The sequence below is a fragment of the Myotis nattereri genome, assembly GCF_964212035.1.
Source record: "Myotis nattereri genome assembly, chromosome: 19".
Taxonomy (NCBI): domain Eukaryota; kingdom Metazoa; phylum Chordata; class Mammalia; order Chiroptera; family Vespertilionidae; genus Myotis; species Myotis nattereri.
In genome coordinates, this window is record NC_138095.1 from 10,019,726 (window position 1) to 10,121,283 (window position 101,558).

At 42.4% G+C, this 101,558-nt stretch overlaps 5 protein-coding genes across 6 annotated transcripts; all 5 read right to left on the bottom strand.

Annotated features, from left to right (window-relative positions):
* Positions 1 to 2,729: 2,729 nt before the first annotated feature.
* Positions 2,730 to 54,629, bottom strand: LOC308535006 (disintegrin and metalloproteinase domain-containing protein 1a-like; the record flags this gene model as incomplete). Its single annotated transcript, XM_081113721.1, has 2 exons — positions 2,730 to 2,950; positions 52,457 to 54,629. 2 exons carry the CDS (start codon positions 54,627 to 54,629, stop codon positions 2,730 to 2,732), a joined length of 2,394 nt encoding a protein of 797 aa, XP_080969847.1.
* LOC308534987 (disintegrin and metalloproteinase domain-containing protein 1a-like) lies at positions 9,791 to 12,290 on the bottom strand (the record flags this gene model as incomplete). The annotated part of the gene is given in 3 exon segments (XM_081113708.1): positions 9,791 to 9,945; positions 10,066 to 12,269; positions 12,271 to 12,290. Coding segments are annotated over 3 exon segments (2,379 nt in total).
* On the bottom strand, positions 33,705 to 36,218 carry LOC308534798 (disintegrin and metalloproteinase domain-containing protein 1a-like; the record flags this gene model as incomplete). The annotated part of the gene is made up of 1 exon (XM_081113365.1): positions 33,705 to 36,218. One exon carries the CDS (start codon positions 36,216 to 36,218, stop codon positions 33,705 to 33,707), a length of 2,514 nt encoding a protein of 837 aa, XP_080969491.1.
* A 7,938-nt stretch (positions 54,630 to 62,567) lies between the features above and the next one.
* On the bottom strand, positions 62,568 to 65,833 carry LOC308534797 (disintegrin and metalloproteinase domain-containing protein 1-like). The gene has a single exon (XM_081113364.1). It carries the CDS (start codon positions 65,710 to 65,712, stop codon positions 63,085 to 63,087), a length of 2,628 nt encoding a protein of 875 aa, XP_080969490.1. The 5' UTR covers positions 65,713 to 65,833; the 3' UTR covers positions 62,568 to 63,084.
* Positions 65,834 to 68,291: 2,458 nt separating this feature from the next.
* On the bottom strand, positions 68,292 to 92,166 carry MAPKAPK5 (MAPK activated protein kinase 5). Of its 2 annotated transcripts, XM_081113632.1 has the most exons (14): positions 92,048 to 92,166; positions 87,046 to 87,119; positions 86,514 to 86,589; positions 85,229 to 85,326; positions 83,652 to 83,760; positions 81,879 to 81,968; positions 81,066 to 81,161; positions 80,189 to 80,269; positions 78,072 to 78,259; positions 76,111 to 76,231; positions 73,457 to 73,587; positions 72,902 to 73,023; positions 71,750 to 71,854; positions 68,837 to 69,977 (listed from the first exon to the last, which is right to left on the bottom strand). In XM_081113632.1, the coding sequence occupies exons 1-14, from the start codon at positions 92,144 to 92,146 to the stop codon at positions 69,883 to 69,885; spliced, it is 1,485 nt and encodes a 494-aa protein (XP_080969758.1). In that variant the 5' UTR covers positions 92,147 to 92,166; the 3' UTR covers positions 68,837 to 69,882. The 2 variants fall into 2 exon arrangements, with proteins under 2 accessions (XP_080969757.1, XP_080969758.1); XM_081113631.1 differs by lacking the exon at positions 92,048 to 92,166 and having other exon boundaries at positions 68,292 to 69,977; positions 72,908 to 73,023; positions 87,046 to 87,591.
* Positions 92,167 to 101,558: the final 9,392 nt, after the last annotated feature.

Genomic DNA, 101,558 nt, shown 5'->3' on the forward strand with positions numbered 1-101,558 from the left:
CTGTTTCAGACTAGTTTCCCCATTGGTTTTCTTCATGAGTATCCTCAAAGAGAGCTCATGCTTCATTCAATAGAGTAGAGGATGCTGTGTTGGATCAATTTCAAGATCCTCATTGGAGCTGTGAGAGCAGAACTAAATAGGCATATGGAAGAGCAAGGTCATTCAGTAGAAACAAGACTATGATGAAGAGCCCAGAGTCCAAAGTGGCCATGATGTATAATGAGCACAGAGATTCTTCCTGTTAGACATACTGATATGAGGAAATGCTTATTTTCAAAAGTCATAGGAGACAATGGTTGAAATGGACAGGACCACCCAATTGTCATAGGGCATTAATGCCACAACAAGTTTACATTGTCTACTCTAGATAACGGGGGAAGCAATGGAAGTTCCTAAACTCCAGACCGTGGGAACAAAATCAGTGTTTGGGGTATGTTAGTAAGGATGTGAGAGAGCCTATTTGGATTACAGCAATGAAATAGCATGAGGTTGCAAACACTTGGTCAGTCATGATTCTGCCTCTGATGTTCTCTTCTTACATAAATTTAAACATGTTTTTCAACTATGAGAAGACACATCTTGGCGGTGTCAGTTACAAATTGATTTAAGAACTCCATATCCTCATTTATTTCACTCTAGCACAGCGGTTCTCAACCTGTGGGTCGCGACCCCTTTGGGGTTGAATGACCCTTTCATAGGGGTCGCCTAAGACCATCGGAAAAACACATACATAATTACATATTGTTTTTGTGATTAATCACTATGCTTTAATTATGTTCAATTTATAACAATGAAATTGGGGGTCACCAATGAGGAACTGTATTAAAGGGTTGCGGCAGGCATTAGGAAGGTTGAGAACCACTGCTCTAGCACAACCTCATGTAGGACTTCCATAATTAATTAAATAACAAAAGTGGTATTGGATCTTTCTTAGAAATTCTTCCATAGTTCAAAAAAATGTAAATCTTAATGTCCAGAGTGGAATACTATTAATGTTAAAGAGTCAGCATATTGCAAACCTTCTGCGCAGTAGTATGATCTTGTTTTTGACAAAACACGTCAGTGAGAAATTTGCCCAATGGAACACCAAAATTCTATTCTGAAATTAAGTTTGTAAACATGACAAGTTAAAAATGTAAAATTTTTTATAAAAAAATTGGTAACCTTTTAATGTAAAACTTTAGCAAAATTGCATCCTATTCTAAGGTTGGCTCTGGTTAAATCCTTCCCTTGGTCAGCATTTATTGAGCACTTATGACCAGCAGGGCCCTCAGAGCTGAACAAGATACAGACTTGCCACTCCGTGATGTCAGAATGGAATGGGGAAAGAACACTTTCAGCAATAATGACTACACAGTGTGATAGGTTCATAATAGAGAGCAGCATCCATTTCTAAGGCTTTTGTTCCATTAGAGTCAATGAGGGAAAAGCCATGTTCTGGACAAGTCAGTTGTCTTGGTCACTTTTTTTCTTTTCTTTTTTAAAAAATATATTTAATTTATTTTTTTACAGAGAGGAAGGGAGAAGGATAGAGAGTTAGAAACATCGATGAGAGAGAAACATCGATTAGCTGCCTCCTGCTCACCCCCTACTGGGGATGTGCCAGGAACCAAGGTACATGTCCTTGACAGGAATCGAACCTGGGACCCCTCAGTCCTCAGGCCAGTGCTCTAGCCACTGAGCCAAACTGGTCAGGCCGTCACTTTTCATCATCTTCTTCTTCTTTTTTTTTTTACTGATGGTAAAGCTCATGAGGCAGCTGGGATGGGATGCAGGTTCCACCTTTTACTAGCTCTAGAGCAAAACTCTTGTCTTTCTTTCCTCATGTGGAAGAAGATGGTCTAAAAGTGAATGGGAGGGTTAAGACAATGAACATACTAGTAAAGTTTTTAGAATAGCGTCTTGCACAGAATTGATAATGTTATTATTTTACAAGCTTTGTGCTCTCCCACAGACGACAACCCTCCAATGCTTTGGGTTGTAGGGAATAATATAACTTAATAATGGAAATAAGAAATAAATATAAGATGTAAAGAAGAAAAAAATAGAAAAAAGTAAAAATGAATACTTCCAACCAGACTTAGCACTGGACAAGCTTGCCTCTTGCCTAAGTTGCTTACTCTCTCACATGTACTCAGACACGGTGATCACACCACCCTGGATCAGATAGAGCCCTTCCAGAGAGTCCCAAATCTAAGATTTATAGGCCACAGAAAGCCTAACTGATGCCTTATGTGAACACTGTTGTTTACATTTTAATTTAAAATCTATTTATTTCATGAGTATACTTCTCCAGTTCAAATAGAACAACAAATCAAACAACCTCCCTAATATAATGTGAAGTTGTGATTGAGATGAAAAACCTGGCACAGATATATGTATCAAACAAAGAGGATGGAAGGTAGCATTCTCTGAAAAACTGGCAACTCAAAAATTGGCTCTACTAATGACAATACATTGATAGGAATTATTCATAAGAAAAGTTTATTTAAATGGTTTCATAAAATGTGAAAATGTAAAATGTTTTATAAGTGCTTTTTCAAATGCATATATAATTAATTACTAAAAGACAGAAGGATAAAATTCCTCCCCGATGTTAGTATATTTTTATAGTCTTTAGAGTCCCAATCAGAGCCACTGCCACTCTCAAATTTGTTTCAGATTTGTTCTACTGACCCACTTCTGACCAAGTGTATGAACTGTTTGTTACAGAAGACTTGTCTGTATCACTACTCATTCTCTGTTTTTGGGGTTTGCTCTCCTATTACTTTCTCCTCTTCTTGTGCAACTGCTTCTTCACTTTCTTCTGGGGCCTCTTGTGAGCACTGTGAAAAATCATTTCCAGCCCCAAGACTGGCACCTATAATTAGACATAAAAATATTGCTAAAAGAAACAAGGGGAATACGTACATTAACTGTCCTATGGTTTTGCTTTCATCGCTATTCTCTCCTCTGCCAAAACTACCATGAGCAACACTATGACTTTTCCTTTCATAGTCACTTAGATTTTCATCCTCTGTTTTGCCAGGAGAACCACTGTCCACACTCCCTCCATTTCCTGGAGTCCTGCAGTCGGGGGGTGCATAGCCAGCCTCACAGTGGCAGTGCCTTACATTGTTACAGACTCCTCTCCCATTGCACATTTCTGCTGGTCTGCAGTCATAGTTGATCACAGTATGATCAGTGCAGGAGTAATTCATGCAGACTTTGTTTGGGGCACAAGCAGTGCCAGAGTGCACATCTCCCTCATCAGGGATATCAGTAATGTTATAGACATCCAAGCTCCAGCAGAAGTCATCTTCATAAGGAATCTGGATCAGTGTGTGATGGGGTTTGATGGATGGGACCCATCTAATATTTGTACATATAATTTTCCCACAAAATGTATTATCATCAAAACACTTAACAAATCTTGACATTGCCGAGGTGGGACAGCCACAGTTTCCAAACCGGTCCCCTTTGCTGTTCATTGAAATGTAACAGTTTTCTGGAGCAGACCATGGAGTGTACCCATACATAGCCATGCATTGATTATCAGGGTTCCTGCATTGACCCCTAACACAATAATGCAGTCTACCACACGACGTCCCATCTTGCTTATAGGTGTCTGTGGGGCACTCTGCAGAGGTACCATCACAATACTCTGGGAGGTCACACTCTCCCAAAGCAGAACGGCACATGAATCCCTTATTCTTCAGTCGGCAACCAAAACAGCAGAGTCCATCACTACATTCTGCACTCCCCTTCAGGCTACATGTTTGGTCACAGCACGGGTCAGTGTAACAGGCAGAACCACAGTCACACTGCTCCTCAGCCTCCACCACACCGTTTCCACAGTAGGAATCCCTACGCGAGCGGCCTTTGTGCCGCTGAGGGTTGTTAAACAGGCAGTCCCCTCTGTGTGCCTGGAGGAACTGGTAGAAGTCCTCAGAGCTACAGTTGCTGAAGCCACTTTCTTTAGTGATATTGTCACGCATGAGGCAGAGGGGTTTGTCTTTACAAATGCAGGCTGAGTGGTCGTGCCGAATACCCAAGTTGTGCCCAAGCTCATGGACCATGAGCGCTGCAAACAGCAGGACATCTTCGTGATGGAAGGATTCAACAGCTGCTGCAAACCCACTTGAGCAGGCACCATTGAGAAATGCCTGTCCCATACCCTGTGCAGGATGCTGTCCGACAATCATGTGGGCAACATCATGCTTCACACGATGGAGGAGCTTCTCTTGTCTCCAGCGGTTGAAATTCCCGAGTGTAACTTGCAGGTCCCCTGGGACCTCTATGAGGTCCCCCTCGGTCCAAATCTCCATTCCAGCCAGCACCACCTCTGTGTTTATTCCCCTGGTGAAGCTGTTGGCCAGGGCAATGATGTGCATCACCCTCTGGACCGTCTCATTGACGTTACTGCCCCACATTCGGAACCGCTGGTTGTTGACCACAACAAACATCTCCACATACTTGGTGAGTGACCACAAGTAGGACAGCTCCTGTAGACCGCCAGGCTTCCTGCTCCCTTGTTGTCGGCTGGTGGACACCACTGGGCTGTCTTTGGAAGTGACACTGCAGGAGACTGGCGCTTGATGGGCCATGGTGTACAACACATGTTCAAACCGTCCTGAAGAGCCCATGGGCTCAATGCCATAGGATTTTCCCTCCTTAATCAGGATGCCCCTGAGGCCTGAACATGTGTTGACAGAAATGAAAGAACCCGGGAGTCCTTCTATGTAGCCTTCATAGTGACAGTCATGTGAGATGAAAGGCATTTCTTGTCCCAGGATGCCATTGTGGTAGCTGAAGACTGGAAAGTTCTTGATAAAATAGTCTGTCTTCACTTTCAGGTGAATCAGCTGTTTCTGGCCCTGCATAGATATCACATAAGATGCCTCTTCCCCTGGGTCTTGCCTTCCCTCAACTGTCAGAGCCTTGGGGATGACTATCTCATAGGATGAGTAATATGCTGATCCTAGGCCACTACAGAAGCTTGGCAGGAAACTCAGTCCCAACACCAGCACAATCCCTAACCAAACACGTGAAGATCCTGGCACCAGTACCAGCACCAAGCCCTTCATCTGGGCAGCCCAGGTCTGAAACATTCTGTTAGTCTCATACATAACCTCTTTGTTCTTCTGTAAGAAGGCAAGGAGACAGAGTCCCTCACAAAGGTGGCCACCTACATGGCCCCAGTGAATCAGTGGGTGATGCAGGGCCTGTGGCCTTGAGCAGAAGTGCTCCTTGACATGCAGACTGTTAGGCACTGGGGTTAGGTCCAGGTTTATGATGGCTGCATAAAGGATATGTCCTGCCTCCTGTTAGCAACTGCCTGCCTCTGACTGTGTCCTTTCTATTCTCTCTGATCTCGCTGTTATCCTCCGGATATTGTCTTCTCTGTGGCTTCCTTCCACAGCATTAGCTTCAGTGATCCTAGGCTTCAGTCCTTTTTATATTGTTGTGATGTAATAAAAAAGAACTGCAGAATCTAAATTGCGAGATTGTACCCTGAGAGAGGAAATCAAACCTCCAGGCCTTCTTCAACTGTGCCACATGGAACACCACCCCCCCCCCCCAACACACACACCACACCACTCCTCCTGTGTCAGTTGCTTGGCCAACTCCTAATGTTCTAGACCAGGGGCTTGAAGATCATTGGTGGGCACACTCCATTGCCCATTTCCCCTCTTCTAAAACTTACTCTGTAACACATGGGCGTCGTACTCAAGATGTTCTTGATCCCTCAGTGAGGCTTTATGTTGTTATACACATCTCTGAGGCCAGACTGTTAGAAAGGGAGGAGGAAGCCTGGCGGTCTACAGGATCTGTCCTACTTGTGGTCACTCACCAAGTATGTGGAGATTTGTTGTGGTCAACTGCCAGCGGTTCCAAATGTGGGGCAGTAACATCAATGAGACGGTCCAGAGAGTGATGGACATCATCGCCCTGGCCTACACAGAGGGAATAAACACAGAGGTGGTGCTGGCTAGAATAAAGATTTGGAACAAGAGGGACTTCATAGAGGTCCCAGTGGGCCTGCAAGTTACACTCGGGCATTTCAACAGCTGGATCCAATCTCATTATATGCAGTAATGTTTCTTCTTTATCAAACCATCGCTGTCAGCCCATGTCACTCTCTAGTCACCATCTAAAATCTGTTTTATACATAATGATAATCTTTGGAAATATACATATATACATTCTGTTCCAGTTTGCACCACTAATTTTCTCGTTTCTGAAATTTAAATTTTATATCATAGCACAGTGACAAAATGTGAATAAAACATAAATATGTTTTTTCAGTAAATTATTTGAAAGAGAACAGTCACACACAAAAGGACACGTGTTATGATTTAAATTATATGAGGTTCCTCAAGTAGTCAAGTTCATAGACACAGAAGGTGAAGTCGGGGTTACAGGAGCTGGGAAAAATGTAATAGGACTGGTTAATGAAAACTTTCAGTTTGAGATGATGAAAAAGTTCTGAAAGTGGATGTTGATATTGGTTGCACAACAATGTAAATGTACTTAATGCCACTAAGCTGTACGCTTAGAAATGGTGAAGAGGGTTAATTTTATGAATATTGGAGAGAGCAAGAGAGGAGAGAGAAAGTTGTGTAAGTACAACTCTGATCATGTAATCAATAGTTTTAGCTCCATTGAAGTTACCCATATGCCGTTACCAATCACAAGTCCTCCTGCTTCAGAGGTTATCATCACTCTTTCTTTTATGGTATCTACTTTGTCACTTTTCTTTCTCAATTTGCTTCCTAAACATGCTTCACAGAATTCTGTAATTTTATTTTACTTGCCTTTTAATCACAGCTTCGTTGAGATATAATTCACATAGCGTGACATTTACCCTTTAAAGTATACACACCAGAGGTTTGTAGTATATTCAGAAATTTATGCCACTGTCACCAAATCAATTTTCTCACCCCCAAGCAAACTCCAGTATCTATTAGCAGTCACTCCCCATTCTCTCCTCCCTGTAGCTCATGGCTTCCACTACTCTACTCTCTAGCTCAATGATTGTGTCTATTCTGGACACTTCATAGCAATGGAATCCTACATGTAGTAGTCTTCTGTGCTGGCAAATTTCACCTAGCATAATGTTTCCAAGGATTAGCCATGTGGAAAATTGCAGGACCACCCAATTGTCATAGGACATTAATGCCACAGCAAGTTTCCATTGTCTACTCCAGATAACGGGAAAGCAATGGAAGTACCTGAACTCCAGACTGTGGGGACAAAACTAGTGTCTGGGGTATGTCAGTAAGGATGTGAGAGAGCCCAATTGGATTATAACAATGAAACAGGCTTGAGGTTGCAAAACTTGGTCAGTCATTAATCCACCTCTGATGTTCTCTTTTAAATAATTTAATAATTAATAATAATTAATCTCTTAATATAAAACTTTAGCAGAATTGCATCCTATCCTAAGGTTGGCTCTGGTTAAATCCTTCCCTTGGTCAACATTTACTGGGCACTTAAAATCAGCAGGGCCTCAGAGCTGAACAAGATACAAACCTGCCCCTCCATGATGTCAGAATGGACTGGGGAAAGGACACTTTGACTGATAATGACACAGTGCGGTAGATTCATAATACAGAGCAGCATCCATTTCTAAGGCGTTTGTTTCATTAGAGTCAATGAGGGAAAAGCCATGTTCTGGGCAAGTAAGGACATGTCAGTTGTCTTCCTGGTCACTTTTTTCTTTTTTTTTTTTTTTTTTACTGAAGGAAAAGGCTCATGAGGAAGTGGAGAAGGTACATTCAGTCATAGCTAGGGTGGGATGCAGGTTCCACCTTTCACTAGCTCTAGAGCAAGCATGTCAAACTCAAAGGCTAACACGGGCCAAATATACAAGGTTTAAGTTTATGTGGGCTGCAAAAAAACAGAAGCTTCAATTTTCATAGAAATGTATGTTTATTTCTATAGAGACATGCTGAATACAAAGGGCTGAAATAAATGAGTAATTGTTAACATAAAATAATAGGACATTTTAATAAAAAAATTAATATTTTTCTTGAACATTAACTTACCAGACACTGAATAACTAACTGCACAAACTAATAATGCAAATAAACCTATTTTTCTTGTTCTCCGAAAGCAAAATATTTCCTGTTGTGCACACCAAACAAGTCAGTACAAGACTAATTACCTGATAGTCGGCTGCTAAAATATTCGCTGCTAGTATTAGTGGAGAGAAATGGCGCACCTGTGAATAAGGTGCATAAGGGAAATGAATGACACGATTATAGTAATCAGTCATTAGCAAACATTGTAAATCGTTATTAATAATTATGTACAATAGGATATTGTAAAAATTAAGTTACAAATTATTATTAAGATGTTCCTTACATACCATTATATAGGCTGGGCCGCAAAAATACTCATTGCGTGCCATGCAGCGTAGGCCGTGAGTTTGACATGCTTGCTCTAGAGCAGTGGTTCTCAACCTTCTGGCCCTTTAAATACAGTTCCTCATGTTGTGACCCAACCAGAAAATTATTTTCGTTGCTACTTCATAACTGTCATGTTACTATTGTTATGAATCATAATGTAAATATCTGATATGCAGGATGGTCTTAGGCGACCCCTGTGAAAGGGTCATTCAACCGCCAAAGGGGTCGCGACCCACAGGTTGAGAACTGCTCTAGAGTAAAACTCTGTCTTTGTTTCCTTGTGTGGAAGAAGATGGTCTAATAGCATGAATGGGAGGGTTAAATTAAGACAATGAATGCTATAGCTGGTTTGGCTTAGTGGATAGAGCATCAACCTGTGGACTGAAGGGTCCCAGGTTCGATTCTGGTCAAGGGCACATTTCTGGGATCCCCAATAAGGGATGTGCAGGAGGCAGCTGATCAAATATTTTCTCATCATTGATGTTTCTATCTCTCCCTTCCTCTCTGAAATCAATAAAACAAGAATATTTTTAAAAAGACAATGACTGTAAAGTGTTTAGAATAATGTCTTCCACAGAGTTGATAATGTTATTATTTTACATGCATTGTGCTCTCCTACAGATAATTAACAACACTCCATTGCTCTGTCCCTTTGGATTGTCAGGAAATATTAATTTAATAATGCGAATGAGAAATAAATATAATAAGAAAAGTAGAAACAGGAAAAAGGAATATTTCCAACCAGACTTAGCACTGGACAAGCTTGCCACTTGCCTAGGTTGCCTACTCTTTCCCATGTACTCAGACACAGGGTGATCACACCAACCTGGATCAGATAGAGCCCTTCTAGAGAGTCCCAAATCTAAGGTTTATAGGCCACAGAAAACCTAAATGATGCCTTATGTGAACACTGTTACTTACTTTTTAATTTAAAACCTTTTTATTTCATGAGTATACTTCTCCAGTTCAATTAGAACAACAAATGAATTAACAACCTTCCTAATATACTGTGTAGTTGTGATTGGGATGAAAAAACCTGGCACAGATATATATGTCAAACAAAGAGGATGGAAGGGGGCATTCTCTGAAAAACTGGTAATTCAGAAATTGTCCCAACTAAGATAAGAAATTGATGAGAATGATCCATGAGAAAAGTTTATTTAAATGGTTTCATGAAATGGAAAATACAGTAAAATGTTTTATAAGTGCTTTTACATAAGCATATATAATTAATTAGTAAAAGACAGAACAAAATCCCTCCTTTACGTTGTACACTTCTATAGTCTTCACAGCCCTGATAAGAGCCACTTCTGCCAATGCCCACTTCACATTTGCTCTACTGAGCCTCCTTCTACCAAGTGTATGAAGTACTTGCTATAGAAGACTTCTCCCTAACACTAATCATTTTCTTCCTTTGGGTTTTCCTCACTTAATGCCTTTTTCCTCTTTTGTGTCACTGATTCTTCACTTTCTTCTGGGGCCTCTTTTGAGCGCTGTGCTAAAGCCATTCCAGCTTTAACACCGACAGCAATAACTAGACCACAGAGAAATGCTAAGAGAAAACAAACAATGCAGGGGTAAAAAAAAGGAATAAGAAGTATTGCTAAAATAAGCAAGGGGATTATGAACAGTAATTGGCTTCTCATTTTGCTTTCATCTGTATTCACACCACCTCTGCCAATATTTTCATGATCAACACTGTAACTTATTCCTTCATCCTCACTTGGATTTTCAACCTCTGTTTTGCCCGGAGAACCACTGTCCACACTCCCCCCATTTCCTGGAGTCCTGCAGTCAGGGGGTGCATAGCCAGCCTCACAGTGGCAGTGCCTTACATTGTTACAGACTCCTCTCCCATTGCACATTTCTGCTGGTCTGCAGTCATAGTTGAGCACAGCATGATCAGTGCAGGAGTAATTCATGCAGACTTTGTTTGGGGCACAAGCAGTGCCAGAGTGCACATCTCCCTCATCAGGGATATCAGTAATGTTATAGACATCCAAGCTCCAGCAGAAGTCACCTTCATAAGGAATCTGGATCAGTGTGTGATGGGGTTTGATGGATGGGACCCATCTAATATTTGTACATATAATTTTCCCACAAAATATATTATCATCAAAACACTTAACGTATCTTGACATTGCCGAGGTGGGACGGCCACAGTTTCCAAACCGGTCCCCTTTGCTGTTCATTGAAATGTAACAGTTTTCTGGGGCTGACCGTGCAGTGTCCCCATACATAGCCATGCATTGATTATCAGGGTTTCTGCATTGACCCCCAACACAATAATGCAGCCTACCGCACGACGTCCCATCTTGCTTATAGGTGTCTGTGGGGCACTCTGCAGAGGTACCATCACAATACTCTGGGAGGTCACACTCTCCCAAAGCAGAACGGCACATGAATCCCTTATTCTTCAGTCGGCAACCAAAACAGCAGAGTCCATCACTACATTCTGCACTCCCCTTCAGGCTACATGTTTGGTCACAGCACGGGTCAGTGTAACAGGCAGAACCACAGTCACACTGCTCCTCAGCCTCCACCACACCGTTTCCACAGTAGGAATCCCTACGCGAGCGGCCTTTGTGCCGCTGAGGGTTGTTAAACAGGCAGTCCCCTCTGTGTGCCTGGAGGAACTGGTAGAAGTCCTCAGAGCTACAGTTGCTGAAGCCACTTTCTTTAGTGATATTGTCACGCATGAGGCAGAGGGGTTTGTCTTTACAAATGCAGGCTGAGTGGTCGTGCCGAATACCCAAGTTGTGCCCAAGCTCATGGACCATGAGCGCTGCAAACAGCAGGACATCTTCGTGATGGAAGGATTCAACAGCTGCTGCAAACCCACTTGAGCAGGCACCATTGAGAAATGCCTGTCCCATACCCTGTGCAGGATGCTGTCCGACAATCATGTGGGCAACATCATGCTTCACACGATGGAGGAGCTTCTCTTGTCTCCAGTGGTTGAAATTCCCGAGTGTAACTTGCAGGTCCCCTGGGACCTCTATGAGGTCCCCCTCGGTCCAAATCTCCATTCCAGCCAGCACCACCTCTGTGTTTATTCCCCTGGTGAAGCTGTTGGCCAGGGCAATGATGTGCATCACCCTCTGGACCGTCTCATTGACGTTACTGCCCCACATTCGGAACCGCTGGTTGTTGACCACAACAAACATCTCCACATACTTGGTGAGTGACCACAAGTAGGACAGCTCCTGTAGACCGCCAGGCTTCCTGCCCCCTTGTTGTCGGCTGGTGGACACCACTGGGCTGTCTTTGGAAGTGACACTGCAGGAGACTGGCGCTTGATGGGCCATGGTGTACAACACATGTTCAAACCGTCCTGAAGAGTCCATGGGCTCAATGCCATAGGATTTTCCCTCCTTAATCAGGATGCCCCTGAGGCCCGAACAGGTGTTGACAGAAACGAAAGAACCCGGGAGTCCTTCTATGTAGCCTTCATAGTGACAGTCATGTGAGATGGAAGGCATTTCTTGTCCCAGGATGCCATTGTGGTAGCTGAAGACTGGAAAGTTCTTGATAAAATAGTCTGTCTTCACTTTCAGGTGAATCAGCTGTTTCTGGCCCTGCATAGATATCACATAAGATGCCTCTTCCCCTGGGTCTTGCCTTCCCTCAGCTGTCAGAGCCTTGGGGATGATTATCTCATAGGATGAGTAATATGCTGATCCCAGGTCACTACAGAAGCTTGGCAGGAAAGTCAGTACCAACACCAGCACAATCCCCAACCTGACACATGAACACCCTGGCACCAGTACCAGCACCAGGCCCTTCATCTGGGCAGCCCAGTTTTGAAGCACTCTGCTAGCCTTATACATAACCACTTTGTTCTTCTGTAGAGAAGGCAAGGAGGAGGCAGAGTCCCACAAAGGCAGCCACTGACATGGCCCCAATGAATCAGGGGCTGATGCAGGGCTGTGTCCTTGAGCAGAAGTGCTCCTTGACATGCAGACCATTAGGCACTGGGATTAGCTGCAGGTGTTTGCTGGCTGCATAAAGAGTGAGTACTGCCTACCTCTGGCTGTGTCCTTTCTAGTCTCTCCGACCTCTGTATTATACTTCAGATAGTGTCCTCTGTGGCTTCGTTCCACAGCTTTAACATCTGTGATTCTTTCTTGGCTATAGTCCTTTTAATATTATGGTGATGTAGTCACAAAGGACTGCAAACTACAATGCAGGATTGTACTTTGAGAAGGAAATAAAACCTCTGTGCCTTCTCAACTGTACCACACGGAACACCCTCAACTCCTGTGTCCGTTGCTTGGCCAATTCTTAATGTTCCAGACCAGAGGATTTAGAGATCGTTGGTGGGCACACTCCATTGCCCATTTCCCCTTTTCTAAAACTCTTGCTCTGTAACACATGGACATCATACTCAGGATTTATTGATTCCTCAATGAGGCTTTATAGTGATATGCACAGCTCTCATGCCAGACTGATAAGGCAAGTGGGTGGCTGCCCTGTGCCCAGGATATATCCAAAAGGGCTGGTGATTATGGGGCAAGGGGCAAGACTCCAATTTTTTATAATTATCAAAATTCCGTTTCTTGAGTTTTATTTATAACACTGCCAATAAATGTGTATGGGAGTTGCCAACAGAGCTGTCTTCGCATATGTGTGATTTTCCTGGGCACAATTGCTGGTAACTCTAGGTCCACTGCCTTCTCTGGATGGCTTGGATCAGGGGTCCTCAAACTACGGCCCGCGGGCCACATGCAAATACAAATACTGTATTTGTTCCCGTTTTGTTTTTTTACTTCAAAATAAGATATATGCAGTGTGCATAGTAAGTTGTTCATAGTTTTTTTTAAAACTATAGTCCGGCCCTCGAACGGTCTGAGGGACAGTGAACTGGCCCCCTGTGTTCATAGTTTTTTTTTTAAACTATAGTCCGGCCCTCCAACGGTCTGAGGGACAGTGAACTGGCCCCCTGTGTTCATAGTTTTTTTTTTAAAACTATAGTCCGGCCCTCCAACGGTCTGAGGGACAGTGAACTGGCCCCCTGTTTAAAAAGTTTGAGAACCACTGGCTTGAATATTTTGGTACCCTAAAGTTATATCAGCTGAAGATTAGGTAGCCCAAAAGCCTTCCCTGTGTTAGAAAATGACCCACATGTATCCAGTGCCCACTTCTGTTTTCATCCTTATTTGAACGGATGAACTACCCGGCCACTGTGGCTCAGTGGCTGAGCAGTGATGTATGTAACAGGAGGTCACTGGTTGGATTCTATATCAGGGCACATACGTAGGTTTTTGGCTTGGTCTTCAGCAGGGATCATGCTGGAGGCAACCCATCGATGTTGATGTTTCTCTCTCAGTTGTTTCTATCTCCCTCTTCTTTCATCTCTTCTCAAAAATCAGTAGAAACATTTTTTAAAAAGAGTAGAGGAATTAGAGTAACTTATTGAAAGAATAAATGACTCCCAGGTAAGAGTGCTGTCATGTCTCATCTGTTATATGTTATTTGTTGTGCTTGTGTCATGCCTGACCTGAAAGAATCAAAGTATCTCTAGAAAAACCCACAACTATTCTGAGGAATGGCATATTCCTGACCTCAAAATGTTCCTCCCTCTTCCTACATTTTGCTGGTCAGTTCACTTCCCTAATGTCTTTGTGCCTCATATTTCACTGAGAAAAATAAAAGCAATCAAAGTATTTTCACATGGAGACACCACTTGAGTCGCCGGTATCTAAATTTTCCTCCAACTCTGGTGGATAAATTATCCATATTCCAATCTAAGGCCAATACTCCTACTTGTGTCTAGGGTCTATTTCCCTTTCAATTTCTCATGGACTTCACTTTTTCAGCTGTCCCTTCGTCTTTTATATATAAAATACCTGTCTATCCATTATATCCCATCTTACTATATGCAAACCATCACTCTTAGCCCACATCACACTCCAGTTGACATCCTGTATCTCCTCTGTTTCATACTGAAACTCTGCAGAAATATATATACATTCTGTTCCAGTTTGCACCACTACTTTTTTCTTTTCTGAAATTTAAATTTTGAATCATAGCACAGTCACAAAATGTGAATAAAACAAATATATTTTTCAGTAAATTGTTTGAAAGAGAACAGCTCAGTCTCACACAAAAGGACACATGTGTTATGACTTAATTTATAGAGGTTCCTCAAGTAATCAAGTTCATAGAGATAGAAAGTGAAGTGGAGGTTACAGGAGCTGGGAAAGGAGTAATAGGACTGGTTAATGAAGACAGTTTCAGTTTGAGATGATGAAAAAGTTCTGGAAGTGGATGTTGATGATGGTTGCACAACAATGTAAATGTACTTAATGCCACTGAACTATACACTTAGAAATGGTAAGGAGCGTTAATTTTATCTTATGAATATTGAAGAGAGAGACAGAGGGAGGGGAGCTGTGTAAGTACAACTCTGATCAAGTAATCAACAGTTTTAGCTCCATAGAAGTCACCCATGTGCCATTGTCAAGTAATCATGACCCCTTTCTTTTATGGTATCTACTTTGTCACTTTTCTTTCTCAATTTGCTTCCTAAACATGCATCACAGAATTATGTAATTTTATTTTATTTGCCTTTTATCACACCTTTATTGAGATATAATTCACATACCATAACATTCATTATTTCAAGTGTACATGGCGGTGGTTTGTAGTGTGTTCAGAGAATTATGCAACTGTCATCAAATCAATTTTCTCACCCCCAAGGAAAACTCTAGTATCTATTAGCAGTCACTCCTATTTACCCTTCTCATCAGCTCATGGCTACCACTGCTCTACTTTCTAGCTCAATGATTGTGTCTATTCTGGACACTTCATAGCAGTGGAATCCTACATGTTGTAATCTTCTGTGAATGGCATATTTCACCTAGCATAATGTTTTCAAAGTTTAGTCATGTGGTAGATTGAGTCAATGCTTCCTTTCCTTTTGACTAAATAATGTCCATTTTGTGTGGACATACCACATTTTATTTTTAGATTGATATGTTGATGAATGTTTTGGTTGTTTCTACTTTGGAACTGTTATGAATACTAGTGCTATGGGCATTTGAGTACAAGTTTTTGCATGGACATATATCTTCATTCCTCCTGGGTAGATACTTAAGAGTGGAATTGTTTGGTCATGTGAGAACTCTATGTTTATCCTCTTGAGGAACTGCTCAACTATTTCCAAAGAAGCTGCACAATCTCACATTCCTGCCAGCAATGAGTGAGGCTTCCAATTTCTCCTCATCATCACTGACGTTTGTTATTGTCTACTTTTTTTATTATAGCCATTCTAGTGAACATGAAGTGCTATCTCATTGTAGTTTTGATCTGCAATTCCGTAATAATGATGTAACACACATTTTCATATTCTCTTTGGTCATTTTTATCTTCTTTGTAAAAATTTCTGTTTACATCCTTTGCCCTTATAAAACTGGATGTCCTTTTCTTGTTGAGTTATAAAACTCGTTAATATTTGCTGGTTACTAGTTCCTATCAGATACGAGTTGCAAATATTTTCTCTCATTCTGAGGGCTGTCTTTTCACTTCCTAAATGTGTCTCTTACAATAAAGAAGTATTTCAGTTTTTTTAAAACCTCACTTGAGAGTATGTTTTTGTTTAAACTATATATATATTTTTAAATATATTTTTTTATTGATTTTAGAGAGGAGGGGAGAGGGAGAGATAGAAACATTAGTGATGAGAGAGAGTCACTTGAGACCTTTCAGTCCGCAGGCCTCTATCCACAGAGCCAAATATATAGGCTAAAATATATTTTTATTAATTTTTTAGAGAGAAGAAGGGAGAGGGATAGAGAGAAAGAAACTTCATTGAGAGAGAAACATCAATGGCTGCCTCCTGTATGCCCCCTACTGTGGATTGAGCTTGCAACCTATGCATATGCTGTGATGAGAAATCTCACTTGTGACTTCTTGGTTCATGGGCCGAAGCTCAACCTCTGAGCATTATTGGCCAGGCCCAGGAATATGTTTTATTGATTTTAGAGAGAGGAAAGAAAAATGGATGTGGGAGAGAAACATTGATCGTTTGCCTCCCACATGCACCCCAGGCAGGAAACAAACTTCCAACCTGGGTATGTGCCCTGACAGACATTCGAACCCTAAATTATTTTAAAAATATATTTTATTGATTTTTTACAGAGAGGAAGGGAGAGAGAGTTAGAAACATCGATCAGCTGCCTCCTGCGCACCTCCTACTGGGGATGTGCCTGCAACCAAGGTACATGCTCTTGACTGGAATCGAACCTGAGACCCTTCAGTCCGCAGGCCGACGCTCTATCCACTGAGCCAAACCAGTCAGGGCTGATACCTAAATTTTTATGGTATATGGGATGATGCTCCAATCAACTGAGCAGCTGGGCCAGAGCCAGAAGTATTCTATTTTTTTCCAATTTATTTGATTGTATTAAATAAATTTATATAAGATATTAAGTTATATCTTATCCATTGTTAAGTGTATGCTTAGTCGTATTAAATACATACCATCACTGCTAGCCATCTTCTTTTTTATTTTTTCCTCCTATATCTTTGAACAGTCAATAATGTTTTTGTGTTTTCATTTAGGGTTAATAATCCATTGTACCTATTGTGTACATTTAGACTATCAGGTATTTCTGTACATTTTTAAGTTATATGTACCAACATTTTTTTCATTTTTTTTATTTCAAGAAAAATGATTTTAAATATAATAATGTTACATGTAATAAACCTTAATATTTCAAGAAAAATGATCTTAAATATGATAATGTTACATGCAACAACATATCAAGAAAAATGATTTTAAATATGATAATGCTACATGCAATAAACACCAATTATTCAAGAAAAATGATCTTACATGTAATATTACATGCAGTAAACATTAACATTTCAAGAATAAGAGGATTTTAAGTATAATAATATTACCAAAATTGTACTAACATAGTATGATATCACAAAAGTTGTAGGAAATATTAAAAATTTGCAAATAACAGGATTACTTCTATTATATTCTAATATATATCTCCCCCTCTGGCTTGATTTTTGTGCATCAGTTTATGTTGTTCATTATATTCCACAAGTGAGTTAGATCATATGATATTTACCTTTCTCTGACTGGGTTATTTTGCTTAGCATGATGCTTTTTTCTTTTTTTCCATTTATTTTATTTATTTATTTTTAATCTTTATTGTTCAGGTTATTACAGATGTTCCTCTTTTTCCCCTCATAGCTCCTCTCTACCCGGTTCCCATCCCACAGTAGGCTTTCACCACCCCACTGTCCGCATCCATAGGTACTGCATACATGCATATAAGATCTTTGCTCAGTCTCTTCCCGCACCCTCCCTATACCCCTTTCCCCTCTGAGAATTGTCAATCCGCTCCATTTCCATGCCCCTGATTCTATTACATTCACCAGTTTATTCTGTTCCTCAGATTTTTTATTCATTTGATTTTTAGATTCACTTGTTGATAGTTATGTATTTGTTGTCACTTTGTTGTTCATAATTTTTTTAAAAAATATATTTTATTGATTTTTTACAGAGAGGAAGGGACAGAGATAGAGAGTTGGAAACATCGATGAGAGAGAAACATTGATCAGCTGCCTCCTGCACATTTCCTACTGGGGATGTGCCCGCAACCCAGGTACATGCCCTTGACCGGAATCGAACCCAGGACCCTTCAGTCCACAGGCCGACGCTCTATCCACTGAGCCAAACCGGTTTCGGCTTTTTTTTTTTTTTTGATAATTTTTTATCTTTACCTTTTCCTTCTTAAAGAATACCCTTCAGCATTTCATGTAATACTGGTTTGGTTGTGATGAAGTCCTTTAGCTTTTTCTTGTCTGTGAAGCTCTTTATCTGACCTTCAATTCTAAATGATAGTTTTGTTGGGTAGAGTAATTTTGGTTGTAGGTTCTTGCTATTCATTGCTTTGAATATTTTTTGCCACTCCCTTCTGGCCTGCATGATTTCTGTTGAGAAATCAACTGACAGTTGGATGGGTACTCCCTTGTAGGTAACTAACTGTTTTTTCTTGCTGCTTTTAATATTCTCTCATTGTCTTTTGCCCTTGGCATTTTAATTATGATGTGTCTTGGTGTGGTCCTCTTTGTTTTTTTGTTTTTTTTCTTAATTAAATCTTTATTGTTCAGATTATTCCAGTTGTTCCTCTTTTTTCCCCCCATAGCTCCCCTCCACCCGGTTCCCACCCCACCCTCTGTCCTTACCCCTCCACAGCTGTCCTCATCCATAGGTATACGATTTTTGTCCAGTCTCTTCCCACACCCCCCACACCTCTTCCCTCCTCCCCGAGAATAGTCAGTCCACTCCCTTTCTGTGCCCCTGATTCTATTATATTCACCAGTTTATTCTGTTCATCAGATTATTTATTCACTTGATTTTTAGATTCACTTGTTGATAGATGTGTATTTGTTGTTCATAATTTGTATCTTTACCTTTTTCTTCTTCTTCCTCTTCTTAAAGGATACCTTTCAGCATTTCATATAATCCTGGTTTGGTGGTGATGAACTCCTTTAGCTTTCCCTTTTCTGTGAAGCTCTTTATCTGACCTTCAATTCTGAATGATGGCTTTGCTGGGTAAAGTAATCTTGGTTGTAGGTTCTTGCTATTCATCACTTTGAATATTTCTTGCCACTCCCTTCTGGCCTGCATAGTTTCTGTTGAGAAATCAGCTGACAGTCGTATGGGTACTCCCTTGTAGGTAACTGACTTTTTTTCTCTTGCTGCTTTTAAGATTCTCTCTTTGTCTTTTGCTCTTGGCATTTTAATTATGATGTTTCTTCGTGTGGTCCTCTTTGGATTCCTCTTGTTTGGGGTTCTCTATGCTTCCTGGACTTGTAAGTCTATTTCTTTCACCAGATAGGGGAAGTTTTCTGTCATTATTTCTTCAAATAGGTTTTTAATGTCTTGCCCTCTCCCTTCTTCTGGCACCCCCATAATTCTGATGTTGGTATGCTTGAAGTATCCCAGAGGCTCCTTACACTATCTTCATATTTTTGGATTCTTTTTGCTTTTCTGGTTGGGTGTTTTTTGTTTCTTCGTATTTCAAATCTTGGACTTGATTCCTGGGATCCTCTAGTCTGCTGTTGGATTTCTGTATATTATTTTTTATTTCAGTCAGTGTATGCTTAATTTCTGGCTGGCCCTTTTTCATTTTTTTGGGCATTCTCACTAAGATCCTTGAAGGTCTCACTAAGTTCCTCAGAGATTCCTAGAAGATTCTTGAGTAACCTTATAACTGTGGTTTTGAACTTTATATCCAGTAGTTTGTTTTCTTCCATTTCTTTCATTTGTGACATGTTTCTTTGTCTCCACATTTTGGCTGCTTCCCTGTGTTTGTTTCTATGTATTGGGTAGCTGCTAAGTCTCCTTGAGTTGATAGAGTGGCCTTGTGTAGTAGGTGTCCTATAGGGCCCAGTGGCTCAGCCTCCCCAGTCACCTGAGGTGGACACTCTTGGTGTACCCCTTTGTCGGCTGTGTGCACAGTCTTGTTGTAGTTGAGCCTTAATTGCTGTTGGTATCACTGGGAGAAATTGACCTCTAGGCCAATTGGCTGTAAGGACCAGCTATGTCTACAATGGAAGAGCTGCTGTGCAGTATTTGCTCCATTGGGGCTTTGGTGCTACAGAGTCTGCCTCTTGAGTGTGTCACTTAGGGATGTGAAGAGTTGTAATCTGGTGTAGTCTCGCACTGACCACTGGGTACACTGGCTCTTGGATCTCCAAGGAGATGCAGAGTCAGCCACTACTTGGGGCCACCCAGCAGTAGGTACAGAGAGATCTGCAAATTCCTCCTCTTTGCATCGGGTTTGGAAATGCCCAGACGAGGCCCAGCTGTGAAGCAAGGCAGGCTGGTGCTGGTGTGGCCTTGGACCTTCTTTTGATAGCTTTGGGACTCCCTGACCCAGCTGCAGTTTGTTTGACAAATTTTAGGCTGAGAAAGGACAGGCCCCTCATATTCAAAAGCCACTGCACACAGCTTGGGTGGGGTTGTAAATTGGGTAGGTCAGGGTCTCAGGGAATCTCCAGGGCAGAGCACACAGCAATGGCTGCCAGTCAGCCCTGCACAGGGAAAGTCCCAGCACAGGAACAATGACCCTTGTGAGCACCTCCATCTGGAAGAAAGCCGCTCCCATGTTCTTGCCCCAGTGCCGGACAGTCCAGTTCTCCCCATATGTGTCTGGTCCCCCCGAGTCTCGCCCAGCACTGGAGCTCAGAGCAAGCAGGAGCTTGTATCTCCCTCCTGATTAAAAAAGCAGCACACCCGGGTGCCAGCTCATTCTGCACCTCTGCACCTCCTACCAGTCTCAGTGCGCTTTCTTCTTTACCTCTCTAGTTGTAGTACTTCCACTCAGCCAGCTTTCCTGCTGTTCTGGATTATAGTTATTATGTATTTTAGTTGTAATTTTGATGTGGTTGTGGGAGGCAGCAAGTACAGGTGTTTACCTATGCTGCCATCTTGGTTTTCCGTAGCATGATGCTTTTAAAGTCTAGTTTGTCAGATGTGAGTATTGCTACTCCAGCTTTTTTTTTTTCTTTTCCATTTGCATGGAAAATTTTTTTCCATCCCTTCACTTTCATCCTGTGTATGTCTTTCATTTTGAGGTGGGTCTCTTGTAGACAGCATATAGTTGTGTCATGTTTTTGTATCCGTTCAGCTACCCTACACCTTTTGATTGGAGCATTTAATCTGTTTACATTTAGGGTTATTATTAAGTGGTACTTATTTATAGACATTTAAATTCTGTATGGCTAGGTTTCTCTCTGTGTTTCTTCTCAGCAATCCCTTACAACAATCCCTTTAGCATTTCTTGTAATGCTGGCTTGGTGGTGATGAATTTCTTTAGCCTTTTTTTGTCTGAAAAGCTCTTTATTTGACCATCTATTTTGAATGATAGCCTTGTTGGATATAGTAATCTTAGTCTCAGATCCTTGCTTTTCATTACCTTGAGTACTTCATGACATTCCCTTCTGGCCTGTAGAGTTTCTGATGAGAAATCAGGTGTTAGCCTTATGGGAACTCCTTTGTAGGTAACAGTTTTGTTTTCTCTTGCTGCCTTTAAGATTCTCTCTTTGTCTTTAATTTGGGGCATTTTAATTATGATGTGTTTGGGCATGGGTCTGTTTGGGTTCTTCTTGTTTGGGTTTCTCTGTGCCTTCTAGACTTGTCTGACTTTTTCCTTTACCAGGTTAAGGAAGTTTTCTACCATTATTTCTTCAAACAACTTCTCTATTCCTTTCTCCCTTTCTGCCTCTTCTGGTACACCTACTATTCTAATAATGTTATATTTCACATTGTCCCATAGCTCCCTTAAGCTGTCCTCCTGTTTTTTAATTGTTTTTTCTTTTTGGTTCTCTAATTGAGTGATATCTTCAACTCTGTCTTCTAATTCACTGATTCAGTCCTTAGCTTCCCCTAATCTGCTGGGTATTCCTTCCAATGTGTTCTTTATTTGTGTTATGTTATTCTTTATCTCAGACTGTTCTTTTTTCATAGTTACTATATCCTTTTTCATACTGTTGAGCATTTTTAACATCATTACTCTGAATTCTGTTTCAGATAAATTTCTTATCTCTGCTTCACTTACCTCTTCTTCTGGAGAATTTGCTAGTTCTTTCATTTGGGGGTTGTTTCTTTGTTTCCTCATTCTGGTTGTCTGTTTGGGTTTGTGACTATGTTTTAGGTAGATCTCTATACCTCTCAATCTCTAGTGCAGGACAGTGTTAAAGGCTGTTTCTGATTAATTGGATCAGGCAAGGACTCAAAGCCTCCAGAGACCTCTGTCTACAGACTAATAGGATTCCAACTTGAATTGCACCCAGGCAGTCGTCCTCAGGTGTGATGGGAGTTTTTCAGCAGGGTGGGGCAGTTGCTTCTGCCTGGAGGCTAATTGTTACTTTTAATCTTTTAAGTGGCCTCAGGGCAAGGTGTTTTCCACCTTGTGTGTCGACTGTTTCCCGCCCCCCAGGCAAGGCAGATGTCTGTGGGAAAGATGTCCTCCACTGTGTGAGGCAATGACTCAGCTCTATCCCTTGAGTCCCCAGTCCTGGGTTCTGCTCTCACTTCACCCTCCCTCTGCCAGAGCACAAGGTGGGTGGTTCCACAGGGAATTTTTGTACGCTGGCCCTTTAAGAGGGTACCCAAACTTTCAGCTGCCACTCCCTGGCAGACAGCACCCCACTGCTTTTCACAGCTAGATGTTCTGTGGGTACCCTCCTCAGATTGATGCTCTCTGCTGCGGAGCCCAGATTCGGGATTAGATCCCGTAGTTCTCAGTTGAGATATCTCTCCAGGACTTCAGTTGCTGACTGTGGGTGCCTGGCCAGCCCTTTTGTGCCTTTTGTGCCTCCATCCCTCCTACCAGTCTCTATGCAGTCTCCACCTTCAGTCCTTGGGTATCAGGGTTCTCTCCTGTGAATTTTCCATTGATGATTCAGGAAGCATTTCTGTATTTCAGTTGTAATTCCATCTTGTTCCTGGGAACATGTCCATGCAGCATCCTCCTACTCTGCCACCCTTTATATATATATATTTTATTGATTTTTTACAGAGAAGAAGGGAGAGGGATAGAGAGTTAGAAACATCGATGAGAGAGAAACATTGATCAGCTGCCTCCTGCACCCCCCTCCCCACTGGGGGTGTGCCCGCAACCAAGGTACATGCCCTTGCTTGGAATCGAACCTGGGACCCTTCAGTCCACAGGCCGACGCTCCATCCACTGAGCCAAACCGGTTCGGCTCTGCCACCATTTTTTATCTCCTCTGCTAATCATCTTCTGACTCTTCATCTTGTAAAACTCAAACTCTGTATTCATTCATCTATAAATCGCCATTGCCTTCTTCTCCCCTGTCTTAGCAGCTGCCATTCTATTTTCTGTCTCTAAAATTTAGACTATCTGAGTACCTCATACATTGTAATCATACTGTATCTGTCTTTCTGTGTTGGCTTATATCACTTAACATAATGTCCTCAAGGTTCATTCATGATTTATTATATTTCAGAATTTCCTTTCTTTTTCATGATGAATACATTCCATTGCATGTACATAGCATACTTTATTCATCCATTTGTTTTTCATTGGGTACTTATGTTGCTTTATATTTTAGCTGTTGTAAATAATGCTGCTATAAAAATGGGCATACAAATATAATTTTAGGCCCCTACTTTAGATTCTTTTGGGTACATACCCAGAAGTTGATGTTGAGTATCTTTTCCTGTGCTTATAGGCCATTTGTGCATCTTTATTGAAGAAACTAGAGACCCGATGCACAAAATACATGCAAGGGGCTTGGCCCTTGCAGCCATGGTGACTTGCCTGGGTTCTCACATCCTGGCTTCGTCCAGAAGGTCGTCTGGAAGGACATCCAGAAGGTTGTTCAGTTGACTGGTCTAATTAGCAAATTATACTTTTATTATTATAGATATTCATTTGAGTCCTTTGCCCATTTTCTGAGTCAGGTTGTTGTTTTTTCTGTTGTTGAGGCTTAGGAGTTCTCTGTATATTCTGGACATTAATCTCTTCCCTGCTATGTGATTTTCAAATATTTTCTCATTCTTTGTGTTACTGTTTACTCTGTTCACAGTGGTTTTTGACCCATGATTATTTTTTTTCATGGACTCCATTTTGTCTATTTTGTCTTTCGTTGCCTGTGCTTTTGGTTTTATATGTGAGAAATCTTTGCCAAATCCAATGCCAGGAAACTGTGCTTGTTTTTTACTACAGTTTTCTAGCAAGCCAAGCCCTGTGAATGAGGATTTTTCTAGAGAACTGCCAGACATGTAAATTAGTAGCAACTCTATGGCCATAGGCTTTGGTGGGAGCTCCAAACTTTTGTGCCATTCCACTGGCAACTAGCTGCCTGCACAGCTACTGTAGTTGTGATGATGGGGTTTTTCAAGGATAGGGGGACCTGAGTAGAAGGTATGGGAATATGGCAGTAAAAACTTCATATAGTTTGCAGCCCTTACCATATTCAGCTGTTTTGTTGTTTTTGTTTAGTTTTTAAATGAACGAACTATGATGTAATATCCATACTTTCCAAGAAGTTGATATTGACTGTATTTGCTTCTATAGAGCAGGCGATTTTTGGAGGATGTTATTTTAACATTTTGGAAGTGATTTTCATTTTATCATTTACCTTCCTCTGAATCCATATGGATGTCATGTTTATATATGAACTCTTTACTCTACCTACTACTTAAATTTACTTACTGATTTTTCGTGCTGCTATAGTTCATTCCTTTCCATTGCTCTACACTTACAATTCTTTTTGTGGATTTATTTCGTTTAACATCCGTTATATGTGAACACAGGGCTCTCTTCTTTTGCAGTACTTTGAAGAGGGCTCCTATGAACATTATTGTTCGTAACATGTCGCTAATAACTAGACATTTCCAGGGGTTTTACCTAAGACAGCGGTGGGGAACATCATGCCCTCAGTTTATATAAGGCCTCGAAATCATTTGGTCTGGCCCAGCCAAAGCCTTAATGTGAGTTGACCAAATGTTTGACCAAATACAGCAGGCTAGTTTTAAAGTTGATAATTTTGTATGGCCCATGAATGATGTTATAAATATCCAAATGGCCCTTGGCAAAAAAAAAAAAAAAAGGTTCCCCACCCGTGGCCTAAGAATAAAATGCCTAGTGATAAGGTAATGTAGCCTTCAATTTGAGTAGGACATAAAGAGTACTATTTCAGAGTGGCATACCAGTTTGCATTATGAGAGTGCCCACTGTTCCACAGTAATAATTGGAATTTTCAGTCTTCTATAGCCCATCTTGTGGGTGCATAGTGATATATCTTTGTGGCTATATAATCTTCATTCCTCTGAATACTCAGGAGGTTGAACACCTTCAGAAGTGTGTTTTGACTCATCCTTTATATTTTGACTCCATTAGAATGAGCTTTCATCCCCATGCATCCATCTAAACAGCTCCATTTCAGGTGGAATGAATAACTCTACTGTGAAATCAAATGATCAACACTCACTCCTCTCCTTAGGGACCTACTGTTACAGAGAACCGGAATAAATCACTTTATTCACCGCGGTGGGCTTAGAGATAATGAATTCAAATTCTAAGCAAAGCTACAAGCAGAACTTCCCTTTTTATTAAAGAGCCAGCCCTATGTGTGCTTAGTGGTTATCTCGCTGGCAGCCTTGAAAACAACACAGTTCTATCCAATTAAAAAATACGCCTGGCATGGCATTGAGGGTATACGTGTATCTAGTCTCTGGCCTACAAGGTCAGACAGCTGTTATCTTCCTTATTTGCGAGAGTCCACGGCGAGCGTGGCTTTTGCGGGTTCAAAGACTTGGAGGGAGGGCTGACGCACAAATGATACACAAGACGAAATATTAATTTTTCGATTACCGGGGGAACCAGAGGACAGCCTAACCATAGCGGTCAAGCTCTCTCCGTTGCTCCATTCCCAGCTGATTTTATTAGCTAGAATACACAATTGCCTTTAGGAATGCAAACAGACATATCAATGGTAATGTTTAGTAAACAGTCAGGTTTTGGGGGAGTTTGCTTTAGGCAATTGAGTCAGCAGCAGGTAATAAAATGTAGATATTCACCCTGGGAATATCAAAAGGAGTCCTGGTCAGCCTTCTGCCAGACTCCTCACATATATATCAATTACTGTTGATCTTGGTCTCCAGCACTTATTATTCAAGCAGGCTAAAACAGGCTAGAAATCAGACTAAAACAGGCTAGAAATCAAAGTTACTATTATTATTATTTTTTTTTTAGAATGAGAGTCTGTCTAAAAAAATAGCAGAGAATTCCAAACAGTAGTTTTATAAAATAGGGGTTAGCCTTCTCACTACCAGCAACATTGAACAGATAATGGATACATTTTAATTTACCTTTTAAAAGGATCACTCTGCCTGCTGAGTTCAAAAGAGGCCATTGTGGGAGCCAGTGAGGAAGCAGAGAAACCCTTTAAAAAATTTTGCAGTTGGCTACCATGGAGTTGATGGTGACTTGCAGTGCATTGGAGAGTTGGTGGTGGTGAACAGAGAGATCATTTTCTGGATATATTTGGAAGGTAGAGTCAAGAGAATCTGTGAATGGACAGGATTTGAAGTATATAACTCTTCTGAAAACACTTTATTCTCTTGGTTTTCAGGACAACACTCTTGATGGTACTCCAACCACACTGGCCACTCTGAATCCCACTTCTTTCCTGAATGCTTCTCATCCCATCAACATCTTCTACACATGGAATGCCATGGGCTAAGTCCTCACTCCATTCTGGGATCTGTTCCCTTACCTAGCTATACTTGCTGCTTAGGCAGTCTCACCCAGTCCCATGGCTTGGAATGTCATCTATAAGCTGACAACTCTCAAATATACATCTCTAGCTGACTTCTCTCCTACTTCCAGACACAGTCATCATGCTGCATAGCTGAAGAGACAACTTGGGTGTTTAACAGGCATCTCAAACTAAACATGTTCAAACCTTGCTCTTTCCACATGCATCCCCACCTCAGTAAATAGCAAGTGTATTCATGCAGTTGCTCAGGGCAAAGCTACTGGAGAGACATCCTTCTGTGCTCCCTTCCTCGCACACTTTACATCTGCTCCATCAGCAAATGCTTTTAGCTCAACCTCATATTATTCCCAGATCAACCCCTTCTCACCACCAGTACTTCAACCACTCTCCCACAAGCTTCTAGAACTCAGCTTGGCACATTTAAGGAGTCTATGTTTCTGTGGTTGCCCATTGCTTTGCCCCTGCCTGTTCCTTGCTTACATAGCAGATGGAGTGGTCCTTCAATCCACCTCAGCTCTGGTTACTGCACACCTACTCAGGGCAGGTTTGTAATTTTTTAAATGGATCAGAGAGACTTTGTCTTGTTTACTGCTATCTTCATAGGATTAGAACATTTCATAGGTACAGACTCATTATTGGTGGGATGGAAGGATGAGTGAATGAATGAATGATAAGTGGCAATATGTATCAGTCCCTTAATACACTTTGATGTCTGTAAAAAGCATCAAGCTTAGACAGCAAGGCCTAAAATATGCAAGACCTGTACTTAATCATTTGCGCATAAGGTCTGAGGATATGGTCAAAACAGGGAGAAAGCTAGAATCATTGATTTAATTTCCAAAAAGCATGATTCCTTTTAAAGTCATGGTGGTATTGAGTGGGGCTCTGAGGAAAAAGAATAAAATCCCTACCAGTCTTACCCATAACTGGGCCCAAGCAGTGATTGCCATATTAACCAAATCTTGTTTCTCATCCCCTGGAGATTTACAATTTAGTAGAGGAACTAGAATATGTTTGCAAATGACCAAATGGTAGGTCAGAATGCCTTAAGTATAAAGGAAATTCAGTGTTGTGACTTGATTGTGGATTAATTTTACTGTCACCATCAATATATGATCCTATATATAAAAGAGAAACATGCAAATTAACCATCCCCCTGCTATGCTCAAGTCACACCCACAAACCAATCAGGAGTCAGTATGCAAATTAACCCAACTAAGATGGCAGCAGCCACAGAGCTGGAGTGAGCAGGAGGCTTGGGTTGCCCCTGGCAATGGAGGAAGCCAAGCTTCCCACCTGCCCTGGCCGGCTCTTGGCTCCACTCAAGCCTGCAAAGTTTCAATTATAGAAGATAAATAAATCCCAGGGGGGAAAAAAGGAGAGGCTGGGAGCTTGGGTCGCCGGGGGTGTGGCCAGCCTGAAAATAGCCATCAGCCCCTACCCGGGCTGGCCAGGCACCCCAGCAGGACTCCCCAACCCTGAAGGGGCTGTGGGAAGCCTGAAAACGGCCCTCAGCCCCTTACCCAGGCTGGCCACACCCCCATGGGGTGAGGGTCCCCGCTGGGGGGCTTGGCCAGCCTGAAAACAGCCATCAGCTCCTCACCCAGACTGGCCAGGCACCCCAGTGGGACCCACCACTCTGATTCGGGACACCCTTCAGGGCAAACCAGCCGGCCCCCACCCGTGCACCAAGCCTCTATCCTATATGATAAAAGGATAACATGCAAATTGACCCTAACAGCAGAACGACTGGGAATGACTGGTCACTATGACACACATTGACCACCAGGGAGCAGATGCTCAATGTAGGAGCTCCCCCCTGGTGGTCAGTGCACTCCCACAGGGGGAGCTCTGCTCAGCCACAAGCCAGGCTGCCAGCTGCCAGCACAGCAGTGGTGGCGGGAGCCTCTCCCACCTCCTCAGCAGCACTAAGGATGTCCGACTGCAGCTTAGGCCTGCTCCCTGCTGGCAAGTGAACATCCCCCAAGGGCTCCCAGGCTGCCAGAGGAATGTCTGGCTGCCAGCTTAGGCCCGATCCCCCGGGAGATGGGCCTAAGCTAGCAGGTTGACATCCCCCGAGGGGTCCCAGACTGTGAGAGGGCACAGGCCGGGCTGAGGGACCCCCAAGTGCACAAATTTTTGTGCACCGGGCCTCTAGTTAATAGCATAATCTTACACCAAACATCGCATTTGATTTTAGATCTTCTCAGCATTTATTTGACCACCCACCAGCCCAGTACTGCACTAGAGACAGCACACATGTTATCTAATTTAATCTCCCATCCACTCTATGAGAGTACTGAAAATGAAACCCAGACCAAGGAAGTGAAGTTCCATGTGTAAGACCAATCAGCCAGAAAGTAACACCTGGGATTAAGGGAGATAATTATGAAAGCCATGTCAATCAGAAGAAAGATAACTTTCTTCCTTTAAAAAGAGTTACTTTTTCAGCTCTTGGGAAGTTCTTCCTGTTTGGGTCTGTTAGGCTGGAAAAACACAAGACTCAAAGCATACACAGCACTCATATGCTTAGCATCCAAGGAGAAGAGAGGAGCTCTCACAGTGCTTAGGAGGGAGAGTGACTCTTGTTTTCTCTTAGGCCTGAGTCGTTTTAGAAAACATTTTAAATTCTAGAGGCCTGGGTTATGGATTCATGCACTGGTGGGATCCCTCAACCTGGCTTGCACCCTCTCGCAATCTAGGACCCCTCAGGGGATGTTGAACTGCCAGTTTCAACCTGATCCCTGCAGGCCTGGTTGGCCATTGAGGATCAGGCCAAAACGGGCAATCCAACATCCCCCAAAAGATGTAGTAGTGCATGAAGCGGCAGGCAGCTGGGGAGGAACCTGAGCACGGGCCGAGTGCTGTGCCGCTACCACTCATCCTGGCTGTGCCAGCTGCCACCACTGCTCGGTACTGCTGCCGCAGAGGCAGGAGAGACTTGTGACGCCACAGCTGCGCTTGCCAGCCATGAGCCTGGTGTCTGGCTCCCATCAGTCAGCTGAGTGGCACTACCGCTGTGGGAGCACACTGACCGTCAGGGTGCAGCTCCTGCATTGAGCGCCTGCCCCCTGGTGGTCAGTGCATGTCATAGTGACCCGTCGAATGGTCGACCAGTCAAATGGTCTATCAGTCGCTTAGGGTTTTATAGATAGATAGATAGATAGATAGATAGATATTTACTGTGCTTATAAAAACATCTAACATGACAAGAGAGAGCAATAAAAATTGTACCTGTTCTGAAAAATTTTATGAATAAACCATAGGTTTTTATTTTACGTGCCTTATTATATAAAATATGAATATTTTAATGTAGACTCTCAATAGTTGGAGGATTTGATGTACTGATATCATTTTGTTTCAGCGGTTTTAGTTTTCCTGTAAGGAGATTCTTATCTGTGAGCTTTTGTTAAATCAAGACACATCAGTTACCTGAAAGTTGGGATCCCTTCCAATTTTTTTTATTTTTTAAATATATTTTTATTGATCTCAGAGAGGGAGGGAGAGGAAGAGAGAGACAGAAACATCAATAATGAGAGAAAATCATTGATCGGCTGCCTCTTCCATGCCCCACACTGGGAATTGAGCCCATAACCTGGGCATGTGCCCTGACCTGGAATGGAACTATACCTCCTCGTTCATAGGGGAGTGCTCAACCACTGAGCCATGCTGGCCTGATCATTCTAATTTTTAAAAGCAAAGGATTCATTGGTAGCCTTTCCTTTGTTTGGCATATGTATGTGATTTTCTTTAGTTCTACAATGACCTAAATTAGCCACAGAACTATGAAGGATGGCTGAGTGAATAAGTGGTCAGTGGAGGGCACCAGGAGAGCCTTTTCTCCTGTTCCCTGGCACTGATACCCTGTATTTTTTTCAGTCCTATGAAATTATCTGCACTACCACCCAACGCATGATTATTGACTGAAAATGCATTATTAGAAGAAAGGTTGTGGTTTCGGAGTTTACTCCTTTTATCTCCTACAAGATTTCTTTCCATTTTTCCACTAATGCATGAATACCTCCAGAATTTGATATTCTGAGAACATGTTCCATGAATAAACAAACACATTTGTAACTCTCAGAGTACCAATTAGAAATTTCACTCAATGCAACGATGCTTACATATCCCTGTTCTATAGAAAACAACCGCTTGATGGTTCATTTCAGACTGAGTTTCCCCATAGGTTTTCTTCATGAGTATCCTCAAAGAGAACCCATGTTTCATTCAGTAGAGTAGAGAATGCTGTGCTGGATCAATTTCAAGATCCTCACTGGAGCTGTGAGAGCTGAACTAAATAGGCATATGGAAGAGCAAGCTTATTCAATGGAAACAAGACTATGATGAAAAACCTAGAGTCTGATGTGGCCATGGTATGAAATGAACAGAGAGCTTCTTCCTGTTAGGTGGACTGATATGAGGAGATGCTTATTTTCAAAAGTCATAGGAAACAATGGTTGAAATGGATAAGACCACCCAATTGTCACAGGACATTAATGCAACAGCATGTTTACATTGTCTACTCTAGAAAACGAACGTTAGAGAGCCCAATTGGATGATAGCAATAAAAGAGGCATGAGGTTGTAATCACTTGGTCAGTCAAGATTCAACCTCTGTTTTTCTCTTCTTAAATAATTTTAAATACGTTTTCTAACTGGCAAAGGAGCCACCATGGCTTTGTCATTTACAAATTGATTCAAGAACTTCATATCGTAATTTATTTCATTCTAGCACAACCTTATGCAAGACTTCCATAATTTTATTAAATAACAAAAGTGATATTGAATCTTTCTTAGAAATTGTTTAGAGTCAGCATTTTGCAAACATTCTTGGCCAAAGTCTGCTCTTGCTTTTGAGAAAACGTCAATTTTTTTGCCCAGTGGAATACCAAAATTCTATTCTGAAATTAAGCTTGTAAACATAACAAGTTTAAATAATGTAAATTTTGCTCTAACCACTTTGGATCAGTGGTTAGAGCATCAGCCCAAGGACTGAGCCCAGAGGGCCGGTACCTCCGGCTGTGATCCAGGGGCATATGCATGCAGGGAGGCAACCAATGTCTTTCTTTCTCTCTGTCTGTTTCTCCTCCTTCCTTCCAAACTCTCTAAATATCACTGCAAAAAATATCCTTGGATGAGGATTAACAACAATAAAAAAGTAATTTTTTAAATAAAAGTGTTTGTAACCTTATAAGGTAAAACTTTAGCAGAAGTGCATCCTATCCTAAGGTTGGCTCTGGTTAAATCCTTCCCTTGGTCAACATTTACTGGGCACTTAAAATCAGCGGGGCCCTCAGAGCTGAACAAGATACAAACCCGCCCCTCCATGATATCAGAATGGACTGGGGAAAGGACACTTTCACTGATAATCACTACACAGTGCGGTAGGTTCATAATAGAGAGCAGCATCCATTTCTAAGGCGTTTGTTTCATTAGAGTCAATGAGGGAAAAGCCATGTTCTGGGCAAGTAAGGACATGTCAGTTGTCTTCCTGGTTACTTTTTTCTTTTTTTTTTTTTTTAACTGAAGGAAAAGGCTCATGAGGCAGTGGAGAAGGTACATTCAGTCATAGCTGGGGTGGGATGCAGGTTCCACCTTTTACTAGCTCTAGAGCAAAACTCTTGTCTTTGTTTCCTCATGTGGAAGAAGATGATGTAATAGGGTGAATGGGAGGATTAAGATAATGAATGTAAAATGTTTAGAATAGTGTGTTGCACAGAATTAATAATGTTATTATTTTACATGCTTTGTGCTCTCCTTAAAGACAATTAATTACCCTCCAATACTCTCTTCCTTTAGATTGTCAATCAATAATATATAAACTTAATAATGGAAATGAGAAATAGCCAGTTTGGCTCAATGAATAGAGCATCAGCCTACAGACTGCAGGATGGCAAGTTGGATTCCATTCAAGGGGAAATACCTCGGTTGTAGGCCCAATCCCCAATCCTGGTCTCCCCATAATAGGCATGTCTCTCTCACATCGATGTTTCTCACTCTGTCCCCATTCCTTCCACTCTCTAAAAATCAATGGAAAAATTACTTAAGGTGAGGATTAACAAAAATAAAATTAAATAATGGAAATCAGAAGTAAATATAATACATAAACTAGAAAATCAGAAAAAAAGGAAAAATGAATACTTCCAACTAGACTTAGCACTGGACAAGCTTGCCTCTTGCCTAGGTTGTTGACTCTCTCCCATGTACTTAGACACAGGGTGATCACACCACCCTGGATCAGATGGAGCCCTTTACTGAGAGTCTCAGATCTAAAGGAGACCTAGTTCATAGGCCACAAAAAGGAGACCTAGTTTATGTGCCTTATCTGAACACTGTTATTTATTTTTTAAAGTATTTTTTATTGATTCAGAGAGGAAGGCAAAGGGAAAGAAAGAGAGAGAACCATTGGCTGACTGCCTCCTGTATTCCTCCCACTGGGGATCAAGCTCCAACTCTAGCATATGCCCCAACCTAGAATCCAGCCGAGAACTCATGATTCATAGATTCACACTCAACCACTAAGCCACATGGACCAGACTTCTTTTCAATTTAAAATCTTTTCATTTAATGAGTATATTTCACCAGTTAAATAAGAACAACAAACCAAATGAACAACCTTCCTAATATAATGTATAGTTGTGATTGGGATGAAAAACCTGAAACAGATATATATGTCAAACAAAGATGATTAGACGGTAACATTCACTGAAAAGCTGGTAACTCAAAAATGTCCCAATTAAGACAAGACATTGATAGGAATGGTCCATGAGAAAAGTTTATTTAAATGGTTTCATGAAATGTGAAAACGGGAAAAAGTAGTAAAAGTCTTGAAATGATTTCACATATGCATTTGTAATTAATTAGTAAAAGAAGAAGAAAATCATCTCTCCTCCCACATCAGTACATTTCTACAGTCTTTAGAGTCCTGATCAGAGCCACAGCTGCTGTCAATGCCCACTTCACATTTGCTCTCCTGAGCCTCTTCCACCAAGTGTATGAAGAGTTTGCTATAAAAGACTTCTTCCTATCACTACTTATTTTCTGCTTTTGGTTTTTCCTCTTTTAATTCCTTCTTCTCTTCTTGCGTAACTGCTTCTCCACTTTCTTCTGGAGCTTCATGTGAACATGGAAATAAATTCTTTCCAGTCCCAAAACTAGCACCAAAAAGTAGACCAAACATCATTGCAAAAAGACAACAACAGCAACAGCAAATTGTAAATGAAAAAAGTACTGCGAAAAATAAAAAGGGGATTATCAACCCAACCTCTTCCCTGGCTTTCCTTTCATTTCTATTCTCACCACCTCTGCCAAAATTACCATGATCAACACTATGACTTTTCCTTTCTTCCTCACTTAGATTTTCATCCTCAATTTCACCAGGAGAACCACTGTCCACACTACCCCCATTTCCTGGAGTCCTGCAGTCGGGGGGTGCATAGCCAGCCTCACAGTGGCAGTGCCTTACATTGTTACAGACTCCTCTCCCATTGCACATTTCTGCTGGTCTGCAGTCATAGTTGAGCACAGCATGATCAGTGCAGGAGTAATTCATGCAGACTCTGTTTGGGGCACAAGCAGTGCCAGAGTGCACATCTCCCTCATCAGGGATATCAGTAATGTTATAGACATCCAAGCTCCAGCAGAAGTCACCTTCATAAGGAATCTGGATCAGTGTGTGATGGGGTTTGATGGATGGGATGATGGATGGGACCCGTCTAATATTTGTACATATAATTTTCCCACAAAATACATTATCATCAAAGCACTTAACATATCTTGACATTGCTGAGGTGGGACGGCCACAGTTTCCAAACCGGTCCCCTTTGCTGTTGATTGAAATGTAACAGTTTTCTGGGGCTGACCGTGCAGTGTCCCCATACATAGCCATGCATTGATTATCAGGGTTCCTGCATTGACCCCCAACACAGTAGTGCAGCCTACCGCACGACGTCCCATCTTGCTTATAGGTGTCTGTGGGGCACTCTGCAGAGGTACCATCACAATACTCTGGGAGGTCACACTCTCCCAAAGCAGAACGGCACATGAATCCCTTATTCTTCAGTCGGCAACCAAAACAGCAGAGTCCATCACTACATTCTGCACTCCCCTTCAGGCTACATGTTTGGTCACAGCACGGGTCAGTGTAACAGGCAGAACCACAGTCACACTGCTCCTCAGCCTCCACCACACCGTTTCCACAGTAGGAATCCCTACGCGAGCGGCCTTTGTGCCGCTGAGGGTTGTTAAACAGGCAGTCCCCTCTGTGTGCCTGGAGGAACTGGTAGAAGTCCTCAGAGCTACAGTTGCTGAAGCCACTTTCTTTAGTGATATTGTCACGCATGAGGCAGAGGGGTTTGTCTTTACAAATGCAGGCTGAGTGGTCGTGCCGAATACCCAAGTTGTGCCCAAGCTCATGGACCATGAGCGCTGCAAACAGCAGGACATCTTCATGATGGAAGGATTCAACAGCTGCTGCAAACCCACTTGAGCAGGCACCATTGAGAAATGCCTGTCCCATACCCTGTGCAGGATGCTGTCCGACAATCATGTGGGCAACATCATGCTTCACACGATGGAGGAGCTTCTCTTGTCTCCAGCTGTTGAAATTCCCGAGTGTAACTTGCAGGTCCCCTGGGACCTCTATGAGGTCCCCCTCGGTCCAAATCTCCATTCCAGCCAGCACCACCTCTGTGTTTATTCCCCTGGTGAAGCTGTTGGCCAGGGCAATGATGTGCATCACCCTCTGGACCGTCTCATTGACGTTACTGCCCCACATTCGGAACCGCTGGTTGTTGACCACAACAAACATCTCCACATACTTGGTGAGTGACCACAAGTAGGACAGCTCCTGTAGACCGCCAGGCTTCCTGCCCCCTTGTTGTCGGCTGGTGGACACCACTGGGCTGTCTTTGGAAGTGACACTGCAGGAGACTGGCGCTTGATGGGCCATGGTGTACAACACATGTTCAAACCGTCTTGAAGAGCCCATGGGCTCAATGCCATAGGATTTTCCCTCTTTAATCAGGATGCCCCTGAGGCCCGAACAGGTGTTGACAGAAACGAAAGAACCCGGGAGTCCTTCTATGTAGCCTTCATAGTGACAGTCATGTGAGATGGAAGGCATTTCTTGTCCCAGGATGCCATTGTGGTAGCTGAAGACTGGAAAGTTCTTGATAAAATAGTCTGTCTTCACTTTCAGGTGAATCAGCTGTTTCTGGCCCTGCATAGATATCACATAAGATGCCTCTTCCCCTGGGTCTTGCCTTCCCTCAACTGTCAGAGCCTTGGGGATGATTATCTCATAGGATGAATAATATACTGATCCCAGGTCAAAGCACAAACTTGGCAGGAAAGTCAGTACCAACACCAGCACAATCCCCAACCTGACACGTGAAGATCCTGGCACCAGTACCAGCACCAGGCCCTTCATCTGGGCAGCCCAGGTCTGAAGCACTCTGCTTGTCTCATACATCATAACCTCTTGGTTCTTCTGTAGAGAAGGCAAGGAGGAGGCAGAGTCCCTCCCATAGGCAGCCACTGACATGGCCCCAGTGAATCAGTGGCTGATGTAGTGCCTGGGTCCATGAGCAGCAGCGCTCCTTGACATGCAGACCCTTAGGATCTGGGATTAGCTGCAGGTGTTTGCTGGCTGTGTAAAGGGTGAGTACTGCCTACTTATGGCTGTGTCCTTTCTAGTCTCTCTGACCTCTGTGTTATCCTTCAGATAGTGTCCTTTCTGTGGTTTAGTTCCGTATCATTAGCTTCAGTGATCCTTGGCTATAGTCCTTTTGATATTGTGGTGATGTAAAAAGAAAGACTGCAAACTGTAAAGTACAAGATTGTACCTTGAGAGAAGAAACGAAACCTCCGTGCCTTCTTCAGCTGTGCCATACGGAACACCCCCAACTACTGTGTCCGTTGCTCGGCCAACTCCTAATGTTCCAGACCAAGGGGCTTGGAGATCATTGGTGGGCAGTGTGCCCCATTGCCCCTTTCCCCTCATCTAAAACTCTTGCTCTGTAACACATGGTCATCAAACTGAAGTTGTTCTTGATCCCTCAATGATGCTTTTATAGTAATATGCACATCTCTCAGGCCAGTCTGTTAGATAGGCAAGGGACTGGCTTCCCTGTGCCCCAGAATAGACCTAAATGGGCTGGTGACCGTGGGGCAAGGGACAATACTCTAATTTTTTAACATCATCAAAATTCAGCCTCTCAAATTTTGTTTATAACATTGCCAAAAAATGTGTATGGGAGAAGCCAACAAAGCAGCCTTATTTTATGTATGATTTTCATGGGCACGTTGGCTCCAGGCCCACACCATTCTTTGGATGGCTTAGACATGTTGGTACCCTAAAATTAAGCCAATTAAAGACTAGGTATCCCCAAAGTCTCCCTGTGTTAGAAAATGTTCTACAATAGCCTAGCCGGTTTGCTCAGTGGTTAGAGCAGGGGTGGGCAAACTTTTTGACTCGAGGGCCACAATGTGCTCTTAAACTGGACGGGAGGGCCGGAACAAAAGCATGGATGGAGTGTTTGTGTGAACTAATATAAATTCAAAGTAAACATCATTACATAAAAGGGTACGGTCTTTTTTTTCAATAGTTTTATTCATTTCAAACTGGCCGAATCCGGCCCGCGGGCCATAGTTTGCCCACGGCTGGGTTAGAGGGTCGGCCTGCAGACCTAAGGGTCCCAGGTTCGATTCTAGTCAGGAGTACCTACCTCAGTTACAGGCTCCTTCCCGGCTCAGGCCCTGGTCGGAGCTTGTGCAGGAGGCAACTAATCGATGTGTTTCTCTCACATCAATATTTCTGTCTTTCCATATCTCTTCCACTCTCTCTAAAAAAATCAATGGAAAAATATCCTCGGGTGAGGATTAAAAAAAGAAAGAAAGAAGGTTACCTACATGTATCCAGTGCCCAGTTCTGTTTTCATCCTTATTCACCCAGGTTCAAGAGTAGATAAATTAACCAGGCCAATATGGTTCAGAGATTGAGCATTGACCTAGGCTCCATGAGGTCACTGGTTAGATTCTGGATCAGGGCACATGCCTGCGTGTCATGCTGGATCCTCACGTTGATGTTTCCTCCTCAGATGTTTCTATCTCTCTCCTCCTTCCTCTCTTTCAAAAAATCAGTAAGAACATATAGTTAATGAAAGAGTAGATTAACTAGAATTACTAATTGAAGGAATAAATGACTCCCAGGTAAAAGTGCGGTCATGTCTCATCTGTTGTATGTTATTTGTTTGCGCTTGCATCAGACCTGCCCTGAAAGAATGAAAATGTCTCTAGAAAAACTATGTGGACAAATGGTACATTCGTGAACTCAAAATGTACCTCCCTCTTCCTACATTTTGCTGGCCAGTTCACTTCCCTAATGTCTCCGTGCCTCATATTTCCCCGAGAAAAATAAAAGCAATCAAGAGCACTTTCACATGGAGACGCCACATGAGTCGCCTGTATCTAAATTTTCCTCCAGCTCTGGGGGATAAATTGTCCGCACTCCAACTAAGGCCAATCCTCCTACTTGTGAGTGGGGTCTACTTCCCTTTCAGTGTCTCATGGACTTCACTTTTTGAACTGTCCCTTCTGTCTTTTATTTCCAAAACATGTTTGTCCGTTGGATTCAATCTCATTATATGCAGTAATGTTTCATCTTTATCAAACCATCACTCTCAACCCACATCACTTCTCCAGTCACCATCCAAAATCTCCTCTAGACCACAAACTTACACCATACACAAAAATAAACTCAAAATGGATAAAGGATTTAAACGTAAGATGGGAAACCATAAAAATCTTAGAGAAATCCACCAGCTGCAAAAATCTGACATATGTCGAAGCAATATCTTCAGCCTAGGACAGTGGTCGGCAAACCGCGGCTCGCAAGCCACATGCAGCTCTTTGGCCCCTTGAGTGTGGCTCTCCCACAAAATGCCATGTGGGGGTGCGCATGCAGTGCGATTGAAACTTCGTGGCCCATGCGCAGAAGTCAGTTTTCGGCCTGGGCGAGTCTATTTTGAAGAAGTACTGTTGATATTTGGCTCTGTTGACTGAGTTTGCCGACCATTGGCCTAGGGCAATGGAAACTAAAGAGGAAATAAACAAATGGGACGACATCAAAATAAAAAGCTTCTGCACAGAAAAGAAGCCATCAACAAAACAACAAGAAAGCCCACTGCACGATAGAACATGTTTGCAGTGTTATCTCTGATAAGAGTTTAATCTCCAACATTTACAGGGAACTCATACAACTTAAAAGGAAATAAACAACCCAGGCAAAAAAATGGGTTGCCCTAACCCAGTGATGGCGAACCTATGACACGCGTGTCAGAGGTGACAAGCGAACTCATTTTTTGGGTTGATTTTTCTTTGTTAAATGGCATTTAAATATATAAAATAAATATCAAAAATATGTCTTTGTTTTACTATGGTTGCAAATATCAAAAAATTTTTATATATGACACGGCACAAGAGTTAAGTTAGGGTTTTTCAAAATGCTGACACACCGAGCTCAAAAGGTTTGCCATCACTGCCCTAACCGGTTTGTCTCAGTGAATAGAGCGTAGGCCTGCAGACTCAAGGGTCCCAGGTTTGATTCTGGTCAAGGGCATGTACCTTGGTTGCGGGCACATACCCAGTAGGGACTGTGCAGGAGGCAGCTGATTGATGTTTCTCTTTCATCGATGTTTCTAACTCTCTATCCCTCTCTTCCCTCTCTGTAAGAAAAATCAATAAAATATATATATATATATATTTTTTAAATGGGCAACAGACCTAAATAGATACTTTTCAAAAGAGGACATAAGGAAGGCCAAGAGACATATGAAACATGCTCAAAGTCACTAATCATCTGAGAGATGCAAATAAAAAAGACAATGCAATACCATCTCAAACCTGTCAGAATGGCTATTATCAACAAATCAACAAATGACAAGTCCTGGCGAGGATGCGGAGAAAAAGAAACCCTCATGCACTGCTGGTGGGAATGCAGACTGGTGCAGCCACTGTGGACCACAGTATGGAGTTTCCTCAAAAAACTAAAAATGGAACTCCCATTTGACCCAGTGATCCCACTTCTAGGAATATACCCCAAGAAACTAGAAACACCAATCAGAAAGGATATATGCACCCCTATGTTCATAACAGCACAATTTACAATAGCTAAGATTTGGAAACAGCCTAAGTGCCCATCAGCAGAGGAGTGGATTAAAAAACTGGTACATCTGCACAATGGAATACTATGCTGCTATAAAAAGGAAGGAACTCCTACCATTTGCAACAGCATGGATGGACCTGGAGAGCCTTATGCTAAGCGAAATAAGTCAGTCAGAGAAAGATAAATATCACATGATCTCACTCATTTATGGAATATAATGAACAACATAAACTGATGAACAAAAACAGATCCAGAGACAGAGAAGCATCAATCAGATGGTCAAACCTCAGAGGGAAGGTAGGGGAGGGTGGGGGTAAGGGGGAGAGATCAACCAAGCCTAACCAATGGACACAGACACCAGGGGGGTGAGGGCATGAGTGGGGATGGAGGGGGGGCAATGAGGGGATAAGGACACATATGTAATACATTAATCAGTAAAGAAAAAAATCTCTTTAATACATAATGAAATTCTGGAAATATATATACATTCTGTTCCAATTTGCACCCATACTTTTTTCTTTCCTGACATTTAAATTTTGAATCATAGCATAGCCACAAAATGTGAATAGAACATAAATATATTTTTCAGTAAATTATTTGGAAGAGAACAGCTGTCACACACAAAAGGACACATGTTATGATTTAATGTATATGAGGTTCCTCAAGTAATCGAGTTCATAGAGACAGAAAGTGAAGTGGAGATTACAGGAGCTGGGAAATGAGTAATAGGACTGGTTAATGAAGACAGTTTCAGTTTGAGATGATGAAAAAGTTCTGGAAGTGGATGTTGATGATGGTTGCACAACAATGTAAATGTACTTAATGCCACTGAACTATACACTTAGAAATGGTAAGGAGCATTAATTTTATCTTATGAATATTGAAGAGAGAGACAGAGGGAGGGGAGCTGTGTAAGTACAACTCTGATCAAGTAATCAATAGTTTTAGCTCCATAGAAGTCACCCATGTGCCATTGCCAGGTCCTCATGACCCCTTTCTTTGATGGTATCTACTTTGTCACTTTTCTTTCTCAATTTGCTTCCTAAACATGCATCACAGAATTATGTAATTTTATTTTATTTGCCTTTTATCACACCTTTATTGAGATATAATTCATATACCTTAACATTCATTATTTAAAGTATACATAGTGGTGGTTTTTTTTTTTTAAATATATTTTTATTGATTAAGATATTACATATGTGTCCTTGTCCCCACATTGCCCTCTACCACCCCCCCCCCCCGCTCATGCCCTCACCCACCCCCCCGTTGTCCGTGTCCATTGGTTAGGCCTATATGCCTGCATGTAAGTCCTTTGGTTGATCTTTCCCCCTTACCCCCACCCTCCCCAACCCTCCCTCCAAAGCCCGACAGTCCAATCAATGCCTCTCCATCTCTGGATCAGTCCTTGTTCATCAGTTTATGTTGTTCATTATATTCCACAAATGAGTGAGATCATGTGGTATTTATCCACTCTCCAGTTCCATCCATGCTGTGGCAAATGGTAAGAGTTCCTTTTTCTTCTTCCTCTTCTTAAAGAATACCTTTCAGCATTTCATATAATGCTGGTTTGGTGGAGATGAACTCCTTTAGCTTTTTCTTATCCGTGAAGCTCTTTATCTGACCTTCTATTCTGAATGATAGCTTTGCTGGGTAAAGTAATCTTGGTTGTAGGTTCTTGCTATTCATCACTTTGAATATTTCTTGCCACTCTCTTCTGGCCTTCATGGTTTCTGTTGAGAAATCAGCTGACAGTCGTATGGGTACTCCCTTGTAGGTAACTGACTGTCTTTCTCTTGCTGCTTTTAAGATTCTCTCTTTATCTTTTGCTCTTGGCATTTTAATTATGATGTGTCTTGGTGTGGTCCTCTTTGGATTCCTTTTGTTTGGGGTTCTCTGCGCTTCCTGGACTTGTAAGTCTATTTCTTTCACCAGGTAGGGGAAGTTTTCTGTCATTATTTCTTCAAATAGGTTTTCAATATCTTGCCCTCTCTCTTCTTCTGGTACCCCTATAATTCTGATGTTGGTACGCTTGAAGTTGTCCCAGAGGCTCCTTACACTATCTTCATATTTTTGGAGTCTCTTTTCTTTTTTCTTTTTCAGTTGGGTATTTTTTGTTTCTTTGTATTTCAAATCTTTGACTTGATTCTTGGGATCCTCTTGTCTGCTGTTGGATCTCTGTAGATTATTCTTTATTTCAGTCAGTGTGTGCTTAATTTCTAGTTGGTCCTTTTTCATGTCCTCCATGGTCTCACTATACTTATTGAGGGACTCATTAAATTTATCGGCGGTTTCCATGAAATTCTTGAAAAACCTTATAAACCTGGCCTTGAACTCTATATCCAGTTGTTTGCTTTCCTCCATTTCTGCCATTTGTGACCTGTTTCTTTGTCTCCACATTTTGGCTGCTTCCCTGTGTTGATAGAGTGGCTTTGTGTGCTAGGTGTCCTGTAGGGCCCAGTGGCTCAGCCTCCCCAGTTACCTGAGGTGGACACTCTTGGTGCACCCCCTTGTGGGCTTTGTGCACAGTCTTGTTGTAGCTATGCCTTGGTTGTTGTAGGATCACTGGGAGGAATTGACCTCCAGGCCAATTGGCAGTGAGAATCAGCTGTGTCTGCACTGGGAGAACTTCTGTGCTGGAGACACCCTTCTGGGGCAAGACTTGCTTCAGTGGAGCTTTGGTGCTCACTGAGACTGCACCCTGAGTGTGTCCCTTATGGATCTGAGGAGTTGTGATCTGGATGGCCCCCCTCTGACCACTGGGCACAGTGGCTCTTGGATCTAAGGAGGTGCTAATTTAGCCTCTGCCTGAGGTTACACAGCAGGAGCTATGAAGAGAACTGCAGATTCCCCTTCCTTTTTTGGAGTTTGGAGGTGCCCTGATGAGGCTCAGCTGTGAAGCAATGCAAGCCGCTGTGGGGCCTTGGGCCTTCTCTTGGAAGTTCTAGGTCTGTCTTGCCCAGCTGCAGTTTGTTAGGTAATTACAGGTTGCAAATGGCCAGGGCATTCATATGCAAAAGCCTCTGCTGCAGCCTGGGCGGGGCGGGGTCTCAAGGAATCAAAGAGCGGAGAGAGCAGCTATGGCGAGCCTCAGCCCTGCCCTAAGGAGTCGAGAGTCCCAGTGTCCCGGCAATGGTTGCAAGCACCTCTGAGGGAGAGCCGCTCTCAAGCTCGCCCGCTGCCAGACAGTCCAGTTTCTCCCCGTATGAGTCCTGGGTTCCCAGAGACTTCCCGGAACCGGATTTCAGAGCTGTCGGGAGCTTGTGTCTCCCTCCGGATTCAAAAAGACAGCCGCGCTCTCAGGTGCCAGACCCTCTCCGCGTGCGAGCCCCCGTACCTCTGCACTCCACCTCCGCAGCTCCTCTGGCTCTCAGTGTGCTTTTCTTTCCTTCTAGTTGTAGAATTTACACTCAGCCAGCCCTCCTGTAGTTCTGGACGATGTCCACCTTGTGTTTTTGATGCATTTATCAATTGTTGCGGGAAGCAGCAATTTCCCGGTGTTTATCTATGCCGCCATCTTAGTTTTTTCCATAGTGGTGGTTTGTAGTGTGTTCAGAAAATTATGCAGCTGTCATCAAATCAATTTTCTCATCCCCAAGGAAAACTCTAGTATCTATTACCAGTCACTCCCGATTGTCCCCTCTCCACAGCTCATGGCTACCACTCGTCTATTCTCCAGCTCAATGATTTTGTCTATTCCTGACACTTCATAACAGTGGAATCCTACATGTTGTAATCTTCTGTGACAGGCATATTTCACCTCACATAATGTTTCTAAGGATTAGTCCTGCAGTATATTGCATGAATTCTTCCTTTCCTTTAGCCAAATTATGTTCTTTTTTTGTGGATATACAAGATTTTACTTTTAGATCGATCTGCTGATGAATGTTTTGGTTGTCCCTACTTTGGGACTATTATGAATAATACTGCTATGGATATTTGAGTACACGTTTTTGCAAGGACATATATCTTCATTCCTCCTGGGTAGATACTTAGGGGTAGAATTGTTTGGTCATGTGAGAACTCTATGTTTATCCTCTTGAGGAACTGCTCAACTATTTCCAAAGAAGCTGCACAATTTCAAATTCCTGCCAGCAATGAGTGAGGCCTCTAATTTCTCCTGATCATCACTGACATTTGTTATTGTCTACTTTTTTTTATTATAGCCATTCTAGTGGATGTAAAGTTGTATCTTACTTTAGTTTTGATCTGCAGTTCCTTAATAATTAATTATGTTACCCACTTTTTCATGTTTCTTTTGGTCATTTATATCTTCTTTGTAAAAATTTTTATTTACATCCTTTGCCCTTATAAATCTGGGTGTCCTTTTCTTGTTGAGTTGTAAGACTCGTTAATGTTTGCTGGTTACTAGTTCCTATCAGATATGAGTTGCAAACATTTCCCTTATTCTGTGAACTCTCTTTTCACTTTCCTAAAGATATCTTGCTCTAGCTGGTTTGGCTTAGTGGATACAGCATCAGCCTGTGGACTGAAGAGTCCCAGATTTGATTCCAGTCAAGGGCATGTACCTCGGTTGCAGGTTCCCTGGCCTTGGTTGGGCTGCATGCAAAAGGTAGCCAATCATTGTGTCTCTCTCACATCAATGTTTCTCTCAGTCTCTCCCTCTTCCTTCAACTCTCTAAAATAAATGGGAAAATATCCTTGGGTGAGGATTAACAAAACAACAACAAAAAGATGTCTCTTATAGTGGAGAAGTATTTAAGTTTTTTAAAAATCCTCACTCAAGAATGTGTTTTTGTTTAAAATATCTTCTTATTTATTTTTAGAGAGAGGAATGGAGAGGGACAGAGAGATAGAAACTTCAATGAGAGAGAAACATCAATGGCTGCCTCCTACATGCCCCATACTGGGGATTGAGCCCACAACCCGGGCATGTGCCCTGATAAGGAACCTCATTTGTGACTTCTTGGTTCATGGGCCGAAGCTTAAACACTGAGCATCACTGGCCTGGTCCAGAAATAAATGTTATTGATATTAGAGAGAAGAAAGAAAAATGGATGTGGGAGAGAAACATTGATCATTTGCCTCCCATACACGTCTCAGATGGGAATTAAAGTCCAACCTGGGTATGTGCCCTGACAGGCAGTTGAATCCAAAATCTTTATGGTGTATGGGACGATGCTCCAACCAACTGAGCAACCTGGCCAGAGAAAGAAGTATTCCATTTTTTCCCAATTTATTTGTGTTAAATAAACTTATATAAGATATTAAATTATATCTTACCCGTTTTTAAGTGTATGCTTAGAGGTATTAAATACATATATCATCACCGCTAGCCATCTTCTGACTCTTCATCTTGTAAAATTCAAACTCTGTATTGATTAATCCCCATTGCCTCCTTTCCCCCGTCCTAGCAGCTGCCATTCTACTTTCTCTCTCTATAATTTTGACTACCTGAGTGCCTCATACAGTGGAATCATACAGTATCTGTCTTTCTGTGACTGGCTTATTTTACTTAGCATAATGTCCTCAAGGTTCATTCTGTTGTGGACCAACATTCACAAGAATAAGACCACCAATTCCAATTAGGTCTTAAACAGCAAGCGACGAGTTATTGAACTGGCCAGTGACGGCCACAGGCTTTCTTCTGTAACAGCCCCGAGCTTTGTGTTCCACGAGGTTTTATACACAGAAACCACAAACGTCCTTGATTTACAGTTACAAGGGTCTAATCAGGACCTTGACGCTGATGTCTGGGAGTGGGAGACTTGGAGTTATGCCTGGTTACCTATCCTTGACCCCATCCTTGTTAAAATTTTTTACTGACATTCAATTCATCACAATTCATGTTGTAGCATATTAAAGAATTTCCTTTCTTTTTAATGATGAGTACATTCCATTGTATGTACATACCATACTTTATTCATCCATTCATTTGTCAATGGACACTTAAGTTGCTTTATATTTTAGCTGTTATAAATAATGCTGCTATGAACATGGATATACAAACATAACTTCAAGCCCCTGGTTTAGATTCTTTTGGACATATACTCAGAAGTTGTATAGCTGGACCATATGGTAATTCTGTTTTTAATTTTTTTATGTCATATTGTATTCCATAGGGGCTGTGCTGTTTTACATTCCCACCAACAGTGCACAAGGTCTTCCATATTCTTCAGATCCTCTCTCACACTAGTTATTTAAAAAACATCACTGGCCAGGCCCAGGAATATGTTTATTGATTTTAGAGAGAGGGTTGGTTTTTTTTATAAGGTGTGAGGTGGTATCTCATAGTAGGTTTGATTTGTAGTCTCCGAAGATTAGTGATGTTGAATATCTTTTCCTGTGCTTATAGGCCATCTGTGTATATTTATTGAAGAAATATTCATTTGAGTCCTTTGCCCATTGTCTGAATCAGGTTGTTGGTTTTTTTGTTGTTGAGGCTTAGGAGTTCTCTGTATGTTATGGATATTAATCTTTTCCCTGCTATGTGATTTTCAAATATCTTCTCTCTTATTCTTGTGTTATCTCTTTACTCTGTTCATAGTGGTTTTTGATCCACAAAACTTTTTTATTTTCATGAACTCCAGTTTGTCTTTTGTTGCCTGTGCCTTTGGTATCATATGTGAGAAATCATTGCCAAATCCAATTGATAGGGGCAGAAATAGAATGTTGGGGAACCAGCTAGAATTGTAAGAAATATTAATCATGCTCTGTTAACCGTAATTGTTTTGGTCTGATTAAAGAAGGCACGTTCTAACCTGGCTGGCAGTTACACACAGTCCTTTGAAGACTCTAGCCAAGCCGTGGGCAAACTACGGCCCGCGGGCTGGATCCGGCCGTTTGAAATGAATAAAACTATTTTTAAAAAAAGACCGTACCTTTTTATGTAATGACATTTACTTTGAATTTATATTAGTTCACACAACACTCCATCCATGCTTTTGTTCCGGCCCTCCGGTCCAGTTTAAGAACCCATTGTGGCCCTCGAGTCAAAAAGTTTGCCCACCCCTGCCCTAGCCCTTGCATATCACTAAGCCCTTTGAAAATCCCCAGTTATTTTGCATACCCACAGGCCTTTGTAAATCTCCAGCCTGCTTACCTGTTAACTGCCCATTTGGCATACCCTTTGGCTCTTTCCCCATGTACCCAATATAAGCAGCTGGCTTATGGTGGGGTGCAGAGCAGATTTTTGTGATGACCTGCTGCTCTGCCATATTGCCAGCAGTATTGGAATAAACATTCATATATGTTTGACTGGTGTATATGTTAGATTCTGAGGAAAGGTGGCCACCACATGGGTCTTTGAATTATATATATCCTATCTAATAAAAGGCTAATATGCAAATTGTCCCCTCGACTGGGAGTTTGACCAGGAGTTCAACCAGGGAATGGGGCTGGCGGGCCAACAGCCCGTGGCCCCTCCGCCGGCCAGCCCCACCCCTGATCACTCCCCCAATGTGGGTGGGGCCAGCTGGACCCCACCTGTGCACAAATTTGTGCACCGGGCCTCTAGTATATATATAAAAGGCTAATATGCTAAGTGTCCCTCCTACCTTCCAACCAGTCTCTATGATGTGCACAGACCACCAGGGGGCAGACGCTTAACCTAGGAGCTGCTGAGCTGCAGTGACTTGGCAGCAGCGGTTCTTGGGTGACACACCCTGAAACCAGAGAGGAGGGAGTCAGATTCCTCGCGGGGCCACGTGATTCCACCTTTGGCCATGGGTTATGTTTTTGCTGGGGCACTGTTGGAGACAAATCTGGTTTACTGCACACTTGCGTTTGCATTCCACACCCTATATGACAGCAACTTTGCATAGTGCCCGCTTGCATTCTGGGACCCCTCGGGGGATGTCAGGGAGCTGGTTTCAGCCCATTCCCCTCAGATCAGGCCGAGGGACCCCACCTGCCAGAGGGATCCTGGTCACTCTGCAGACACAAGGGAGGGACCACGGGAGGTTGGCTCCAGGGCGTGTCTGGCCCCTCTCGCCCACTCCTGCCCTGCTGACCACCTTCTAACTAATTTCCTTTCAAAGTGCACAAATTCGTGCACCAGGTCACTAGTTGTACTATATTAGAGTCAGAATCTTTTCGTAAAAGGTTCAGGGAAATGGGGAGAAATACAATATGTGCAGGCTTTTATGTCATTGCATAATTTTGATTCTGATGGAAATAAGGAAGGAACTAAGCTGATGGTTCAGAGAAAAGATGAGGTACCGGTCATACCAAAAAGTAGAGAACATGAGGAGAAGGAGAAGGAGGAACAGGAACAGGAGGAGGCTGTTTTAGGGTCCATTGTTAAGGCTGTCCTCCGGTGTCAGGAATGGGATGATATACAGGCTCCAAGTGCTCCCAACAGCAAAGGAGCTCCCTCCCTATCCTGGAATCTCAGATGCTGTAGACCCTGTGAGAAAGCCTGAGACAGTTGACCCCTTCCCCTCAAAGACGAGGTGGGTACTGAATTTGGAGGGGATAAGGCTAACTCCTTGGCAGGGCAATTTCCCCTCCGGGCCGTATACCAGTGGGAACCACAGGGGATGGGCACCCAGCAGGATATTACTGGGCCCATTCCCCTTTCTTTACTTCAGATCTACTCAATTGGAAAAACTCCAACCCCTCTTACTGGGATGACCCTTTAAAAATTACAGGTTTGTAGATTCCATCTTTGCCACTCACAACCCCAATGGGGCCGATATTCAGGCCCTGCTCAACATCCTTTTAACTGAGGATGAAAAGAGACTAGTGCTTGGTAAGGCCAGAGAGGAAGCACTTCAGTTACATGAGAAAAGCCCGAATCACACCCCAGACCCTGCTCAAGGTACTCTGCTTGTCCAGCCTAGTTTAATTTAAACTAAACAACTTGAACACTATCAGAAGTGTATAGTAGGGGGGCTCAGGAAGGGGATCCCCAAACAAAAGAGTTTGCATATGATACAGGCAGTTTGACAGAAAGTAGATGAAGATGCCTCTGCCTTCAAGAACGAATCTTTCAGGATTACCAGAAATATGCACATGTAGATCCCCAGGCTGGAGAAAATATTCCTGTGGTTAACTGTACTTTCAACTAGCCAGAGTTTTCCAGATATTAGAAAAAATGCAGAAGGTTGGCGGGGCACATGGAATGGATCCCTCATAATTAGTTTGTATTGCTTTTAAAGTTTTTAATAAAAGAGAAAATGAGAAGGCAACTGTCTTCCTGGGGCAAGCACATCATTGGAAACCATGGAGCAGGAAAGGGAAAGGAATGGGAAGAAAAGCCCCTCTGGAATATGATCAGTGTGCATTCTGCAGAGGTAAAGCCACTGGAAAAGCTAGTGCTGAAAGAGGAAGGCGTTCTAGGCCAGAAAGGGAGCAGGCAAGAAATGCCTGAGGTCATGTTGAACAAAGTCATAGGTGACTGTGATTTAAATGGAATGGACCTCCCAATAGTCAGAGGATTTTATTGCCACACCAAGTTTACATTGCGTACTCTAGATAACGGGGGGGGGGGGGGGGGGGGGGAAGCAGTGGGAGTTCCTGAACTCCAGACTGTGGAGACAAAATCAATTTCTGGGTTATCTTCGTCAGGACATGAGAGAGCCCAGTTGGATTACAGCAATGAAAGAGGCATGAGGTTTTACACACTTTGTCAGTCATGATTCCACCACTGATGTTCATTTCTTAAATAATTAAAAAAATGTTTCCTAATTGTGAGAAGAGCCGCCATGGCATTGTCAGTTACAAACTAATACAAGAACTTCATATTCTCATTTATTTCATTCCAGCACAACCTCATGCAGGACTTCTAAATATTTATTAGGTAACAAAAGTGGTATTGGATCTTTCTAAGAAATTTTTTAAAGAGTCAGCATTTTGCAAACATTTTTGGCAGAAGTCTGATCCTGCTTTTGAGAAAACATGTCAGTGAGAAATTTGGTGTCCAGTGCATTACTAAAATTCTATTCTGAAATTGTTTGTAAACATGACAAGTTAAAAAATGTAAATATTTAAATAAAAAATGTTTGCAACATTGTAATGTAAAACTTAGCAGAATTGCATCCTATCCTAAGGTTGGCTCTAGTTAAATCCTTCCCTTGGTCAACATTTACTGGGCATTTACAATCAGCAGTGCCCTCAGAGCTGAACACAAGATACAAACCTGCCACTCCATGATGTCAGAATGGAATGAGGAAAGGACACTTTCACCGATAATGACTATACAATGTGGTAGAAAGCAGCATCCATTTGTAAGGCTTTTGTGTCATTAGAGTCAATAAGGGAAAAGCCATGTTCTGGGCAAGTAGACATGTCAGTTGTCTTCCTGGTCACTTTTTTTTTTTTTTTTTTACTGAAGGAAAAGGCTCATGAGGCAGTGGAGAAGGTAATTCAGTCATAGCTGGGGTGGGATGCAGGTTCCACCTTTTACTAGCTCTAAGCAAAACTCTGTCTTTGTTTCCTCATCTGGAAGAAGATGGTCTAATAGAGTGAATGGGAGGGTTAAATTAAGACAATGAACGTAAAATGTTAAGAATGATGTCTTGGCCCCTAGTTGGTTTGGCTCAGTGGATAGACCATTGGCCTGCGGACTTAAGGGTCCCAGGTATGCTTCTGGTCAAGGGCACGTGCCCAGTGATTCTTTCTCATCATTGATGTTTCTATCTCTCTCTCCCTCTCCCTTCCTCTCAGAAATCAATAAAATATATTAATAAAAAAAGAATAATGTCTTGCACACAATTGATAATATTATTTTACATCCTTTGTGCTCTCCTACAGACAATTAACAACCCTCCAATGCTCTGTCCCTTTGGGTTATCAGGCAATAAAATATTAACTTAATAATGGAAATCAGAAATAAATATAATAAGAAAAGTAGAAAAAAGGAAATAGGAAAAAGGAATACTTCCAACTAGACTCAGCAGTGGACAAGCTTGCCTCTTGCCTAGGTTGCTTACTCTCTCCCATGTACTCAGACACAGGGTGATCACACCCCCCTGAATCAGATAGAGCCCTTCCAGAGAGTCCCAAATCTAAGGTTTATAGGCCACAGAAAGCCTAACTGATGCCTATGTGAACACTGTTACTTACTTTTTATTTACTTTTTTATTTATATATTTTGTTAATCCTCCTCCAAGGATATTTTTCCAATGATTTTTAGGGAGAGTGGAAGAGAGAGGGAAAAAGAGAGAAGCCCTAGCTGGTTTGGCTCAGGGGATAGAGCGTTAGCCTGCAGACTGAAGGGTCCCAAGTTCGATTAGGGTCAAAGGCACATGCCTGGGTTGCGGGTCTGGTCCCCAGTAGGGGTTGTTCAGGAGGCAGCTGATCAATGATTCTCTCTCATCATTGATGCTTCTATCTTTCTCCCTCTCCCTTCCTCTCTCAAATCAATAAAAATATATTTTAAGAGAGAGAGGAAGAGAGACAGAGAGAGACAGAGAGACAGAGAGAGAGAGGGAGAGAGAGAGAGAGAGAGAGAGAGAGAGAGAGAGAGAGAGAGAGAGAGACATCGATGTGAGAGAAACACATCAACACATCGATTGGTTGCCACCTGCACATGCCCAACCAGGACCTGGGCCCCAACCAGAGGAGGAGCCTGCAACCAAGGTACATGCCCTTGACTGGAATCTAACCTGGGACCCTTTGGTCTGCAGGCCGACACTTACTCCACTGAGCCAAACAGGTTAGGGCTATTTTTTTAATTTAAAATATTTTTATTTCATGGGTATACTTACTCAGTTCAGTGAGAACTACAAATCAAATAAACAACCTTCCTAATACAATCTGTAGTTGTGATTTGGATGAAAAAAAACTGGCACAGATATATATGTCAAAAACAGAGGATGGAAGGTAGCATTCTCTGAAAAACTGGTAACTCAAAAATTGGCCCAAATGCCCTAACGGGTTTGGCTCAGTGGATAGAGTGTCAGCCTGTGGACTGAAGGGTCCCAAGTTCGATTTCAGTCAAGGGCATGTACCTTAATTGCTGGCACATCCCCAGTAGGGGGTGTGCAGAAGGCAGCTGATCGATGCTTCTCTCTCATGGATGTTTTTAACTCTCTATCCCTCTCCCTTCCTCTCTGTAAAAAGTCAATAAAGTATATTAAAAAAAAAAATTGGGCCAACTAGGACAAGACTTTGATAGGAATGATCCATGAGAAGAGTTTATTTAAATGACTTAATGAAATGTGAAAAAGGAAAATATAGTAAAATGTTTTATAAATTATTTCACTTACACATATAATTAGTAAAAGATAGAAGAAAATCCCTCCTTTACATTAGCACATTTCTATAGTCTTTACAGTCCCCATCAGAGCCACTTCGCCTGTCAATACCCACTTCACATTTACTCTACTGAGCCTCTTCCACCAAGTGTCTGAAGTGCTTGCTATAGAAGACTTCTTCCTATCACTACTCATTTTCTGTTGTTGACCCTTCCTCTCTTAATGTCGTTGTCCTCTTCTTATGCAAGTGTTTTCTTCTTTCGGGGGCCACTTGTGAGTTCTGTAAAAAATCCTCGTCAGCCCCAAGATGGACACCAATAATTAGACCGAAAAATATTACAAAAAATAAACAACAGTAAAAGAAGATACACAAACAAAAAATAAATATTACTAAAACAAAAAAGGGGAATACAAACATTAACACATCCTTGCTGTCATTTTCATTTCTATTCTCACCACCTTTGCCAAAATTTTCATGATCAACACTATAACTGTTCTTTTCATCCTCACTTGGATTTTCAACCTCTGTTTTGCCAGGAGAACCGCTGTCCACACTCCCCCCATTTCCTGGAGTCCTGCAGTCGGGGGGTGCATAGCCAGCCTCACAGTGGCAGTGCCTTACATTGTTACAGACTCCTCTCCCATTGCACATTTCTGCTGGTCTGCAGTCATAGTTGAGCACAGCATGATCAGTGCAGGAGTAATTCATGCAGACTCTGTTTGGGGCACAAGCAGTGCCAGAGTGCACATCTCCCTCATCAGGGATATCAGTAATGTTATAGACATCCAAGCTCCAGCAGAAGTCACCTTCATAAGGAATCTGGATCAGTGTGTGATGGGGTTTGATGGATGGGATGATGGATGGGACCCGTCTAATATTTGTACATATAATTTTCCCACAAAATACATTATCATCAAAGCACTTAACGTATCTTGACATTGCTGAGGTGGGACGGCCACAGTTTCCAAACCGGTCCCCTTTGCTGTTGATTGAAATGTAACAGTTTTCTGGGGCTGACCGTGCAGTGTCCCCATACATAGCCATGCATTGATTATCAGGGTTTCGGCATTGACCCCCAACACAATAATGCAGTCTACCGCACGACGTCCCATCTTGCTTATAGGTGTCTGTGGGGCACTCTGCAGAGGTACCATCACAATACTCTGGGAGGTCACACTCTCCCAAAGCAGAACGGCACATGAATCCCTTATTCTTCAGTCGGCAACCAAAACAGCAGAGTCCATCACTACATTCTGCACTCCCCTTCAGGCTACATGTTTGGTCACAGCACGGGTCAGTGTAACAGGCAGAACCACAGTCACACTGCTCCTCAGCCTCCACCACACCGTTTCCACAGTAGGAATCCCTACGCGAGCGGCCTTTGTGCCGCTGAGGGTTGTTAAACAGGCAGTCCCCTCTGTGTGCCTGGAGGAACTGGTAGAAGTCCTCAGAGCTACAGTTGCTGAAGCCACTTTCTTTAGTGATATTGTCACGCATGAGGCAGAGGGGTTTGTCTTTACAAATGCAGGCTGAGTGGTCGTGCCGAATACCCAAGTTGTGCCCAAGCTCATGGACCATGAGCGCTGCAAACAGCAGGACATCTTCATGATGGAAGGATTCAACAGCTGCTGCAAACCCACTTGAGCAGGCACCATTGAGAAATGCCTGTCCCATACCCTGTGCAGGATGCTGTCCGACAATCATGTGGGCAACATCATGCTTCACACGATGGAGGAGCTTCTCTTGTCTCCAGCGGTTGAAATTCCCGAGTGTAACTTGCAGGTCCCCTGGGACCTCTATGAGGTCCCCCTCGGTCCAAATCTCCATTCCAGCCAGCACCACCTCTGTGTTTATTCCCCTGGTGAAGCTGTTGGCCAGGGCAATGATGTGCATCACCCTCTGGACCGTCTCATTGACGTTACTGCCCCACATTCGGAACCGCTGGTTGTTGACCACAACAAACATCTCCACATACTTGGTGAGTGACCACAAGTAGGACAGCTCCTGTAGACCGCCAGGCTTCCTGCCCCCTTGTTGTCGGCTGGTGGACACCACTGGGCTGTCTTTGGAAGTGACACTGCAGGAGACTGGCGCTTGATGGGCCATGGTGTACAACACATGTTCAAACCGTCTTGAAGAGCCCATGGGCTCAATGCCATAGGATTTTCCCTCCTTAATCAGGATGCCCCTGAGGCCTGAACATGTGTTGACAGAAACAAAAGAACCCGGGAGTCCTTCTATGTAGCCTTCATAGTGACAGTCATGTGAGATGAAAGGCATTTCTTGTCCCAGGATGCCATTGTGGTAGCTGAAGACTGGAAAGTTCTTGATAAAATAGTCTGTCTTCACTTTCAGGTGAATCACCTGTTTTTGACCCTGCATAGATATCACATAAGATGCCTTTTGCCTTGTGTCTTGCCTTCCCTCAACTGTCAGAGCCTTGGGGATGACTATTTCATAGGACAAATAATATACTGATCCCAGGTCACAGCACAAGCTTGGCAGGAAACTCAGTACCAACACCAGCACAATCCCCAACCTGACACGTGAAGATCCAGGCACCAGTACCAGCGCCAAGCTCTTCATCTGGGGAGCCCAGGTCTGAAGCAATCTGCTTGTCTCATACATAACCACTTGGTTCCTCTGTAGAGAAGGTGGGCACTGACATGGCCCCACTGAATCAGTGGCTGATGCAGGGCTTGTGTCCTTAAGCATAAGCACTCCTGGACATGCAGACTGTTAGGCACTGGGATTAGCTGCAGGTGTTGGCTGGCTGCATAAATGGTGGGTACTGCCTACCTCTGGCTGTGTCCTTTCTAGTCTCTCTGACCTCTCTTATCCTTCAGATAGTGTCCTTTCTGTGGCTTCGTTCCATAGCATTAGCTTCAGTGATCCTTGGCTACAGTCCTTTGATATTGTGGTGATGTAATTACCAAGAAGGACTCCAAACCCTGGGAGAGGAAACAAAAACTCTGTGCCTTCCTCAACTGTGCCACACGGAACTTCCACCCCTCCTGTGTCCGTTGCTCAGCTAACTACTAATGTTCCAGACCGGGGGCTTGGAGATCATTGGTGGGCACACTCCATTGCCCATTTCCCCTCTTCTAAAACTCTTGCTCTGTAACATATGTGCATCAAATTCAGGATCTTATTGATCTCTCAATGAGGCTTTATAGTGTTATGCACATCTCTGAAGGCAGGCTGTTAGAAAAGACAGGGGGTGGCTGTCCTGTGCCTCAGGGTAGGCCTAAATGGGTTGATGATCATGGGGCAAGGGACAATACTCCAATTTTTTTTTAACATAATCAAAATTCAGTCTCTCAAGTTCTATTTATAACACTGTCGGAAAATGTGTTGGGAGAGGCCAACAGAGTAGCCTTCTCTTATGTGTGATTTTCATGGGCACATTGGCTGGTAACTCCAGGTACACACCATTCTCTGGATGGCGCGGACATATCAGTACCCTATAATCATGCCAACTGAAGACTAGGTATCACAAAGTCTCCCCTGTGTTTGAAAATGGCCTACATTTGTTCAATGCCCACTTCTGTTTTCATCCTTATACTAGTACATCCAAGTTTAAGAATAGAAGAATTAGCCAGGCCAGGGTCGCTCATTGGTTGAGTGTCAACCTATGCACCAGGAGTTGCTGATTGGATTCGGGATCAGGACACATGCCCTGGTTTCAAGCACAATGCCCAGCCCACATCGTGCATGAGCCCATCCATGTTGACTTTTCCCTCTCATTGATGTTTCTATCTCTTTCTTATCTCTTTGTAAAAACATTTTTTTAAAAAAGAGATTAACTACAATTACTTATTGAATGAATAAATGACTCTCGGGTAATGATGCTATGATGTATCATCTGTTGTATGTTATTTGTTTGTGCTCACTTCATGTCTGTCCTGAAAGAGTCAAAGTGTCTATAGAAAAACCCACAATTATGCTGATGAATGGCACATTCATGACCTCAAAATGTATCTCCCTCTTCCTACATTTTGCTGGTCAGTTCACTTTCCTAATGTCTTCGTGCCTCATGTTTTATTGAGAGAAATAAAAGCAATCAAAAGTACTTTCACATGGAGACACCACTTGAGTCGCCTGTATCTAAATTTTCCTCTGACTCTGGTAGATAAATTGTCCGCACCTCAATCTAAGGCCAATGTGCTGCTTGTGTGTGGGGTCTACTTCCCTTAACAGTTTCTCATGGACTTAACTATTCCAACTGTCCCTTTTGTGTTTTATATCTGAAACATCTGTTTATCCATTGGATCTAATCTCATTATATGCTATAATGTTTCATCTTTATCAAACCATCACTCTTAGCCCACATCACTCTCCAGTTGACATCCAGTATCTCCTCTCTGTTTCATACTGAAACTGGAAATATATATATGCATTCTGTTCCAATTTGCACCACTACTTTTTCTTTTCTGAAATTTAAATTTTGAATCATAGTACAGTCACAAAATGTGAATAAAACATAAATATATTTTCAGTAAATTATTTAAGAGTGAACAATTCAGCACAGAGGATACATGTGTCCTAGCCAGTTTTGCTCAGTGGATAGAGCATCTGCCTGCAGACTGAAGGGTCCCGGGTTTGATTTTGGTCAAGAGCACATTCCCGGGTTGTGGTCTTGATCCCCAGTGTGGGGTGTGCAGGAGGCAGCCGATCAATGATTCTCTCTCATCATTGATATTTCTATCTCTCCCTCTCCCTTTCTTTCTGAAATCAATAAAAATACTTTTTTTAAAAAATATATTTTATTGATTTTTCACAGAGAGGAAGAGAGAGAGATAGAGAGTTAGAAACATCGATGAGAGAGAAACATCGATCAGCTGCCTCCTGCACATCCCCCACTGGGGAAGTGTCCACAGCCCAGGTACATGCCCTTGACTGGAATCGAACCCGGGACCTTTCAGTCCACAAGCCAATGCTCTATCCACTGAGCCAAACCGGCCTCGGCAAAATACATTTTTTAAAAGAAAAAAGAAAAGGACACATGTATTATGACTTAATTTATATGATGTTTCTTGAGTAGTCAAGTTGGTAGAAACAGAAAGTGAAGAAGTAGAGGTTACAGAAGCTGGGGAAAGAGTAATAAGACTGGTTCGTGAAGATAGTTTCAGTTTGAGATTATGAAAACATTCTGGAAGTGGATGGTGGTGATAGTTACACAACCATGTAAATGTACTTAATGCCACTGAACTATACACTTAGAAGTAGTAAAGAGGGTTAATTTTATATTATGAATATGAGAGAGAGAAAGAGAGAGAGAAGAGAAAGCTACATAAGTCCAACTCTGATCAAGTAATCAATAGTTTTTGCTCGAAGTCACCCATGTGCCATTGCCAATCACATGTCCTCCTGCTTCAGAGATAATCCTGCCTCTGTCTTTTATGGTAACTACTTTGTGACTTTTCTTTCTCAATTTGCTTCCTAAACATGCATCACAGAATTTTTAAATTTTATTTGCTTTTTTAATCATACCTTTATTAGGATATAATTGACATAATATTCATCCTTGAAAGTGTACACACCAGAAGATTGTAGTGTTCTTAGAAAATTATACAAGTGTCACAAAATCAATTTTAAAACATTTTCTCACCCCTAAGCAAAACACTAGTATCTATTATTAGTCACTCCCCATCTTCCCCTCCCCACAGCTCATGGCTACCACTATTCTACTCAATGATTTTGTCTATTCTAGACACTTCATAGCAGTGGAATCCTACATGTGGGAATCTTCTGTGGCTGGCTTATTTCACCTAGCATAACGTTTCCAAGGATTAGCCATGAGGAAAATTGCATCAAAATTCCCTTTCTCTTGGCCAAATAATGTTCTTTTTGTGTGGATATACCACATTTTACTTTTAGATACATCTGTTGATGAACATTTTGGTTGTTACTACTTTGGGACTACTGTGAATAATACTGCTATGGACATTTGAGTACAAGTTTTTGCATGGACATATGTTTGCATTTGTCTTAGGTAGATACTTAGGAGTGGAATGTTTGGTCATGTGAGAACTCTGTTTATCCTCTGAAGGAATTTCCCAAGCAGCTACACAATTTCACATTTCTGCCAGCAATGAATGCAGCTTCCAATTCCTCCTCCTATCACTGGTATTTGTTATTTTCTACTTTTTAAATTATAGCCATTTTAGTGGATGTGAAGTGATATCTCATAGTTTTGATCTGCAATTCCTTAATAATTAACAATGTTACACACCTTTTCATATTCTTTTTGGTCACTATCTTCTTTGTAGAAATGTCTATTTACATCTTTTCCCTTATAAAATTGGGTGTCCTTTTCTTAATTGTAAGACTCATTAATATTTCCTGGGGCCCTAACCAGTTTGGTTCAGTGGATAGAGCATCGGCCTTCGGACTCAAGGGTCCCAGGTTCGATTCTGGTCAAGGGCATGTACCTTGGTTGCGGGCACATCCCCAGTAGGGAGTGTGCAGGAGGCAGCTGATCGATGTTTCTCTCTCATCAATGTTTCTAACTCTCTATCCCTCTCCCTTCCTCTGTAAAAAATCAAGAAAATATATTTTTTAAAAAATATTTTGTGGGTACTGGTCTCTATCAGATATGATTTGCAAATATTTTCTCTCATTCTGTCTTTCCACTGTTTAAAAAAAAGATTTTTCTATTGATTTTTAGAGAGAAATGGAAAGGGGAGAGACAGAGAGACTGATCTGAAAGTAAGAACCTTAGAGAGACCAGTTAAATGAACCAAGCATGAGGTTGCAAACACTTTATCAGCGATGATTCCATCTCTGATGTTCTCTTCTTAAATAATTTAATATTTTCTGAGAAGAGCCACTGTGGCCTTGTTGTACACAAATTGATTCAAAAACTTCATATCCTCATTTATTTCATTCTAGCATAACCTCATGCAAGACTTCCATAATTTTATTAAATATGAAAGGTGGTATTGGATTTTTTCAAAAATTCTTCCATAGTTCTAAAAATGTAAAGCTTACCCTGGCTGGTGTGGCTCAGTTGGTTGGGCATCATCCCGTGCACCAAAAGGTTGCCAGTTTGATGCCCGTTCAGGGAACATGCCCAGGCTAGTTTCGGGCTAAATCCCTAGTAGGAGGCAGTGAATCGATGTTACATTCTCACAATGATGTTTCTCTCTCTCTGTTCCTTTATCTCTAAAAATCAATGAAAAACATTTTTAAATATGTAAAGCTTAATGTCCAGAAGCAAGGGGAGTATTAATTTTAAAGCATCAGCATTTTGCAAACATTCTTGGTAGAAGTCTGCTTTTGCTTTTAAAAAAACATGTCAGTGAACATATTTGCCCAATGGAAGCCCAAAATTCTATCTTTGATATTAAGTTCATAAACACCAGAAGTTTTAAAAAAATTATGTACATTTTCAAAAAGTTTTGCAACTTTGTAATGTAAAACTTTAGCGTCCCTCTGACATTGATAATGTCATCCCTGTTTAACGTAAATATTTTATTTTTCCTTCCATTGAGCTCTAGAGAAGAGAGTAGAGTTTGATTGCAAGTTATAAGAACAACACTAAAAGCATGTCCTATAGGGACAAGAAAAGATGTCAGGTGGGGACATCCAAAGAAAAGGGACCTGTACAAGTCTCCCAGGGAGGGCCATGACTTCTGGACTTTAGGAACAATATTGGTAACATCACATTTGTTCTTTTCAACTTTGTAATTTTCCTTCGTTTCCACAAATCTGGATAAAAATCTAGAGCCTGGACTTAGCTATACTTTGGAGAATAAGGGAAGGGTCTGGGTTTTCATGGCCTGAGCAGGCACAGAGAGGACAGTAGCCACCCATGGGAGGCAGGTTAAGGACAGCAAGCAGTCACTGGGGCAGCAACTGGCTGGGACTTGAGAGACTAGCAACATAGATTATTGGAGCCTGTAAGCTAGCATCCCTCAAAATCACCCAGACATAATGGGGAGAGGAATCAGGTGAAAGAGTCCGCACTGCATAGAAGCAGTTACACATAATACAGAACACTGAACTGCGAACCTGGCACTTCCAGACCCAATTATCCTACCTTCTCTCCTGCCCACTTAAAAATTGGTCACTTCTCGCCCTAGCTGTTTTGGCTCAGTGGATAGAGCATTGGCCTACAGACCAAAGGGTCCCAGGTTTGTTTCCAGTCGAGGGCACATATCTTGGTTGCAGGCTCATCCCCTGGTCGGGGCCAGGCCCTGGTCGGGGAATGTGCAAGAGGCAACCAATCGATGTTTCTCTCTCACATCAATGATTCTCTCTTCTTTCCCTCTTTCTTCCACTCTCTCTAAAAGATCAATGGAGCCCTAACTGGCTTGGCTCAGTGGATAGAGCATCGGCCTGCGGACTGAAAGGTCCCAGATTCAATTCTGGTCAAGGGCATGTACTTTGGTTGCAGGCACATTTCCAGTAGGAGGTGTGCAGGATGCAGATGATTGATGTTTCTCTCTCATCGATGTTTCTAACTCTCTATCCCTCTCTAGTACTCTCTGTAAAAAAATCAATAAAATATATTTTTTAAAAAAAAGATCAATGGAAAAATATACTCGGGTGAGGATTAACAATAACAAAAAATAGTCACTTCCCTGGTATAGTCTATCCTAAAGAGCTTCAACTGTCAATCCCTGGAGTTTGGGGATTTCACATATTTTAAGATTCACCTTGCAATATATAAATATGTCCAATTTTGTCACTTTTTCAAAGGACTTCATTCAAAGAGCTGTTTCCTGCTTTTAGACTGGTCTTGTACACCTGAGGGTTAGTCATAAGAACAGCAATGAAAAATTAAAAAGTCTATACAATTTCTATATTTGCTAAATTTTTGTCAAATATTGTGATAGGTCTTACTGATGGATTCCCAAATATCTACCTGACTTTTGGTCCTTAACACATGCCATTAAATTAGATAAGAATGATTACCCTGTACCTAAATCATGATTCCCTTGTGTTTGTTAAGTTTTGAAAATACGTGATGTTTATTATCTTTCAGTATACTCACCATCCGCATGTGCATAATCAGGAAGGTTACCCCTTCTGTTCACGGAAGTGCTTCTCGGCAGAAATCCTCCGCACCCTTTCCGAGTCTCTAATGACAAGTGTATATGTGGAGGCACTCAGTTACCCCGTTCTATCCTTGTTCTCGGAGCTCTTGGGTGACGACCAATAGCATGTTTTTCCCATGAATCTTGATCTCTGGCATACAACATTCTGAGATTTGGTTACCAGCAGATCTTGTGACTTGAAAACTTATATAACTGAAGGCTTGATTTTGGATTTTGCTCTGATGTTTAGGATTGTTACACCAAAATAATTAACATAAGCTTCTTAAAAGCAAAAACCAGGTCTTATTCTTTTGCTTGCTCTTATGTGCTCACATAGGGTGGGCAGTTAGAAGAGGGACTCAGCATATGGATCATCAGGGACTGATGCTAAGGAACTTCTCTGAAACTCAACCTGCAGCAACACTGCACCTGAGCAAGGTTTTGGCTGTGTCATGTCTAGACCTAGCAAGTGGCATCCAAAGTGGTTACTTTCCTATCCTATGGTTGGCTCTGGTTAAATCCTTCACTTAGTCAACATTGACTGAGCACTTACAATGAGCGGGGCCCTCAGAGCTGAACAAGATACAAACCTGCTGTGCCATGATGTCAGAATGTAATAGGAAAAGGACACTTTCGCCGAAACTGGTCTGGCTCAGTGGATAGAGCGTCGGCCTGAGGACTGAAAGGTCCCAGGTTCGATTCCAGTCAAGGGCATGTACCTGGGTTGCGGGCACATCCCCAGTAGGAGATGTGCAGGAGGCGGCTGATCGATGTTTCTCTCTCATCGATGTTTCTAACTCTCTATCTCTCTCCCTTCCTCTCTGTAAAAAAATCAATAAAATATATTTTAAAAAGAAAAAAAAAGAAAAGGACACTTTCATTGATAATGACTACACAGTGTGGCTTTTGTTTCATTAATGTCGCCAAATAAGAAGCCATGTTCTGGGCAAGCAAAAACATCAAATGTCTCCCTGGTCACTTTCTTTTTTTCTTTACTGAAGCAAAAGCTCATGAGACAGTGAAGAACGTACTTTCAGTCATACCTGGGGTGGGATGCAGGCCCCACCCCGTACTAGCTCTTTGGTCTCTGTTTCCTCGTGTACAAGATGAAGGCCTCATAGGGTGAATGAGAGGATTTATTAAGACAACAAATGCAAAGTGTCTGTCTAGCATAGTGTCTTGCCCAGGATGGGTAATATTATTGCATATAGTTTGTGCTGTCTTAGCAAATAACTACCACACGAAAATAACTACCACACAGAAACATTCCTATGAGTTGTTAATAGACAAAATATCAACTTCAATATAGAATTTAAGGAAAAAACGAATACCACAATATGATCTCAGCACTTACCTCAATTATCCCAGACCCAGGGTGATCAGACCACCCTGGATCAGATATAACCCCTTCCAGAAAGCCCAAATTAAAGAAACCCCAAGTACTAGGCTGCATGGAGTCTGAAATGATGCTTAATCTGCAAATAACCTTATATTTATTTACTTATTTCTTTATTTTAAATGATCTCTTTCAGGAATAGAAATGGTTAGGGCAAATCAAAGTACTCAATAGATAATGTTCCTAAAATAATGCATTGTTGTCACTGGTTTGAATAATCCAGTAATATAGGTACAGATAATACATTATGTCAAACAATGTAGATGGAAGATGGTACGCCATGAAAAAAATTTCAGATCAAAAAGTGGCCTAAATGAAACAACTAGCAATGATCCATGAGAAAAACTTAGTTTCATGAAATGGGGAAAAGCAAAGATACAGAATATTTCATGTACGATTTCATATATGAATATATAATCAAATTACTAAAGTAAATATTGAAAGCAGGAGTTCTCTTCCTACATAGTATTTCTGTAGATTACACAGCCCCATCAGCACTACTAGAGCCGTCAATTCTCACTTTCTCTTTGCCTTTCTAACCTTCCATTCCTACTCAGTACTTGAGGTATTTGATATTCTTTGGCTTCTTCCTCAACTACTCTTCTACTTTTGGTTATTTCTGTGCTTCCATTGCTACCATCACTTATGACTCTGGTGGAGGAGGCTCCTCTGGTGGGGGAGGCGCGGCTGGCGGAGGCTCCTCAGGTGGGGGAGGCTCCGCGGGTGGGGGAGGCTCCGCCGGTGGGGGAGGCTCCGCCGGTGGGGGAGGCTCCGCCGGTGGGGGAGGCTCCTCCGGTGGTGGTGGCTCCTCTGGTGGCGGGGGCTCCACTGGTGGGGAGGCTTCTTCTGGTGGGAGGCCTTCCTCAGGTGGGAGGCCCTCCTCTGATGGGATAATCTCTGATTCAAAAATGGTATGCTCTGAACTCAATGTTGTGGAGGCCCCTGGGGTCTCTACTGACTCAATTCCAGCATTAAGACTAATGCAACATATTAATAATATCAATAATAGTAAAAGAAATGAAGGGAGTATGAAAACTATAATACCAAGATTTTGATTTTCAGTCTTAAGTTTAGCAGGACTGCCACCTTCACCTTCACTTAGATTTGCATCAGTTGGTTTAGCAGGGGAACCACTGTCCACACTCCCCCCATTTCCTGGAGTTCTGCAGTCGGGGGGTGCATAGCCAGCCTCACAGTGGCAGTGCCTTACATTGTTACAGACTCCTCTCCCATTGCACATTTCTGCTGGTCTGCAGTCATAGTTGAGCGCAGCATAATCAGTGCAGGAGTAATTCATGCAGACTTTGTTTGGGGCACAAGCAGTGCCAGAGTGCACATCTCCCTCATCAGGGATATCAGTAATGTTATAGACATCCAAGCTCCAGCAGAAGTCATCTTCATAAGGAATCTGGATCAGTGTGTGATGGGGTTTGATGGATGGGACCCATCTAATATTTGTACATATAATTTTCCCACAAAATACATTATCATCAAAACACTTAATGTATCTTGACATTGCTGAGGTGGGACGGCCACAGTTTCCAAACCGGTCCCCTTTGCTGTTCATTGAAATGTAACAGTTTTCTGGGGCTGACCGTGCAGTGTCCCCATACATAGCCATGCATTGATTATCAGGGTTTCTGCATTGACCCCCAACACAGTAGTGCAGCCTACCGCACGACGTCCCATCTTGCTTATAGGTGTCTGTGGGGCACTCTGCAGAGGTACCATCACAATACTCTGGGAGGTCACACTCTCCCAAAGCAGAACGGCACATGAATCCCTTATTCTTCAGTCGGCAACCAAAACAGCAGAGTCCATCACTACATTCTGCACTCCCCTTCAGGCTACATGTTTGGTCACAGCACGGGTCAGTGTAACAGGCAGAACCACAGTCACACTGCTCCTCAGCCTCCACCACACCGTTTCCACAGTAGGAATCCCTACGCGAGCGGCCTTTGTGCCGCTGAGGGTTGTTAAACAGGCAGTCCCCTCTGTGTGCCTGGAGGAACTGGTAGAAGTCCTCAGAGCTACAGTTGCTGAAGCCACTTTCTTTAGTGATATTGTCACGCATGAGGCAGAGGGGTTTGTCTTTACAAATGCAGGCTGAGTGGTCGTGCCGAATACCCAAGTTGTGCCCAAGCTCATGGACCATGAGCGCTGCAAACAGCAGGACATCTTCATGATGGAAGGATTCAACAGCTGCTGCAAACCCACTTGAGCAGGCACCATTGAGAAATGCCTGTCCCATACCCTGTGCAGGATGCTGTCCGACAATCATGTGGGCAACATCATGCTTCACACGATGGAGGAGCTTCTCTTGTCTCCAGCTGTTGAAATTCCCGAGTGTAACTTGCAGGTCCCCTGGGACCTCTATGAGGTCCCCCTCGGTCCAAATCTCCATTCCAGCCAGCACCACCTCTGTGTTTATTCCCCTGGTAAAGCTGTTGGCCAGGGCAATGATGTGCATCACCCTCTGGACCGTCTCATTGACGTTACTGCCCCACATTCGGAACCGCTGGTTGTTGACCACAACAAACATCTCCACATACTTGGTGAGTGACCACAAGTAGGACAGCTCCTGTAGACCGCCAGGCTTCCTGCCCCCTTGTTGTCGGCTGGTGGACACCACTGGGCTGTCTTTGGAAGTGACACTGCAGGAGACTGGCGCTTGATGGGCCATGGTGTACAACACATGTTCAAACCGTCTTGAAGAGCCCATGGGCTCAATGCCATAGGATTTTCCCTCCTTAATCAGGATGCCCCTGAGCCCCGAACAGGTGTTGACAGAAACGAAAGAACCCGGGAGTCCTTCTATGTAGCCTTCATAGTGACAGTCATGTGAGATGAAAGGCATTTCTTGTCCCAGGATGCCATTGTGGTAGCTGAAGACTGGAAAGTTCTTGATAAAATAGTCTGTCTTCACTTTCAGGTGAATCAGCTGTTTCTGGCCCTGCATAAATATCATGTAGGATGTATTTTTCTCTTGGCCATCCCTTTCCTGAAGTATCAGCCCCTTGGGAATAATTATTTCATAGAAAGTATAATATACTGATCCCAGGTCACAGTACATACTTGGCAGGAAAACCACCAATAGTATCACAATTCCCAAACGGATACATGAAGATCCTGGCACTGGCCCCAGCCTTAAGTCCCTCTTCTGCTGAGCCCAAGTCTGAAACTTGATCTTACCCTTTTTCAAGGCCACTTGGTTTTTCCATAGAGAAGGCCATATAGAGGCAGAATCTCTCATAGAGGTGGCCACTGACATGGCCCTAGTGAATCAGTTGATGATGCAGGGCCTGTGTCCATCAGCAGCAGCTTTCCTTGGCATGCTGAATCTTGGAGATTGAGATCTAATCTGGCTCCCTTATGGGTGACTGCTTCCCAACTCGGTCTTACAGATTTGAGGCTGTCTTTATACTCTTGCTTCCCTCTTGATCTTCAGTTGTTGCCTTCGTCCAAACAGCAACAGCTTTAATGCTCCTTGTCTAAGTTCTCTTTATCCTCACAGAGACATATACCAAGTAGAAAGTCTATAATGATTCAGCTAGTACTTTAACTCTGACAAATTATCCTTATCCTCAGTCCAGGCCACAGAACTCCCTGATATCCGTTAATCTGCTCATTCTTTGAAACCCAACATTCTGGCAGGAGGTTGGGGGGAAGGGGACAGGGATTCTTGGGGGATCTATGAGCAGGACAAAGTTCTCTGTTGCCCACTACCTCTTTTCCTCATTTCTGTTGTAATACAGGGTACTGTTTCTCAGTCCAGCCCTTCACTGTCAGTATCATTTTTTTGCCTTTAATTGAAAAAAAAATCACATGCAGACTCACAAATTCTCCCTCCTTAGCCTTTGTTCATAAAAGATGAAGTTAGACATTTTATATCTAAATATAAACGTAACTGTTATCTTCTAAGAAGTTTTCCTATCATAGAGACATATTACGTATTAAATGAAATGAGTTCAGTTTCACCATGGAGGTAGTTTAAGTGACTGGGATCAAAGTTCATTTCTTCTCAACTGTCCCAACATAAAAACAAGCTGATTATTAACCAACTACCTAGATACCATTTCATCAAGAAAATAAAAGTGTATTCTATAAGACCTTTGAAGAGATTTCTTCACTTTTGTAACTAAAATTAAACTCTAATCTCTGTACAAGTCCACAGGTTTTATCTTAATATCCTGGTGTATTCAACCGTACAAATTTAAAAGGTAAAAAGGCAGGGAAAAGCCCTATCCACAACCCTTGTCCAGTTATTTTCCTGTGCATACTAAAATGAGGTTAAATAAAACTCTAGATCCTTTACTTTGCATGAAAATAATTTGTATTAAGTCAAATATTTACAATATAAAATAAGGGCTGAGTACAAGTTTAACACACACAAAAAATGGGAAACTACCCTATCTCAGAATGATATGATACCACAAGATCTCAAATATGAGCATGAGCAGATCAACTCATTAACTATCCCCAATTAATATTTAAGTCCTCATATAGATGATAAAATTTATCATTAGCATCTAGCAAGAAAATTTATACTGTCATGTCACAAACCTATTTTAAAATTTTACAGCAAAAAGGTGAAATGATTTCTAGCTGGATTTCTTTTTTCTTTGTAGTTCATATAAGTGGAAAGAACGCCTCTTAAAATTATGTAATTTAGAAATTATCAGATTTAAGGTACTTCCCTGTGTCTTAACCAAAACAGGCAGGGCAAATTAGGTTAAGTCATTTTATGGGATGAAAGAATTAAATCAATAATGAAAGAAAACCTCTACTTTTTAAATAAATAAAAATATAATTAAAATTAAATATCCAAGTTTCCAGTTCCCAAATTGAAACACATTTTCTTCAATAAATAACACACATGTAAGCATTCATACACAAGGTCTGATTTAAATCATTTGACTTCTTCTTTAACTAATAATTTCTTCAACTTTTTCTTTCTCAAATAAATACAAGAACAAAACTGTTTAAGAGGAAGTTCCTCCTATGTTTCAAACAATAAATTTCTGGCAGATATTCTCCTATGCTTATACAATATGTTAGCCAGGGAGATATACAAGTTGTTTTACATCAAGCAGAGTTATAACTATGGTAATGTCTAGAGGTATTTGAGTGATAAGTAATGGTTTTAGTAAGCAGAGGTTAACAAATCATGTGGCAAAACTAGAGACTCTAACCTTCTGCCTACAAAAACTGTTCCGACAATATGAACTTTCTGTAAGTTTAGGGGCATCAGAGAGACAGGCCAGAAGAGACAAGGACAATTTTTGTCTCACTTTCAGTTACAAATTTTGCTTTATCAGTGAATGTGACTGGTATGTTACGGCAGTACTTGCTACTGGCCTACAAACTCTCTCCACAGAGAAAACTCTGAACACCAAACAGTGGAGCTCTGTCCAGGGTAGGACCCACTGTTGAGTTATGACAGCGTCCGCAGGGTATTCACAGACTTCCAGCTTGGGGCTCATCTGGACATGTCTGGAGACAGTGCACATTTGGGGGCCAGATTAATTCACCCTGAAACAACTGATACATGGGCAACTGCTGCTCAAAGTAAACAGAATGCATCATTTGGGATACCCTGCAAAACCACTTGAGCCCAAAGGTGCCACTGGGATACCCAGCTACCACTCATGCCCAAAATTCACCACACCCTGAAGGGGAAAAAAATCATCCTGAGCCATTAGAAGACACATAAACAACAAATTGGAGAAGTTCATGGTAGACTGGGCATGCTAGAAAGTTACTCTGAAGAAAAAGAAGAGTAGCAAAGTATCCCTAGTGAATACTGAACCTGTGCCCTAAGATAAGAAAAACAACAGGTAGTCAGTTGTTCGAGAAACAAGTGCAGTTTTTCCTGATTACAAGAAGTGATTTGTAAGATTGCATTTCACTGAAAAATAGAATATAATTCAACCCTTAATTCAACTTTTAGCTAAGTTTTATGGTCAGCAAATAAAACATTTCCCTGCTGCCTAATTCTTAAATTTTGCCATGTTTAAAAGTATTGAATATTCCTTACAGGGTATCCATTCACCTAATATTAGTGAGTCTTACCTAAAAAAATACCTGAACTACAAATTCTCCAAAATAAAAGGGAACCAATGTAAAAAGGTAATTCTTAAAAGATACTTTGTATTATTATAATATATTTGCACAGTTACATACATATATAGGCCATACTAACCAAATGTCACCCAGATGACATTCTCAGCAAAATGAGTTAGCTCTGTGGGGTAGATTTTGATTGAAGAGAATGTGACAGAATAAAACTAAATATCTGAGCCTACCGATCCTTTCCCTCTGCTCTGCGAATTGGAGTTTGTCTATTAGCTAGCTCTTCTTAGGAACACAGCCTAACTTCTAAAAAAAATTTTTTTAAACATGATTTGTTATGGAAGTCCATTTGTACAACAAAAAAACAAACAGAAAAGCATCCAGCCTTGATTTCCGTTCAAACAGCTGAACTTGGCCAGAAGCATGCTTCCCGATAATGAAGGTGGCAGAACAAAATAAGTGCAGCCCAGAGGATGCCGACATGAAACCTAGGCAGAAACATTACAGAAAAAAAGGGCAGCTTTCAGAGGAAAAAAAACCTGGACCCTATTAGATGCTAATCCAAAAGTCCACTTTTCATAAAATGTTACTTTCTCAGAAAAACCACCCCCTAAGTGGGCCAGAAGAACAGGGAAAGGACATAGGAAGCAATGGAGCTGGTGAGGGCTGCCAGGAAGGAGAAAGGAAAAGTAGGGTCTCAGGGGAAAGGAAACTGAAATTTTGATTAAACATAAAAAGAATAAACTCAAAAGATAATCCATTAGATTTAAGAATCACACCAATTCCTTTTAACAAATATGGCCAATAAAAACAAAAGTGTTACCACTTTTCTCTTAGGAATTAGGGACAACAAAATGAAGGCTCGGCTCCCTGCCTCTCCCATCATGGGAGCCAACATCTTGTGAATTTCAGCAGACAGTCTGCAACATGGATCCACAAACATTTCTTGGCATCAGGGCTAATCTACCAATAGTGCAGAGAGTAAATACACAGGGCAATTAAAACCAAATTCCACAGTATTTGATTCAACTGTTTACTAAGCAGAAAGATCAGTATAGTTGGTCCTTTGTCTACCGCTGACAAGTGGTTTTTATATACTTTATTACAAATAAAACAATCTTGCTTGATATAATATCTGTCATTTTACAAACATGACTAAGGAGTCCTAAAATAATGTATATTACTAGGAGCTAAGCTTTTCTTAAAAACAAACAAATGAACTATACTATTAGTAAATACCATTATCTAAATCTATACAGCATCTTTAAGCAATGTGAAAATGAAATGATTTATTAATTTACATAAAAATTACTTTATACATTAAAGAATAGTTTTTCAGATTATAAAAAAACAAAGTCTGAAGCTGTCATTATTGGGATTCATGGGATGTGGTTTGTTCCTCTATCACTTGCTTCACAATTTCTGCCAGTTTTAGTCGATCTACTTTATCTGTGAATCCACGACCTGAAAGCCAAGAAAGAAAAAGATCAATCTCCAAACTGTTTGGGAGGAGATAGGTTCTTGACAGGAACCCAGTAAGGTACACCTTACCAGTGTCCAATTCACCTTCATAATGGAGGAACCGTCCCCAACACTGATCAAAAGCAGTTCAGACCCCCCATTTTGCAAGTAGCAATTAAGCAGTTCCATTAACCTGGCAGTAAAAATCCAATGTTCAGTACAACAGCAAACAAGGAAAGTATGAAGAGAAAGGTCTTTGTAATATGTATGTTTGACAAAGGACTCGTATCAAGAATATACAAAGAACTCATACATCTATAAGAAAGATATAACTCAACAGAAAAACTAGCGGAAGAATAGGTACTTCACAAAAGAGGAAATCTAAATGGCCACTAAACATCTTTAAAGTGCTAACGTTCATTAGGGAAAGGCAAAGTAAAATGACATTGTAATACCACTATAATCTATCCAGAATGACTAAAATAAATAGAAAGATAGACGAGAGTTGATGTGGAAGCAGGGTAAGTTAACCTTCAAACACTACTAGTGGAAGTATCAACCAGAATAACCACTTTGGAAAACTCTTAGCAGTACCCACTAAAGCCAAACAGATGAATACCTCCATGAACCAGCAATCCAATGCTAGATATATAAGAGGTAAGAGAAATTAGTTCAGCAAAACATTCTTCAAAAGATAACACACAAGAGCATTCATAGCAGCCCTTTTCTTAATTACCAAAACTTGGAAATAACTCAAAATGTCCAACAGTAGACTACCTATGTACACACACACACAAAGGGTTGGCAAAAGTAGGTTAAATTACCAGCCACCACTATCAGAAGTAAGGATACAAAAAAAGAATAAGAAATAATAATGCAAATACATAATACAATCAATAAATAATAAAAGAATAAACTTTTGCATACTAACAACTGTAAACCTACTTTTGCCCATCCGTGTGTGTGTGTGTGTGTGTGTGTGTGTAGAGAGAGAGAAATATATATTGAGAATATATATATATATATATATATATATATATAGAGAGAGAGAGAGAGAGAGAGAGAGAGAGAGAGAGAGAGAGAATGAGAATGATCTGCTGCTACACACAAGGCTGAATCTCACAAATATAATGTTAACTAAAAGAAGCCAGACACAAAAGAACACAGACATGTGTGATTCCATTTATATAAAATATAAATCAATAGTACTAGCAATCAGGATTGTGATAACCCTTGGAGGTGGGAGGTAGTAACTAGAAGAGAGTCCATGTCCACTACATGTTCTAGGAACTAGTTATAGGGAATGTTCACTTTGTAAAAATTCATCAACAGTACACACTTCAAATGTGATCACTTTTCTGTATTGATATTTCAAAATCTTTTTTAAAAAAACATGCCAGGGAAGCTAATTTCTTCCAGGCTATCACTGGATTTCTCTTGTCCAAGAACCAAGTCAGGCTCTAGCTGGTTTGGCTCAATGGATAGAGTGTTGGCCCCCAAATTGAAGGGTCCCAGGTTTGATTCCAGTCAAGGGCATGTATCTTGGCTGCAGGCTCGAGTGTGAGGGAGGTAACCAATCTATGTGTCTCTCTTACATCGATGTTTCTGTCTCTCCCCTTCTCTCCCAAACTCTCTAAAAATCAATGGAAAAATATCTTCCGGTGAGAATTAACAACAATAAAAAAATAGCTCCAGGTAGGCCTGCAGAGATTCCTACCCTTTCTAAACAATCACTTCATTGTATTCCTGGGGAAAGAAGTAATTAAGACTCCTACCATTCCAGCTGAAGCTTTGCAGAGTGTCTCTCAGGAGTTTGCATTCCCGGTTATACTTCCAAGCCTCTTGCATTACTTCATTCAGCTTTTCATCTTCATTCTCGCCTATTGATAAAGATGAAGAAGTTGCATTTCCCTGCAGCATTATGGGATTTTAGTGTCAGAGATGGAAGGACATGATGTTCAACGTGTTGAAAAGTGATGACTAAAGGTACAAACTTCACCAGCCACTGCTGTTCCTGCTAATGTCTACATGATATATAAACCACTTCTGGTCTTTGAACTCGTCTACTGGGACAGCCTCACACAAATCCTCTGATGGCCCCAGAGTCTTTGCACTGGGGGATGGGAATAGGCAGTGTCAGACTACTGCTGAGCAAAAACAGCTTAGGTCTCTGGTTAACCTAATGGACCAAGAGATAGAGGAAGAACAAAGCTGAGCAGGCTACCTTCTTTCTCCTAAGCTCATTTCTTACTCTGGAAGGCTATTGGAGGTACACTAAATATGAGTTCCCTGAAAATGCAAGAAGTAGGAAGACAGGTCAACCCAACAGTTTTCTGGCCTACTACTTGAAGGATCTCTTTCATCTGCTGAGAAAAACCCATTACACCCCACTGAGTGGGGAAAGAACATATTGAAAGCAAACTCTCACTCAAAAGAATCCACATGTAAGTCACACTCTGCCCATCACATGAGTAGCAGCAGAGTCCACTTCTGACCTGGGGGCATATTCTCTTTATATTCACAAGTTAATAAAGCCTTGAACTCTAACGGCTCTGGAAATGACGTCTCCTGACCTTTTCAACACTGAACTTGACCCTATCCACAGTCTCCATTCTCCATCACATGCCCTCATTAATAAACCGAAAAAATATAAAATTATATGCTGCACCTGGCACTGGCAATTAAACCTAAATTACAAATGTAAAAAAAAAACACAAAGGAAGGGTAGAATTTACCCTAACCCATCATCCACTCTTTTGAATGGGTAAAGACTGATTTATATAATGTACTTACTTTCTTATACACAAAGATGAAACAGATAACCTCAAATTAAACCACTCCTTTTGTCATGTGCATGCATGCACATGTACACACACACACACACACACACACACACACACACACACAGCATTTGTAAATGGTGTGACCTTTACCAGCCTGGGGGAGAATACATTGAGCAATCACATCACGGAGCTTTTCCAAGGCAACATTTGAATCCTCGGTTCCATTCTCACGATCGTGGATATACACACCATCCTTTGGCCTGGTGCTTTAAAAGTTTGGGGGAGAGATAATAACAAGGTAAGACCCAAAAACCTAACACTCAACAGATGTTAACTCTAAACATAAAGCAACAGATTTTTCAGAAAATTAACAATAGAGCATCTCCAACTTTTGATGCTATTTAAACAGCTTATTCTTCCCACCCTCTTAAGAAGCAGCTCACTGGTTGAGCATCAACCTATGAACCAGGAGGTCACAGTTTGATTCCTGGTCAGGGCACATGCCCGGGATGTGGGCTCAATCTCCAGTGGGGGGCATGCAGGAGGCGGCTATCAATGATTCTCTCTCATCATTGATGTTTCTCTCTCTCTCTCCCTCTCCCTTCCTCTCTGAAATCAATAGGAATATATATATTTTTAAAAAGGCAGAAAATGGGCCACCCAACCATGAACGAGAATAAATGAAATAAGCTCAGTTACCCAAGTAATTTCCTCTTCCTCAGAATGGGGTTGTTCACAGAGTGCAAGGGTTTGAGGCTGACTTTCGGATCCTGGATTCGCATGTTGGCCAACTGTTCCGCATGAGCCTGCTGGATTCCTGCAACCACCGCCTGAATACAAACACTGTCGTCAATTTTTCATATTCATTTCTGAGTACCTAGAAAACCTATCTAAGAGCATGGGAAGGAGCTCAAGGAACTAAGAAGGCAATTTCACTATTATGCTGGCCGTATATAAATTTTGATAAAGCAGAGATTCTTCCCCATGGGCCAGTAGGGCCCAGAAGAAATATTAACAAGGCTCATGCTCACAGTCATTGGCAAGGGCAAGTATAAAGAGAGGCAAACGTGTACATCAGAGAAAAGGCTGGCAAGCTACTGCCCAAGAAGCCTCCCAGCTTGCCTCCAAAGTGTAGAGAGGCCCTGATGGCTCAGAACCCCAACTGTTTCACACTGAGTGTGGTAAACACTCAAGCACTGGTCTATACACCAGTCAATTTATAATGAGAAATAACTGTCACAAAGTGTAGAACTCTTGAAATCTGTGTCTTTATGACCAATGCTTGGTCTCACTACGGGCAAACCAATGAGGGAAGACAAATACTCAGCAGAAAGCTTTGTAAGAACTAGATGATCCCATTTTTTGTATTTTTTTGAAAAGGACAAATTCTTGAGTGTGTGAGGGTCTCCCCAGAAAAACATCAGGAAGGATACATCACACCATAGATTAGCTCACTTCTGAGGGGTGAGATTAAGGCAAGGAAATAAAAGGGAACTTTTGCTTTTTATTTTATATATCTCTGCTCTGTTTGAATTTCAACAATAAATTCTGACCATTTAAAAAAGCAGTTCCAAAAAAAACAAAAAGCAGTTCCTTGTTAAGCGTGCTTTTAGATCAGGAAGAGTTTACAGGAACTATAAACAGTTGCCCTGGCTACCCCCCTCTGGACACTCATATCTATCTATTCATGAGTGATGGCCCAACCAGAAAGATGGGAATAATTCAAGGGCACAAGTTCAGGCTCCATCTCCTAGCCAGGGCTTAGATGGACACTATTCAACATCTGCATATGTGGCCATTTTTCCAAAGCTGACCTACCCACATCACGATCACATCATTCTTTAACAACAGGAATACACTGTCAACGTTGAAGTTCCATCTTATAGGCCTAAGAGCCACTTTTTCTCATTAACAAGATTCTCCAAATCCATACTGGGCTTCATTATGCACTAATTTTAAAATAACTACAGAAGGAATTATTTCTTCATGTCCAAGATTTTGAAGAAAGCTACATTGAAAACTCATGTACTGACAAACAGAGGATACAAATAATCCCTTTGGATTTAGACTAACCAAACCATTTTTGCACTACTGGGCATATTTACTAACCAGTAAGGTAACCCGTACACAAATCTGAGATGGCAGAGAATTCTGTTCCTTCCAGCTCTCCTTTCTCTCCCATAAACTAAGGGAGGTCTTAGCATTCTCTTTTCCTGTTCACTCATTCTTTGTCACACTTTAACTTCATCCCTTTTAAGAGGGTAGCATTCTCCCTGGCCAGGTTGGCCTGTTTGCCACTGCCTTTGCCTCTCAGCCACACTCTGTTTCCGGACCACAAATCTCATTTGAGTGTCCATCTACCACTTGAAACAATATCTGAAACCTAAAAGATTTCCCTTCACTCAAACTAGCCTCATTCTTGGTTTTCCTCTATTTGTTGATGGCACTACCTGATGTGCTACCCAACTGTTCCCTTATATCTAGTCAGTCACCAAAAATTGTAGAAAATTGTCTTCAAAAGTATTGAGCCAATTCATTCATCTCTACTTCTCTGCTCTCAGAGCCGCCCCTCAGATTCTAAATTACCACAGAAGTCTTAAGTTGGCAAGTCTGCAAGTCTGGTTAACCATTCCTAAACACCTTCCCTATGCAAACATCTTCTCAAATTTCTACAATGGACTCTCAGCTACATCCTAGTAAGATAAGACTAGCCTGGCCATCAATCCATGACCCAGGAAGTCAGTATTCAATTCCAGGTCAGGGCACATGCCCAGGTTGCAGGTTTGATCCCCAGTAGGGGGCACACAGGAGGCAACTGATCGATGATTCTTTCTCATCATTGGTGTTTCTCTCTCTCTCCCTCCCTCCCTCTTCCTTCCTCTCTGCTATCAATAACATTTTTTTTTTTTTTAAATGTAAGACCTGTCTACTTTCAAAGCCTGGTCCTGTCACATGCATCTCACTGACTTCCCATTAATGAAGTTAGGTTGTTTTTCCCACTGACGATCATAGGGAGGATATTCCTTTGAGTGTTGTGCTCCCTTAGTGTATAGTTACCAGGCCTTGATCTGGGTCTTTTATGGGAAGCTCTTTATTTCCAACCCTCATTTTCAGGAAACCAGAGACACTTCTCTGGAAAAGACTGCATGTTCTACATTGTGTTGCTGTTAGCCCCTCACTAAGTTGAGTTCCCAGCATTCCTTCTCAACTCAACCTTATCTGCCAACAAAATAAGATCATTCAAACCCTTATGCATGGGGGGTGGGGGCGGCTGGGGAGAGGTCAATGGGGAAAAACGGAGACTTACGTAATACGTTAAACAATAAAGAATTAAAACAAAAACAAAAACACACCTTATCCATCATCACTTGAGCAGAGGGTAGAACATTATCCAGGGCCTCAGTCGAGTTTAGCCAGGGGTGGTCCAACACTCCCTCAATGGTGAGTCTTTCCTCTGGTTTGACCTTCAAGAGCCTGTAGAGAAAAGGCCAACAGGGCTGCCATGTTCAGTTGCTTCCAGACAACCAGGAAGTTCTGGGGTCTCACACTAACCAGCTCTAGTTTCTGACTTTCTTCCAACTCCTACAAGCCTAGGCTTTCCATCTGCAGAGCAGGGGTGGGGTTCTAGTCCCTAACCACTAGCTGTGAGGGCTCTGTGTCCCTAGGCGGTCCTTTCCATCTGTACAAACAAAGTGAGGTAAAAGTGGTAGGAAAAAACTTAACCCAGATATACTTCAGCCCAGTAATTAATCCCATATGTAGGATTAATAAAATAATCCTACATATCGCTCACAGTTCCTGAGACCCTGAATCTCCATATTGATGTTTTTAGGGTAGTGAGCTCTAATTCCCAAAATGGACTGAGAGTGCTCTTTTGGCTAATAGTGGCTATAAAATTAGTTGAAGGGTCAGGTGGTTCTGAAAACCCAGGTTGCTACTTGTGGTAAAATGTCGATGTTACCATATGGCAGGACATGAGCCTTTTATTCCAGAAACATTCTAAAGCTAAATACTATAGCTTTATACTAATACTAATACCTAGAAACTCTGAGAAGGGGATGGCATTTCCTTCTAAGCCTAGTGTATTGCTCTGATCCGACTTCTTTACATCTTACTAGTATGTATTCATGCTGATGCAATTCCTAGCTCATCCCAGCATGCTCCTTGGGCTATTTACAGCACCTCCTTCCAACTACATATCCTCCCGTTCCAAATGTCAGAGTCAGGGCAACATGCCTATTTGCTCTTTTATTCTGGATCATTCTGAACAAACAGCTTCAGATTCTAAAGAAAGGATTCATACTGCTCTAGTGATAGTCTACAGAACTGATAAAGAACCACTTAAAGGATATTGATATTTTGGTTAAGTAGCCAAAAAGATAGCATGGGAAGACAGGTGGTGATTTAAATACTGCCTCCACCTTCCTAAAAAACTTTTGCTTATATGTTTTAGAAACTAGCCTCTCTTTAGAAAATAGACCCCTAATCATCAGAACAAGCTCACTTATGAAAGGGAGTAATTTCCATAGAGAAAGGACTGTACTGTCAGGAGACAGTTCCCAGATATTGCCCCTTTAATGCTTATCTTTATCACATTACAAATGAAGCAACTGAAACCAAAAAAGGAAAAATTGCTGAGTGAAACCAAGCAATAGGAATACTAGAGCAGTGCCCAAGACCCAGGCAGCTGAGCCTCCCACATATACCTCAACTTGAGGTCTGACTTCTTACCTACCCTCCAGGTACCAAAGGGTTCTGAATGTCAACTGTCCCTCATCTACTTATTAGCCCTAATTCTTCTAACTCTTCCCATCTTCATATATGTCAGAGCAACCAACTAGCAGTGAGAAGGCTGGAGGGTGGGGCCCAGGCCCCACACCTTCAATCACATACTCCCACAGCCGCCAAGAAATGAAAAGCCAAAAGCATTGTTATCATCTTAATATCCCAGTTCATTCCTAACGTCCATCCCAAATGATTGGCTTACAGACAAGGGGGCACACAGGGGTCAGGGAGTAGAGATTTATCACTAAGACCCTGAATTAATGCTCACAGAGACACTGGCTACTGAAGGACCTGGGTTCACAACCCAGGGATAAATTCTAGGAATGCAACAGGAGGGAGCAAAGCTCCACTTCCACGGAGGTGTGGACACTGAGAACCCTCATCTCAGGCTCCAGGGGTAAGATTTCTGTGATGCTAAATAGGAACGAACATGCCTAAGAAACAAATGACTTTTCTCTACCTAACATTCCCTGTGTTCCAGCACCTTAAGGCTTCCTTGGTCTCCCCGCCCAGTGGCCCAGGAACTCACTTCCTCACAACATCTTTGGCCATCTCTGAGATCTGGCTCCACTCTTCCTCTGGGAACTCAAAACTGCCTGTCATGATCTTTCTCCGCATGTCCTTTGGGATAGTCCGGCTGTGATGTTTGGAGTAAAAAGGAGGGTATCCACACAGCATCACGTAGATAATCACTCCTAAGGACCATAAATCACAGCTCTGAAAGCAAAGAGAAAATGGTCACTCTTAGCAGAGGCACAGCTCCAACATAAAGCCTCCATGGCTGGCCACAGGATGAGCTATCCAAGAATCACTTAACAGACTGGAAAAGTTTCAGGAAGTCTAACTTTTCACTCCATTTTTAAAAAAATATTTTTTAATTGATTTCAGAGAGGAAGGGAGAGGAAGAGATAGAAACAGCAATGATGAGAAAGAATCACTGATCGGCTACCTCCTGCATGCCCCCCACTGAGAATCCAGCCCACAACCTGGGCATGTGCCCTTGACCAGAATCAAACCTGGGACCCTTCAGTCCTCAGGCCGACATTCTATCCATTGAGCCAAACCGGCTAGGGCTTCACTCCATATTTTTTATGTGCCACCTACACTACATAGACACACATCAGCATCTCTCATTATTGATGATTCTATCTCCCCCTCTCTCTCTCCCCCTTCCTATCTCTGAAATCAATAAAAGCATATTTTATAAATAAATAAATACATAAAAAAATAAAAGCATTCATTCCTTTGGCCCTGGCCAGTATGGTTCAGTTGGTCCTGTGCACTGGAAGGTCACTGGTTCGATTCCCGATCAGGGCACATATCTAGGTTGCAAGTCCGATGCCCAGTCAAGCCATATACAGGAAGCAACTGATCAATGTATCTCCTATCCATCTTCCTCTCCTCTCCTCCCTTCTCCTCCCCTCTCCTTCCCTCTCCTCCCTCCCCTCCCCTCCCCTCCTCTTTTCTTTTTTCCCTTTTCTCTCTTGCCCTCCCTCCCTCCCTAAAATTTTTAAAAAATAAAATAAATAAAAGCATTTCTTTGGCCACAAAGGACTCATTGTGCCTGCTCCTCCCCTGCCCCCTTTTTTTTACTCCTCACCCAAGGACATGTTTTTATTGACTTTACAGAGAGAGGAAGGGAGAGGGAGACAGAAACATCCATCAGCTCTGCCTTCCACATGTGTCCCTACCAGGGTTTGAACCTGCAACCCTTCAGTGCATGGGATGACGCTCCAACCAACTGAGCCACATGGGCCAAGCCTGCTTCTCTCTCTCTCTTTAATTAAGGTTGATATATTTATTTAATTTTCAAAAATTTAATATCTTATTACATATTTTTATTAAAAATGACTTGTCAATGTAGCATTCAGTGTTCATTTAGTTGCCCAATATCAAGTTTTTACTTAGACCAACATATATACACATTCAAAAGTAATATGAGCCCTGACCGGTTTGGCTCAGTGGATAGAGCGTCGGCCTGCGGACTGAAAGGTCCCAGGTTCGATTCCGGTCAAGGGCATGTACCTTAGTTGCGGGCACATCCCCAGTAGGGAGTGTGCAGGAGGCAGCTGATCAATGTTTCTCTCTCATCGATGTTTCTAACTCTCTATTCCTCTCCCTTCCTCTCTGTAAAAAATCAATAAAATGTATTTTTTTAAAAAAGTAATATGAAGTTTTTTTTCAACATGTTACTCATCTGCAGTGTAATTTTGATGAATGCCATACTAATTCATGAGCACCATTAGATTTACAAAATGGAAAAGGAAGAGAAGAAAAAAATATTGGGAAATTACATCATGCAGGAAATTCATTGCATTCACGCTGAGATTTTTAGCAAGTAAATTTAAAGACAACCCTATATTTTAAATATGGTCACTAGATTATACAGCTAGCCAAATAAATAACCTCCAGATGACCATAGCCCTTGGCTCCTGCTGCAAAACCTAAATCGATAAGAACCTTACTTTATATTTCATCAGACAAAACTTGAATTCCAAGTACTCTTCTGCTTGTGTGGCTGCTTCCAGCCTTTTGCACAGGAAGATTAAGGCATAAGAATGGAATGAGCCACATTCCCAGAGGGGCACAGATAGCTCACTGAAAAGAGGCTACCCCAGGGGTGAAGATAAATATCTCTTCCTCTACCTTGTTGTAAGTGTAGGGTGTTGGTGAGGTAGGTATGATGCCAAATTTCTCCTTTTGATGCCTTCTCTGTGCCTCTAGTACCTGTCAAGAGTCAGACCAAAGGAACAGTTTACTGAAAATCACACAATGCCACGCAACTTGAGAGACTCCTGGAAGGCTAAAAAGTGTCCACACTGGCAATCAGCAATCAAAAAAACTCCACATAAACACAATACTTCCAACACCCCCACCCCACCACCCTCTTATCACCAGCAATCTATCAGTGCTTGCCCAGGTCAAGAACATTAAGATCAGGTCCCTGGAGGAGATTTATCTATTCTTCCTGCCCATCGAGGCATCTGAGATGACTTTTTCCTGGGGACATCCCTCATGCCTGTGTAAAAGCATGCTGATACATGCAACATGGATGAATTTCAAAAATATGCTGAGTAAAAGTAAAACACAAAAGATACATAAATTCTATTTTTATGAAATTCTACAACAGACAAAACTAATAATAATAACAGAAAGCATGTCAGTGGTTGCCTGGGGCTAGGAGTTAAGTTAGGAGCAATCTGACTGGAAAGGCACACGGGACAGCTTCTGAAGTGATGGAAACGTTTTATAACTTGATTGTGATGCTGATCTTGCAGGAGTATCCATTTGTCAAAACTCATCAAACAACACTTCAAGTAGAAGAACTATATATAAATCATATCTCAATAAAGTAGATTCCAAAAGAATAAAATGCCTAAATCAAATTAAGCAGCTTTTAGGTTTCTGAAACTGAGCACTCCCTGTGCATTTGTAATGCACGCCTACTAGTGCTGTAGAGGAGGAATGTGAGTGCACAGGCAGCTTGGTGGCACAGCCAGTGGCAGAAACAGAACATGCTTACCTGAGGTGCTACATAATAAGGGGTGAACTGGGGTGTCATCAAGTCACCTTGGTCAATTTTGGCAAATCCAAAATCACACAACTTCACTGGGGCATCCTGTAATAAAATAAATGGAAGTTATTGCTCCAGAGTTCTCAGGAAACATTAGAGGGAAATCCAGGTGCACGGCATGTTACCTTGAGCACTCACAAGTTTCTGACTGAGACCTGAGTATGTGAGTAGTATATCCTTAGGTCTGGAGACAATGATTCATATTGAGGAATTGTTCTTAGTAACACAGAAGTAAGCAACTTCTACCGACTCACAGTTAGCCTTGTTTTATAACTTATAAAGTCAGCACTAAAATCAAAATCTTACTCAAAAGCTCCCTGGCTCTACAGATTGGCCCATAACTTCTCACCAACATCCATTTTATGATAGCCAGAGTGACTTATTTGATGGGACATGGTGTAGGTGTCCGAGGGTAGGGTTGGAGAGAAAAACACACCTTATCAGGGTTAACAGCAAATACAACTGTTAAGTTTTAAGGTAATATAAAACAGCACATAGATTCTGGCCCCATCCTGAAGTCCCCCCAAATAATATCCAAAATCTTAAGTCCTACAAATACATATAAGGATCATCCAAAATTATCCATGAGAGGGGTATTTCTCTGAGCTTCCAACAAGGAAATAAGTGGGAAAAATAAGCTGCCTAAAGCCTTTTCACTATGGGTTCAGAGCACGCCAAACACATACACACACACCTCCACGCCCACTTCGGAACTATGCTGTGAATGGCAGCACTAAAATGCAGAAAAGCAAGGCATCTCACCAAAGAGTTATCCTTGAAGAGCAGATTCTCAGGCTTGAGGTCTCTGTGCGCGATGTTTAACAAGTGACAGTGCTGTAGAGCCAGAGCTATCTGGAAAAGGACATAATGAGCAACCACATCTTAGAAAAATTAACTCTTTAGTGCCCCTAGTTTAGAGAACTCAGGATATTAAAAAATGATCCTTAATTAAGTCCATTAAGACTATGGCTGGTCTTCAATTTTAAAGCAGAAATTAAGTAAAACTTTTGGTACTAAGAAATAGAAATGAACTTAGTTTACCTGCAACGTGTATTTTGTTAAGCAAAAAGAAAAAATACAACAGTAAAATGATTCTTTATCAGAATGAACTGATGGTTAAATCCTGTACACAGTGAGGGAAATGAAATGTTTCTACTTGCATTCATCTGACATGTGACAAGCACTGCAGCGTGAACACTGCGCAGACAGCAGGCCTGGTCTCCCCCAGCAGGGCAGCCGCACTGACACGTGGCTCAGAAGGGAGCTGCACTCTCCAGGGAGCTCAACTTTCAAGCTCTGCCCTCAAGAACAATGGAAAGCAGATAACTGGGTTTTTCCACCTGATATTCCAATGTGCTCATCCCACTTGGTGAAATGTGGCCTGTTTAGGTAGATGTGAAGGGGTTTTGTTTTACAGAAGATTATCAGAGCTCACCCTTTAGACTTAGTATTTGAAAAATACAAGGTATAATTTTTAAAATTAAATAGCAAGAGCAAATTCTGCCTTTTCTTCAACTCTCAGTATGGAAATGTCTTAGCATTCCAAGTATCAGCTCCACCGCACCAGAAAGGAAGCATCAAAAAATGCTCATGGAAAATTTTGAAGGATTTTTTAATTAAGAACCAATTGTGCTAGGCTTTCTGCTTTTCTTTGCCTTGCTTGCTTGACATGAAGATTAGCTTTGAGGGTTTAGCTTTTGATCTCCTCAAGATGTTATTTCCAGTTGGTTTCCTAGTATTGTCTGTGACATAAATCATTTCTCTAGCAATGCAATGTGATATCAAGTAAGCCCTAGCTTGTTTAGCTCAGTAGTTAGAGCGTCGGCCCATGGACTGAAGAGTAATGGGTTCAATTCCAGGCAAGAGTACATACCTTAGTTGCAGGCTCAATCCCCGGCCCCAGCCCTCTGTCGGGGCCAGTGCAGGAGGCAACCAATCGATGTCTCTCTCACATCGATGTTTCTCTGTCTCACCCCCTCCCTTCTACTCTCTCTAAAAATCAATGGAAAAAATATCCTCTGGTGAGGATTAATTTTTAAAAGTGGCATCAAAATAGAAAGACTGTCACCAGGAATAACCCAGAATTACAAAGACCTTATAATACTACTAAAATCTGAAGAAAGGCGACTCATAAGCAAAAATTATCTTATATCAATTGTCAGAACATATTTTTACACTATACAATCTTTTAGGTGGTATCAGCAACATTTTATCTCAAAGTTCAATAACAGTGCTTGAAAGCCATGTCTAAAGATATCTACAATCTACAAGAGTTAAGATTACCTTCCTTCCAGAGTTTATTTACATCTTGTAATAGACAAACAATTGACAACCACTTAAGAATACAGTCCCCCCACAAAGCATAAAAGGTGTCACATTTCTCCTGTCAAAGCATCTTTTCTGGTCACATAACAAAGCAGGCAATGAGAGAGCAAATAGAGCTTTTCTGCAAGCTTTCTTTTATTCCCCCCCAATGAAATTGTGCTTGTTAACCAACATTGTTGGCGGTTTGATTTGTACCCGGGGTTAACTTGCCTGCTTTGTTACTTGGCTGGCTTGCTTCTCTGTAAAGTGCCGGTGCTGGCTGATTCTGTGAAATAGCTCTCCCCCTTCCATCATCTCCATTACAATTAAGAGTCGAGCCCTGTTTGAAAGCATTTGATTTTGTTAAGTTAAAAAAAAAAAAAAGAATTGAAACATCAAGTAGCTAATCTAAAGAGATACCTCATCTACAAAGTGTGTCATTTACTTCGTAAGTCTAGTCCTACCAAGCCCCTCTGAGTGTCCACTACCAAATGGACACTGTGCATAAGGGATATCCCTGACCTAACACTTTCTAAGAAGCTAAAGTGGGAGTGAAAGATTTAGTTTTGAAAATAATGATCCTTTTGAGAACATTACACTTAAGTGACATATTTTGTATATACATTTTAGGGCAGCTAGAATGAATATATGTTGAAAACAGAATATGACTTTGTGTAGGACATGAATTTCAAGTCATTTGGCTGGGTATTGAGCTGTCTTGGTTTTTCATTCTGTGTTTGTGTGCGTATCTACTCCCTGCCGCACACACACTCCACTAGTTTTTTTCATGTGACCCAGAGGATACCCAGCAAGATAGCTGGAAAGGGTTACACAATTACTAAATAAAAGCAAAAGTTCTCATGTTATAAAAAATTTTTTTTTGAATTTTGGTTACCATCCTTTGATATAAATGCTTCCAGCTTCCATCCAAATGCTTTCACCAACAGAGCACAGTTGTAAGAAATAATCATTCATTTCCCATTGGTTTTTACAAACCCATCTTCTTTCTCCACCTGGAAAACTTCTTCCTATCCCCTTCAAGTCCTAGTTCCCATGTAACAGCTCTGTGACAACTCACCTCCCCAGCCTACAGCTCGCAGCTCTCCTTTGTAAGCTCAAAGTATTTTATGGATGCCTCTCCTTGGTGCCTATCCCATTGCTATGATGGCAGATTTATAGCTCATTCCCTCCAACAGAAAACAAACCTTATTTTAATTCTTTTTTCTTTCTTATTTTAATTTTTAATTTCCTGGAAGAGACTTAGAACACCGTTCAATGGGCTTGCCAAACATTTGGCAGCTAAAAGAATGATGTTGGTTTCTCCCTTTAAAAGGAATGTCAGACTAAGCAATAAGGGCTTTTTGCCATATCAATCTCTAAAACATTGCCTAGAATAATATTTGGTTTCCTTTTGCTAATTTGAAATAGAATCTGTTTTAATTCCACATTACTTGCTTTTTTAAAAAAAGAGAAAGCAATCACAATGATCAGAGAGGCCAGGCGAGCAGTCAGGTACAGATGAAACGAGATTGGCAATGAGCTCATCACTGCTGAGGCTGGGTGATGGGTACCTGGGGATTCATTATATAATTCTGTCTGCTTTCACAAACGTCTGAAATTTTCCAAAACAAAATGTAGGGAAGAATGAGAAAGAGGGAGGGAGGGAGGCAGACGGGGGGGGGGGGGGGGGGGAGGAAGAGAAGGAGTGAAAGGGGAAGAGACAGAGAGGGCACAAAAGAGAAAACCCACTACACCTTGGCCTACATATGGAGAGGTGGGCATAGTATGATGACCCTGTGTAGTCTTACCTGGGGCTGGACTCATGAGGAAACTGTACACTGTTAGCAAACACTTCAATAATTTGAACTATATTCGGGTGTGTGGCACACATCATGTGCAGGCGTACCTTAAAGAGAAGAGAGGAAATGTTTCTGTACATAGGGGAGGCCAACATTTTTCTCTCCCAACACCCCCACAAAAAACTGACAACATTAGGCACAAGAGGCTAAGCCTATGACAGTAAAAAACCTTATCACCTAGAATAATGTAAAAAAAAAGAGGGGATCACACACAGATTATCTCCTAATGCTCTTTCTATGAATGAAACCTCAACAACAGATTACTTGCTCCTGTCCTATCCATTAGCAAATGAATTAGCAAACAATTTATTTTCTTTCAGATATTATTCATACATCTGTAATCACTGCACTCTTACTAACATGTCATCACCAGTCCAGATCATTCAAAACAAATGTCTCTTTTTAAAAACTAGAAACACATCCTCAGAGTCCTCCTGCAGCACACTTTCAGGACACTTTTCACCAGACCCTTCCCTGTATTATTTTCTCTCCACTCTTCTAGGACATTTTCCAGTAAGCAAAAGAGGAAGTAAACCTGAATACTCAACTATGTATAAGAATCACATTAACTGAAACAAGACTCTACTAACAGCCTTTGTACTAATAGATGTAGGACTGCTTTTATAATAACACTAGAGGCCCGATGCACGAAATTCATGCAAGAGTAGGCCTTCCTTCCCCTGGCTTCCGGCACCAGCTTCCCTCTGGCACCCAGGACCCGGGCTTCCCTCCGGCTACCAGCAGGCACCTGGGACCCGGGCTTCCCTTGCAGCCCCAGCTTCATCCAGAAGGTTGTCTAGAAGGTCATCTGGTCTAATTAGCATATTATGCTTTTATTATTATACAAGATGAATAGCAAAAAAGGGGTATGAACTTAAATTTTTTTAAAGATTCTGCCGAAACCGGTTTGGCTCAGTGGATAGAGCGTCGGCCTGCGGACTGAAGGGTCCCGGGTTCGATTCCGGTCAAGGGCATGTGCCTGGGTTGCGGGCATATCCCCAGTGGGAGGTGTGCAGGAGGCAGCTGATCGATGTTTCTCTCTCATCGATGTTTCTAACTCTCTATCTCTCTCCCTTCCTCTCTGTAAAAAATCAATAAAGTATATTTTAAAAAAAAAAAAAAAAAAAAAAAAAAAAAGATTCTTTGTGCATCTATGTACGAAGCTGCCCTGCTTATAAAATGAATCATTAGGCACTTCAATATTTAGGCAAGACAAGGCAATAAAGGATCATACCTCATTTCTAGCTTTTGGACGATCAAAAAGAATTTTCAGTGCAAACCGTTCTTGGGTAGAATTCTTCACACAGACTCTAGATTTGGAGAAAAAATTCAATCAGAAATCATCGATGTTACAGTAAAAACTAACTTAACAGGTTTGTTCTTTGAGAATTGTACTTCTAATCAAGACTATATCCAGGTGCACCAGAACAAACTTGCCCCCAAGCCTAGCAGGTGGAAAGGCAGAGCAGGATCTCATCCACTCTTCCTAGGCCTCAGCTCCTAAGCCAGGTGATGCCAACGTGAGGCCTCTGCTGGCTACAGGTGACTCTCAGTGGCTCCACAGGATCAACATCTTCAATGATTCCATGTTACAGAACATGTGACTTGGTCACTTAAGTATAGTTCTAATCGATGAGAAATAGCCTAACTTGTTTAAACAACTCTACTTGTTAAATTCTGGCACCCTTGAGGCTTCTAATTTAAGGTGCATTTCAAATGGCCCTTTTCAGAGCAATTCTGTCATAGTTTGCACATGGGTCTCTTACCTAACTGGACCACTAATTCCAGCTCCCAGTTTCTGAGTCCAGTTGATATTATATTCCTCTAAAATGGAGGTTTCCTATTAAAATAAAAAAGAGGGGGCAAGAACAATTCTCCAATTAAAAAGCTGAACAATTAAACAAAGGTGGGACAACAGAAGATCTTATCACTCAATATCTCATCTTCTGAGAGAATCTGATAAACAAAACTTTGTGTTCTGTAGGGCTTTATAATTAGACGTGTTGTTTCAATGACTAGATTAGGCATATTTTCCAACAAGAGCGAAAGCAAAAACTTGAGGACAAAAAATCTGTCAGCTCATCTACAAGGTCCACTGGAGTAGAACCACTCAATGTCTTGTTTTGTCTTTGGAGTGTAGGGGAAAGATATCCTTTCAAAATGCTGTACTACTAGATATTTATTTGCTTAAATGGTCAAATATTTTCTGAGATTCCAGAAAAACTAGTCTTATCTATGCTCCTATGATATAGAGGCCTATATCCTGGAACAAACTGACCAAATTTTTGGAATAACTGAATAAATCAAGACTTAAATTTTCAAATAAAATAGCAATAAATATCATAGTAAATTTATATAATTTTCAACAGCACCATTTGAGTACAAAGATATTGTCATATTCATTATATAACTAAACTTTTTATATTTTTCAACAGTTTTCAATAGTTCCAGAGAGATTCTCTACAGTTTAATACAAGTTTTCATGGAATTCTTGTTTGGTCATTGTTATGTTGAGCTTCTGTTGCCTATAGGCAAGAAAGCTATAAAACTCATTTTTCCACATGTAGGGTTCCACATACAGAATAGGAAACTAACTGCAGACCTTGAGAAATTAGGCCAAAACTCATGAGACTTTAAAATTGTCTTGTTGCAATGAAAATCTGATAGACCATCTTCATCACTAGAATCTTGATTCCCAGTGTCTGAGAACAGGTTATTTGTCCATGAAACACACTCACTGTGCAGTTAGGATGTGCCAGACACCGGGCTAAGTTCAGAGATGAAAACAGCTTCTGCCTAGTGAATACGCAAGTGTATAAACCAAGCTTAGAACAGCCTTCACAGCAACGCTCACAGTCCTGGAATGAATTACTAAACAGTGTCCGCCGGAGCTGGCGGGAAAGAGCCAATGGGGGAGTTGGTGCTTAATGAAAACAGAACTTCAGTTTTACAAGCTAAAGAGTCTGAATATTGATGGTGGTGATGGTTACACCACACTACGAATGTATCTGATACCACCAAACTATACAGTTAAAAACGGTTAAGATGGTAAATTTTGTTGTATGTATCTTACTACAATTTAAAAAAAAGAAAAAAAAGAGTAAAAGGATGGAAAAAGATATATCACAAGTAACCATAAGAGAGCTGGGTAGCTATACTGACCACAGACAAAATAAACTTTAAAACAAAAGATGTTAACAGAGAAAGGGAGGCACTTTTGATAATGATAAAAAGGTCAAGTCAACAGGAAGAAATGTCAATTACAAACATATATACATGCACCTAACAAGAATCCAAAAACAAATGAAGCAAAAATTGACAGAATTTAAGGGAAAAATCGAAAATTCAAAAATAATACTTGGAGATGTCAGTACTCCCCACTCTTACTAATAGACAGAAAAGCCAGACTGAAAATCAGCAAGGATAGAGAAGACAACACCATCAACCAACCTGACCTAACTGACGTCTGCACCGCACTCCATCCGACAGGGGAATGCACATTCTTCCCAGGTGCACATGGAACAGTCTCCAGGATAAAACATATGCCAGATCATAAGTTTCCATAAACTTTTAATCATGGATGAGAGGACAATTTGAGCAACTGTCCCCAAACCGATGAATAGATTCAAGGGAATCCCTGCCAAAAAGCCCATCAGCCTGTTCGGTCGTCAGGAGCCTAAATTTAAGTGCTACAGTGAGAGCCCCGGAAAACGGCTTTCCCAGCTGACCTCAGTTCTCACCACTTGAGGGGCAGCCTCAAAAGGCAAAACCGTGAATACACACAGTGCCACACACCAAACATTTAAGTGGATGTGCTGCCAGTTTGCTTCTGGGGGAGTACATCCTAGTCAGTGCTGGCTGTCAGTTACTTTTAGCTTCACTAATTTGTATTGGTTAGGCACACCCAAATTAGTAGGAAGATTCACCAATGACCTGTCAAGAATGTGAAGGCTAGCCCAGCCGGCGTGGCTGTGGTTGAGTATTGACCTTTGAACCAGGAGGCCAAGGTTTGATTCCTGGTCAGGGCACATGCCCGGGTTGCGGGCTAGATCTCCATTTGGGGGCATGCAGGAGGCAGCCGATCAATGTTTCTCTCTCATCATTGATGTTCCTATCTCTCTCTCCCTCTCCCTTCCTCTCTGAAATCAATAATATATATATAAAGAAAAGTATGTGAAGGCTAAAGAAAAAACAAGAAAATTACGTTGGGCAATAATGACCACGTGAAGAAAACAGCATCTCTTTCTAACCCTCTCTTAAATTGCTATAAGCTAATATTCACCAAGCTCTTACTAAATGTTAGCTATTGTCATAAGCACATTTCGATATTATTTGCTCATTAAATCCTCAAAAATACCCTATGAGTTGGAGAGTGTTTTTTTCTCCTTTCTATGGATGAGGAACTAAGGGACAAAGAGTGAAGTTGACTTAAGGACAAAGACTGAGATTTCAACCCATGAGCCTACCTACAGAAATTGTTGTAACCACTAGGTAACACTGCCTCCCCATTTATATCTCTCTACTAGAACTCTGTCTTTCTTCTGCTCAAAACTCTCCCAGACTTCCCCTTCTTTTTAGGGTCAAAGCCAAAGTTATTCCAATGGTCTACAAGGCCCTACATGCTCTGGCTTCCCATTACCTATCTATAACAATCTATACCAGTGATGGTGAACCTTTTGAGCTCGGCGTGTCAGCATTTTGAAAAACCCTAACTTAACTCTGGTGCCATGTCACATATAGAAATTTTTTGATATTTGCAACCATAGTAAAACAAAGACTTATAGTTTTGATATTTATTTTATATATTTAAATGCCATTTAACAAAGAAAAATCAACCAAAAAAAGAGTTCGCGTGTCACCTCTGACACGCGTGTCATAGGTTCGCCATCACTGATCTATACAGACCCACTGAATTCCAGCCACCTTGCTGTTCCTGGATCACACATGAACCTGCACCTACATTGTGCCTTGTACCTACTGTTCCCACTGCCTGTAATATTTTTTTTAATATATTTTTTATTGATTTCAGAGAGGGAGAGAGAGAAACATCAATGAGAATCGTTGATTGGCTGCCTCCTGCACGCCCCCCATTGGAAATCAAGCCAGTAACCAGAGTATGTGCCCTTGACGGGAAACGAACCCAGAACCCTTCAGTCTGCAGGCCAAGACTATCCACTGAGCCAAACCAACTAGGGCTGCCTGTAATAGTCTTCCCAAATACAGTGAAGTTTTGCTCCTTCCTTCCCTTCAGAACTCTATGCAAATGTCATCTCCTCAGAGTCTTTTCTGACCACCCTTCCTAAAACAGTACTCCCATCCTTTGATACCTCTTATTTAAAACATCCTGACAATGTGTATAACCTAATTCCACCATCTAGAATATAAGCTCCATGAGATCAGGGACACCCAGGAGGCTGGCTTTGCACCAGTAGTGCCTAAGACAGTACTGGGGACAAATGAGACAAAGTTGATTTTAAAAATCTGCCACATGTTGCCTAATTTCACAACCCATTCATATACTAGTAACTTTAGGCAACAATTCTTGACCCTATATCAATAAAATCTAAACTAAAAGAAAAAATGGATACTTCCAGGCAGTCTTTATTTTTTAACTGAAAATCAATCATTATAATTATTTTTGTGTGTGTATATATCTCTATATATACATGACAGTATAGAGAGTAAATTCTAGTGTTAGCTGAAATGTTGATTTTAAATCTACTTTCACATGCGTAGGATCTGCCTTTAGTGTCTTCTGAATTTTAATGTAGTTGTATTAAGTTGAGCTTGAGTTGATATGATGGAAACCTTGAACCAAAAGTCTGTAATACTAGATATGTAATAGTTTATGATCCTGATTCCTTTTCAGCTGAGTTCAACCCATCATGTTCCTTCCTAGGTGCTAGATGCTAACAGCTTTGAAAAGCAGTCGTGCTCTGCCTTCTCTCTCCAGCTAGCAGCTTATTACTATAGCCTGCAGATATGCCCGACTGGCCCCATAATTCAGGGACAAGTGCCATCCTCTTTACAGGGTGAGTCCTTGTGGTTTTCACTTTATTAATGAGCAAAGTTCAAGTTTTTCTAAAACACTTAAAACATGTGTTTATCTCTCTGGAGATACTGATCTGTCAAAGCAATCTTTTAGAACCTTTATTTCTATTACGAAAAATTTGATCTCCCTTAATGTATACATTATTTTTTGATGTATCTTTTAAAAGGTGAAGTTTCTTGGTAATGATTGATGATTTCTATAAGCTTTACCACCCAAAAATTTGTTAGAAGTTTAAGTTCTTTATCAGTTATTGGTCATGGAGATTGTGTCCTAAAAGGGAAAACACAGTAACCCTTAATTGCCAATGGATTCCTGTCCTTCAAAAGGAGATGAAATCCTTAAACATGCTGAGTTGACTTAACATTGTAAAATAGTAAATAACACCAATTAGACGTTAAGCTTCATGTTCAATTTATACAAGACTCTAATTTCCTAATCATAGCTAGATAATGTTCTCTTAATGCCTCAAAGAGGTTTTTTTTTAAAAAAAGTAAATCAGGTTTTAGAAAAACTGTCATTTTATTCGGGTCATTTTAGAACACGTAGTAGCTTTTGGTTGTTGTTAACAGAGCAGTAAGTCACAGGACACCGCTGGCTCTGCCTAAGTAAACGCAGGGCTCCCTAGGAGGAGGGGAGAGGAAACGTGGAGGGGAACACACTGGAAAATGAGCACAATCTATTCGCCAAAGGACTGGGTTTGTAGGAAGGCGAACCACCTCCTTCTGAACTGCAGATTTCCAAGAGGCTAGTTTCAAACAAAGCGGAGGGATGGGTAAAGTCCAAGTCTCCAAGTGCTGTGGCAGCAAGCGGATCATCCGGAAGCAGCTGCTGGCGGCACTTGGGGAGAGATCGAGAGTAGAGCAGTGAGACCCCTCCACCCCACTCCCTCAAGTATCGCCACGCCACTCATCTTCTGTTCCGGGGGAGCACAGGTCCCGCCCCCTGCCCCCCACAAGCCCTTCGCCCCAGGGCTGCACCACGCAGGCCGCGGGGTCCGGGGGAGACCGAAACCCAGGAGCGGCTGGACTCTCACCCCAAGTTCCCTCCGTTTCCTGAGGCCGGAGCCGAGAGGAACGCCGCAGGGGCAGAGCGGGGAGGAGCGAGGCATCTCCCCTTACCTTGATGGCTTTCTCCATGTCGCTCTCCGACATGCTCCGCGGCGCCCCGACGGCCGGGAGCGGCGGAGGCTGCGCAGCGGCCCGGTCCCACCGCCGCGAAGGGAGCAAGGGGCTTGGCGCCCGGGCCCCTGGGCCTCGGGGAGAGGGACAGCAGCCGCCCCCCGGGACCGGCGGGGATGAGGACCCCGGCGCCGGCTCGGCGGCGGCAGGCGGCTCTAGGCTGGCGGCGGCGGCAGCTGCGGCGGCAGCCCCTGGGGACAAGCCTTTGTGCTGGGCCCGGCGCGGCTGCTTCCCGGCCTCATCCCCGGCCGGGGCCGCCGGCTCCCGCGGCAGGGCGAGGCGGAGAGGGCCCCGGCCCGGAGCGCTGTGCGGGGGCCTCGCGGGGCCGCCGCTTAGGCCCGGGCTCGCCAGGTCCTCGGGAGGAGCCTGCGCCTCCGCCGCCGCCGCCGGCACCGCCGCGAAGCCGACGCCGAGACCGCCGCCGCTGCTGCTCCCGCTGCCGCTTCAGCGCCACACATCGCCGGGACACCCGCGCCGGGCAGCCCCGCCCGCCGGCGCCGCGCCCCGCCTGAGCTCCGGGCAGCCCCGCCCGCGCCCGACCCCGCGCCCCGCGCCTCCACGCGCCCCTCGCCGCCGTCCGCCGGGGTTTCCGAGCCGCCGCCCGGCCGCGCGGGGGACTGGCAGGCGCCCGCCGGGCCTCCCCAAGCGCCGCAGCGGGCCAGGCCCCCGGGCCTCCGCCGCGCCCGCGCCGCGCTGATGACGCCGGGCCGCCCGGCGGGGCGGGGCGGGGCGGGGCCGGGGAGACGCCGCGGGGCTGGAGGAGCGGCTTGAGCGTTCGCGCCTCCGCTGCCCTCCCCGCGCCGCGGAGATTGAAGTCGCTGGAAACCTCGTGCGGGAAGGACTCGGGGATGTCGCCTCGCGGTGGGGAAGGGGACCCTGAAGCCCCGAGCGGGTCCCGCGGTAAGAGAACAGGACGTGCAGAGTAGTCGCTGCCGTAGTTGTACCTACGAGCGTTACTTGTCGGGAAGCTCCTTTTCCTTTACCGAGTGGGCATTCGCCGCTGGGACCAAACCGGGTAGGTTCTTAACCCCGTTTGCAGCTTGGGTAATAGCTCAGAGCCGGGCCGCGCACGGCTGAGACGTGCTGCAGGCTGTGCGCCTTCTCTTATGCCAGCCACCGATCAAAGGGCCTTGCAGGAGCTTTTCCTCTTGGTGGCTCTTCATTCACTCACTGATTTCCTGAACACCACGCTGTGCCAGGCCTGAGGACGCTGGGGAAACAGTAGGGAAAGAAAGCGGAAAATAAACAGGGAAAAACACAGTTTGAGGCGCTAAGAAGAAAGTGAACAGGATACCGAGGTTAGATAATAGCTGGATGTGGGGACTCTTTCCTCTTAGATGATCAGGGAAGGTCTCTCCGGAGGTAACAGTGAAGCTGAGCGCTCTGGAGAACTGGAAGGCGCTGTCCATTAGAGCTACAAGAAGGAGATTTCTGAGCACGTGGAACAGCAAGTGCAAAAGTCTTAAGGTGGAAGTAAGCTAAATGTGTTCCAGGAGCAGCAAGAAGGTCAGTGTAGCTGGAGACAGAACAGAAGGAGAGAGTGATAAAAGATGAGATTGGAGCCCTGGCTGGTTTGGCTCAGCGGATAGAGCGTCGGCCTGCAGACTCAAGGGTCCCAGGTTCGATTCCAGTCAAGGGCATGTATCTGGGTTGCGGGCACATCCCCAGTTGGGGGCGTGCAAGAGGCAGCTGAATCGATGTTTCACTCTCATCGATGTTTCTAACTCGATATCCCTCTCCTTCTCCCTTCCTCTCTGTAAAAAAATCAATAGAATATATTTTTTTAAAAAAAAGATGAGATTGGAGAGGTGGATGGGCTGTATCATATGTATCCTTAGGAGTCATGGTAAGGATTTTGGGATTTATTCTAAGCCATTGGAAGAGTTTAAAGAGTGATGTGCTCATGTTTATGTTTTAAAAGATCATTCTGCTGTATGCAGAATGAAATATTGGCAAGCAGGAATGAAGACAAGGGGAGCTATTAAGAGGCCTATTGGAGCCCTGGCTGGTTTGGCTCAGTGGATAGAGTGTGTGCCTGCAGACTGAAAGGTCCCGGGTTTGATTGTGGTCAGGGGCACATGCCCAGGTTGCAGGTTTAATCCCCACGGGGCAGCGTGCAGGAGGCAGCAGATCAATGATTCTCTCATCATTGATGTTTCTCTCTCTCTCCCTCTCCTTTCCTCTCTGAAATCAATAAAAATATATATTTTTTTTAAAAGAGGCTATTGGATGAGGTAAAGTTTCACTTTATGCACTGAGAAAGGCTGAGAGAAGAGATCCAAAGCAGTCATGTAAAGACTCTTTTTTTTTTTTTTTCTCAAATGAAGCTTCTGCCAAATTGGCTGTCCAACTGTCTACTGTATCCACTTTTAGCAACTTGAATTTTAATTAGAAAATAAAAAGTTCCAATGTTATGTAAAAAAAAAAGACACTATTGGAGCCCAGGTGGGTGTGGCTCAGTGGTTGTGTGTCAACCGAGGAAACAAGAGGTCACTGGTTAGATTCCCGCTCAGGGCATATGCCCAGGTTGCAAGCTCCATCCCCAGTAGGGGGCATGCAGGAGGCATTGGTCGATGATTCTCTCTTATCATTGATTAGAGGCCTGGTGCACAAAATTTGTGCATGGGTAGTCTCCCTAGGCCTGGGGCCTTCCGGCTGGAGCCTTCCTTCATTCCGCGCCTCCCCTGGTGGTCAGCACACATCATAGCGAGCAGCTGAACTCCCAAGGGGACACTTTGCATATTAGCCTTTTATTTAGAGAGACAGATGTGTCCCTTGCCTTCTCCCTGGATGAAAGAAGGTGAAGGGATTAGCCACAGGACATATATGCATAACCCTAACCCAAGGACACAGACAACGGTTTGGAAGGGGGCCAAGGGCTGGGTGGAGAAGGGCAAAGGGAGGGATAGGGACATCTGTAATAGTGTCAACAACAACAAAAAGAATAAATAAGTCTTTTAAGGCACGAAGTTTTGGGGTAATTTGTCATATAACATAGATAACATAATGTAGATTTTTGGTTCCTGGAGGTGGGGTGCTGTCATAACTACCTAAAATGTGAGAGTGGTTTGGAACCAGGCGATGGACAGAGACTGGAAAGATCTTGAGGAGTGTGTTAGAAAAGCCTAAATTATCTTGAAGAAACTTAGAAATCTGGACTTTGAGGATGCTGCCAGTGGGGGCTCAAAAGGAAGTGAGGGACACATTATTGGAACTGGAGGGAAAAGGACCCTTATCGCATAGTGGCAGAAGATTTAGCAACACCGTCATCTGTATGTGTAAAGAGAAAGTGTTTCTAATGAACTGAGTAATCTAAGGCAATTTCTAAGCTGAAGGTGCTGCCTGGTTTATTCTTGCTGCTTATAGTAAAATGTGAGGAGAGAAATGACTTTTTAAACAATAAAGAGCCAGAACTTGGTAGTTTTGAAATTTTTAAGTCTGTAGGTGGCAACCAGTACTGAAATTAAGCAGTGGCTTTCAAGCAAAGTCAAACCCAGGACGCCACAAGGAAAATGTGGTCTGTCTTAGTCTGCTCAGGCTGCTGTAACAGAATAGCCCCCCCAAAAACCATGTCCTTCTTACATGCAAAACACATTCCCAACACTCCAAAAGTCTTAACTCTCCAGCATCAACTCTTAAGTCCAGAGTATCTACATATCATCTAAGTCAAATGTGCGTGAAACTCTACGTATGAGTCATCTTAAAGCAAAATTCCTCTCTAGCTGTGAACCTGTGAAACAGATTAGTTATGTGCTTCCAAAATGCAATTATGGAACAGGCATAGGATAGACATTTTCAGTCTAAAAGGGAGAAATTAGAAGGAAGGCACGGGTTGTGGGTCCTCAGCGAGTCCAAAACCCAGCAAGGTGATTACCATTAGATCCGAAGGCCCAAGAATAAGCCCCTGGGCCCTGGCCGGGTAGCTCAGCATCATCCCCAGTACACCGAGATTGTGGGTTCAATCCCTCGTCAGGGCACATACAATAATCAACCAATGAATGCATACATAAGTGGAACAATAAATCAATGTCTTTCCTCTCTCTCAAATAAAATTATTTTTTAAAAGATAATCTTTAAAAAGCAGCAGCAGCTGAAACCGGTTTGGCTTGGTGGATAGAGCGTCAGCCTGCGGACTGGGGGATCCCGGGTTCGATTCCGGTCAGGGGCGTGTGCCTTGGTTGCGGGCACATCCCCGGTGGGAGATGTGCAGGAGGCAGCTGATCGATGTCTCTAACTCTCTATCTCTCTCCCTTCCTCTCTGTAAAAAATCAATAAAACATATTAAAAAAAAAAAAGCAGCAACTGCCTGGTGATGCAGATGATGCCCGTTGATTCTGGACGACTGATGAACGACTGTCGACCTCTCCAGGGTGCCGATCGCCAGCGGCTGCTGCTTAGGGCATGGGTATAGCTACAAGTGAGTGTCATGTGACCTCCATCTTCCAGCCACAGATGGCTGGCTTGGGAATGGACATCAGACCCAAGCTGGTCCATAAGAGTCTCCTGCGAATTGAGACTGGAACGTTAAACCAGTCGTGGATCGTGTTGTCCAGGCGGAGGCAGTCACTGTGGGCCTCATGAATATTAAAGTGGGGAGAGTCAGTCTTCAGAGGGAGGAGAGGAAAAAGGAGCAGTGTTCCTGTCTCTCTCTGTACTTCCTGTCCCACAGTCCCCACCCTCCAAACATCTTCCTTTCATTTGACACTTAAGAGTGACGTCTGCATGCCGCCGAGTGGTCACTGGTTTTTTTAATGAACATGTAAGTTGTTTGAAGTTTTCTGCTATTAAAAATAGTGCTCTTGTCCAGCCATCAGGGCTCAGTAGTTGCATGTCAACTGATCCTTAGTAGGGGAGGGAGCGTGCAGGAGGCAGCCAGTCAATGATTCTCTCTCATCATTGGTGTTTCTGTCTCTCTCTCCCCCTCTCCCTTCCTCTCTGAAATATATATATATTTTTTAAATTTTTTTTTTTAAATAGTGCTCTTTCCTAACATGTTTTGCACACTTGTCCAGTTGTTCTCTTGGATAAATCTTTAGCAGCGGATTCCTACTGGAAAAGTACCAAGAATATATGAAGTTACATTCCCCTATAGTGTGAAAGCATGCACTGGTTGGTTGGTTTTTACCTAAATCTGCTCCTCAGAATATATCATAGTAAAATTGGCAGTCCCTGAATAGAAAGTTCTAGCATTTGCTGAACTTAGCCTCTCAGAGTTGGAAGGAACCCTTGCAATCATCAAGGCCCCCATGCCCACAGTGCAGCTCTGCCTTTCTACAGCGCCCCTGCTGGGCTGCTCAGGCTTCCTGCAACACCTCCCGTGGCCTGGCCTAAGCTGTCCCACACGCAGCCTTCTCTGCCCATTGCGGGAGGACTCCTGCTTGCCCCCTCACCGTCCGCTGACTGGCTTGGGTCTCTCCTTTGGGAGCAACAGAAATGTCATCTGTCTCCTGGGATAGCTTCTCAGATGCCTTATTTGGTGGCCTTTTTGAAAAATTACTATCTTAATAACCATTTTAACCATTTCTAAGATGTATATATTACTCAGTAATGTTAAATACATTCGCATTGTACAACCAATCTCCAGAACTTTTTAATCTTGCAAAACTGAAACTCTATACCCATTAATCCACTTCACTTGGTAGTCTTTTGAAGCTCAAGTGGAAAGTGGGATTCTGAAAAGGCAAAATTCCCAAGGAGTTATACTATCTCATTAGACAACTGAGTCACACTTTCCAGCTGAGAAATGAATTATTGCAAATGTGCAGGTATATAGCATTTTGGTGTAGCTTTTATAATATACCATTGAACATTCAGCTGATCATTATTATTTATTATTATTACTACTGCTACTAACACCAGGTAATATACAGCACTGATATTCTTAACCCCATCCCTGGCAATGGGATTGAAGAGAGGAGGCAGTTAGGAGTTAGAAATGAGCGAAGGTCAGGTGCTGTCTTAGTCTGTTGAGGCTGCTATGAAAAAAATGCCACAGATTGGGTGGCTTATAAAGAACAGAAATTTCTCACAGTTCTGGAGGCTAGAAATCTGAAATCAGAGCGCCAGCCTGGTTGAGTGAGGGACCTTTTTCTGGTTCAGAGCCAGGGTATGAGGGACCCTTCAGTCTGCAGGCTGATGCTCTCTCCACCGAACCAAACCAACTAGGGCAAAATTGATCATTTTAAAGTGGACAGTTCAGGTGGCACTTGGTACACTAACCATGTTGTGCAACCATCACCTCTGTCTCGTTCCGAAAGGAAGCCTGTCCATTAAGCAGTAACGTTTCCAGTCCCTGGCAACCACCAATCTACTCTGTGTCCTTGGGTTTACCCCATTCTGGACGTGTCATACATACATGGGCTCATACATGTGGCCCTTTGTGTCTGGCTTCTTTCACTTAGCATGTTTCTTGAGGTTCATCTATGCTGCAGCATGTGTCAGTACTTCATGCTTTTCTATGCTTGAGTAATACTACATTATGTGGGAAGATCACATTTTATTTATCCATTCACCTGTTGAGGGACTTTTGGGATGTTTTGACCTTTTGGCTATTATAAATAGTACTGATGTGAACATTTGTGCACAGGTTTTTGTTGGAGTCCCGGTTTAAGATTATTTGGGGTATGTCACGATGGCCTCTTTATTCCCTTTTTGTATTTCCTGCCAAATGTTGACTGTGTTGTACGTAACACTGTCTTTGAAAAACACCAGCAAGTAGGTCCATCAGCTCTTGAAGAGGATAGTGCTGTAGTTGTGCTTATTGACCACCAGGTGGCGCCTACACTTAGCAATAGGCCTCATTAGCCAGGTTCTCCAGGCTGCATGAGAAGTTCCTTGTGTATTCAGCCAGAAGTGGGAGCATTTTCTCTCGGGCACTCCGCAGGGCTAAAGGGAGAAACAGCAGCTTTACACCCAATACTCCTGTGACTGACCTACATCCAAATACCCAGAGAGATTAGGTGGTTCAGAACCTGAGAACTTCTTTTTTTGCTTCAGATAGCTTCTTAAGGTTCTGATTGGTCCCTGTCACTGAAAACACAAGATTAATGTGTCTAGCTGGCATATCAAACCAACATTATAGACATGTCTTCCTAGCTAGCATTTCCTTTGTATGCATCAGTTTAAGGAGTGGATTCTCTTAAAATTACAGGGAGTCTGATTCACAGAGCTGGGGTGGGAGGAGAAACATTGCATTTGTTATTTCCAATTCACTCCTAAGAGGGTTCTTGGCAATGTTATTTGGAGTACTAAAATATTGGCAAAAGGTCAGTAGGGGACTCTCCAGTCCCATGCCCCCCTCCTTTAGACAAAAGCCCCAATTGGGGGGGGGGGGGGGGCGGTGGTCAGGGGCCCATCTCTTATCTCAGTGGATAAGAGATGAACATGGGTAATGTTCATCTCTACAAGGTTGAACATGACTCAGATGTAAGTAAATTACCACATCTCATCCCTCTGGCCACTGATTGGTTGGGGTTAGAGGTGGGATGTCACATCAATCAGTATGAACCTCAAGGTCTTTGCCTGAGCCAGCAAAAAGGAGCTTTCTCCAGCCAGTGGACTTGAGCCTGACAGGGTGTGAGACTGGAGCTCTTAAGGGGAGTTGGCTCTTCTAAGGATCTAGACCCGCCAGAAACAAAATGGATGGGTATGGCCTAAAAATGAAGCCCACATGACAGAGGTAGAACCATCAGATGGAAACTTGTTGAACCTCTGAACCAAGCCATGGCCAAAACCAAGATTCCAGGATTTTGGAATATGGGAGCCATCTCTTTTTTTTTTTCTCACTGGTTTAAATTTAGTTTTCTAACACAGCTAAAATATTCTTAAATAATACACTATTTGTATTTAAAAAAAAAAAAAAACCTTCCCAGAAGTAATCTCACCCAACATCATGAGATTTTGCATTAATTTGGTGGTAAGGTTAGTCATGGGGCAGGCATCACCCTAACTCGCAAGTAAAGAGGCGTTTTCTTTAGCCTATAGAATATACGGAAAGACTGCAAGTGCCATGAGGGCAGGGACAGCCATTTCAGCTGACCAGTCTGTCCCTGGCGCCACCCCAAGCCTGGGAGGAGGCCACAGAGCAGGACAAGAGAGCAGGGAGTTCAAAGTTTTACCCTTTGCCGTGTTGTTGTTAGTCATCATCAGAGCTAGAATATGGGTTGGTTTTAACCCCATTCATTGAGAAGCAACATGAACTGAACTAGCCTGCTGTTGTCAATAAAATCCTGGTTTCCTCCCTGAAACACACTTATTTCAGGTATGAATAGTTGTAGAATCATTGCATTTATTTGCATATGCATGTATAATCTAAATGATAAGGCTTATTTGTATCTTATTTTAAATTCAGTAACATGGTTGTGTTTTCATCATTTATATAATGCCTTCTATTGATTGCAGTTAAATGCTATTTTTTATATATGACAATAAGGTGGGTTTTTTAAATTTTATCCGAATGAGTTGATAGAGCAAGCAAATAATAGTATAGGTATATGCACATATGACAAAAAGTGTGACATGCTATTCAGATAAGTCAAATTATTCTTAGTGGACTGGGATCATTTATCAAGATGTGGCTTAGCTTGAGTGATGGAAGGCCGGGGTCAACCATTGAGCTTCATTACTTTGCTGACACTGTCTGCAAAAATTACACAGGTGTTATTTTTCTTGAGGAGCAAACTTTTCCTCAAATTCTTAAAGGACTCTGTGATCCAAAGGTGATCACTGACTTCACAAACTGCTACTGCGATTCCACTCATTTTGCTCTGATTCCATTGCTCGCCAAGGAATCCTGTGATTCCGAATTTACTAACAATACAAATTTTGCCAGATCCTGTGGCTGAAGAAACGCAGTGTTCTGGATGGGAGCTTCAAAAGGAAACACAGCCCTCCCTGAAAATGAGCACGTTGACGTCTGGTTTCCAAATCAATCTTGTGAAATGGGTCCAGCCAGACTCTGTCTCCTTTGATCCGATCATGCTTTTCAACTTAAAGCACAGAGAACCAGCTCAGAGTGAAGTGTCTCTTTCCTGGTTCACGCCCCTCCCTG

What these genes read in the sequence shown, in the direction of transcription:
- MAPKAPK5 (XM_081113632.1), bottom strand. Translation starts at nt 92,146, where the DNA reads ATGATCCGCTTGCTGCCACAGCACTTGGAGACTTGGACTTTACCCATC. An exon ending in TCTTCAAGGATAACTCTTTG is followed by an intron (nt 81,162 to 81,878) that starts GTGAGATGCCTT and finishes ATTTTATTACAG; the next exon opens with GATGCCCCAGTGAAGTTGTG. An exon ending in CTTATTATGTAGCACCTCAG is followed by an intron (nt 80,270 to 81,065) that starts GTAAGCATGTTC and finishes GACTCTTGACAG; the next exon opens with GTACTAGAGGCACAGAGAAG.
- LOC308534797 (XM_081113364.1), bottom strand. Translation starts at nt 65,712, where the DNA reads ATGTCAGTGGCCACCTCTATGAGAGATTCTGCCTCTATATGGCCTTCT.